The following is a 144,179-nucleotide window of genomic DNA, read 5'->3' as shown; positions in this document are numbered from 1 at the left end:
CCAAGACAGAGTGGTTTTTGAATATTAGATATGAATGCAGCTATTAATAAAAGTGTTCTTTACTTCCACTTGGCTGCTGTCCTTTGCATAGAACTACCTCAGACAGTAGCACTGCACTGTAGCACTGTCATCATAGTGTCCATTGATTTGCTTGAGCGAGCATCAGTAATGTCTCCATTGTGAGACTTCTTGTTACTGTTTTTGGCATATCAAGTACGCCACAGTTAGCTTGCCAGGCTCTGCTGTGCGGGTGGGATATTCACGGTAGCTTGCTGGGCTCTCCAAGAGGGATGGAGGAATTGAAACTGGGTCTGCCACGTGCAAGGTAAATGCCCTACCCGCTGTGCTATTGCTCCAGTCCACCTAAGACATTAGTGTTTGCAAATACCTCAGACAGTAGTATTTGCAATACAGATGTGGGGAGGTGGATTGTGAAAAGGGCAGCATTAAATGGCAAAGCAGGTATGGATTGGAAGAATTAATATTATCAAAATGGCAATACTCCCCAAAGTATTGTACAAATTCAATGCGATCCCTATAAGGATACCCTTGACATTCTTCAAAGAAATGGAGCAAACACCCCTGAAATTCATATGGAACAATAAGCCCCCACGTATAGCTAAAGAAATTCTTGGGAAAAAGAAAATGGGAGGAATCAACCTCCCCAACTTCAAATTCTACTACAAAGCGGTAGTAATTAAAACAGCATGGTACTGGAACAAAGGCATAGCTGCAGACCAATGGAACAGGGTTGAATATCCTGACACACCACCCCAAATATAAGATCATCTAATCTTTGATAAGGGAGCAAGAACTGTGAAGTGGAGCAAGGAAAGCATGCTTAACAATTGTGCTGGCAAAACTGGACAGCTATATGCAAAAAAATGGACTCAGATCTCCACCTATCACCATGTACAAAAGTCAGATCAAAATGGATTAAAGACCTCAATATCAGACCAGAATCCCTAAGGTACATTGAAGACAAAGTCGGCAAAACCCTCCACGACATTGAAGCCAACGATATCTTCAAAGCTGACATGCCACTGGCCAAGCAAGTGAAAACAAAGATAATAAATGGGACTACCTTAAACTAAGAAGTTTCTGCACCCCAAGAGATACAGTGACCAAAGTACAAAGACAGCCTACAGAATGGGAAAGGATATTTCCCCAATACCCATCTGATAAGGGGTTGATATCAAGGATATACAAGGAACTGGTTAAACTCCACAAGAAGAAAACTGCTGACCTGATCAAAAAATGGGGTGATGAAATCAACAGAAACTTCCTCAAAGAAGAAATCAGAATGGCTGGGAGGCACATGAGAAAATGCTCGACATCACTAATCATCAGGGTTAATTTTGATGCAGATCAAAATAACAATGAGATATCATCTCACACCACAGAGACTGGCCCACATCCAAAAAACAAAAGCAACCAGTGTTGGCATGGTTGTGGGGAGAAAGGGACTCTCCTTCACTGCTGGTGGGAATGCTGACTTGTTCAGCCCTTTTGGAAAACGATATGTATGATTCTCAAAAAATTAGAAATTGAGCTCCCATTTGACCCTGCAATACCACTCTTGGGAATATATCCTGGAGAGGCAAAAAGGTATAGTAGAAATGACATTTGCATTTCTATGTTCATTGCAGCACTGTTTACAATAGCCACAATCTGGAAAAAACTGGAGTGTCCAAAAACAGATGACTGGTTAAAGAAACTTTGGTACATCTACATAATGGAATACTATGCAGCTGTGAGAAAAGATGAAGTCATGAAATTTGCCTATAAGTAGATCAATATGGAAAGTATCGTGTTGAGTGAAATGAGTCAGAAAAAAAGAGACAGACATAGAAAGATTGCACTCATATGTGGAATATAAAATAGCAGAGAGGTACGAGCTAGCAATGATGCAACTTCTGGCAGAAATTCCTCTGGACTTAGTTACTAAAATACAGAAATCCAAAACCTCGCAGCCGCTATTGTGGCCACATGACCTCATATCTCTTCATTCTCAGCAATGGAAAACAAATGATCAAATGCTTCCTTTCAAGCAGGTCCGACTTTGCAGGGTGGGGGGGACTCCAAACAATAATAGTGAGTTTTTTGTTGAAATATTGAATGTAATCAAAATAAAGAGAAAGTAAAGTGAAATTTATCAGCTACACAGGCGGGGTGATGGGCTGGGGGGTGGGGGTGGAGTGGGGAGGTTTACTGTAGTTCTTGGTGGTGGAATATGCACTGGTGAAGGGATGGGTGTTCGAGCATTGTGTAACTGAGACTTAAGCCTGAAAGCTTTGTAACTTTCCACATGGTGATTCAATAAAAAAAAATGGCAGAGCAAGAATAGAAAAATTCTAGATCTGTGACCATGGAAACAATTATGTGGCATATTAATATATATGCATATATATATTCCTATATATTCCCTAACATCATAAGTTTATTAAAGCTTATTTTTAAACCTGGGGTAGGTATCCTTATGACTTGAGATATTTAAGGAAATGATTTCTTTACTATTCCTCTTAAAGTTATAGTTTCAAAAGAGGGATTTATAAAATTGAGTTAAACCAGAATGGTAAACCTACCAAAAGAAAATTAGTTTCATAAATGGGGGAAAGTCCATGCTTATCATTATTTAATATCAATTTACCATCTGTTCCAGATTGAATAACGCATCTGGTGGCTGATGCCAACACAAGTACCAACATATCTTCCAGATGCCTTTATTTAGCAAAATAATTCAAGTTTGTACTTGACTTAAGCACAGATGTATGAAGGCAAAGAATATATGCTTTATTAAAACTGAATTTTTAATGCCTTTCACTTTTCTCACAACTCTAATGAATTTATAAAATCGCTAGAGGTTGAAGGTGAATGGAAATGGTTGTAAGAGAGTGCACTAATGTATGTGTGTGTGTGTGCCAGTTGTGATCCTAAGCAACTACTGGTAATTGCCATACCATTGGTAATGGTAGGCATGACAGAAGATTGTCTGTCATGATTGTCTCTCATGAAAGTATAATTGTATTAAATATATTTTATCTTCCATCAATTCCTTGTATTTACATGTGCTGATATGCAATAATGTACATGCAGGTGCTGCTATTGGTGCTGAAACATGTAGCACAATTGTCAGAGCAGTATGGATCTGCTCAAATTAAGGCCTAATACTGACTTTATATAGGAAAACAAGAAGCTGTGTGGTACAGAAAGAACAAAACCGTAAGAACTGGGTTTGGATTTCATTCTTATCTCTTTCTTTCACCAGTTGTCTGATCTTGGCAAATCAGATAATGCTCTAATCTTGTCTTTTCATTTTTGAATGAAATGATTCAAAAATGACCTTGTCATAAGAGTCCTTATGAATTTCTTTAGGAGTTAGAAATCAAGATACAACTTTTTCAGGTTGAAGAGATAGTACTGTGGGTAACACACCTGTCTTGCATGCATGCTAAGAGGGTTCAATCCTCAGCACCTGATGCAGTCTCCTGAGTACTCCAGGAGTGCTCCCTGCAGAGTCAGGAGTAAGCCCTGAGCACCACCAAGTGTGGCCCTTCCAAAATTAAAATTTAAAAAATATATAACTTTGCCTATCCTTTTGTCATGAGTTTAGATAAAAATGGATGTTAATGTCAATAAAAATATGTTCATCATTTAAAGTAACTACAGTGTTGTTTGTTTGGTGCTAGAAATAGAACTTGGGCCTCTTTTGTGTGGCTTGCACTCTATCACTGATTGAGTCACTTCCTTCGCAATAAAAAATCTTATGTAGTAAAAAAAAAAAGAATTAAAGGTCAAATTTAGTTCAGACAACATAAACACAAGTTAGTCATCTACAAAAAAACTAAAAAATACTGGCAGTTAAAAAATAATTTTAACAAATCCTGAAATTAATCATTTTAGTTTAACTTTTTTCCAAATTGGCTTCTGTCTATATATCTTTGAATGAAACTCTAATTGTCTTCAGTTCATCCACCTGCCAGCTACCAGATTATATGAAAAGCCCACAATGATGTAGTGAAAAGAGAGAGAACTTTAACTTTCTCACCATAGCCATGAAATGACATTTCCCCTATGAGAAGGAGGAAACATCTCAGTCTTCAGAACTTAGGGTGAAGAGAGATCCTGCTTCCTTCCTTCATCACACAACCTTGTGATATACAAAGCACAGATTTTGGGGTGCTATGGGGCAAGAAATTCTCTCATGACTATCAAAAGTCAAGGCACTGAAACTGGAGAGTCATTAAAAACAAAACATCCACAACACAGAAGACTGGGGAATAGGAGACAATTCTAATTAATGATACTCTTTCATATATGGGGGTACTGAGTGGGAGAGCTTTGTCATTGTTTCATGTAATTATATGGCTTAACTCCGTTCTTCATATCTTGGATACCATGGCAACTAACTATATGCTGACCAGTGCTAACCTTTCTGGGGTCCAGTTTTTTTCATTTCCTTTCTCTTCTCCAGTGCTAGCGAGATTGTGCTCAGGAGATCATATTGACAGATTGCTTCAGGGAGATATTTTTAGTGCTATGGATAAGAAAATCTTCAGCAAAGGTCAGATCCTTCACTGCTTTAATTAAATTGTGGTGGAAGATCATATTATAAAGGTGGCTAGCCAGCCACCTCTGCAGCATGATACATACCTGGTGCCTCCTTTGCTACCAAGTGAATGAGGAAGAGGGATATGTGGCAGCAGGTCAGATTTTAATAGGCTAATGGATAATTCACTTTTTTTCAAAGTTATTTTCAAGGGATATTTAAAGCAGTCTTTTGTAGACCCAAATTGATTATGCTCCTTTCTTTTTACAGGTATGATATTTTATTACTTCACTTTTACACATTGGCAGCACATTTTTAACCAATACAATCTCATCATGTTTTTTAATATCACAAACTTGCATCCTTTCCATAAATTCCAGAAGATATATTTATCCACTAAGACTTTTCACAAGTGTTTTCCACGTATTTACATTTTTGTGTTTTCTCTAGATAGGAAAATTTTGGAGTCCATTTTCAAACCAAATATTTGACTCATTTCCTTATGGTAAAAGGGAGAAAGAGAGTGTTAAGGGCTATTTCTGATTATTATGGGTCTGAGAGTATTAAAATATTCCTGCATTGTAAATGAATATAAATGTCTCCCTTTCTATATATCTTCTTCCTTTTTTATTCATCTGTTTTATATTGGATCCAAAACAAACAATTATCCAATCCCACAGATGATTCAGCTCAACCTGATTTTAAGTTAAATGAGTGGGCAACAAATAATCTTTAAATTGGCTTTCATGGAAAACAAATTAGATATCAACATATTTATTTTCAAGGTTAGAAAGCACTCTCAAAGCAACTTTTAAATGACCTAAAAAGAAGACTCATTTCTGCTAGAATTACTTGCTATTTGATCCTTTGGTTTTTGTCAATTCCCAGTAATTTTAATTTATTGCCCAGAGAGAAGTAGTTTTGTAGAATCTGATCAATAAGAACTGGATATCAAGACCATATGAGAACAGGACAGTGCTATAGTCCCTGGATTTTAATAATTATTGATTCTAATGAGAACTTTCTATTATTCCAGACTAGGCAGGCTTATTTGATGTAAAATAAAGGAGAGGAATACCAGGGTAGAAGAGAAGGGAGATGGAGAGAATTAACTGAGGTGTAAGCCTCTTTTTCTTTTTCACTTTATAAAATAATGAGAATGATCCCAAAGTCCCTTTGCTACTTCTCCCATACCCATTCCTATTATTCTGGTTGAGAGCGCTCACCCCACATGCCAATTTAGCTGTAGGCCTCCCTCCTGGAAAGACATGAAAAGCATCCATTAGCTTTGATGAATTCAGCTTCAATGACTGTCTTGTTCTTTGGGTAGTTATTTGTGGTCTGAAATGTGACCCCCCCTTTAACTACTGCCCTAATTCTTCCTTTCCCTTCATGATCACAATTCTTGAAGTTATTAGTCTCACCATCTCCATTTGTTCAATGGTTTGTGCCTGCTCCATTTCATTCCAACGACTTCTGGACGATCACCCATCACTTCTCTGAGATGTGACAGGATGCACTACGCCTCCTTCCCTAAATGCTCTCTTCTGTTGCTCTCAGCATCACCCAGTATTTGACTTTTTTCTTATGTCTTCATGCATGTCTTTGGTTTCCCCTGGGAGTTCTTGTCCTCTGTTCCTTTCTTACATGCAATTATGTCTCACTTACTTGCCTAGGCTATGCTAATCCCTCCATATATCTTCAATTACTTTCACCAGACATAACTTTTTCATACCTCTATCTGCAATTCATCCTATTTGCTAGAGTACCAAATGATATAGACATTTTTCCTTAGATATGTCCCATGGCATGTTAGCACTAAAAGGTCTAGAAAAGATTCATCCTTTCTCTCTAATCCTAATGACTCCAGAATCTCCCTGTGCACTTTATCCATACGAGTAAATGTAGTTTATTATGATTCCATCAAGATTCTTCTTTATGCCACACACACACACACACACACACACACGTGCACACATGCATGGGAACATGTGCATGTGGTTTTCTTCCTATACCCGTCACTCAATGTTGATCCCAGTTACCAAGTTTCTCTGTCTGGACTCCTCTATAGAGTTCCTAATTATTCTAAATCCTTAATTCTGCTGTCAACTTTCTTCCCTGAAAATCTGGTCATGTTACATACTTCACTTAAAGCTATTAACAACTCTCCAAAGCTTATAGAATAAATGCAAGTTCTCTTATAATTATCTCCTTATTCTGGTCACATTTTTATTCCTGAGCTTCTTTTCCTGATAAATCTAGCAAGCCCACCCTCAACTTCTACCCACAATTGGCTCCAAGGAAATCAACCCCTAATGCCAATGGTCTTTTGTACCCCCCACCCCCAACTCCCTTATTTTTTGGCCTGGCTGCTGCTATTTTTAGTTTAGTCCTCAGCTGCATTTTCCTCTGTTGCAATTTATTATAATGTTCCTCCTCATTCATAGAATACAAGGGTTCCTGGAAAATCTTAGTTACTCACTAAATATTTTCTCAGGAATTGAATAAACTTCAAAGGCTAACCTAAGAGTAGTTTTTTCCCCAAATACCCTAACTGTACACAATTTCCTTGTCAAGGAGATCTGGGAAGCAGTGTTACCAAGTTTGCTGCCTGGTGAGTTTGACAACTCAAGAAGCAGCCACCAGTGAAGCAGTGACATGAGTTCTTCTGTCGACATTAACCACTGAGCTCGCCTCTGGCCCAGAGAGGAGGTGGGTGAGCCTGGCAGAGATTACAAAAGACAGAAGTTTGCATGCTTCTAAGTGCCAGTGCCGTGCCCTGGTTGCTTAGGGCTATAGCTTTGGGTTTGCCAGCAGAGTCTGCTCTTTCAGTATTGTCCCCAGTGAGCACTTTCTGCTTCTTTGGTTTCTTTTTCTGTTCTGTTCCCTCTGTCATACCCAATTAGCACCTCATTTCACAACTCACCTCCTTTATTACTACCACAATGATCTTTTTTGTACCACTTTGTGTGTTCAGTTGAGCCTATCACAATCTTGTCAAGCAGTCACTCATTACTCTCCCTGATCAATAGGAAGAAATATGTGAATGATGATAAAACTATTTGGTGGCCATTTTTCTTTTTAACTCCAATGTCAGTGCTCTTTTCAAGGTTTCTCAAGGACATAAACCCACCTAATATATCATTGTCACTTGTCAGGTTCTCAACATGATACAACTTTTCATTAGATTCATGTTGGTAAATAAACTAAAAATATTGAAAATAGGAGATCACATTCTTTATGTTCATCCATTTTAGTACAACTACTTGTCATGTAGGTATAATAAATGCAACTCTAAACCACACTGACATAATTAACCAGCTGAAACAAGCCAAGAAAATGGATATGAAGATTAGCCTTACTCAGCAATAAAGACCATTGACCTTTCAGAAAGCAACAAGACAGAAAAACCATAAACTGACTGACTGTCTGCAGAAACAAATAATTAGACAATTTTCACTTAGTACTTAAGTCCAACGAATTTTCCAATGTGCACAACATATCAAAAATTTGTAATTTAAATTGAAGTTTTCATGTAAGAATCATACATTTATTGTGAGGTAAAGTGGAGCATAAAACACAATAATTTTATTAGTTTTTTTACAGTTCAAATGAAAATATTTCTAGCTTTAGAGACACTTAAAAATCCTCTTGAGATATTTTATCAATAGATAATATACTCATTTACTTAGAGACTAGAGAATAAGAAGAGAATGCCTTATTTCAATAAATAGCATTGTCATAAAAATGGTGAACATACAAACAGCATTGTTTTGTTTTATTAGAAGAAAAACAAGATACTTGAATGTCTAATCAATTATATTAAAAATACACTGCTATAAAAGATGTGTTTAAATTAGCACCGTGAATTGAGCATGAAAATGAATATGTGAACACTCGGTTTATGTCTCTGGCTATCGTGATTCTTTCAGATTCCATTGTTTTCTAGTCTGGTTATCACCTCCAGTCTTAGTGTCTGATGGTGTCTTTTTACCAGGTTTGCTTGATGAGCAAAATCAACAAGCCTTTCCACATTTCCACTCTCTCATCCACTTTGATGCCCTTTATCCTCATTTTAGAACTCTTGATTATATGTTCCAATCTGGCACTTGCAACCTGGATAATTGAGTCAAATTGGTGAGAGAAAATGAATATTCTCACCTGTAAAAGAAATGAAGGGATAATGATGACTAAGAAAAAAGGACAGGCATTATCAACATCTCTTAAAATAGCCCAGGAATCACACTGAAAGCAAACAGAACCTGCCTCATTAACCTAGGGAGTCTGGACAGCATTGTCAAATGCAGTAGCACTAGGAGTCAAAGTATAATTGTGACATTGAAGAGTAATTGCTGAGAACAATATCCATGAAAGCAAATTCTGAAGGTGGTTGCTGATTTATCCTGAGAAGTAACAATTTTGTAAGAGTACTTTACAATGGCACTATTTAACCTAGGTTGATAGAAGAATAAATAAAGCAAAAGGAATCAATGATGGGTGCACACTCAAAGAACAGAGTATAGAGGTACTCAAATTGTCTGGACAGAGGCTACCTCTCTCTCTCATATATCTATGTACATATATATATATACACACACAGACACACACATATAGGGTATATAAATATATATATGCATATATAGAGTATATATGACTGTATACATATGTAAAATATATATGTATATATATAGAGAGACACACATATAATATCACTGTCACTGTCATCCTATTTCTCATCGATTTGCTCTAGCGGGCACCAGTAATGTTTCCATTGTGAGATTGTTACTGTTTTTGGCATATATAAGTTGCAAAAATCTACTTAAACTAATAAAATGAGTGTCCTGCTTAGGTTAAAGAGGTCCTGCAAATTGTACTAGCAGACTTTGTTCTTCTTTACCTTATAAAATCTTTTGAGTTTACAGAAATTGTAAGATCTTCTGTTCCTTTAGCATATCTGGCAGTTACTAGATTCACAACTGTGAAGGAAATAGAGAACTGTTGTCTCACTGAGATCTCTGGACTTAATTAAAAGAGCCTTGAAAATAGGCTTATTTTTTGAGGCATCCACATCATGATTGCATGAAAAATGTTTCTTGATACACCAAGACAAAAACTGATCACTTATTTTGAGAAAATTAATTGTATCTGCAAAGCACATATGGGGTGGGAGTGAGGCTGTGGGAATGGCAAGAGGAACGGAGGAAAGAAGGAGACAGGTTTCTTCTGGTATTGGAAGATTATTTACAAAAAACATAGGAGTTCCACTATAGCTAGTTTTTCAGGCAAAGTATGTTTATAGTCAAAGAACTGATATTTTTAAACTGTGTCTATAACTTCTTGGAGCTTAAGTTTAAATTATATTTTAATTATTTGGATAGGCTAGAAATGAGTGTGAAGTCAGGATACCTTAAGATGTATGATTTTTTTATTCACTTAGGATTTTTTTTTATTTAACCACACCTATCTATGCTCAGGGGCCACAGCTGGCAGTACGGGGACCATATGCGGTGCCAAGATTTGAACAAGCTCAGTGCCAACAGCATGCTAAACAAGTACCTTAACTTTACACTATCACTCCAGCTCAGATTTAATAATTCTTTTGTTTTTGTTTGTTTGTTTTTTGGGTCACACCCCATGATGCACAGGGGATATTTCTGGCTTTGTTCTCAGGAATAACTCCTGGCGGTGCTCAGGGGACCATATGGGAAGCTGGGAACCAAACCCAAATTGGCTATATGCAAGGCAAACGTCCTGCCTGCTGTTCTATCACTCCAGGCCCCCAGATTCAAGAATTTTTGACCATTACTTTGGTTAAATAGTTTTCTGCTTCTTTTAGCAGGAAGTAGCCAGATTATCCTGCTGCAACTGAAGACTCTCCTTAAGAGGGGGAAATGATAGGGACAAAGGCAGGGTGAGATGAAGAATATGGCACTCAGAAGGAATTGCTGGTGTGGGTCCAGGATGTACTCGGATATAACTGGAGTTACCTAGACTCTAGATGACTCTGCACACACAAAAAAGAATCTCAGCCTCCTAACTCTTTGTTTCTGGCAAACTGCTTTAAACCCACCCATTCCCCTTTGTTAAAATGACCAAAAAAGAGAAGTTCTTACCTTTTTCTGGAATCCCATTTAAGATGATCCATCCCTAATCCAGGTTTTCCCTGCCTTCTTTTCCCTTCCTTCCCCTTCCCTTAAATAAACTCTTCTGAACTAAAAAGAAAAACATTAAAATGGAATTAAAACCTTCCCGGATAATTTTAAGATCACTTTAGAAGAGCTGTTGGAAGTGATTAGAAGAAGTCAACATGGCATCATACTATTTTTTTAATAAGTTAACATTATTTAGAAATAAGTCATATAAGCAAGCATAAAAACAAGGAAAATTGGGGCTGGAAAGACAGTATAGAGAATTGGAAATTGATTTGCTAGGAGCTGGCCTGGATTTGATCCCTGGTACCTTGTTTAGTCTCTTGAGTCTGACTGGGAGTAAGTCCAGACTCAGCACTACCGCGTGTGACCCCAGTATTAAAAAGCAAAAACAAAACCAAGGGATTTTAATTTTGCTTCATGTGAAAATAAAAACAAAGAGGAGTTAGGCATTAAACAATCATCAAAGACAAATTTTGATTTTAAAAATTGTACTTTCTTCATTCCAGAGAGATAGTACAGGCCTTAAGATACAAACTTGCATTCCACTCACCCTGGTTCTGTTTCCTGCAGCACATGGTCCCCTGAGCCCCAGAAGGAGTGTCCTGAGCTATGGAAAAACCCCTAAATACTGTATCCTCAGATTCACACAATGAACTACCAGTCGGGGTGGCCAGAAATTGCTGGAAGAAGCCCTTAGACCTCCTGATCACTCCTTTGGAGCTCCCTTCTAATCCTAAAAAGGGATTATCTATCTAAAATTTACTCACTCTAGCATCAAATTTATAACTTCTAAAAGTAACATTATAAACATTTTCTGTGGCTGAAATAATTTTCCTTATAAAATCCTGACAAGCAAAGAGCAGACTTGCCAGTGTATAATATTTATTTATTTATTTATTTACAGTTACAAATTTACCCATCTTCGTGCTTGTGTTTCCCTCATACAATGTTCGAGAACCCATTCCTCCACCAGTGTCTATTCTCCACCACCAATGAACCCAGTATCCCTCCCACCCTCCAATCCTGCCCCCACCCCGCCTCTGTGGTAGGGTATTTCATTTTGTTCTCTCTCCTTTTGGGTGTTGTGGTTTGCCATAGGGGTATTGAGTGGCCATCGTGTTCAGTCTCTAGTCTACTTTCAGCACACTTCTCTCTTCTCGTGCGGGGTCCCCAACCACATTTTACTTGGTGTTCCCTTCTCTATCCGGGCTGCCTTTCCCCCAGCATGTGAGGCCAGCTTCCAAGCCATGGAGCCAGCCTCCTTGTATTATATACTACTATTCTTGGGTGTTAGTCTCCTACTCTATTATTTTATATTCCACAGATAAGTGCAATCTTTCTATGTCTGTCCCTCTCTTTCTGACTCATTTCACTTAGCATGATATTTTCCATGTTGATCCGATCCACTTATATGCAAAGTTCATAACTTCATCTTTTCTAACAGCTGCATAGTATTCCATTGTATAGATGCACCAAAGTTTCTTTAACCAGTCATCTGTTCTTGGGCACTCGGGTTTTTTCCAGATTCTGGCTATTATAAACAGTGCCATGATGAACATATAAGTGCAGATGTCATTTCGACTATACCTTTTTGTTTCTCCGGGATAAATTCCCAGAAGTGGTATTGCTGGATCAAATGGAAGCTCAATTTCTAATTTTTTGAGAATTGTCCATATTGTTTTTCAAAGGGGCTGAACCAGTCGGCATTCCCACCAGCAGTGTAGAAGGGTCCCTTTCTCCCCACATCCTCTCCAACAGCGGTTGCTTTTGTTCTTTTGGATGTGTGCCATTCTCTGTGGTGTGAGGTGGTATCTCACAGTTGTTTTGATCTGCATCTCCCTGATGATTAGTGATGCAGAGCATTTTTTCATGTGCCTTTTGGCCATTCATATCTCTTCCTTAGAAAAGTTTCTGTTGATTTCTTTGCCCCATTTTCTGATGGGGTTGGATGTTTTCTTCTTGTAGAGTTCAGCCGGTGTTTTATATACCCTTGATATCAACCCCTGATCGGATGGGTTAATCCTTTAGTTAATTTTGTTAATCACCGATTTCTCGGGTGGGCTCAGTAACATCTCATTTCGTCCTTTCCCTGAGATCTTAGAAGTCCATCTCGACTCGTCCCTCCTAACGATGTTGCACTGGGGCTCTTCAGGGTCAGGGGAATGAGTTCCAGCTTGTTACTGGATTTTGCATATGAATACACCATAGGAAGCTTGCAAGGCTGTCCCATGTGGGCAGGAAACTCTCAGAAGATTGCCAGTTTCTCCCAGAGGGAGAAGAAGGCTAAAGATATTGCGCGGCCGCAAAGGGGCCACACACTTCTGAGAGCTTGCTTTTAAGTCTCTCCCTGGATGTTGGCCGTTGATGGGATACACACACCTGGGTTCTTCTGCCGGTACCTTCATGCCTGAGGCCTGTCCGAATGTGTGGAGAGGGGCCTCCAGCATGGCTGTAGCTAGGTTCTGGTGGTCATTGGCCACCAGGAGCTCTGCTTGGGGTGGGGAGGGAAGCTGGAGCCCATCCCCTTCGAGGGGCCCCAGGGAAGACAGCCAGGCATGTGGGCAAGAGATGCTCTGCATCACTCTCTCCTGAGAGCTTGCTCGGATGGGTATTGGGTGAATATTCTTTCCCATTCTGTAGATTGCCTTTGTATTATGGTCACTATCTTTTGCGGTGCAGAAGCTTCTTAGTTTAATATAGTCCCATTTGTTTATCTCTGTTTCCACTTGGTTGGTCAGTTGCGTGTCATCTCTACAAGATACCTGTAGCTTCAATATCATGGAGGGTTTTGCCGACCTTGTCTTCAATGTACCTTATGGATTGTGGTCTGATGTTGAGGTCTTTAATCCATTTTGATCTGATTTTTGTGCATGGTGTCAAGTCGAGGTCTAAGCCCATTCTTTTGCATGTGGTTGTCCAGTTATGCCAGCACCATTTGTTAAAGAGACTTTCCTTGTTCCACTTCACATTTCTTGCTTCCTTATCAAAGATTAGATGATCATACATTTGAGGTTGTGTGTAGGGATATTCCACCCTGTTCCCCACTGGTCTGCAGGTCTGCCTTTGTTATAATACCATGCTGTTTTAATTGTTACCGCTTTGTAGTAAAGTTTAAGGTTGAGGAGTGTGATGCCTCCCATCATCTTTTTCCCAAGAATTGTTTTAGCTATCTGTGGGCATTTGTTGTTCCATATGAATTTCAGGATTGCTTGATCCATTTTTTTGAAGAATTTCATGGGTATTTTTATAGGGATCGCATTGAATATGTATAATGCTTTGGGGATTATTACCATTTTGACAATGTTAATTCTCCCTATCCTGAGCAGGGGATATGTTTCCATTTCCTCATGTCCTCTTTTATTTCATGGAGTAACGTTTTATAGTTTTCTTTGTAGAGGTCCTTTACTTCTTTAGTTAAGCTGATTCCAAGGTACTTGATTTTCTGGGGCACGATTGTGAATGAAATTGCATTTTTCATGTCCCTTTCCTCTGTCTCATTGTTTGCAAATAGGAAGGCCATGGATTTTTGGGTATTGCTTTTATAGCCTGCAACTTTACTGTACAAGTCTATTGTTTCTAGAGTTAATAGAGGTTTTAGGCTTCTCTAGATATAGTATCATATCGTCTGCAAATAGTGAGAGTTTGATTTATTCTTTTCCTACCTGGATGCCCTTAATATCTTTTTCTTGCCTAACAGCTATTGCAAGTACTTCCAGTACTATATTGAACAGCAGTGGTGAAAGTGGCATCCTTGTCTTGTCCCTGATCTTAGAGGAAAGGCCCTTAGCTTTTCCCCATTGAGGATAATACTTGCCATAGGTTTGTGGTAGATGGCTTTGACTATTTTGAGGAAGCTTCACCTACTTCAAATGTTTTCTTTCCTTCGTGTTCGGTAGGCAACAGAGAACTGAAAACTCTAGTTGATGAGCTCCTACTCTTGCCCCTTGCGTCTCTGCTGTTCTTGGCACGTTAAAGGAAACTATCTCCAGGAAAAGGCCGGAAGTCTTAGATCCACTAACTGACAGTTAGATCCTCACCTTTCTCTTCTGCTTTCTCCTTTCACAGCTCACCCTTGAGCAGTAACTGATTCAAGAGGGGGACTGCCACCTTCCTGGGTAGTGGCCCCAGCCCCAGGCCTCCTGTGTCCAGCTCCTTTGCAGCAGCTTTTATAACTCATGCTAAACCTTTCCCCATTCACATGACTTCCCTGGATGATGCAGAGAGCCCCAGACACCTTGCTCGTCCTACACAGACCAAGTGAATTTGCCACAGTGATGTGTGACCACTTGGGTAACCACCCTAGCTACTGCAGCAAGCCGAGGCACTCAGTCCACTAGGTGCTTAGCAGCATTTAATTATTATTTAGCAGGAACATTTTCAGGGCCTGAAAGCTGCTCAGAGGGCAACATCCAGGTGATGTTTTAGTGATTTGATGCAAGATAGAAAGGATGATATGCAGGGATTTTCATTATTTATGCCTTCCTGCAACAAGAGCTGGGGCTTAATCATAGTGGGATTTAGAGACTCACTCCTGAGGTGCAGAGGGAGGAGAGTACCATGGCAATAAAGCCTGACCAATCTGTTGGAATTGGAGATGCTTCTGAGAGAGCTGGGGCGGCCGGAGACAGGGCTTAGGCCCCAACTACACACTCAGTCCTGGTGCGTCATTTCTCCTGGGCCGAGATGAGGTTCCTCCCAGCAGCCCCCTGGTTGCACACTTCTATTTATATCTCACTCTGGGGCCTGTGCAGAGATGGAATACTGGCCCCTGCCCTGTGAGGGGGAGGGAATGCCTGCTGCTGTGAACTGTGAGGCACCCCTAAAACGCAAAACCAGGTGAGGCCCTGCCCATCTCTTCTCTCCTCACCCAATACCCCGACTGCTGTGATTTCAACAGACAAGGTGGGAGCGGGGATATATCACAGCTACTGGCCTCATGCTACAAAGCCGTCTGGCACATTCCAAAAGACCTACTTTCTGGTCTCAGTGTTGACAGCACCTTCTAATTCAGACATTCTTGAGAACAAAACCCTGCACCATGCTGAGCGAGGTCAGCCAGAAGGAGCGGGCCAGACAGAATGATCTCTCTCCCGCGTGGTCTCTCCGGATAATCAGTGAGGGAACACTACTTGGCCTAAGGCAACAGAACTGCAACTTGGCCAGAGAACTAATCTGGGCATAGGGTAGATGGGAGCGTCTTTGGGATGTGGCTGGAGAGAAGCAGGTACTCTGGGGGTGCAGGTGGTGCTGGAATCAGGTATGCAGAAAATTATCATTAATAGCAAATCGCAACACTACAATGCAGGTGGGACCTGTAAATACACTTTGGGGAAGATTCCAAAATAAATACCTATTGGGGTCATTTATCAAAGCAATAGAAAAATAAAAGAACAAGTCACCCCCCCCCCATGATCTTTCTTTTAAAATCCTAACATGGCACTTCCTGACTGTATAGAGTGCTCTCTGTGTCTCTCCCTCCCTCATCCCTCTCTCCCTCCCTCCCTCCCTCCCTCCCTCCCTCCCTCCCTCCCTCTCTCCCTCCCTCCCTCCCTCCCTCCCTCCCTCCCTCCCTCCCTCCCTCCCTCCCTCCCTCCCTCCTTCTCCCGCCTTGCCATCTCTCATCTTCTCTTCCTGTCAGGTTTTTTTCAGAGATTGTTAGACATTATGGACAACCAGAATCTGAAGTTTCTCCCTGTGCCTGGGGAGAGTGTTTGAGAGGAATCGCTATGTGTCTGTGAGAAGTAAGATGCCAATTACTCAGAGTCCTTGTGAGGCAGCATGGAGACCTCAAGACTGTGAGTTGGGAGGTAACACAAGTTGTGGACAGTGATTAAGTCTCAGGTGTGGAGAGGCTTTGGACCCTCAGGGTCCAGTGTCCAGCCTCACAATTTAGACCTTCGTCCTGACAATGCAGCTATAGGTGTTCCTCTTTTTAAAAAACCGGTGCTTAATTGACATATGGCACTATTTTAGTTTCAGATGTTCTACATAATATTTACATAATATTTTGACATTTGTGTATATTGCAAAAAGAGAGACAACCATAATAAGTGTAGTTGATATCCAGAGTCAATTTTTCCCCTTAGGATGAAGACTTATTTTTTATTGTATTCATTTCATTTGGGGGTGATTTTCCCTTCTTTGTTTTTATTTTTGCAGGGTGAGGGGATGGTCAGACCCATTGATACTCAGGGGCTATTCCTGGCTCTATACTTGAGAGTGATCCCTAGCAGTGCTCAGAGAGCAACTATAGTGCTCAGAGAGCAACTATATGTTCTGTTGGGGATCAAATCGATGTGGACTCCCTGCAAGGCAAGTGTCTTAACCCTGCCTTATCTCTCTGGCCCCAGGGAGTTTTAAGATCTAGAGCTATTCTCTTAGAAAATTTCAATTATGCAGAAGAATACTATTAACTATAGTTACTAGACTGTACATTATATCTTTGTCTCTGGCTACCCTCAACCCGTGCTCCTCATTTCTGAGTTGGAGTTTGTTTTAAAGATTCCCTATAAGATGCAGAGCATATGGTATTTGTACAAATCAGACCTGACCTCACTGAGCCTTAGAAGAGTTAAGGATATTCCCCTGCCTAAAACGGAATGGAAAGAAATTCAGAGTGTACAACAACAAAGCTAAGAATTTTATTTTCATTACAGAATAAAAGATGGTAAATATTGTAAATAGCTTAAGAATGATAGCTGCAAAATGTTGTCCAGAGTAAGACTGATAAGGGATTAAGTTTGGCTTGAGGTTCTAAGAAATAGCTGAAATAAACAGAAAGATAATAAGAATTAGGCAAAACCAGAAAACAACCACTGAGAAGAGAGTTATTAATAACTTATTTTTATTTTGAACAAGGCTAATGTCTTGAATATTTTAATATGTGATACAGAAGGTTTTCCCTGGATCTCAATCAAATTGGCTTCAAATTTTTGTGAGTCAGGAAATCAGTTGGAAGAAGATGCAGGGAAGCCAATCCATCTTCCAGACTAATAACACCTTCACTGTCTTGGACAAATTTTAATTTCTTCAGTCTGTGCAGTGCAGCATTTTTATCAATAAACTAGATATCTCAACTCATATTATACTGCCTCCTCTGATCATACCTGAGTTCTTTTTATAGTGATTTCAAGCAATTTTAAAATTTTGATTCTTATAGAAAAAAAGGAAGTTGGAAGGAAAAAATATATTGGGATATTATGGTTGGCTTAAGGTGAACACATAGCTTCAGAGAGATTCCTCAGCAAATATTCTGGCAAAGGTTTTCTACTTTTTTGTCAGCTGTTATTTGGGATTATTGCTCTGGCAGTTATAAATTCAATGTCTGAAAATCACAGAGCTATGCAAACTTGACCTGTCTTCACTCTTGCTTGTGACTTTAGTCAAATCACAGAAAGCTAATGAAACCCTTAATTTTATCCTGACATAATCATAAAGGCCTGCAGGTTGGTCTAAAGCAGTGGCACAGTTATTGGAAGACTTGTCTATTGTGAGTTTTTTGAAATCATAATGCTTCTCTCTTTATGTGTCTCTCACACCATCCCCATAAATGTGTGTGTGTGTGTGTGTGTGTTTACTTACACCGTTATGCTTCCTTTTCTTCCCTTAGTAATGTATTCCTTGGGGAAGTTAGAAATGGGTAAAGTGATGGATGTTTGCTCTTAAATCCTGCTAAAGAATGCCACACTGAAGAAATCTGAGATATAATGACCTACCTAGACAATATGACATAAGCACTGCAACAAGGCAGTTATATCACTGATTCCTTAAATGTTTACTCATGTTGGGGCTGGAGTGATAGTACAGCAGATGAAGCACTTGCCTTACACACATCCAACCCTAGTTGGATCCCCAGCATCAGGCATAGTTCCTCTAGCACCACCAGGAATAATTCTTAAGTGTAGAGCCAGAAGTAACCCCTAATACAGCTGGGTGTGGCCCCCAAACAAACAAAAATTCTTTACTCATGTTTTACATTTTATTTATTTCTTTAAAGAGCTTGGGGGCTACAACCAGTGGTTCTCAGATATTATTCCTGGCTCTTTGCACAGGAGTTTACCCTGGTGATGTTCAGGGAACAAATGTAGTGACAGGGATTTGAACCCAGCTCATGGCCACTATAGCCAATTCAATGCCAATGACTTCCCTCCTGTACTGTCTCTCAAGCCCCATATTTTAAATTGTAATTCATGTCCTATTTGTAAAATGGTAATACCTGGGGGCTGCGGAGAAAGCTCAAGGGGGTAGGACACAAGCTTGAGGCTAAGATTTGATTTCTGCCACTTTCTGCCCAGACGAGACCCCAAGTGGCCACACACGAACTGCTCCTCGGTTCCTGAGCGACCATGATCCCGGAGGCCCACTAACTACTTTCGGCACCCAGCGGCTTCTTGCAGAAATGCCTCTAGACTGTGAACTAAGCCTCGGCCCCATGCTGCCCCAGGAGGGGAAAGGTTTTTCTCTCTTGGCTTTTCCTTTCGGTGACAGCATGGCGACTACCATCTTTTAGAACCCACTACACAGAGGTACGAGCTTGCAGTGATGCGACTTCTGGCAGAAATTTCTCTGGACTTACTTACTAAAATACCAGAAATCCAATCTCATATGCTCTTCATTCTCAGCAATGAAAAACATATTATCAAATGATGCCTTTTCAGCAGGTCTGATTGTTGGGGGGGAAATTCCAAATAATAATACTGAGTTTTTTGTTGAAATATTGAATGTAATCAAAGTAAAGAGAGATTAAAGTGAAAATCATCAGCCACACAGATGGGGGGTGGAGTGGGATGGGAGTTATACTGGGGTTCTTGGTGGTGGAACATGTGCACTGGTGAAAGGATGGGTGTTTGATCATTGTATGACTGAGACTTAAACCTGAAAGCTTTGTAACTTTTTGCAAGGCGATTCAATTAAAACAAAAAAAGGTTTGATTTCTGGCATCGCATGATTCCCAGAGCACTGCTGGGTGTGGCCCCAGGGAACCTCAGCACTGCCCAGTGGAGCAGCACTATGTATGGACCCAAACACCAAAACGTCAAACCCATGTATCTCCTAGCTGAGACTCCTAAAAGTGGTTCTGGACCACTGGACTGCTGGAGAGGCCACCCCAGTCAAGAGGTAATATTTGCTTAAGCATTTTGCCTCCATGGAAAATTTCTTTCAATCAACATACATGTCCCTATTTGCTCCTTTCTGTTCTGTGAAAGATATTTCTTTATATTTTTAAAGGCCCCATGTCATTGTCAAACTATAAAACAGCATCTAAAATAAATTATATGCTATATGCATAAGTGCATTTTATTTGTACAGCCTCTTGACAGTTATTTAAACATAATCCATTTTCCCATTAGTATATGAAAAAAATCATAAAATGTACTTTTCAAAATCACCTACTTAACAATTCATTCTACTGGAAAAAAATGACCAGTTTTCAGAAGCATGCACCTCAGTCTTTTTTCAATGTAGTTTTTATTATGTGTTTTAAAAAATGTAGCTAATACAAAACAGGTATCATTTGGCAGTTGAATCCTTATTGGGTGGAGGATCAATATTCTCTGTATTTGTAATTTTCTTTTTAGTCAAGAGTCTGAGCTTGTCACATCATTACATTGTACAGAGCATAATCATGTTTAATATATTGTGAACGTGTTTTTGAAATTTAGACTTTCAAATTAGAGTTGTACAGGCTACCTGGTGAGACTGAGAACAAACACTTATTCTTGTGGGAGTGCATTAAATTATGCCAGTGTACTTTCCCATCAATTTAGAAATTTGAAATCACTTGGTGGTTTAGTTGCCAGAAAATTACTTTTAGACACAGTACCAGTGACTGAATCATAGCTGTGTTCTCCAGTCGCCTGTTACCCCTGTTAGTGTGGGGGAAGAGACATTGAGACATTGTTCTTCTGAAATGGGACCTAACCAGTAAATGAGCCCTCAGCAATAGTCTACTGATTAAAATCGGTGGCTAGAGAGAAATTTTATGGCATAAAATTTAAGTTCATATGTAAGTCAACACATAATTTTTCATTTAACCAGAACTTAAAAGAGAGATCTCTGCTAATAGAGATCCCCTTTATCTTTTACTCGCTTCAATTAGTCTCACAAAACCAACTTAAGAACTGATAATTTTTTTTAATTGTTTTGGTTTTTTTTTTTCTTTTTTGGGTCACATCCGGCGATGCACAGGGGTTACTCCTGGCTCTGCACTCAGAAATTACTCCTGGTGGTGCTCGGGGGACCATATGGGCTGCTGGAAATTGAACCCAGGTCGGCTGCATGCAAGGCAAATGCCCTATCCGCTGTTCTATTGCTGCAGTCCCAAGTGATTTTTTTAACCCTATGTTATTAAATCTTTTTTTTTAGTATAAAGAACAAAAACTAAGATATCTTGTAAACAAAAGACATGATATCTGAGATCACATGTCTATCTATCTATTTATCTATTAATCTAATATCTATCTACCTATCTCTGTTCACGTGGGCAATAAAAGCACCAGAAGAAAAGTGGGAAGCAATGAGAAAGGTAGCATGTAAAGGGCAGATGAGAAATCATATCTCCTGGAGGACTGTGCTCTGGGCCACGCAGAGATGGAAATCAACAGATTTGAACCAGGAAAGAGTGGCAGCATAGAACTGTAACAGCAAAGAGAAATGGCCCCGTGATGCTGTACTAAATTCACTCTTTGTACAATTTGGCTTTTCAGACTCTGGTCATTTCTTGTAGCCATTTCATTTAAAAATTAATTTAGGAATTTAGGACTGGAGAGATAGTATAAAGGTTGAGGTGCTTGCCTGGCATGCAGACTTAACCTTTGTACACGTGACTATGACACTGGTTTGAAATCCCACTTGAATACGAATATGTCCCCTGAGCACTGCCAGGTGCTACCCATCAGCACAGATGGGTGTGATTCCAAAACCTTAAAATATGTATATAATTAATTCATTTTGGATTTTAAAGCAACTCCAAATACAGTAAAAACTAATAAATATGCCTAATACAAATAAAAGTAGGTGGAAAAAAGGGAGATGAAAGAACTTAAATTACATAGAACTTGTGTCAGATAAAGGAACATTAAAATAGGGTCAGGAAAGATAACATGGTGGGGAAGCTGTTTGCCTTGCATGTGGCCAACTGGGGTTTGGCCCCCGATCTTGCCAAAAGTGACCCCTTAGCACAGAACCAGGAATAAACCTTGAGCACCTAGTGTGGTCCCAAACAAAAATATATACAATTTTAAGTAAAAAGCAAAAATACATAGGCAGTTATTATTTTCACAACAATTCTAAAATAAAGCAAAAGGAGCCATATACAAATATAAGATTCTAGTTAAGTGTTTTTTGCAGCATGATAGGTTAAAAATTCTGAAACTATGTTTTCTGTATTAATGAGGGAATATGTAAACATGCTGTAAACAATGAGATTGGAACTAGAGATATCTGTTATAAATACATGGGTACACAAAGATAGATACAGTGATAGATATAGATTTATGTATACACATGACTTTATCATACTGATATTTGTAACACTTCACTGAAAAGTTATAGAAAAAATGAGCACCTTAGCATTCACAGATTATAAAATTCAATATGCCTTATGATTAAAAAAAGAAAATCACATATCAACCTGAGGGAGAAGATCTCCTTAGTTGATATAGAATATCAAAAACACTTAGGCCTAAGAATAAAAATATTGAAAGTAGTTTTCAAGAGCAGACGCCTGCCATCAACATCTAAATTTCATAATGTTCTGAATATTCAAGAAAAATTAATAATATCTATATGTATTTTAAAAAAGAGCAAAAATATTGTTAGTAAATGAATGGTTTTGTGTACTAAAAAGTTAAAGGAAACTAGTTTGTTATTGACATTTAAAGTATAGCGGCACTGCCACTGCCTGAAGAATCAAAATCAATATACAAAAATTAATTTTATTTCTAAAGGCAAGCTACAAAACCCCCATATATTTAAATTAAGGGCATATTCACAACATTATAAAACATCAGATACTTGACAAATAAAAATCTGTCAAGTATGTCTGAAACTTCTGTACATACAATCTTAGGAGATATATGTAATGCTGAATACCTAGAAATGTCTGACAAATGATTTCACGCTTTTCTACCGATTATTATAAAGCTTCATAAAGAGTTCAGATCTAAATAAACAATATGTCTTCCATGCTATTTTATAAATCCAAAGTAATACTATACAAACACTAGCAGGAAAGTTGTTAGCAACTGAAGCCCATTCTGAACATGTGAGATTTGGTGATCAGAACTAAGCTTCTCCTGAAGAAGAGCAGGGACTGGTTCTGACACTGAGACTCAACTTGTTGGCATCTTGAGCTGGCACTGATTTGAGGACCAGCAGTTGGGTATTTCCTGAGCTCATTCTGGCTACTGTGACAAAAGTCAACAGGCCAGAATGTATACGAAAAACAGAAATGTATTTCTCACAGTTCTGGAAGCCGGAAGTGTGAGATCAGGGTGCTGGCCCGGCTGGGTGAGAGCCCTTCCCATACTACAGATGCCCTTACTTGTGGCTTACATGGTGGTAGGGCTGTGTGGCAGGTTCTGCAGGATCTTGTATAGAAATATTAAAATACCCGAGACAATTCTACACTCATCATTCAGTCATTTGCAAAGGACTGCCCATTAATACCAGAACGTTTGGGGGTTTGGAATTCAACCTATGAATTTTGGAGGAACACAAGCGTTCAGATGCTAGCAGATGTCAAGGTAATTGTGAATTGCCTTTGGCAATGTTCTTTTTTTTTTAATTGAATCACTGTGAGCAACACTTACAAAGTTTTCATGTTTGAGTTTCAGTCATACAATGATCATACACCCATCCTTCCACCAATGTACATTTTCCACCACCAATGTCCCCAGTATCCCTCCCCCACCCCTGTGTCCCACCCCTCCCCCTGCCTCTGTGGCACAGTTTCCTTCTTACTCTCTCTCTGTTTATGGGCATTATGTTGCAATATAATGAGAGGCCATCATGTTTGGTCCTTTATCTACTTTAAGCACACATCTCCCATGCCGAGAGATCCCTCCAACCTTCATTGATTTAGTGATCCCTTCTCTCCCAGTTGCCTTCTCTCCCAGCTCATAAGGCAGGATTCCAACCATGGAGCAATATTCTTAGTCCTGTCTCTACTATCCTTGTTATGGTGTTAGTTTCATATTGTTATTTTATATTCCACAAATGAGTGCAGTCATTCTATATCTGTCCCTCTCTTTCTGACTCACTTCACTTAGCATGATACTCTCCATGACCATCCACTTATAAGCAAATTTCATAACTTCATCTTTCCAAATAGCTGCATAGTATTCCATTGTGTAGATATACCAAAATTTCTTTAGCTAGTCATCTGTTCCTGGGCACTCAGGTTGTTTTTAGATTCTGTGAACTGTGCTGCAATGAAATGTTGTTTCATGACCTATATGTAAAGACTATACAAGTTCTTAAAATATGCATTAAAACTACATGCATCTTTACTTTATTCTTGAATAGATTATTTTTATCGTGTTATGTGTCACAATAAGTGTCATTTGGAGAAAAAAAAGATGAAAAATATGTTCTATAATTCCAACCAATATTCAGCCATAAATATTGGATTTCAAAAAAGCTCAAAACTGTGCGATATGTGATTTACTGGGTGGTTATTTTGACTAATATTACAAAGCTGGAATGGAATTAGTTATGGAAATCTCAGGTATAGAGACATCACCAAGAGTACATAAGCTTTTACAAAAGAGAAGACTTGTTCTCTTACTAGAACATTTTCTGAAGCTCTTTTTCAATATTAGTAAAAGGATGTTGATGTCTCGCCTGAGTACATTTTCTTTAAACTCCTTAGTCCTCATTTTCCCAGAACTGTATTATTTTCTCAAAGTATTTTGGTAGCTTGTCCTTCCTTCCAGTCATTTCCACTCAATAACCTACACTACAGTCCACGATTTTTCCTTCTCATCTTTTGTTTTCTCCTCCATATTCTCTCCATTACTTCCTGTATCCTTATATTAAAATAGAAGGACTGATGAGGCAAGAATTTCGCAGAAAAATATTGAGATGAAGGTGAGGGGGAGGTTAAGTGAGTGTATAAGAGAAAGAGAAAGAGAAGGATGGGGCAAGTTTAGCATTGTTTGAAAAACTGAAAGTGAGAAACACAGAGACAGATGGAGGGAAATGAAAGCTATTTCTGAGGTTTCATCAGATCAATGCTCCTTTGATGGAAATATGACAGTGGGACTTAGAACTTCAGTGCCAATTAATGTAAGTACATGTGGATTGAACTTGAGTAGCATCTATATTTTCTAAATAGAGGTTTATTATTTTCAAGAAAATATTATTTTCAGAGGATCAGGAATTAAATTGTGTTTACTTCCTAGATAATATCAGGAAATAAAATTCGGAGTTTCTGAGCATGACAGAAAATTAGAAGGGATCTATTCTTTTTCCATACTGTGATTATCCACCAAAAAAAAAAATGAGTTCTGAAAGTGATTCCAGAAATTTGAAATGGTCTGTGATGAATACCTTTTTCTAAATCAAAAGTAAACAGGATATCCTTTTCACCCAAAAGGACAGTTGACTATTTTTGAAACTTTTCTAAAGCAATCGTAATATTTCATCATAATTTACATGTGAAAGAATAAAGCTGAGTTTCAAGATATGACATACTTAGGGAAAAACAGCAGTTATCAAGTGTGATTTTGTCTCCTTGAATGTAAACAGGAATATTGATGGATATTGTAGCATGGGTAGGATGTTTGCCTTGCATGTGGCTAACCCGGGTTTGATTCCTCCGCCCTTCTCGGAGAGACTGGCAAGTTACCGAGAGTATCCTTCCTGCACGGCAGAGCCTGGCAAGCTACCTATGGAGTATTCGATATGCCAAAAACAGTAACAACAAGTTTCACAATGGAAACGTTACTGGTGCTCACTCGAGCAAATTGATGAACAACGGGATGATAGTGACAGTGACGTAATGGGAAACTTGACCCAGGGTTGGACTGCTTAAGCTTTTTTCCATTCATGCCTGAGAAATCTTGAAATGATCTTATATATGTAGTCATAAAAATTAGGTATACGATTCAAAAATTCAATAACAAATCACTGTATCACTGTATCACTGTATCACTGTCATCCCATTGATCATCGATTTGCTCAAGCAGGCACCAGTAACATCTCCATTTTTCCTAGCCCTGAGATTTTAGCAGCCTCTCTTTACTCATTCTTCCCAGCAGTGCCTCATTGGTGGTTCTTTCAGGGTAAGGGGAATGAGACCCATCACTGTTACTGTATTTGGCATATTGAATACACCATGGAGAGCTTGCCAGACTCTGCTGTGCAGACAGGATGCTCTCAGTACCTTGCCAGGTTCTCTGAGAGGAAGAACTAGGCTAGCAGAGGTCACACAGCTGCATCTGCATGCACTTCCAGGAGTGTTTTATAGTTTCTGGATCTTGGCCATTGATGGGATTGCACGGCACCGGGGAAGTTTGTGTGTGTTGCTGCCAAGCTACTGGAAAGTGGGGGGTCTGGGTGGAGGAGGCCCCGTCCTGATTCGAGCAAGCAAGCTTGGAGATCTCAACCCCGGGTCCTGCACACCTGGTTCCTCTGACGGTTTCTTCATGCATGAGGCTCATCCGTACGTGTGGAGAAGGACCTTGAGCATGGCTGTGGCTGGGTTCTGGAGGTCTTCTGCTGCCGGGGCGATGGGGCAGGGAGGGAAAGTCAATAATAAATCAGAAAAAAAAATATTTTAAAATGAAATTTTGATATTTTTCATCATTCCCACATTTAGTTATGCAGCTCCACATGTGGTCACAACCCCACTTTCAAAAATTAGAACCTGGGGCTGGAGCGATAGCACAGCGGGTAGGGTGTTTGCCTTGCACGCGGCCGACCCGGGTTCTAATCCCAGCATCCCATATGGTCCCCTGAGCACCGCCAGGGGTAATTCCTGAGTGAAGAGCCAGGAGTAACCCCTGTGTATCGCCAGGTGTGACCCAAAAAACAAAAAAAAAAATTAGAACCTAAGGCCACTTACCACCTTCCCCAGAAATAAAACCTTCATGGGTCATCATAACAAGTACATTAACTGAATACAACACTGGCGGGTATGTTAAGGAGACTCATTTAATACTTGAAATTTTTGATTTAGAAACTGGTACTGGAGAGAAATTGAGGGCTGAAGACACTTGTTGTGCATGCAGTTAATCTGGTTTAATCGCCAGCACTGTGTGATTCTCAGAGCTTCACAGATGTGTTCCTGGAGTCCCCCGAGCATCCCTGAGGTGATGTGATCATCCCTAACACCAGAAGAGCTGAGCACCACAGCACCCTGGGGCCTTAGCCCTGACCTGCTATCCTGGTTAGCTGAGAATCCCCGGGAAGGCCTGTCAGGACTCCTGTTTGTACACTACATAAAGAGATAAAAATAAAAAAAGAAACAGTGTCTGGGAGTAAGAATCAAAGTAACAATAATGATGAATATTTATTCCATACTGTGTCACCACATGAAACGTCTTCATTTAAGTACTGATTTTAGTCCATTTAGTATAATGAAGTGATTTCTACCAACATCTCCATCTTACACTTTACAGATAAGGAAACACCTACAGAGAGGAGTACTATTTAGGAACATGATAACACTCCATACCAAGATAAAGTTAAAATGCCTTCTGTGTGTAATAGCTATATAGTATTTGGTGCAGCTTAACTTAATGTCAAGTGCTAAGCTATAGTCCTGGAAATACAATGGTAGACAAAACATAAAAATGTTCATTACCTCATAGAAACTGCTATCGAGGAGACAGATAACGACAATTAAGAGAGATAATGTAAAAGCACTTTTGTGTGTGTGCTCTGGAGAAGTGCAGAAGAGCACACGTAAGTAAATAACAGACATAGCTAAGCCAGAAGGAAAGAATCCATGCTGGGAACAGGCTGGGGTACAGTTTATTCTTGTAACTGGAATTCAGACCCCTTCATTGCCAGCCAGTGTTATTTTCAATAATTTATGCTAGACTGCTTTATAATACTTTGTAAGGAAAAGATCTAACCTCTAACCAGCAGTTAGCAAGATGGTCTATATGTGCTTCTCTGCTTGGTGAGTAAGTAGTTACAACTGTATTGGTTATGTCCCAACTAATGGAGTCCTTATCTACTTCAAACTGGGCACAGCTTAATCACTGGTGTATATATGCACTGAACATAAAATTTGACTATAAATAATAGCATGCCTGTAATAAGTTCATGACAATTATTAAAATGTGCCCCCCACTAAGTGATATCCATTAACTGATGATTGAGAGCAGAACTAGTACTGAATTAAAGCGACCAGATTCATTTGATTCATTTAATCTGCAATAAATCTTCAAGTAAAGTAGATCAGATGGTAAAATCAGGTGAAGGACTCATGTCTATTGCGCCTGTAGTAGGAAAATCTGGAGGGCCTCTGAGAATCACTGTATCAAGTTCTTTCATGAGAATTAATATAATTTTAAAAAACCTTCACAGTTGATTATGTGTTGGTAGGGATGTGGAGAAACTGGAGCTCTCATTCCTTCTTCAAGGAAACAGATGAGTAGGGAGTCAGTTTGGAAAACAATTCTGGTTATTTGCTCACAAAAGTAAATATGCATTTACAGTATGACTCAACAACTCCACTCCCATGCCTCTGTGTGCCCATAAAAATGAGTGCCTGTGGATATCTATAAGGGGCATCTTCATATTGGCATGATGGATAAAATAGATAAAATCCAAATTTACTCCAACAAAAGAATGTCTAAACAAAATGTGAGATATTCATATAATAGAATATTATTCAGGCATTTAGAAGTGAAATGGGGGTAGATATCACAGATGAGAAAATCTTGAAAATGTCATACCCAGGCAAAGAAACTAAACCCACCTTCTCCTCACCCCGACAAGACCCCAAGTTGGCGCCCACAAACGGCTCCTCCGGCTCCCAAAGGGCCATGATCCCAGAGGCACACAAACCAATCTCGGAACCCAGTGGCTTTTGGCAGAAGTCCGTCCAGACTTAATTACTAAAATATCAGAAATACAAGATTTTTGACTATTGTGGCCATATGACATCACATGCTCTTCATAATCAGCAATAGAAAATAAATTATCTAATGATGCCTTTTCAGCAGGTCTGATTGTTGGGGTAGATTCCAAATAATAATGGTGGATCTTTTGTCGAAATATTGAATGTAATCAAAGTAGAGAGAGTAAAGTAGAAACCATCTGCCACACAGGCAGGGGGAGGGGTGTGATGGGGGATATACTAGGGTTCTTGGTGGTGGAAAATGTGCACTGGTGAAGCATGAGTGTTTGATCATTGTATGACCTAGACTTAAACTTAAAAGCTTTGTAACTGTTCTCATGGTGATTCAATAAATTTAAAAAAAGAAGAAGAAGAAGAAGAAACTAAACCCAAATCCTCAGAAGCCGAAAACAGTCAGTGATTGGAGAGACCAGGGCAATGGAGGAAGAGATAGTGACACTAATGTAAAGGGTTTTAGTGGGAATGATGGAATGGTCTTGTTGAAAATTTGATTGGTCTGCTTTAGGGTCACACTCTGCAGTACTCAGAGGCTAGTTCCAGCTCTGTGTTCTGGGGTAACTCCTGGTGGTTGCTCTGGGGTTTCATTCCTAGACCCCTCACATGCGAAGCATGTACTCTGCCCAGTGAGCTCTCTCTGATCTGACAAAATGTTCCAAGACTTGGTAGTGGTGATGGAGTATTAGTGGGATAGTTCCCAATCTTGCTTTAATGTGAAAAAGAATTTCAATAACACAGCTGGACTTTGAAAGTTGCTTCATTTTGTTTATTGAGACTGAAGGGGAGCAGGAGTGGGCACCGGGCCTACAGTTCCATGCCAGGGCGCGAGGGTGTACCCTGTTCAGGTCTTCTGCTACAGGAGCATCCCAGACCATAATGACTGGTTCTGGGGCTGAGGCTGCTCCTAGCGAAGAAGCCTGGTTCCATGCAAGCAAGCACGCTACTCAGCACTGACTTTCTGCCCTGAAAGCTGGGCATTAAGTCCCAAGTGAAGGGTACTGAACACCTGCTCCTGTAAGCTCATGCTGGTCACTCAGTGTGTATAGAGTGGGGTGCAGGGATCAAGGGACACTTTCCCAATGTCTGTGCGCAGGACTTAAAATGATTCTTGCCACACTGTCTGGGTCCAGGAGGAGTAGTAGCTGCAGCAAAAGCCCAACTCAATGCAGAAAACATCCCCTAACACTCTAACATTAACTCTGGGTGAACACTAGGGACCTAATACAATATGTGAAGCACCATAACAGAAACAGCATAATAAACTGCTCATGACACTAACAGCTATGCAATTTGGAAAAAAGTCCCACCAAACTGTAGTTTTTAATGGGTAAACTGGGGCATGAGAGATAGTACAGCAGGCAAGATGTTTTCCTTGCATGCTGCTGACCTGAGTTTGATCTCCAGCACACCAGGAGTGATCCCTGAGTGCAGAGCCAAGAGCAAGCACTGAGCACCACTGGGTGTGGGCTTCAAAACAACAAGAATAAAGTGAATTCCACAGCATATGAATTATACATTAAAACTCTAAAAAATTAAATCTAAGGACATATCACCCATAAAGAAATCATGAATATAGTTAACATTGATATTTCCATTTACACAAAGCAAAGTCTAAAATTGAGGAAAATGTGAAATAATTTATGGTAAAAAATCTTCGTACCATAAGTACATAACTACATTTACTTTGTGGGTGGGGATGGACTGGGCCATACCTGGCTGTGCTCAGGGCTTAGTCCTGGTTCTGTGCTCTAAAGTGACACCTGATAGGGTTTGGGGGACCCTAACCAAGGGATTGAACCCAGGTCAGCCACATGTATAACTATCACCCTAGCTGCTATACTACTGCTCCTGCCCTTGACTTTTTTCAATTTTTCCCTCATTTTCTACTTCATTTCTAATCACTTCTCTAAACAAACTTACTGAACCACACTTCTCATTTTGACCTGATTCTTTGGAGTTTTATTTCTCCTCTACACCATTCCCCTTGCAATTCTCTCTGTCTCTGTGTTCTCCATGTCCTCATATAACACCTCCTGTTCTTTTGTGACTCTCAGAAAAGCATTTGGGGGGAGCTGAGTTGTCAATCCACTGTCCAGATGCTGCCAATATGTGAGACTCTACAGTGCAAAGTGCTTGAAGCTGGTCCTGCTTCTGGATCAGTCTCGAGTCCGTCAGTCTCTGTCAGCATGTTCACTGGCTCGCTGGTGATCTGTATATTTTCCACCCCTCTTGGGTGGAGGCCTCTGGAATTGTAAACCAAACAAATGAAAGCTGGTTTCTAGGCCTGGCAAAACCAAAGCTGTTCGGGGACTATTTCCTATTTGCCCTGCCCGGGGTGGGTAGAGGGTAGGGGCCTGGCCTCTGTCTGCTTACGTCTGTTTTTTTTTTTTTTTTTTTTTTTGCAGAAGAGGAAGCCATTTTGCCTCTGGTTTACCCATACACACTGCCTCAGAACTGTTCTCAGGGTCCATCTGTGGTAAAATCTGAAAATGTGCTACGCGCAATTACACAAGCAAACATAATGTCCCAAGACAAATATGCCCTATTAGTAAGCAGTCCAGAATGGAAGTAAAAGCAGGTGTTCCCAATACTGTGGCTGATTGTTTACATGTGTGACTACTCTGAAATCATTTCTTAATTACTCCAAAGGGTGAGCTCTGGCAGAGAGGGAGAGAGAAAACTCTCTGGGAGTCTCTGGGGCTCTTTGATCCTCTGATGAATTAAAGCTTAAACAGCTAAATCCTGTAATTACTTAATTTTTCCCCCAATATGACCCATTTTTACTGTCAGAAAATTATATATTTTAACAACTATATTAATTTTCCTCAATATATTATTTCTTGCCACTCACACTCACATTCCTATAAAAAGTGCTCTGTATTCCTGCTCTGAGCCACAATTTCGACTTATTGCCTAGTTGTGTGTAGGACTGGAGCGATAGCACAGTGGGTAGGCTGTTTGCCTTGCACTGGCCGACCCGGGTTCGATTCCTCCATCCCTCTCAGAGAGCCCGACAAGTTACTGAGAGTATCCGCCCGCACTGCAGAGCCTGGCAAGCTACCTGTGGCATATTCGATATGCCAAAAACAGTTATAACAAGTCTCACAATGGAGATGTTACTGGTGCCCGCTCGAGCAAATTGATCAACAACGGGACCACAGTGCTACAGTGCCTAGTTGTGGTTCGTCTTGATGTTAGATAATTAAATCTCCTTGCTTTCTCACCTGAAGATAATTTTGGTGTGACTGATTAAGGGAATTCTGTTACAACATGAACACTTTGTAAAATTAGGTGTTTAAAGTTTTAAAAAAAGTGTCTCTGTATTTAAAGATATTAAAACAAACTTGCCACTTGGGATGCATGATATAAAGGCAAATATTGAAAAACATGTTCCAAGAATTTATAGTCTATGTGGGATCTGGATGTATATTAGATAATGATATGATGGGAAGTGGGAAAACTTGAAACTGTTGAAATATGGAAAAAAGATTGATTCTGAAAAATTTCAAATCATTTCTTAAATCAAGAAAATGATTGAGAAGAACTAAATAATAAGACCCATTGCCTGAGAAAAGAATAACCTGAACTCAAAGCAGTCACCTGAAGGTGAACCATTTTCTTTAATGTGTACTATTCCCTCTATTCTGAGAGGAGTCTTATTTTCTTGTACTCTAATCTACTTTCTTTTTAATAAATTTGCACTAGCTGTAAGACAATACATTTTAGGAAAAGACAGCTTTTTTCCCTCTTCTATAACTGTGTTGATTTACAGACTCATGAAATGCCAAAGTTTTGTACTTTCTAGATCTAGATTTCTGTCAAAGACAGGAAACATTTCAGACTTTGTTAGCCATAGAATATCTTTTGCAACTACTCAACTCTTATTGTCCTGCAAAAGAAACCACATACAACACAAGTTAATGAATGTGGCTGCATTTCACTGAAATTTTATTTATGGACACAGACATTTGAATTTCATACAAGTTTTATGCATCACATAAGATTGGTATTCTTTTTATGTTTAAACTACTGCAAAATGTGATAGCTATTCCTAGCGCTCAGTTCTTACAGAAACTGTATAGCAGCAGATCTTATCCTGGGTCACAGTTTGCTGATACCTGCCCTAGAGGACAGTCAGGCCATAGCTCTGAATTCCTAAAAACAGAGAACAAGTCTTAGCCTAATAAATCCCTTTCATGCAAATCTGTATTATACTCAACCAATTTTACAAAACAAAAGCAAAATCATAAAAAAGGATAAATTACATCATTTTAAAAGGTAACCATGAGCCTGGATGGAGAGAGCAGTGACCGAGAGCATCTCCCTCCTAAACATGTGGTCACAGATCCAATCCCAGGTGACCCACATGCACCAAGTCTAATCCATGTAGTTCTGCCATTCCTGAACCACAAGTTTCCCAGTGTATGTAAGCTCCCACAAAGGAGCACTGTGACTAAAAATTATGTGTGAGCACCATGTTCTGGAAACCTGGTTCCTGGAGAGTGTGTGAGACTATAACTTAAAGGAGCACAAATTATAAGGAGCAGTAAAACTGCATTTACAAGTACCACATCAAGGTGTGTGACTGGGTGAACATCCCAGCTTAAAATGTACATGTACCAAAGACAGGTATGTTGGACATTGCAACAGCAATGAAGGGAGAGGGGTGGAAGAGGAAATCAAAATTAATTTAAATTAAAGCCAATATTTGTTCCACAATGAGTTTTATATCTGGCATAGAGAAAGATTTTAGCCCCTAGCCTAGAGAACTCTCACTAGGTGACATCCCAATACAATCCCTTTGTTGACTGGGGGGCTTCCACTGCTCCATCCTGAATCCATGATGACAAGGAAACATCTGGCAGCTTAGAAGAAACATGAGATAAGATGAGGGGACATCAAAACTTCTAAGAGACTCACTTTTGCAAAGTTGTGAGATACAAACACTCTTCTTACGTTTGATAGAAAATTGACCATACAAGTTGCTTTTTGGACAGGTTGACCTATACAGACAGCAAAACATCTGGTTCCTTCCTTCCACTTCTTTAAGTTCAGCACAGCAAAGATCTCAATAAATTCAAATTCTCCAAGGATGATAAATAGAAATAGTTCATACTTAAAATTTCCTTTGCCAGTTGGAGTTTAACTTGGACTTTTAATATTTATTGCTCCTATACCCATTAATATACTTAGTAATACTCCCACTAAAGGAACAGTTTTTAATTTTTTATATAAAAAGTTACTTCTGCTCATAGAATTACTTCAGACAGATGCACAAAACAGATTCCTGACCCTCCTGTCTGTTCTCCTGCCAGAAGAACCCTGGTTTTCTCTTTTTTCTTTCTGTGAATTCCATCCAAAGTGAATTCTCTACTTAAAATATTTGAGAACCACTAACTAATGGAAGTTTCGAGTAACAAAGCAGAGTTTCTATTTCTGGCTGTGTATTTTCTGTAAAGATTGGGAAGGATATGGAGTGTCACCAGGATTTGAGCTAATTGTCTTGTGCATACACACACTCATGCACACATACCATACACACATGAGAGACGATATCCAATTAAATATCTTTAATAAGTAAGTGTAATTGTTAGTTCTCAATTGAGTGTAGGGTCAGGGGCACAGAGATAAGCAAGGCACATGGAATGTTGGAGCACAGAGGGTTAAAGCTCACTCAGGCCATTTGGCACTGATTAGCTTTTGCAGCCTCCTTTTATTGGGTTAAAAACCAAAACATCTAGCATACCTCAGAGTACATAAGATCAAAATACATAAAGATCAAGATACCTTAAAGTACATATTATCTTGTAGTCTAATGATGCACAACTTTCCTGATGAAGCAAATTAGACCACCTTGTAAATCTTTACATCCCACTTCCCATTTATTCCACATCAAAATCTATGCAAGCCTACATAGTATACCAGTAAGGTATTTGTTTAGCGTCCCTCTCGAAGAGCTCGGCAAGCTACTGAGAGTATCCCGCCCACACAGCAGAGCTTGGCAAGCTACCCATGGCGTATTCGATATGCCAAAAATGGTGGCAAGTCTCACAATGAAGACGTGACTGGTCCCCACTTGAGCAAATCGATGAACGATGGGATGACAGTGCTACAGTGCTACATACAAGCATAGCAAATTAATCTATAACAGAGAGCGGCTGCATTGGGACATGCTGACCCCAGTCCAGTTCACTCAGAGTTCCTAGCTGTTTGCAGCTATGACATGGCCTTACTTACAAGGCAGTATCTTTGGAACTACCTCGTGACTCTGGTCAAGCTCCAACATGTAATTTTTTTCATAAATGCATATTTCTTTCAAAAATCCAGAACACTTGATCACATTTTCTCAAGTAACTCAAATTATTACTGCTCAGTTATTAAAACTTCAAATGTTGGCAATTTTAAAGTTCTGCCCTTCTCTCTTTTCTTTCCTAAATAAAATTTAGCTTTCATGAGGGTGAGTGTAGGGAAAATTGTGTGTGTGTGTGGGGGGGTCAATCTATGTGTTGATGTGCGCATGCATGTGGATGTGAGTGTGTGTCTGCATGTATTTGTGCACATTCATGTACATATGTGTGAGTGTGTGCTAATGTGGTCATCAGGCATTCTTTGTTCCTTTATTGGCATCAGATATTCTGAAAGTACCTCTCTCCCTTTTGGAAAATGTCTCCTACTGCTTATATCTGCAATTACTGAAGGTTTAACATGGTTCAAATTCCTTATCATCCTCCAGTTTGGAACTACTTCTGTACCCTGTTTGAATGGCATTATTTCAACTTTCTCCAAATGGACCCAGGAGAAACTCACTGGGGCATCTCCTGCTGTGGCTCATTTTATTTTATTCTTCCCTTGTCACTGCACTGAGAAATAAATTCACAAGACTGTTTCTCTCCTGAATTCTCAAAGGGAACTAGGCATGCCTCTTCTCTCCAAGTTCTGTGGTCTAGCCAAATGCACCAGTATGAACATTGGGACTGTTGGGCCTCTTTTTCTGTTAGTTTTTCTGTTAGTCCCTCTGCAGTGCTTGGGGACCGTGCAGTGCCAGAGATCTAACTCAGGCCTGTGGCTTGCAGAGCTTGCTCTCAGCCCTTTGAGCTATCTCCTTGCGTGGTGGACAGTGGAGGAGTCGGGAAGAGGGGGCGGGCTATCTTCCAACTGATAAATTCTTGTGCTCTTCCAGTTGTTACATAGTTTAAATTCTGACTCTACTCTCAAATCCCTCAAATCATAGAAAGCTTTATCATCTCTTTTCCAAGATAACAGTCTGACAGAGAGAGGAACTGAAGTCCTTTGCCTATCCCTGTTGTTTTCCTTCAAGGCGAACTCAATCAAGCTTCTTTGATATTCTGCTGCAATTCTTCTAGTCTTTCCCTTTCTGCTCTCTATGGTACAAACTTAGTACCTGATTTTACTTTAGGTTTGACTTCTTGATGTCAAAGGAAACTAGATCTTGAACATCAATATTAAATTTCATGAGTTACCTTGTATTTAGTGGGTTTGAAATTTTATACTTAGAGATTCAAAAATTGAGTTTTGACAATTTTATTTTCATGCTTCTTGTTCAAAATTCCATATTCTGAGAATTGGAGAGATAGTACAGGGGTTAATGCACTGATTTTTTTTTAATTTTTAATTTTTTAATGAATCACCACGGGGTACAGTTACAGACTTACAAATTTTTGTGCTTACGTTTCAGTTGTACAATGATCAAGTACCCATCCCTCCACCAGTGCCCCTTCTCCACCACCAATGTTCCCAGTATCCCTCCCACCCCCCACTCCTCCACTCCCTACTCCTCCTGCCCTCCCCCCCTCCACCTCTGTAACAGGCACATTCCCTTGTACTCTCTTTCTCCTTTAGCGTGTTGTGGTCTGCAATGCAAGTATTGAATGGCCATCATGTTCAGTCTATAGTGTACTTTCAGCACGCATCTCCCATCCCGAGTGGGCCCTCTAAACACCCTTTACTTGGTGGTCTTTTCTCTATCTGAGCTGTCTTTTTCCCTTGCATGTGAGGCCAGCTTCCAAGCCATGGAGCACACCTCCTGGTACTTATCTCTACTATCCTTGGGTGTTAGTCTCCCATTCTGTTACTTTATATTCCATAAATGAGTGGAATCTTTCTATGTCTGTTCCTCTCTTTCTGACTCATTTCACTTAGCACGATACTTTCCATATTGATCCACTTGCATGCAAATTTCATTATTTCATCTTTTCTAACAGCTGCATAGTATTCCATTGTGTAGCTGTACCAAAGTTTCTTTAATCAGTCATCTATTCTTGGACACTCAGGTTTTTTTCCAGATTCTGGCTATTGTAAACAGTGCTGCAATGAACATACAAGAAGGCACTTACTTTTGAAAGAGAAAGCCAGAGTTCCCCCTTGCCAGCTATTTCATCTCTCCCCCTTGGATCTAACATGCCTTTCACCTCCAAGGTCCTGTCTCAGCATCCTGGAATTTTCCATGTCCTTAAAACTTTCCCCTGGAGCCCAGGCTGACAGAGAAACTAAGATAGTGGGCAATGCCTGGAGAGATTTAGACCAGTTGGACAACCCTGTGATTTTCTTGTATTTTTTGTAAACACTTGCCAATTGATAAGGAATGCAAGGAACCTTTAAATGGGCCCCCACAAAACTTCCTTTTTAATTTAGTCCTATAGTAAATTCCTCCCCACCGAGGTGTTCCTTTTCCTTTCTTTTCTGCTTTCCAAGAAACTTTTCTAGTTTCCAACTCTGATTTATTACTCAATCTTTTCATTCTTGAAGATATTGAAGAACCTGGGAATCTGGAATGAACAAAGAGACCAGCCATTGCCCCTCCTGAGCCCAGTTTGATGCTTAACACCATGTGGGCTGGAAGTGACCAGAGTAAACTTTGGAGCACAGTGAAGCACAGGACTAAGAATAAGCCATGACACTGCTGGCTATGACCCAAAAGTTCACCTATCAATCAGTAAAGCAAAATGAATAAACAAAACACCAGGTTCTGAAGTGAGGTATGATACTGACAAAATGGGAGAGAAAGTTGGGGAGTATTGGCTCAGATTACAGAGTACTGGAATTTTATGAGTGGACTATAAAAAGTGGAGACAGAAGTGCGTAGAGAGAGTTAGGAATGATTCAAAGTGTCAGTCCAGCAGGACTGGTAGCATTTGTCATAGGAAAGAGATGGGGGGCCTGGTGCCTGGTAATTAGATTGGGAGAAAACACTATCTGGAACTTAAACCTGCCCAAAGGCACGATGATGGCTCTGAGACACAGGACCCATGTGAGGAGCAGGAAATTAAGATTCAAAATCCCAGCACAGAGCATGGCTGGAAGCCCTGGAGGAAGCTCTATCCTGGAACAAAGGCAATGCTGAGAATATCAAAGACCATCAGCTGCTCCAGGCTCTCCGCCTTGGCAACAGCCCTAGCCAACAGACTAGTTCTCTTTTAGTTTAGGAAAACTTCACAAATTAACTTGACAGAGGAAAAGGCACATTTGCCAGCCTCTCTGCCTAAGATATGGGCTTTATTATCCCCGTGCACTGCGTGGCCTCGAGCACTGCATAGTTTCTCATGTACAGCGTGATTCCACTGAGCACTGCACAGTCCCCTGAGCACTGCAAGGTTCCTTAAGCACTGCAAGGTTCTCTGAGCACTGCATGGTCCCCTGAACCCTGTAGGGAGTATCCCTTCCAGGTGTGGCTCAATAACAAACACACAAACAAAAAGAAAATGCTGATGAATAAAACAGAAGATCCTGGGCTCATTCCTACTAATGAAGCAGCCCATTTAAATACAAGGTCACTGCACTGTGCTCAAGTGCCAGAAGAATTTCACAGTAGTTCAGTGCGGATCTGTGCTTGGATTATGTCTGGCTACTCCCTGCTAAATTCGGGTGCTGTAAGGATTTAGAATGAAAGAGGTAGATGTGACAAGTGAAATTACTCTTGGTTTTTTTTTTTTTTGGGTGGAAAATATAGTGTAAAGGTTGTGTATGGTGGGATTCCCTGATATTCCCTTATTCCTACACATGTAATACAGATGTGATGTAATTCACATCTGCTCATAGACTTGGTAAATGAAGAGGGTTTCTAATAAGACAGTCAGATCCAATTTTATTATCTCTTCCAACGCAAACTGGATTTCAGCTTTGGTAATTCTTTCCAAGAACATAGATTTGTAAACTAGTTCTTGGTTCCACCTGCAAGCCATGGTGTTGGATGGTCAGGTTGTCAATGCTCCTTCAATAGTCTGTGGCTGAGGAATTTTTCTGCCTGGTCCATATCTTCACTCCTTTGCGGCTGGTTTTAAGGCCAGGAAATGATTTCTTTGCCACCCTCACCAAAGATTGAATGTGAGCATAGGGTAGGGGTTGTCCAAGGTCACCAACATCATTAAGGGCAGAGACTTCATACGGGAGCCTTGAACCAAGCTCAGAGACAGAGACAAAGTGGATGCAGCATCCCTCAGAGCTCTTTCACCAGGAGTCAACCCCTCCCTCCTCAGCTGGGGGTCTCTTTCCGTGACTGGAGGCTGGACTGTCTTCCCCACAGAAACTGACACACTCAAGAAGAAAGAATGAGGCTCTGGCATGGGCACTTTCTTGGTAACTAGATGCCAAATCAACCTATAGAAAAAATTGCAGTTTTCAGCCCTGATATGATAAACTTTAGTCAGTCTTTCTTTATTGTTTTGGTTTGTGGACCTCTCCCATCAGTGCTCAGCCATTCCTCTTTGTTTCTTGTTCAGGGGTCACTCCTGGTGGAGCTCAAACGAACCACACAAGGCTTCAGGGATCAAACTTGGGTCAGCCAGATGCAAGGCAAGTGCCCTGTCCACTGTACTGTATCTCCAGCCCCCAATCTTTCTTTAGTTCACTCTTAAACATGGCCCAGAAACTAAGAATTACCATAGATCTGTGGGATGCCTTTGCTCTCAGAGAGGAAGTTGAAATCAAACAGCAAAACTGGTGAGTCATAAGGGAGGGATATTTTTTTTAAAAGAAAGAAACTGCTGGCATGACTATTTTCAAGGTTATGGGAAAATTTGTAACCCTGAGACTTGGGAGAAGAATTGGGACAAATAGGTCAAAATGAACCTTAACTAGATAAATTGTGATTGCTTCACAATACATACAAATGTTAAACCTTTATGCTGCATTTCTGAAATTAACACAATTTATGTACATCATAGCTAAATAAAAAGATGAAAAAAATTAAAATGAAAAGGAACCTTAAAAATAATAAACTTAAAAATAATTTATTAAAAATAATAAAAATAATTTTGTCATAATTGACAATATGATTACAAAAGTGAAAATGGATAACTAAATATAAATTGACAATATTTTCCCCCCAAATTAGAGTAAAAAGAAAAAGGATTGTACCACCAATGCACAAAAATTCCCTAATAGAACTAGGGACTGAGGAAGTTGGGAAAGGTAAGAGGGAGACATTATCCCATTATCCCTAATTATCCTAATGGGATAATGTGAAGAGATCTTGAAGCACTGGGGAGGGTTGGGAAAATAGCTCCACAACTATAAAAAAAAACAATGCCTCCAATAGTACTGTAAACAGTAATCAGTAAAAAAAAAAGTTGATGAAAGAAAAGTAAAAGAAAAAGAACTGTCAGTGAGAGAAATGTCTTATTTGTTATATACAATGGTGAAAACAGTTAAAAATATTCTATATAAACCAGCAGATTTTGTAGCATAATATAAAATCAGAAAAAATGATCCATTTCCAAAGAGACTTTTAAATATGAGAACATAGAAAATATGAAGTTTAATCTCTGGTTGTTAGGACACTTAGGCAGAGAGAAAGTACTAGGACACTAGTATTGATCTTTCTAAAGTCATTTATAAATTAATAAGTTTTATGACTAGCACCACAGTGTAGAAAGTCTGTTTAATGAGATTTCTCGGCAGTGGTGATCTCAGTGCACCTACTTTTGATGGGAATGAAAAAGGGCCAGGCCAGAAATCCAGACAGGTGCAAAGAACTCCCTATTTCCATAAATCTCTCCAGCTCATCTTCACAGGCTGTGGGAAGGGTGAGAAGGAGTGAGGGACCTCTCAGCTTGTGGCTGTTTCTGATTTCTCACGGACATAATTCCAAGACCACACCCATCACCAGTATACTCATCTCCCTCCCCATAAGAAGCTAGCGCTCTCCCTCTTATATCCTCCCCTCTCCCCCAACTCAACTGTATGGATCAGGTCCCTTTGGATATTTGTTGCTGCCTCACTGTGTATCTTTAAGTCCCACGCATGAGAGTGCATTCTATCTCTGACCCTTTATTTTGACTGACTTCATGCTGAATATTTTGACAAGACTAAGTATAGCCTAGCAAGATGAGATGAAGAATTCAGTAAGTTTCTAAAAGGCACACTCATTGAGACAAAGATGTGTTTAAAATCACTGATTCATTTTCTTTCTAATTTTTGTCCATGTCTGTGCCTGCAGACAGATACAGGGAAAGAACATTTCTGAGTGAATCTGATCCACACATCCACAGATCCTCCCAGGGTGTTCCGCAGCATCCCCTGGGATACCTCATGACATACCAAATGGATCCTCTCCCCAGAGCTACTCAAATCCCTGATATACAAGAATGAACAACCATTGACAGTCCAATTACAATCCAAGCTGAAAAAAAAAAAACTGTGAGGAAACAGGCAGGTAGCTCAGAAAGGCACAATACTTGCCTTGCACACTACTCGAGGACTTGAGTTTGATCCTAGGACTTCATGGACCTCTGAATTTCACCTGGTATGGCCTAGGTGGTCTCTAGCACCATCAAACCAGCACAGAGCACCCTGCACCTTCAGGCCTGGAATACCTTCAGGAGTGGCCCCTGGGAGCCTATAAATTTTTTAAAAAATGATTAGAGGGCCTGTGTTTTGAATTGACTGTTTCTGTTTCTTTCCAAAGTAATTTAAAAATGTTTACTTTCTTGAAGACTGATAGATAAAGTTACCAAGTAAGTGACAAAGCTTGGTTGCTTGGTACTTGTTGCTCTCATCCACTTTCCCAGCAATTACTTTTGTATGATCAGCTGGAGATTGGGTGGGAAGTAACTTAAAGAAATGCCACTTGATCAGTATGAATGGAAGATATAATTGGATTCAGGATTGGTGAGTCTTCAGAGATCCTGAATCTGCCCTTGGGATAGGTCTCTCTTCCTGCTGAGGTAGAGAAAGCCCAATGGTGGCCATCTGCATTTGACCTTTGCTCTATATGCTATAGATACCAGACTGACCTCTGCAGCCAGCTGAAGGTCTATCTCTTCTTTTGCATGCTCTCACATCTTGAATGATTCCTGCCTTTAAAGTGAGTATCTCAAATTCAAGTTACGCACTTTTGAGTTTCAGCAAAGATGTTAAAATTGCCACATGCCAATTGAAGACAATTTCTTGCAACGTTAACCATTGCTTTCATACTTTTTTCATATACATTTCTTCTCTTGAAATTAGCCCCCTGTCACAAGGGTATATAAACTGAAGATTTCCTTGAAGGGATGAGAAAGTAGCCAACCAGATGCTGTATTAGCATCTTCCAATAGCTCTGAACTTAAATTTTGGAAAAAATAAAAAACCTTTCACTTTTCCCCTTCAACCAGCACAACTATTTTATTTTAGTGTACACCAATAAGATTTATATTGGATTGTTAGAAGTACAATTCTATATCAAGCTGTGCTTTTTAATAGTGAAGACATTAAATATTACTCTCTGAGCACAAAATGTAGGTGCAACAGTGATAATTCCTGCAAATAACCATGGAATATTTTACTTTTTGTGAGAGGGCCAGATTCCTAGAGCTATGTGTGAGCAAAATATGATCATCTTTCTAATTGGCCGCAAGGAACTTATATATATATATATATATATATATATATATATATATATATATATATATATTCCCCCCCTCCTTTGAGTAATTACTCTGTATTTTCCCCTCAGGTTCAGTGACATTTTCTCTAAAGAGATAATAATAGAGTTAGCCTAATAGTGGAAATAACCTCAGGCAGTCTATTTGAAATGTTAAAGGGGGAGGGAGAGAGAGAGAGAGAGAGAGAGAGAGAGAGAGAGAGAGAGAGAGAGAGAGAGAGAGAAGACAGAGACAGAGACAGAAAGAGACAGAGAGAGAGAGATGAGAATTTGGAGGGAAAACAAATAGGAAAAAGATGATGTTCCTTGCAGACAATAAGCAAACAGAAGCAGGAGCAGCAGTGAGTAGACATTAAAGCCCTTTACTGCATTTCTTAAGACCTCTAAGGATTTTTGTTAAAGTTTTCAGGTTCCTGGAGCTGGCAGCCTCCCCAATCAAAGCCAGGATGCTCAGGCATTTGCATTTTAAATAAGCACCCTGCTGAGTTTCACACATAATAAGTCATTTGAAAATTATTGCCCTAAAACCTGCTGCATACCCAAGCCAAAGTGGCTTCCTGTTTAACTTGGTTACTTCTCAAGCTTTCTTTTTATCAGCATAATAAAGGATAATAATATCCTACACCAATATAAACCTAGGGACACAGAGCTTCTGGGTTTAATCCCAAATCATGGGCAGTTCTTTGAGGAAAAAGCCAAGATAGTGAGTAGAGAAGAAAGAACAAGCACAACCTCACGTCTTGGGGTCTTTACCATGTGCCAAGAGCCCTGTAAAGTGATTTACTTGGTTTAGTCCCTTTCAATTCTAATCAATAGCAAGATTATTCTTCATTGCTTCCCCAGAAGCTCACCTGTCTGGAGGTAAAGCCAATTATGTGAAGTAACAATGCTGGTAAGGAGCCAGGAAGACCCAAACCCTCAATTGCTCAGACTATCAAACACTAAGTGATGAACAAACACTGTTGGCCTGAGTTCTAGTTTTACCTCTGTCAGGTAGATTGTGCAACTACTTAATTCATTTGTCTGTTATTCTAAATCGAGTCAGTGGTGGATCCTTCTTGAGATAAAGCATTTCATCCTAAATGGACTATGACTGGAAGATGCCTACATAATGGTTCAATGATTGACAGTGTTTAGACACTTAAGGTGGTAGAAAATTCAGTCTAGAAACTTTCCATAGGCTAGAAAGCGTGTACCCTAGGAGATATTCTTGGGCAGGTGGGTAGGTGGGGTCTGCCAAAACTGCTCTGAAACCCCAACCAGTGTCTAGAGAAGCCTATGTTCAAGTGATTCAGTGACACTTGGGCACTTTTCCCCAATGTTTTCCCCAATGCCATGCCTCAGCATTCCATATGGTTCCCTGAGCATTGCCAGGAGTAATTCCTGAGTGCAGAATTAGAAGTAATCTCTGAATGTTGTTGGGTGTGGCCCACAAACAAACAAGGAAGTATTTTAACTTCCAGGTGTCTGCTGAGGATCACTACAAAAGTTCCAGGGCTTTTGTGAAACCTTAGCTGTGGGTCTTCCTGGTCAAACATCTGTGATTTGACATGGTTGGGGTCGGAACATTCACTCTAGCCATAGTTTAGAGAGTAGAATAAAGAACGTGCAGATTGCTACAGAAATTAGGATTGTCTGAAAGCTTTGGGGGAGATAAAAAAGGCTGGCATCTTTCAGAGTGCAAAGTGCTTCTGGAACCCAAAGAATTATATGAACTGACTGACATCCATAAATGTCTGTCATTTAAAAAATTATTTTTCCAAAAAGGGGATATTTTAAATATAGAGTTAGATATGTATATGTTGTAAATATAGTTATATATGTATGTATAACTCTATATTAAAATGTCACTGTCATCCCGTTGCTCATCGGTTTGTTTGAGTGGGCACCAGTAACGTCTCTCATTGAGAGACTTATTGTTACTGTTTTTGGCATATCCAATATGCACGGGTAGCTTGCCAGGCTCTGCCATGCGGGCTCCATACTCTCAGTAGCTTGCAGGGCTCTCAGAGAGGGGTGGAGGAATCAAACACAGCTTGGCCGCATGAAAGGCAAAAGCCTTTAAAATATGTATATGTTTTTAATAAAGTTATATATATTTATGTAACTGTATTAAAAATACCTATTAAGACTCTATGAGACTTTATATCCTAGACTTTCTTTTCTAAAACCAGAACAATTTGTTTATTTACATATTTAAAAATTTATGTATTTTTATTATAGTTTTGGTAACATAGTCACAGCAATGTAAATATATTTATGATATTGATATATAAAATTACTGCACCCCCTATGATTATAATGTCCCAAACCCTTCACTGTCCTTATTTTACCTCTAATTTACCTCTTCCCTGTGACTATCTCACCTTCCCACTGCTTGATAATCTTAGTTTTGTAAGCTACAGTCAAGGATTTGTCATTGTTTGATACCTATTCTGTCTCTCTGTACACAAATAAGTGAGGTTATGCAGAATTTGTCTTTATCCCTATGACTTATTTCACTCAGTAGGATATCTTCCAGTTCTGCACACATTACATTCATTGTACAGCTGTGTAGTATTCCATTGTGGATATATACAATTTCATTATCTGCTCATCTGTATTGAATACCTGGATTTCCCTGGATACTATACTATGACCTGTAATAAACAGAAGTGTGCATAGATCTTTTGCACAAAAAAAAGAAATATTTTTGTGTTTGAGGATAGATGTCAAGAAGTGGATTTTGTAATTTGACTGTTTCCCATCACCATATCATCAGAGACCAGCTCAAAAAGAGAATTTAGCCAAGAATTTATCGAGGCAAAATACTCAGTGCTGAGGGTTCACTGCTCAAACAGCTCCCTGGACTTGGAACCTTGATTGGAGCTCAAAGCAAAACTTTTACACCTACAGAACGAGGATGCAATTTTCAAACAAACAAGATGTGGATTCTCTGACCAAAGCCAAAGCAAGCAAAGCAGGGTACAGAAGCAAAATGCACAGTTATGCTGACATGGGCAACCAATTGGCACATCCTGTTATTTTCCCTATATTGGTAATTTTAATAATTTATTTGAGCACCCCAAAAGCACACCCTGGTACTCAGTAAGTTTCCCAACTGTATGAATGAAAGATCTCTAGCTATTTGGTCTTATCTTTGGGAAGGTGGGGCAAGTAGCTTGATCAGGAGCTCCTGGGAACAGATTGACAACTGGGTGTCACTTGACACTCAATATCTGGTATGATCAGACTTATGAGAGTCTGTGACGAATCCCTGCGTGGTACATACCTCACTTCTTACCAGCCCCACAAGGAGCTCATCCAACCTCACCTGATTGCTTTTGTTTGGCCCAGAGTAGGAAATGGTCCCTGCATCTGGTTTTTCTGGAGTTGTGGAACCCAGCCTGAACTGAGGAATTGCTTTTTGCAGGAAAGGAAAGTCAGTCCCATATCCTACCCATGCTTTTCCAGTCTGTTCCCTTCCCTCACAGAAATGTATTTCAGGAGGAGACAAAGGCAAGTCAATAAGTGTATTCTTATTCGGGAGAGATGAACCTCACTAGAGAGCGGACTGGCAAAAAAAAAAACAGATATGCGGGAACCCCTGACTGAGATCTCCAAGCATTCTCTGATGGGACTGGGACTGTGCTCCCCAGATCCCCAGTTTTCCAGTAGCTTGACAGTCACACCCACAAACTGCCCCCAGTGCCATGTAATCTCATCAATGACCAAGGCCCAGAGACTATAAACTAAAGCTCCCAGAAAAGAGCACCACAGATTGTCCTGACCTGCACCAAGCTGTCTTCACTGGGGAACCTTGGAGGGGGGTGGGTTGAGTTTCCCTCCCTGCCCCAAGTAGAAGCCTGGCAGTCGAAAACCTCCAGAACCCAACCAGCACCATGTCCAAGGCCACTCTTCACATGCTCAGACCAACTTCACCCAAGAGGGCATGAGCCTCACCTAAAAACAAGATGAGCCTTACTATAAAGTAAACCGGCAGGAAAACCCAGATACACAGGAACCTGTGACTGAGATCTCCAAGCCTGCTTGGATTGGGACTGGGCCTCTTCCCCTCAAGTCCCCAGTTTTCCAGTAGCTTGGCAGTCACACTCACAAACTGTTCCTGGCGCCATATAATCTCATCAATGCCAAGACCCAGAGACTATAAACTAAAGCTCCTGGAAGAGAACAACACAGAATTTCCTAGACATTATATTCTATCCATAACAAGCAATACAAAACAAAATCACCTAGCATTGCCTTTTCAGCAGGTTTGAGTAGGGTGAGACTGGTGTCGAAATATCAAATGTAACCAAAGTAGAGAAAGAGTATGGGGAAAATTGTCTGCCACACAAGCAGGCGAAAGGTTGTAATGGGGGTGGGGTGGGAGAATACTGGGGATTTGGTGGTGGAAAATGTGCACTGGTGAAGGAATGGGTGTTTAATGATTGTATGACCAAACCTCAAACTTGAAAGCTTTGTAACTGTATCTCATGGTGAATCAAAAAAAAGGGGGGGATAATAATAAACAGTAATAATAACATTCCCCTGACCCTTCCAATCATTGGGAAAAATGATTAAGGAGAGGCTGCTAAAATCTCAAGGCTGGGACTAATGGACACGTTATCGGCACCTGCTCGAGTAAATTGATGAACAATGGGATGACAGTGATACAGTGACAGTGAACATTCAGAATAGAACAAAACAAAAGAGTAATGTGGAGTTCATGCCCAATTCAATCAGCTTAATCAATGGCTGAATAAATGGTAGTACTCCTACATTATTTTAAAAAGAATATAAGTTTATTTGGGAAATAAAGGGAAGGAAGGAGAAAGGTAGGTAAAGATATGTGTTCAAGACATGGGCTAAAAAGCAAAGAAAAATCCATGGCAGGCCTGTGTGAATGGTGAAATGGTGAAATATGCGCTAGAAAAACCCACATCTCATGAAGAATCAGGCCAGGCTTAAGAAGGCCCTCTTCGCTACCATGCAAGTTCATATGCAGTTTTCCCAAACTGCCCTTCTCCTAAGTCTGTTGCTATGGTGGTTGCCAAGGAGTTGAGCTGGGAGCTATTGATGGTCTTTTGATATTCTTAGCATGGCCTTTGTTCCAGAGCTGGACAAGCCTTTTCTCCCAGGAGGGTCCAGCCATACTCTGGCCTCGCATTCTGCATCTCAATGATTTTCTGGGCCCTGAGACAGATTGGTGGTGTTAAAGGCCTTCATACCTTTGGTCTGGATTAGGTTTCAGATAGTATTTTTCCCAATATACATTGCCAGCACCCCTCTAACTTCCTGTCTGCAGCTTTGATATAGACTTCAGCAACCTACTGCAAGTATATTACTTTCCATCATGGGAGAAGGATTAGTGAATCCAGAGGAAGATCCACAAATGTCTACAAACTATGCTAACTTGATTAGCATAATTTTTTCACGAAAATGTAGCCATATGAAGAAAATGAGAAAGACCAGCTAAGATAGTGTGCATATTCATTTGATGGTCCCAATATCAAATGAGAGTCTGTGATGAGTCCCTGCATGCTATGGACCTCACTTCTCACCAGCCCTACAAGGTCTTTCCATATATTACATACTTTTATCAATTTGTGACAAGTGAATGGAATCATAATACTTATTATAGATATGTATTTTCCCATTTAGAATTTTGAAATTATTTTGTGATACTTGACAAAAATTTGGGTAAATTTGAAATATATATATTCATGATATATATATACACACATATTTATACATATATACACATACATATATGTGTGTGTGTATGTGTGTGTGTGTGTGTGTGTGTGTGTGTGTGTGGTTTGCTCAGGACCTAATGGTGGCGGGCAGATAAAAAGTGACATTTCCAGAATCAAAGATCTCCTGTGCCCCGTGCCAAAGACAGTACTTTATGGCCAGCTGGACAGGAAGCCACCAGACTGCATTCATGTTTCCTCTTTTTCATCCTTTACAGATAACAGGCCAGGCCAAGCATGCCGGTTCCACTGGTCTTTGTTCCCTTCTCCCCTTTTCCCACCAAAGACAACTTAAGAGCCCCCTTATTCTCTCCCTGGGTGTGGCTGTACCCCAGCCTTGTCAGAGGTTTGTAGAGTTCCATCCAGAAGCTCACTCCCCCAAAATTATCTTATATCCCTCACTTTATTCATCTCTGCCCCTCTGTCTGTGGCTAACAGGTTTCTCAAATGTATCTACTTATCTATATATTTCTCTATCTCTCTATATCTATCTATCTATCTATCTATCTACCTATATATCTATGCCTGGAGTCACTGCTGAGCACAGAGCCAGAAATAACCTCTGAGTACCAATAGGAATTGCTCAAAGATCCTCCTCAAAAGTCTTGATTTAAAAAAAAAAACGGTATTGTTGCAGGCAGGAAGCTTTGGAGGCCTTGTAATATATGTTGGAAAGAAGAGTGCCTGAAATCAAAACCATTCTAAAGGTATGGAAAAGGCCTTGGCAGAAAACAAACAAACAAACAAACAAACAGACAGACAAACCCTTCTCATGAGCCTGGAAAACCACTGAGATGCAGAATTTCAGGCCGAGTCTCAAAGAGATTTCCAGAGAGAGAGGAGGCTAGACCCTTAGAAAGAGAGGCTCCACTGGAACAAAGGCCATGCAAAGAATATCAAAAGAAGACCATTAACTGCCCTGACTCCTCTGCTGGCAACTATGCTGCCAACTGACTCCTTGAAAAAGCTTTTTGGGAAAACTGCATTTAAAGGCAATGGCAGAAGGAGAGGCTTGCACATGTCACCAGCACACAGGCAGGCCCCTGATATCTCTCCTCTTACTTGTGGACATTTATCCCTTAATGTCCATTTCCTCATTCTAAGGAAATCTTTGTGCATCTTTGTGTGGGATGGTAATGGGGCTTTTCTCCATTCTGGAAAATCTCTTGTTCTCTCTAGAGTACAAAACTTCATCTATCTTCCTCCTTCCCTTGCTATTTTTTGTGTGTGGGGGAGACATTTGGGGTGATGCCAGATGATGCTTAGGAGATATTCCTGGCTCTGTGTTCAGAGATCAGCCCTGGCAGTGCTGGGGGGGGCAGCATATGGGATGCTGGAGATAGCACCTGGGTTAGCCACATGCAAGACCTCATCTTATCAGCTGTACTATTGCTTTGGACCCTCTCCTTCCCTCACTTTATTTGAAAAGAGCAATTCCTTGCTTCAGCCTAATTTCTGGCTCCCCGAGAAATTGGGTGGCAGAGATCATCTCCCACACCATGCAGAATAAGTGGATTCCAGGCACAGCTTAATGACTGTCTAATGGAGCTGTGGGTCATAAGTTTCCATGTACTCATCACAGAGCTCATCACAGACTCTTGCCAGTCCTAGATATCCCAGGCACTTTCCCAATGACCTAGGAAGGGAGGGAAGCAGTAGATTTTCTTGAGGCTGGCACCTCCTTCTTCCCCACTTAACATATCCACCAATGCTACTCTGCTGTTGGAAAGACTTGGCTTAGTATATGGCCTTTCAAGTAAAAATCCTAAGATAAAAAGATTTAATAAAAATTGCATATTCATGCTTATCAATTTTAAATATTTTCAAAATATTTTATTTTCAGAATCGTATCAATTAAAAAATCTCTATGCCAAGTCCCATATATATGTCCTCAAATTTCATCCATGTCTACAAATATTATTGTTCTTATTATACTCTAAAAATAATATTTTATGTGTTGACAAACACATAAATACAGGTAAATTTACATTTATAAAATGTTCTGTTATCAAATATCTTTTAATATAATTATACATTGATTAGTCACTGACTTGAATTAATAAACTTACACACAGGAAACATATAACAATTTAGAAATATCAAACTTGTCATTTATTCACTGGTGTTATGCCTCTTGAAAACCTTGAAATATATTATTGAGGGCTATGAATGTTATTTTTCTTGACCTGCATGATTTTATGGTACTTATTTTGTTGTCTGTGAGAACTTTGTTCTCTGTACTTCAGATTTCAAATTTACCTCTGTAACAAGATTTTTTTAAAGAAGTGTTTTATTTGTTTTGGTTTTGGTTTTTTGTTTGTTTTTGCTTTTTTGGGTCACACCCAGCAATGCACAGAGGTTACTCCTGGCTCATGCACTCAGGAATTACTCCTGGTGGTAATTCCTGTCCTCGGGGATTATATGGGATGCTGGGAATCAAACCCAGGTCAGCCTCATGCAAGACAAACGCCCTACCCACTGTGCTATCGCCCCAGCCCCCTGTAACAAGATTTTTTAAAAATAGTTTCCTAAGACAAAGATATATCTATCTCCTTGGGACATTGTCTTACTTCCTGCTCATACTAGTTTTGTTAGTCTCAAAGAAAACTTAGTAAATGATTAACTGCGTTAGCTGGCAGTTGGCAGCTGTCGTGACCAGCAAAACATTCACCTGATCACCCATAATAGAACACAGTACTCTTCAGTTTCTGTTTCCTATACAAGGTAATCAAGTGCATAAAACGCTAATCAATGCATTAAAGCCAACTTTCAAAGGAAATTTGGGGGTCATATTTAGCAGTGCCTGAGGTCCAGATGCTCAGGGATCAACTCCTGGTGGTACTCACCTGCCCCTGCATGCAAATTACGTGCTTTGACCCTTTAAAGGAGGCACTTTCTGCAGCCCCATGAATATAACACTCTAGCAATAACTGACTCCTGTAATTAATGATATAAGATACAACACTGGTGAGTCTGGAGGTTGTTACTATGATCTATATAGAAGGATGATACTAACTCTTGATAGAAAAAAATTAAAGTAGATGTACATGAATTTGCACACCTGGCCTTGTCAAACATTCCTTTCTGGAGGTAAGTAATCATTATAGGATAAAAATAATCTTGGATAGGGATATTATCTTCTAACTGTGGTAATTTGGCTTTCCTAGTAAGGATATCATTAAATGTTTATTTCAGGTTTATGTAGTGGTCCATTGAAGACAATAGCATATTAACAAGATACTGGTCATACTGCCAACTGTCTGCCTCTGTTAACTTGGCTTCCTTGAGTTATAATAAGAAAGGGGCAAATATATCCTTCTCTAATTATACCTACCATCATTAAAAATTACCATGAATTGCCTTTGCCTTGCTAGCACACAACATCTGTCTGCTGTGAGAATAAAGCATTTTAGACAGTGAGAACAACTGAGGTAGAGGCATGGAGGTGGAAAAAATCCAGACATCAGCAGTCACACAACTGAATTTGCAGACCAGATAGAAGAGCTATATCTCTGAATCCATTCCACAGCATCTCATCTAAGAGTTATATTATTGTATAACAGAACATTGCTTATGTTGTTAGGAGATCATATATTTAAAGATACAATCACTCTAGTGCACAATTCTGCAGACGCGGAGGCAAATTAAACAATAGCACCCTTCAGCCTCATCTTCCAAGTTTCCTTTCATTTGCTTCCTGTAAAGAATCTCTGCCTTTCTCTCTTCTCAAACTCTGCTTTCTCCCCCATTTCATCCCTCCTCTCATTCTCTAGAATAGGCTGCGCCACCCGGCGGCTGGGAGCTTTAGGAAAATGGAAAGAAAGGAAGGAAGGAAGGAAGGAAGGAAGGAAGGAAGGAAGGAAGGAAGGAAGGAAGGAAGGAAGGAAGGAAGGAAGGAAGGAAGGAAGGAAGGAAGGAAGGAAGGAAGGAAGGAAGGAAGAAAATTCCTTTGGCGAAGATTTTCACTTCCCTGAAATTGTACTTTGAAATGAGTCCAAAGCATTCCCCCATCTAGGCGCCAAGTAGTCGACGATCAAGAACCTAACCAGAGAGCTCTCTCGTGCGTTAAAAGCCCCTCTCCCCGTTTTAAAGGGGGAAAAGGCAAAGGTCAAGAGAAGATCCTGGCTATTGTGGTTCGCAAGAGTAGTGCAGGACAGCCTGGAGCTTGGAGGGAAAGGCGGCAGCTGTGGCCATCGCGCCCGTGGCTCTGTCCACAGTGCTGAAAACGGCGCGCGCACACGCATTTAGCTGCAGCTCCAACCCTGGGGATTTGAACCAGAGCTGCGGAGAGTGAACTGTCTTCCTGCGGAGAGTGCTGCTGTTGGCGTATGTAGAGAAAACATTCTCCCAAAAGAGACATTGTGCAGTGCATAGGGAAAGCCATGGCAACAGCTTCAGTCCTCCAGCAAAGTGAGGAGCTCTGATGATGGGAAGTTCAGAGCGAATGGGACTCACTCTGGTCCCCGCTGAGTCAACAAGACGGCACTGGGTGGGGGCGCTCAGTGAATGATTTGGAATGAACAGGACAATTTTCTGTTTCTAACAAGCATGGTATTGATTATTTTTCTGCTAAACTCCGTTTGGATGCTTGTCACTGGACGCTGCAATATCTGAATTAGAATTCGAGCCATTTGTCTTACTGTTGAGAGACAGAGGGAAGAAGACAGCAGATTTCAGCCCCAAAATACACCTTTAAACGTGTTGTTTTAGCACTGTCTTGAAGACGTAGCTGTTTGTCCCTTGGGAGTGAATCAGAGCAGAATCTTGGGCGAAAATATCCCTCCTGCCTGCTTTCTCAGTCTGTGTGTGATCAGAAAGATCCAGGCGTGCTTCTCTCACCAGGCGCGGGAACGAGCAGCGACCAGCATCCCACCCCACCCCAGAGGAGATATGGGAGCAAGTGTAAGGAGGTGTGTAACAGAGCCAGTGCACAGTAAGGGGGTGAAAGGAGGTACTCCTGCACTGCGCCCTCAGCTTCCCTTCTGGCGGGTCTCCTTCCACAGGGAGCCTCTCGGAGAAGCGAGGCGACCTCTGGACTGCAGGACGCCAGTGGGTGGGAGACAGACGGGGCCGGTCCTGGGCGCCGCCCTCCCGAACCCCGGGCTGCTTATTTTAGCCTCCTCCGCCCCCCGGGAATGCCACGCGGCTCGGGGCCAGGTAGATGTGACGTCAGGAGATGGCTTTCGTCGATTTGACGTGTAAACACTCATTTCCATTCCGCTGGGCAGGGCCGGCTGCGCTCGGCGGGTACACCACGCACAGCACCCCGCGCCTGCAGACGCCCGGCCCGGCTCTGAGTGCGCGTGGCCCCGAGGCTGCCGGGCTGTGGTCGGACTCGACTCGTTCTGTGTGCGCGGCTGGGGCCGGAGCGCCATGGCGCGGGGAGCCGGGACCCTGCAGCGCGCGGCGCTCGCCCTCCTGTGCGCCTGGGTGGCGCTGGGCAGAGGCGAGGCCAGGAGGCAGTTCGTGAACGAATGGGCGGCAGAGATCCCCGGGGGACCCGAGGCGGCCGCGGCCATCGCTCAGGAGTTGGGCTACGACCTGCTGGGCCAGGTAAGAGTTTGCACTTTCAGGAAACTTTCCGGGCTCCCTAGGTGCCGGCGGGAACGGGGCGCCGTGTCCTCAAGGGACTCGAACCCGGCGTGGCAAGGACCAGGGCTCTGCGGCGCGGGTCCGGGGAGCCTTTGCAGAGCGGCGAGCGCGGTGCATGGTCTGGGCGGGACTGGGACAGCCAGCGGAGGGCGCCTTCAGCAAGGGCCTCGGACGCCGGTTGGAGCGCGACACCCGCTCCCCGCCACTCGGTGCAGCTCTATGGGCGCTCGGGCCAGGACCCCGCGGTTCAACCTTCTGCTACTTGGTGGAGTCGCAGCCGGTCCCGGCGCGAGTGAGCCCGGGCGCAGCCAGCGGGGTCCCACGCAGGGCGCAGCGCTCGGGAGCTGATCGCGCGAGCTGGGACCTGGTGGAAGGGGTGGGCTGCGGGGTCCAAAACCCGGGACCGCGTCTCGGATCCTTTTGCGGGCGCACCACGTCTGCGCCCATAACTTACAAAGTCTGAGCCCCTCAACTTTGTCTGCTCGACCCGTGATCTGGATGAGCCCGGAGGATCCATCCCTTTCCTGCTCTCAGAGAAGCATAGCGGGATTTCAGCTCTTGTGTGGCCAAGCAGGCGCGGGGCTCGTGGAAGATGCAATGTGTGTGTGTGTGTGTGTGTGTGTGTGTGTGTGTGTGTGTGCGTGCGCGCCCGCGCGCGCCCGCCCGCGCGCACACCGGGGCGGGGGTTGGGGGGAGCGCGCCGCGGGGCGCACGGTGGGCGCTGCCCGGGAGTGTCCTGGGGTAAGGGTCTGAGCTCAGCTTTCTCTCCGCTGCGTTGGGGTGCATGCCTTGCTCTCCTGGCCTTGGAACCTGGCTGCGAGGACGCGGGGGAGGATAGAGTAGTAAAGACACTTTGGCGCGGTTTTTCCGGAGGCCGCTGAAGTCACGGATGAGTAATACGCGTGGGTGGGCGCTGGCGGATCCTTAGATCGAATCCGCTGGGGAATACGACTTCCCTAGCCAGAGGCTCGGTTCTCCAACTGGATGAGCCTTCTGAAATGCCCAGCAGGTAGGTCAATGCTCACAGTCACTTTTCAGCGGTCCAGTAGCCCACCAAGTCTTGCCCAGCTCGCCTCTGCTCCAAACTCGGTGTCAGGGACTAAGGAGTAACAAATCAAAGACACTTTCCAGGAATCGAGAACCTGGAAGAGATTTGTTTGGACACAAGTGATTGCTATTGACCATGATTGGAATTAGTAATAATACTTTTCTCCGGAGTTCCAGTATTGGATGATGGAAGAAAAGAAGAGGAAAGGGTAAAGGAAGTAAGCACTTGTCGTCCCGTTGTTCATCCGTTCCGCTAGTAACGTCTCCATTGTGAGACTTGTTACTGATTTGGGCATATTGAATACCCCACGGGAAGCTTGCCAACCTGGCGAGATACTCCCGGTAGCTTGCTGGACTCTGAGAGGGACGAATAATCGAACCTGGGTTGGCCGCGTGCAAGGCAAATGCCCTTCCCGCTGTGCTATCCCTCTGCATACATTTTTTTAGGAAGAGGTTGCAAGGAAAACAAAAGATCAGAGAAGGCTTTCCCAGTGTAAAATCAGCTGCTGGGAAGGCAGGAACTTTCTAAGAAAGAAGCTCAGTTCTACGTGTAGATACCACATGGAATTAAGATCAAAAGGTAGAATAAATTTTGACCGGGGTTTACTGGGAGCACCATAGAAATCTTGTTCATTCTATGGAAGAAAAAAAAAGATAAAAAAGATAATCACTTAATCCTCTAACCCTTGTACAATCAAGTAGCACAGTTAAAGCACATGACCATTATGGAAACGAAGCAGAAGTGAGAGCAAAAATAATCTCTTTTCCTTTTCTATTAGTTTCCCCCAGTACATCTAAACTTGGGCCATTCATTCTGAGAATTGTCTTTGCACAGTCTTCAAATATGAATACTTCCAAACCAACAAATTAGTATTCATTATAGGCTCTTCAAAGAAGGGATGGCATAGCCACAAGAAGGTTTAAAAATAGTAGGGGAAATCTTCTATGTCTATATACAATTTATGTATACTATAATTTATCTAGCCACTTGCAGTTAAAATGTCATTACTAACACACATTGGGAAAGTAATGATTCTTTGTAGTCTGTTAGTGCTTTATTATCCTGCTTCTTTCTTCTGGGGATTACACTAAAATAGCCTTGCTATCCTGAGCTGGTTAATACTCAGAATAAAGCCACAGTGGACAGAAACAGTACCAATGGACAGCAAATACATCTGTTTTCCAAAAATCATTTACAGTTCACAGAATATTCATTCTTTGAGTTTCTGACTTAAAGCAGGGCCTACGTAGCGCTATCAAGAACTTTTGGTGAGAACTGCCAATTTAATGGCTATGTTTCTTATGAAATAGCCAAGTGTCACTTGTGTCTCTTAAAAACAATACCCACACTCATATATATATATGTACATGTGTGTGCATAACTATACATAGCTTACTTATGTATAGTTTCTAGAGAATTTGTGGCTTCAAATTAAGTACTATTTGCAATAAAAAGGACTTTATCTTAAAAGACCAAGAATATAATTCTTTTTTTTGTTTATTTTTATTTGGGGGTCACACCCAGTAATGCTCATAGCTTACTCCTGGCTCTGCAGTCAGGAATCACTCCTGGCAGGCTAGGGGGACCATATGGGATGCTGGGGTTGAATATGGGTCATCCTCATGCAAGGCTAGTACTTTACCCAGTGTGCTATCACTCAGGCCCCAAAAGAATAATGGACATAATTCTAAATGGTCCTAAGGCATTGGCAGTCTCTCAGAGATGCTGACAAAGTCTAAGATAGAATACAGCACGCTTTTCCTTTAAAACACTGAATCAGTAGAAAGTCAGGTGGTCATTAGACTGTATTTTAGAATCATCATTGTGGATTCAAGTTCTATATTTTATAATAGACAAGAATTGTTTTACCTGAGTACAGCACTGACTATTATATCCGAAGTGTTTTCTTTACATAAATGTTTGTTCTCTCACAATAAATATTTTGAGAAATGTCTGTCAACATAATTTGTTGCAAAGAATGAATAGGATTATGTTTGGTTTGTTGAAGTGTTTAATTTTTCTTCTCTTCCTCTGAAGCGTGTGAAACAAAAGCTTCAGCAGTGCCCAAGCAAACTGAGCCCAAGTGATAATATCTTGAGGCTCATCACACCCAATATACTGAAAAATGAAGGAAGGAATCTACCAGTGTCTTTCTTATGAAGAAAAATGTTGACTTCACATACAAGGACATGAGCTTAATAAAAGCTGCATGTTCCTTAGTCACTTGGGTTTCAAACTCGTCTATATATTTGTTTGGGATGTTGATTTTCATTGTAATATTTTTCTTTTATAGATTGGGTCACTTGAAAACCACTACTTATTGAAACATAAAAGCCACCCCCGCAGGTCTCGAAGGAGCGCTCCTCACATCACTAAGAGGTTATCTGATGATGATCGTGTAAGTTCACTACAATTGTCTTCAAACCTGAATTTCTGCTTGGTTTTTGAGGGTCAACAAAATCAAAAAGCATTTTGCAATATGATTTTTGTACATCGTGGTTACTATTACTTATCTATACTTTTTCTTGTTCTTTTCATAAGGTTATGGTTATGTATAGTTGGATTGAAGGAACTATCTAAAGTTCATATATACTCCATATATACCTAATATCAGTTAACATATAAAAGAAATACTAGTTCACAGTTCAGCCTAAATGCATATAGTGAATATTTAAAATCAAGTGGAAACACATGACAATATGTCAGTATCCTTCACTATATCAATAACCTTCTATAAATTTATGCCTTTTTTGTGCTAGATGCTTTAATATTTGATATCAAGAGCCCCCCAATATAATGTACGAACTTACTTTTAAAAGATTCCATTAAGTGTAGCTGAAAAAACATTCTGCCACAATGAATGGTAGGACACTAAATTTGTATCTTCATAAGGCAAAGTTTCCATTTATTGTTTGAGTTTGTACACAGGATTAGTGATAAGGAGATAAAAGGTAAATGTCCAAATAAATATAGGTAATAGTATGGAGGCAGTTGGGATGTATATCTAATGCACTTATTGATTTTTGAATTTTATTTTCTAAGAAGCAAATATATCAATAGAAATATTGACTACAATGAGAGTATTTCAATATGTATCCACAATGTTGCTTCAAGAATCTGTCATTCTGGTAGAAATTTATTCTGACTGGCCTGAGGGCTGTATATGTGTATTAATGTTGCCAAGGATGCCCTGAGAATTGTGGCAGCTTGTTGAGAGATAGAACACTTTTCAAGTTCACAGGGGGGAAAATGTTTAAGTGATAAAGGTGGCAGAACTATTGAAAGTATGCACAATTATGAACACTGAGAAATAGTTATTCCACTCTGCAACTAATAAAATCATAAAGCTTAAAATGCAGAGGACGGTGCGTGAGAGTTAGAAATGATTGGGCCTACGTTTCAGTGTTCCACAACCACATCCAAACTACCAGTGCTGGATCAAGATGATGACAATCCACAGTTCATAACCATCCATTGCCAGCTCTTATACTCAAGTTAATAGCTACATGTGAAAGTTAGAATCAGAGCCCCCAAATGTTACACTGACCGGTTCAGGTCTCCAGTGATATTTTTCCCTCTGCCCTTCCAAGACAGAGGGATCACTGATTGTTGGCTCTGGAAAGTAGAAGAGCTATCAGCACTCTGTTAAGCTCAATTCTTAAGGAAAGTAGAGAGATTTTTTTTTAATCTTCATAAATGCATATCCCTGTCAACAATCAGCTTTAAGGCTTCCTGGGCAGCCATCAATACAATCTCTCTCCTCCACCCTCATTCCCAACATGTGAGTTATTATTTAAGATGGAAGAGACATTAAGAACAGTTAGTATGCACATTAAAATTCAACGGGTACGTTAAGAGCAGAAAGGGATATTTCATATAACCAATCAGCATGCTCTCTTAGAATATAAAGTTGTGACAATTTTACCTTTGCCACATTGCCTTCAGCATCTAGAAGACCCTTAACTATTGGGTTTTTTCTTTGTTTGTTTTTGTCTTTGTCTTTGGGCCACACCCAGTAATACTCAGGGCTTACTACTAGCTCTCTACTCAGGGGTCACTTCTGGAGGTGCTGAGGGTGGGGTGGGGTTGGTATATGAAGTGCTAGGGATTGAACCTGGGTTGTCCAAATGTAAGACGAACACCCTACTATTTCTCCAGTTCCCAAGACTCTAAACTATTTTATTTTATTATTTCCTGGGGGCATATTTGCTGTGGATCTAAGATGTTTTTGCCCAAGGAACTACTCCAACCGGGGCTGGAGTGATAGCACAGCGGGTAGGGCGTTTGCCTTGCACGCGGCCAACCCGGGTTCGAATCCCAGCATCCCATATGGTCCCCTGAGCACCGCCAGGGGTAATTCCTGAGTGCAGAGCCAGGAGTAACCCCTGTGCATCGCCAGGTGTGACCCAAAAAGCAAAAAAAAAAAAAAAAAAAAGGAACTACTCCAACCTTGGAGCTGAGTTTGTTAGGAACATGATCTCTCACATATTTATATTAATACATCAGGAAGGAAAACTGATCTCTCATTTAACTTCATAGAAGTAAATTGGAAAGTATAGAAAAGATTTGTTATTATCAAAGTACCTCACTAAAATGAACAGCTAAATCATTTTTATTCCTTATAATTGATATGGAGAAGAAACACAAGGCAGAATGAAGAAGAACTAAGAATTTACTCCCTAATATAATTTCATTAAAAAGGAATCTATATGGTTCTTTGAAAAATTATTCCCAGAATGTTTTTCTTTTAGGAAACTTGTAAAACCCATAGAAAGTGACAGTTAAAGGTTAGACTAGATATCTTTAGTGCACTTTGCATTGAAAAATGATTATTATAATTAAGAACGTGATATGTAGCATATACACATTAGAAAAACGCAATTAATTTGCTTTGTTCCATTTGGTCTACTCTTTTAGGTGCTGTTATGAGATCTGGAGTTGGCACTAATCACAATATTGTTGCCAACAATTGGATATTTATATGATCAGTTGCAGACTGCCTCTTTGGTTTTATTATTTTTTAATGCTCTTGATTTTCATTTTATTACTTGTTTTTGAATGAGATAATATTCTTTCAAATCTGCCTCATAACAAGCAGCAGTGGGCTATCTTTACAAGTCTGCTAATGAAACTTCCAGCTATAAGTGATTCTCTCCATCAGAGATTAGTATTTGTTCCCTAGCAGGCTGCTTCCAAAGACCAACTCAGATGACAGGCAGTATATTCTAAGCCTTGAGGTATTTTAAGCTAAAACAATTAGGCTTGAAAACATAGGCACTTTAAAAATAAATTATAGTGACTAATTTCAAGCTCTCAAATCCCTCCCAATCTTTATAATAGGTTTGTGGTATATTTTTGAATTGAAAGTTCAGGACAATCTCAGTGGATGATTTTACCCTTTCATTACAAACTATTTTTCCATCTTTGTTTTCAGACCTGCATCATGAACACTTTCACATTAACAACATCACACCATTCACTGGGCTGGCATTGTGTGTTCAACACAGGAAATGTGTTTTGGGTAGGAAATAGTTAAACCACCTAGCAAAATAAGAGCATGGTATTATTTCATCATGAATCTAACCACAAGGCACCCTCTTGCTCTCTAAGGGCCTTGGGTGTAATAGGATTATACCATAAATGGGGAACAGGTCATTTTTGTATCGTCAGATTGCTTTGCATAATACATGAGACAAAATTAATGGTAAGTGTGCATGGTCAGTAGTGCTCATTCATCATCCTGGGTCTGTTTTTCATATTAAATATTCTTAGCATGAGGTTGAGACACAAGAGAGCCAGAGTTTTAAATTTGCAAAGACAGAGAATTTTTCTTGTCTTGTGCAACACTTTTGTTTACTTATTTTTTAACTAACATAATCTTTTGTTGAATCACTGTGAGATACAGTTATAAAGCTTTCATGTTTGTTTCAGTCATACAATGATCCAACACTTAACCCTCTGCCAGTGCCATCTCCCATCACCAATTTCCCCAGTCCCCCCCCCCACCCCACACCTCCGCCTGCCTATATGGCAGACAATCTCCCCTACAGTCTCTTTTGTTTTGCTGGTTATAAGTAGCATAAGATGTTGTGCAGCCTGCGTCCTGGAATTCTAAAATTTTAGATAAATAGGGTCTGGAGAAATCTCTGCAGTGAGCTGCTCAGTTCTGAGATTCTTTTGTGTGTCTCTGGATCATGGCCGTTAAGAAGCTTAAATAGCAGCCGGAAGCAGTTTGTGGATGTGACCTCCAGGGTCCCATGGGGATGGGGGAATGAGAAGGACCTGCTCATCCCCTATCCCTTGAGACTTGGAGTTTGCTGTCACTGAGCCCTCGTACCTGCACCTTTTACTGGGTTCTGGAAATCGGTGGCCAGAGTTCTCAGTGGGCAGGTGGAGGGACAACAGGTGCCTCCTGTCTGAGGCACCCTGGTGAAGTCAGCCTGGCTTAAAGGCCAGAGGTATCTCTGCAATAAGCTGCTTGCTGTACAACACTTTTAATTTTTATCTTTTGCATGTAAACTCTGAGGCAGCAGTCTCTGAGATCTCTTAGCTTGTTGATTCATTTCATGAAAAAGGGCAAGTTTTTAGATAGAGTCTGACTTAGTATATTGATAGGAAAGTGGGCATTAGGGTCCATTTGCTAATGAGAGCAGGCTGAACTTTTACTTCCATTGTAATCACAGTGCATGACATTTGAGGGTATCATCTTCTTGACTGTTTCTCCTCCCCTTACAAAGACACTTTACGTAAAGAGAATGTTCATCTCCCCAGTGGGCAAGCCCTTCTCACTGAGCTGTCAATTTGATCTGTAGTCAAAGAAAAATATTGTAGAGCTGCCTGATCTCTGCTGGAGAGGGCCTGGGAACTAAAAGGTGGTTCTCTGACTGTTGAATTATTGCTATAAAATTTCCTGCAGGTGATATGGGCTGAACAGCAGTATGAAAAAGAAAGAAGTAAACGCTCAGTTCTAAGAGAATCAGCACTAAATCTCTTCAACGATCCAATGTGGAACCAACAGTGGTACTTGGTGAGTATCCACCCGAGGACTGGGTGGGGCTTGAATTATTTCCTTTGATGCAAAATGTCTTTTCTTTCATAAGAGTTTATTCAACAAGGACTATGCTATCTGGAAGTCAAAGGCTAATGGGACCTTCTGTGTCTAAATCATCATCATTTAGTTTCACTAGCTGAGAGTATCTGAAATACAAATCTTTAACTGCTAATAGAGAAGGGTTTGTTTCCTCATTCATTCTCTTCTGAAATGTAACTGAAGTAAGTACAGAAGAATCAGACCTTGAAAATCAGGGGTTTTGAAGAAGAACTTATGGCATAAATCTCAATAGGTCAAAGCTAATCTTTGAAAACACTTTAAATCTCTCTGATAAGAGTGAACACAATTCAGAATGATCACCCTAGGGCTGGAACCATGATACAAGGGGTAGGACACTTGCTTTTGATCCTTGGCACCCCAGATGGTACCCCGAACCCCACCACAAGTGATGATAAATGTAGAGCCAGAAGTAAGCCCTGAGCACTGACAGGGCTTACAAACAAACAAAAACACAAACACAATATGATGGGCCTAAGTAACAATTTTCACATGTTAAGGTGTGAATTTTTAAACAATATTAAAGGAAAAAATACCTCATGGAAAGTCTATTGATAGATTTGCAAACTATTCTACCCTTGTGGTAGTTACCAGTTCTTTATCGGTGTGTCGTCATTAATGGAGAGATTGTGATGACATCTGCTGTGCACAGGAGCGTTCTTTCTTCTGTTGTAACCGAAAGCCTCTGTGGCAGGACTTTCTATATGCTACAACCATTGCTACAACTGTAACATTAATGTTGACAACAAAAATAATTCTGTGTTGCAACAGTGACTTAGGATTTGGGGCAAGATGGAGACAACGGAACAACAAAAATTAACAAAAGAGCTCCAATAGACGAAAGCCTGAATATAACATTAATAAATGAAAGTTAACTTAAAGATAACTTCTTCAAAGTCATGCAATTCAAAGAGAAGGGGTACAGGGTGATTCATCCTTTTGAGTGATTTTCCATTGGAACAACTGGGAAAGGAGAAGCTTCTGATGATGATTCACTTAGCCCTTCCCTCAACTTGGCTTTTCATTTCACCTAATTGCCTTCATCCAGTGATTTCAGGGAAGTGAAATAAGGGTCTCCAGATTGAAGCTTCACTTCTCATTTTGCAGAAAATAAATAATTTTACTGATGCATCTTTGTTTCTCCTTGCCAGCAAGATACCAGGATGACTGCTGCACTCCCCAAACTGGATCTCCATGTGATACCTGTTTGGCAAAGAGGCATCACAGGCAAAGGAGTTGTTATCACTGTTCTGGATGATGGCTTAGAGTGGAATCACACAGACATCTATGCCAATTATGTGAGTCTGAACCTGCCTAGCTTCCACTTAAGTCTTGCTTAGCAGATCCAGAAACTTGCTCTTTCTTTAGTCCCAGAATGGTGGGACAAGATTTTGTCTAACTCTCCACTGATCCATAAAAGCATTTGGGGGGAGGGGTGGTAATAGTGGGCATCACAAAAATTCACTGGAGCTAAGGAATGGAAAAAAGCATGTGCAGTATCATTTACCCTAGTGGAATTATTGAAAACCATTCAGACTCTTTATCATCAGCATTTGGGGCTTTAGGCAATCAAATCAAGCCTGATGCTTGAGGTCATTTTCACAGTCATCTTCACAACTCTCTTAGGTCAGAATCGCTGATATTGTGAGATTATGTAAACATGAGTACCTCCATGCAATTTGCAAGAAAGGACAGAGAAAATGTACTAGCAGTGAGAGAATAAGCTGAGCATTCTTACTTGTTTATAAAATCTTCTATACCTTAACTCTTCAAATTAGCATTATATTTTTAATATTCTTCCTGGTCATTATCTCATCTTTTCCATTCTTATTGAATGCAATATTCCCTAGCTAAAGAGCAAAGGAAAAGTGAACAAAAAAATTTTGTACAAAATAAGAATTTTTGAAAGATAGTAAAAATATGGGAAAATAGCATGAATGTTTCCTATGAGGAAGATAAGCTTAATTACAGAAATCTAATTGCAAAGGAAGGGGCAGAATCTGACAGTTGTCTCTAATTTTAAACACTCTAATAAAATTACATGTTTATTTAGAGTTCTTAGGGAGGCTGACAGAGATCACTGGTGCCTGCATTGTACCTCATCTTATATATTTTTTTAATACTTTATTTGTTTTTAATTAGTGAGTCAGCGTGAGGGTACAGTTACAGATTTATACATTTTTGTGCTCGTGCTTCCCCCATACAGATTTCGAGAGCCCATCCCTTCACCAGTGCCCATTCTCCACCACCAGTAAATCCAGCATCCCTCCCAACCTCCCCCGTCCCATCTCCCCCCACCCCACACTGCCACTATGGCAGGGTATTCCCTTTTGATCTCTCTCTCTGATTAGGTGTTGTGGTTTGCAATAAAGGTGTTGAGTGGCCATTGTGTTCATTCTCTAGCCTATGTTAGGCACGCATCACCCTTCCCCCGCATGACCTCCGATCACATTTTACTTGGTGCTCCATTCTCTGAGTTGCCCAGAATGAGAGACCAGCCTCCAAGCCATGGAGTCAACCTCCTGGTACTTATTTCTACTATTCTTGGGTGTTAGTTTCCTAGTCTATTATTCTATATTCCACAGATGAGTACAATCTTTCTATGTCTGTCTCTCTCTTTCTGACTCATTTCACTTAGCATGATACTTTCCATGCTGATCCACTTATATGCAAAATTCACGACCTCATTTTTCCTAACAGCTGCATAGTATTCCATTGTATAGATGTGCCAAAGTTTCTTCAACCAGTCATTTGTTCTAGGGCACTTGGGTTTTTTCCAGATTCTGGCTATTGTAAACAGTGCTGTGATGAACATATAAGTACAGATGTCATTTCGACTATACTTTTTTGCTTCTCTGGGATATATTCCCAGCAGTGGTATTGCTGGGTCAAATGGGAGTTCAACCTCTAGTTTTTTGAGAATCGTCCATATTGTTTTCCAAAAGGGCTGAACTAGTCGGCATTCCCACCAGCAGTGTAGAAGGGTCCCTTTCTCCCCACATCCTCTCCAACACTGGTTGCTTTTGTTCTTTTGAATGTGTGCCAGTCTCTGTGGTGTGAGGTGGTATCTCGTGGTTGTTTTGATCTGCATCTCTCTGATGATTAGTGATGTAGAGCACTTTTTCATGTGCCTTTTGGCCATTCGTATCTCTTCCTTGGGAAAGTTTCTGTTCATTTCTTTGCCCCATTTTTTAATGGGGTTGGATGTTTTCTTCTTGTAGAGCTCAACCAATGTTTTATATACCATTGATATCAACCCCTTATCTGCCTCATCTTATATTTCATGAGTCTCTATTTTCTTATGAGTCTCTATTTTCTACGAGTTATAGTTTTGGTAACAATACATGGGAACTAGATGCTGACTCACATTGCTATGTACATTAACTCTGACTGGTTTATGGGTCTAGTAAATGATCAGCAACTGGACCTGAAACTCTGAATGCACACTTTTAAGCTATCAGTCTGGATAAAAACAAACAAACAACAACAACAAAAAACAACAGTGCTACATTTTTTTTTTTAATTTTCTCTGTAGGATCCAGAGGCTAGCTACGATTTCAATGATAATGATCATGACCCATTTCCCAGATATGATCCCACAAATGAGAACAAGTGAGTAAGTGTGGATTGGTATGTTGGCAGGGTTGGGGGAGATAAGTTATTTAAAATTATTCTATATTATTTGAAAAACATTTATAAATATGGTCTACATTTATCTCTCAAAAATTATTCTGTACATCTTAAATACCATAATATTTTTTAGAATAAAAACTAAAGTTTGTATACATATATAATATACATAATACTTATGTGTATTTATTGACTTTTCAAATCATATTTTAACTAAACTATAATTTTATCATGAAATCATCTCCTTTTAATTACCAAACTTAGCTCTGAAAAGAATGTTTGGGACAGCCAGAGAAGAAATTTATAGTCCAGTCTCTCAACTTCTCTTAATATCTTTACTATTAGCAATGCCCTGGAAAAGAAATATAGATGACCACGGTAATCAGTCCCTGTGATTTCCTATGGTAGTCACAGTAGCAGTCCTCAAGTTCACCAGGAGTGAATGACCAGAATCATAGAGAAAAACCTCCCTGAGGAAATCCAATACAGTCTCATGGGCCCTGGTCTAGTTTGTCATCTTTAAAGCTCTTACTGGGTTTCCTAAAACTAACAAGAAGAGAAAGAAACTAGAAAATGTACACTGGTAGAGGGATGGGTATTGGAATATCTCAAGGTAGTTCAGTTAAAGAGAGAGAGAGAGGCCGAGACCCAGTTCTGTGTGAGTAGAGGTCCAAAAGTCCTTGCCCCCTCGGCATAGGGCCACAACTGTCCATGCCTACGAGAGAATCATCTTTGTTCTTGATAGCATCTCTCACAGACATGCAGATTCGCCTTGTTATTTGCCCTACTCAGAGGGGATGTATGCCCAAGAAGCGCAAAACCAAGCTAGCATTAGCACTCGCTGTTGTAAATAGGCATGGAAAGAGAAAATCAAAGGAATGTTCTTTGTGGAAGCCTCATAAAATGCTTTCCTTCTCTCTCTGAATAGCTCTCTCCTGGACTATTATCTGATTTGGGTCAATCAGGTTGGTTCACTCTCTCCTCTTAGCACACCCACTGGCTGGAGCAGTTAATATTGATCTGAAGTTGTTGCTTTTGAAAGGTCTACCTTCATGAGGTCAGCAAGTCTCAGAAAGAGACGCTGCAGGTCCCGGGCCTCATCTCTGAAGCGTACATTTCATTGGGAGGAGAGGATGCCTGGGGAGACTCAACATACCATTGCTTTCAGCATCATCGAGCAGACTTCAGTAGCAAGTGACAGGAAGCACTGAGAAACTGCCTTAGAGGAGTGGGGACATCTCGGTACTTACAGCAAAAGCCAGACATGCTTCCTCCCGTATTTAATTTTGTCCACTTTGGGGCCTCATCCAGCTGTGGTTAGGGTTTACTCTAGGCCATGAAGTCAGGGATCACTCCTGGTGGGCTTCGGGGTCCATATAGGGTGCTGGGATCAAATCCAGATTGACCACATGTAAGGCAAGAACCTTACCCACTGCACTATCTCTCTAGCCCCAGCCTACTCTGTTTCTGAGTGAGTGCAGAGCTTGACTGAAGGAAGGTCTGCTTGGGCAGAGCAGGATCTTGCAGTGCTCAATTGTCTGGTAGCAATGGCTTTGCACAGAAGGGGACCTTAAGGGAATCACTTACCTCTTTGCCGCTATTTTAAATTCTACAATATCTCTTAACATGGGTGAGATGACACTTAACCCCTCTTCTCCTGAAAGGAACTCTCTGAGGAATTTCCAAAGGAGCTCCTTAAGGAAATGTGCAGTGAGTGCTTGGGAAAAAGGAGTGCCCCACTTAGAATGCAGAAAAGTGTCAGCTCTCAGTTTTGGTCCCTGACTAAGAGAGAAATCTGTCAGCCACAGGGTACAGTTGAGAAGAGTGCAAACTGAGGTCTTCAGCCTCCTTCTCGGGCAGTGTGTCCTGGATGTGACCCACAACTCAATGTGGATGATCACTTACATGCACAGCTGAGAATTCCTGGTGAAATGGGATTCTTCTATAGCCATGACCTGCAACCTTTTTAGACCTACCGACTGGTGAATACAAGTGAACTGGTTCACAGACCACTAAAGCATAAATAAAAACCATCATTGGGGTGGGAAGGTGGCTGTAAGGGCTAGAACATAGGCTTGTAGGAGCCCAGGGTCAATCCAGCACACCTGATACCAGAGCCCTTCCAGGAATGATCTCTGAGTCCCATAGCAGAAATATCCCCCCAGGGTTTCTATTTTGCCTGCTGTAGCCAGCATATAAAAAATAATTAAATCGGGGCTGGAGAGATAGCACAGCGGGTAGGGCGTTTGCCTTGCACGCGGCCGACCCAGGTTCAAATCCCAGCATCCCATATGGTCCCCTGAGCACAGCCAGGGGTAATTCCTGAGTGCAGAGCCAGGAGTAACCCCTGTGCATCGCCAGGTGTGACTCAAAAAGCAAAAAAAAAAAAAAATAAAAAAAAAATAAATCAAAAAAGCACAATTTATACTAGATTATTGTGTTAGTTGTTTTTTAAATATAATATTATAAAATAGAAATATTATTCAGCTGCACCATGTAGCAAGTGAACCATCAGGAAATAACATTTTCATGGAGTGGTAGGAAATTTCTGTGACCTGCACCAGTCTGCAGACCAGTGGTTACAACCTTTATTCTTTGTTTCTTATGAGAAGAGGATCCCAGATTTTTCTCTCCTCTCTCTCTAAAGCAAAAGGTTTCCTACCACAACACTTAAATGGACACTGCCCCTTGCTCACGAAGCTCCAGGGCCCCTAGGCAGCAGCTCATGTAAAAGAATATCTTTGTGCGTGGAAACTGAGCTTCCCACAGAGCCTGCCAGCCCCCTCACGGGGCACGGGGTCAGCATGTGGCTGAACCGAGAACAGCAGAGCCTCGGCTACTACATCAGATCAGATTTGAGATCTGCCACTTAACAGCTGAGTAATCCTAAACAAATTGATTCTTTGTGTTTAAGTTTTATTAGCTATTAAAGAGGAATAATGATAGTATCCACCCCTTGGATTATTGTAAGGTTTGAGTCCGTTTCTATATGTACCTGGCTTGTGTAACACCTGGTACATAGAGTTTATTGTCTGCTGTGAGGTGTTTGTTGATGCAGGGACAATTGAAAGTGATTAAATCTTCCCATTTAACAGCTCCGGTAGACCAGGGCTTCTTAAATGTTTCCCACGAGTAATCCCTTTTTGTCCAAGAAACACAACATGGGCAAGCACTGCCAGAAACACTTTGGATTCATGGATTTTGATTAATTTTTGGTCATTGCACATTCAGAAACTCTTCGGTTTTGCCAGAACTAAAGGGTTTTGTGAGCCTCCCCACATTCAGTTAGATCCATATCCCACAGTTTCAGAAGCTACAAGGCAGGCTTTCATGCTGATTTGCATGACAAGAATGACAGCCTCTGATAGAAGCAGAAGCAGAGACAAGTCAATTTTCAGACTAATTCAGAATCTGCTATTTGAAAATTACATGGTAAGCTACTGCTATCTTTTGTGGCCTTTTAACTATCAACCAAAAATGTAGTATCCCTATAATTTATCAAAAAGTATAATTAAAATATAGAGTTATCCTCCTAACCTGTTGTTAGAAACTTCTATGATAGGTTATTTCAAACCCTTAGGTTTGAAAACTGAATGACCCCATTGTCTTGGCTTTCTGTTTGTTTGTTTGTTTGGTTGGTTGTTTTGGGGCCACGCCAGGCAGTGCAGTGCTAGGGGTCAGGATAGAATCTGGGCCAGCCACCTGCAAGGGAAGCACCTTCCTGCTGTCCTGTCTCTCTGGCCTCCCACTGGCTGAGCTTTTGGAGCAGTCAGAGACCTATTACCCACCAATTCCAAGAGCATTATCTCCCCAATTCTCTGTTACTGCCACTCTTTATTACTATGTAAGTGAGACTAAAAGAAGCTTCATTTAAATTTTCCTCTGCAAATCAAACTATAAGTCACTAAGTAACAAAATATTAAAAGTGTAGGTAATTCTTACTATTAAGCAGGCAAGAATCTGTATTCAGTGTATTTCAACCCCAATTACAGATGATTTTTCTAGTTAAATAACATGTGTGACAAGGACGTTTGAACAAGCGTAATAGTAGTCTTTAAACTATCTTGTGGAACTATTTCTTAAAAAAGTGATGTTTAAATGCCAGTTTCTCCCATTGTTCTAAGATTATAGAAGGTACTTTCATCTGAGTTACTGATCGAAAGAAAAAAAAGAAAAAGGAAAGGAAAACGTAGAACAATGTGGAACCATATTGAAAGCCTTCTCTTTCACTCAAGACCTGGAGGTCAGATGTGAAGATAAGCTGAGGAAAAAATATCAAATCGCATTTGTCCTATAATCTTACAAGAACCTTTTGAGAAAACTCAGTATAATGGAAGAGATACTGAGTAGACTGTGTCACACTGCATCATTTTTAGGACAGAGGGGCAATGCTAATGATCTGAGGATGTTCGTCAATAGTTGAACTCTGTTGGTTCAGTCTGGAAACATTACATTGGTTTCTTTTGCTCTCTTAGGTTCCATCTCTTATGTAAATGGAAATACAGGCAGTGTGGGGCATATTTCCTAGGGGATTACAACTGAATTTCTCCTTCTGAAAAGAGAAGGAAGGTTAATCCAACAAAGAGGGGTAAAATAACTTCTAGGAGTTAACTGTGCATGTTTGTTTGTTTTTTTCAGAATACATCAACTTGCAAGTGAGAAAAGATTCCTAACCCAAAGATTAACTAAAATGGAAACTCAGGTTTTTTTTTCACCCAAGGGATGCTCTGGTTTCACTTATTTTGAGATCCAAGAGCCCAAAGAATATGCTGCTAGGATCACAAGTGTTCTGTTTCTCTTTCCTAATGTTCTCCACTCCACTTGACTTCATTCTCAGTAGCCTCCTGCCCTCCTGTAGGACCCATGTACCTCACATAGAAAAGAAAGCTCAAGGTTTGGAGGAAAATTACAGTCTTCTGCCCCAGAGTCGCATCAGCCCTGGAAAGTAGTCATGGAGGAGAGGATTTAAGAGAGAGAATCTAAAGTGGGAGGGAGGGCCTCTTCCCCACTGTGTGAGAGAGCTACAGAATAAGAAGCAGACTATAGCTGCATCTGGGGCAGCCAGGAGACCTTGAATTCAAGGTCTGCCTCTGAATTCCTGTCCAGAACAAGCATGTAGATGTGGGGAGGATCACCTAATTGGAGGAGACCAGACCAAAACACTTTTGGGAAAAAGATAAATGAAAAATTATTTTGAATGGTCCAGCTAATTTGGAATTTTTATATTGACTGTTAAATTAATGTATCTCAAAGAGTTGCTGCTCAGAGCTAACCCTTCTTTCTCTTTTCCTTTATACCAGCATAATTTCTCCAGGGCCCCTCTAAGCCACCCAGAGCCTTTACCTGATTCCATCTGCTTCCACAATAGAAAAAATAATATTATGAAATAAGTAAAAAAAATCTCTTGACTCTACGTCATGTGGTGGTAGGAAAAATTATCCCCAGAATTTTGGAAGTGATGCTTTACCTGTTTTAAGTTTATCCCTACCCCAAACACTCCAAGATTGTAAAGTAACTCTTCACCTAATTGCAAAATCAGTTTTGTTCAGACTTCAGGTCCCCAGTGAGAGCTGCAGTCAGATTATCCAAGTGACCTGCAATGTCATCAAAATGTCAAACTCCTGTCTGGTATGACTAGAGGTGGGAACTGTCTTGAGTGGGAACTGTGTTTCGTCTGATCCTATTGGAGCTTGTTCAGCATAGCCTAATCCAAGGAAGTCACGGAGAAAAGTAAGGTGCCATGTTACAATTGAGGCATCAGAGAAGATGCCATTTCTTTGACATAGTGTCTAAAAATGTCAGATGTTCATAATAACTTTGATAGCTAATAATTCCTAGGTTCTTATTATAACCAGCCACATCCTAAGTGCTCTTTACAGCATATCTCATGTGATGGCACAACCCTTTGAGTTCAAGTAATCTACTCCACATCATACCACAAGTAGATGGCAGAAGCTAGAGCTGGAATTCACATACTTCAGCTCCAATGCCTGTGCTCTTCATCTGATACCTACACTTCTTCTGATATGGTTGGGAAGGGAACCAGCAACAATGTTGACTAAAAGTTGACATATCTATGGATTCCTATGCCAGATAAATCTTTGTCATCATTCATGTACTATCTATTTTTTAATCCTCAGACACGGGACCAGATGTGCAGGAGAAATTGCCATGCAAGCAAACAATTACAAGTGTGGGGTTGGGATCGCATACAATTCCAGAGTTGGAGGTAAATCTGCGGGTAGTTGCTGAAGTTTTGCTCTTTAATTTGAGTATCCATCACTGTTTATGTGAGGTCTTTGTGCTCTGCTAGAGGGAGAGGTGGGTTTTCAACAGCCAGATCAAGAAACAAACTCCATGTAAAATTCATGATGGAATTTGAGTGTGATTTGGAAGCAAATTAGTGCATCCAGATTTGAAGAAAACAATAACTGAAGATCATATATTTTTGTGAGGTGGAGGTTGGGATATTCATAGCTTTTTTCTTTTAGGGTTTTTTTAACCACCATGAGATACAGTTATAAATCACGTTTGAGTTTCAGTCATACAATGATCAAACACCTATCCCTTCACCAGTGCACATATTCCACCACCAATGCCCCCAGTATCCCCAACCCCTCATCCCAGCCTCCCCCTGCCTCTATGGCAGACAATTACCCCCATACTCTCTCTCTACTTTTGGACATTATGGTTTGCAGTACAGATACTGAGAGGCTATCATGATTCGTCCTTTATCTACTTTTAGCACACATCTCCCACCCCAAATGATCCCTCCAATCATCACTGATCCCTTCTCTATCTCATCTACCTTTTCCTTCAGCTCATGAGGCAGGATCCTAGACAAAATCCTATTTTGTCTTGTGTTTTAAAAAGGTTTGTTCACTGAGTGTTTGCTAAGGGAACATAAGAAAAAGAAAAATTTAGGCCAAGACTATCCCAGACTCACAATTCTATAGTCCTTTATTTCATAGACAATGAAAAGAACACGTTTATTAATGATGAACCAATGATGATCTTTAAGAGCAAGGACTGAGAGTTTCAAGTTATTTTAGCCAGTGTCTTTGTGCAGAAGCATGTTGAGTTAGAAAGATATTGAGTAAGAGCTGTGACCTTGAGTACAACCACAGCTTCTTCTATGTAGTGAGCATCTTAGGAACCCCTGTCTAATGCTATGTAATCTGTTGTCATTGGCATCTGTTGACTGAACCAATAGGTAGACATGATAACCTTGACATAGTCCATGCTCTAGAGGTAAGTATAGAGCTTTAGAGGATCCCAGAGCAATTGTCTCCCTCTTTCCACTATCTCTACCACAGGTTTCATAGTTATACTACAAATGTTGAGTTTAGTTTGCTTTCAAAACTACAACCACAACTAAAGACTAGTTGTATAATATGCCAATAAGAGTAACTCTCCCTTAAACTCTACATAAGTATGCCTGGAATTTGGTTATGTGTAGCTTTTTAAATATACATGATTGTGTGTAGTACATGTCTCCTACTACAGATCACCTTTATTATTTAATTTTTTTTAATTGAATCACAGTGAGATACAGTTACAAGGTTGTTCAAGATTGGGTTTCAGCTATATAATCTTACAATACCCATCCTTCACCAGTTAACATTTCCCACCACCAATGTCCCCAGTTTCCCTTCCAACCCTCCCCTCTGTGCTACCTGCCCCCGTGGCAGGCATTTTTCTTCTCTCTCTGTCTCTCTGTCCCTGTCTGTCTCTGTTTCTGTCTCTGTCTCCATCTTTCTTTTTGGTCATTTTGGTTTGGAACACAGATTCTGAAAGGTTATCATGTATATCCCTTTACCTACTTTCAACACACAGTTCTTGTCCAGAGTGATCATTTCCAATTATTATTGACATTCTGATCCTTTCTACAAATCACTTTTATGCTTTAATCACCATTTCTGATGTTCTAGGTGCCATATTAAGTTTTAATTTAAAACAAAAGCATGAGAAAAAATTATATAATAATGAAAAAATTGACTTTTTAAAAAATTTGTGACCACAGCCTGCAGTGTTCAGGGCTTACTCCTGGCTCTGTGCTAAGGGATAACTCCTGATGGGACTTGGGGGACCATACGCAGTGCTGGGGATCGAACCGAGGTCAGACACATGTCAGGAAAATGCCTTACCTGTTATGCTCTGTGACACCCAAAAATTGATGATTTAACTCATGACAAATTCAGTAACTGCAGTTTGTGAAGGAAATCAGACTCTTTCACTTGAGAGTAACCAGAAGCAAGATTCTCAGGGTAATAGCTAGCTGTGGCCATTGAGGGTCCAAGTGCACTGATTTAGTTCCCATTACTCCATCCTTTGATGGACTAATCCCAAATGCACGGTTTGGTTTTTATGTGTTTTGCTCTGTGTGTGTGTGTGTGGTGGGGAGGGGGATTCTCCCAACAGTGCTGGAGGCTCTTCACACCCAGCACTGCAAAAGCTGCTGATCTTTGAGCTATCACTTCAACCCCACCCTCATGCACTTTTTAAATGGTGGCTTCCATTTACTAGGCACCTATTCTTGTTCATAATACATCTTACAGCATGCTATAGGTAGTGCATGCTAGAAGTTACCAGGATGTATTTCAGTGCTGTATCTCGGGATTCAAGTTTTGGTTCCCTGGTTTCAAGCTGTGAGACCTTAGACAAGTCACAATTACTTTTGGAGTCTCAGTCATGACACTTGCAAAAATACTAAAGAGCACAGCATCCACTTCAGGTGGTTGTCATGAAGATAGATGAGTGTACACGTGTAAAACCTGTAAATGGTGACTGCCTATAGAATATCCTTAGAGCATATAAGCTATTATTATCCCCATTTACAGTTGAAAAAACGGAGGCAGAGAGAGGTTAAGTGACTTGCCCAAGATTGTACAGCCAATAGGGAGCAGAGCTGGTAATTTTCTTTTTTCTTCAAAAATAAGACTGCCCCAATCATGTCAGCTCCATGTTTCTTGATCCTTGCTCTATGGTAAGTCATCATGTGAAAAACTAAGACTGACTGTCCACTCCATTGCATTATCAGCCTGAAGCCAGGAATAACACAGGAACTGCCTGGATTCATGTAGTTTGCTTTTTCCTTCCTGGCTCCTAAGTGATGATGGGTGACAGCCTGTTGGGAAGCACACAGAGCTTGTGCGTCTGCCTTTTCCTGATGAAAAATAATTCACCCTCAGGAGTGAAATCCATGGCAGTGATCTCATCCTTGAGATTATTTAGAAGAAAAGGAAATGTGCTCCTTTGAAATGTTTTTAGCAAACATAGAAAAGAATAGCCTCTGGGTTACTTTTCATCAGTGCTCAGAAACCAGGGATTTTTCCCTATTTGTTCATGTCCTATTATTGTGGTAGATTTTTTTCTTTTTCAAGTTGCAGTTTCTGGGCAAGTTCCTTTGTGTGTTATAGGCTGAACCACAGCCATTAGGGGTGGGCATGGTCACGAGTGAGCGGGCGGGCTGGTGCTCTTGATGGCTTTCTGCAAGCTCTCCAGCCATTTTCAGGTTCCTGCTGTTAGAGAGACCTTCATCATTGACAACTGTGACCATGAAACAGCCCACGCAGCTATCTCTAAAGGGCAGACAAAAGGGCTCAGAGAGGTGGTGACTTCTACCTACTAAGCTGCCAGTAGCTAGGGACTAAAGTACCCTGTTGTAGCCCTCTGAAGAGATCTTTTAAAACTGGCTGCTGGGAGCACTAGGTCATTCTACCATACATCGACATTGGCTTACATACTTGTTTGCTTTGCTGCCCAGGCATAAGGATGCTGGATGGAATTGTGACTGATGCCATTGAGGCAAGCTCCATTGGGTTCAATCCTGGACATGTGGATATTTACAGTGCGAGCTGGGGCCCCAATGACGATGGGAAAACCGTGGAGGGGCCTGGCAGACTGGCCCAGAAGGCTTTTGAATATGGTGTCAAACAGGTGAGATGCAAATGGGTTAGATCCTCAGTGGATATAAAGAGAAGGACAGAGCCCTTAGTTTATGTGGAAACAATAATGGCTGTGCATGTCTTGTTCTCTTTTGTGATTTTAAAATGCAAAGTTTAAAATCTGAAAAGAGCCGGATTTTCTTCAGAGGGATACAAATTAAGACTTAGGAAAGTTTTTCCGAATATGGGCCTGATGGTCAACAGAGATTTATTATTTATAGCATATTGACTTAAAACCCCTCTGGATATGCCCTTTTTCGTTTTCTTGCTACTCTAGGAGTTTCACATCAGGTCAGCTTCCCCCAGTGAGATTTTTTTTCCCCCAATGTTCTGACAGTGTGTTTTTAAAGCACGAGCATGCATCCACCTCCCACTGCCCAGGCCAGGCAGCTGTCTGATCTATCGTGGCGCTCACTGCCTCACGGTCAGCGCATTCCTGCAAGGACTTCAGGGTTGGCTTCTGCACTGCATGAACAAAGGCAGGAACTTTGGAGAGCATCAATTGAAAGAAATCATAGAGAGAGGGTAGCCTTGACGAGTCCCATTCAGTGGAAGAGTCCTTTTCTAATGCAGCTGCAGAGCCCATCTGAATAATGCCTGATTTGGTTATTCTATCAGTCAGCCAGAAGATTCAGGCAGAGTGAAAGGGAGGAAGTTCAAAGATTTGAACATAGTGACAGAAGCCCAGGGAAGCGTGCAAAAAGAGCCAAGCAAATGCTAAAGGCCACATTAGGAAGCTGCATACAGACAAGGAAGGCAGGGCAAGTGCTTGCTCAGCCTCCTCCCCGAAGCACCAGAAGCACAGGGTCAGTTGGGCCTGGGCTCCAGCACAGACCCGGCCTGGAGTTCAAGGAGACCCTCCTTCCTGTCTCTGCTCAGGGTTGTTGGGGATTCGGGGCTCGGGATAACCCCAGCGGGGGATCATGACTCTGGCTTTTCTGACAGGGCCGGCAAGGCAAAGGTTCCATCTTCGTCTGGGCCTCGGGAAATGGGGGACGGCAGGGAGATAACTGTGACTGTGACGGCTACACCGACAGCATCTACACCATCTCCATCAGCAGCGCCTCGCAGCAGGGCCGGTCCCCCTGGTACGCAGAGAAGTGCTCCTCCACGCTGGCCACCTCCTACAGCAGCGGCGACTACACAGACCAGAGAATCGTATGTGCTGTTTCAACTCTTCTCTCGGGCAGCAGCGCCAAAGGCCGCTGGGGTCGGTTCCTGGGTGAAGTGGATTTGCTTAGGCAGGATGTGTCTGGGAGGAAATCACAGGTTTTACCCACCTGCTGGCCGGACTGACATATTGGCGCGTTTTCTCTCTTGGAGATAATGACACTTCAGCTGAGAGGATGTTGCTTCTCTGTCATTTTTCTTTCTTTCTTTTTTTTGAACTCAGTCCTGAGAAGCCACCAAACCTGTCATTACCCGCAGCTGAGACTCCCAATGTCTCTTCTGCTTGGGTTGGGTTCTCTCTGAAAAGGGTCTGGAGGTGATTTCAGGGCTGTAGGGTGCTTTACTATCCTTGTCCTGACTAATCCTTTAATAGCAGAGATCTGGTCTGACCTACTACCCCTTAGCAGGTTTGATAAAAATCCAGAGCCATGTTTTCGAAGAACACACACTGGCACGGGAAGAACAGTCTGATTTCCCATGAGCAGAGCTTCCCAGTGTCTGAATAAGCAGCTCAGGAGTTAGAAGCTCCAAGAGCAATTCCAGCTGGACCTGGCTGTGCCTTGGCTCCCCTGCATCAGGCTCCTGAGAACAGTTACTGGATTTCCCTTCAAGGCACAACCCTGAAGGGTGGCCACTTGGCTGCTCTGAGAACAGAGAGAACCACTTGGAATGGAAAACTTTTCAGCCCCAATTTAACTCCCAACACAGAAAAAAAAAAACAACTAACTGTAGTCCCCCAGCCCCAAGAAAATTACAAGCTGGGACTCATTTAGATGGTGTTTTGTTGTGATGACATCTTTACGGAGCCCAGCATCTCAATCAAACTGTTGGGGTATTTTCCATCCAGGTGACGCTGTGGATCCCTGCCTGTCTGCAGTCCGTCTTGGTGCAGACACAGGTTTCTGGCCAGGAAAGTGCTGGCTTCCTTGTCATGCCCTGCCATTGGTTACATGTATAGCCCATAGTGACTTTCTACCCAGGGCCTCTTTGTCAGTCTTTTAACAGACTGTCCCTGGTGTCGCCCCAGCCTTTGTGGTCCCTGTGTGTACCTGGAGCTGCCTTTCAGCAAATGCTCTGTTAGGTGCTGCGAGCCGAGTGCAGACTGCTCCAGCCTAGAGTAGGAGGGAGAGTTTCCAGCTTTGCAAAGATCTCTCTGGAGGTAGATCCAAGACAGCTGGTGGCTTCTATTTGAGACGGTCGCAGTGAAACAGCCTTTGTCTTACGCAGGCTTCTTCCCAAGCACAGTCATCTCTGGGGGCTCACTTGCGTCAACAGGTAAAAAGGGCACTTTGCTTCCGCAGCCCTGAGGAGTGGAGCCACCTCAGCGCAAGAAATCCAGCGGCTCCAAGTGGGAAGCCAAAGGAGGTGATAATAGAACAAATTACTTTCTCACACCTCCCTCCCACACTTGAGTTCCAAGTCTTAGAGCTGATCTCGAGTGGGGGTGCTCCCCAGCCTCTGGCCCTGCGGCTTGTTCATCCAGCTGCACTGCTGTCTTAAGGACTGAAGATCTTTTGAGTTTCTTTGTTTTATCTTAGCAAGCTCTTCATTTTGCTAAAATTAGCTTGGGTCACAAAAATATTGTGTAGAAATGCTCTCCCAGATTGAGTCTCAGCTTAGCCTCAGTCAGCAAGGGGTATGACGCCGGTGGGGTCCCCAGGTGACTTATGTGAGGTGAGAGGAGAGAGGCAGCCACCTCAGAAGGGAAGCTGCTGCTTTCTCCCCATCTACCTGCGCACCCAGGACTAGCTGGGAGTATCAAGGACTGTAAGCCTTGCTCCTTGCAAGGAAGGAAAGTCAGTCCTAAAAGGAGACAGAGAGAGAAAGAGACAGAGACAGAGAGAGACAGAGAGAGAGCGACAGAGACAAAGAGACAGAGAGAGACAGAGAGACAGAGAGACAGAGACAGAGATTAACATGCTCAAGAGAGAAGGTGGGCTTCTCCAGAGTGGAGAAGGGAGACCCAATGCATACCCCAGCATTAGATATGAAAGCATGGAGGTTCACATCTCAAGAGGGGACACTTGGGGTCTGTGCCTGGGCAGCATATGCATGCATTTCCTTTGTTCAAATGGGCTTTTATAGGGTTTCTCCAAGGCTGGCCCATGTGGAACTTTTACCTATGGAAGAGTCTTTGCTAGGGTGGTTGTCAAGAGGGTAGAGTTGGGAATAGTTGGTGATCTTCCTACCCTGGCCTTTCTTCCTACCCTGGCCTTTGTTCCTGCCTGAACTTCTCGGGTGTGTGTATGGGGGGGGGGGGGTGTCCAGACTTCTCCGGGTCTGTGTTGTCTTATCAGGCTTTGGTTCTTATGTTCACAGGTGGGTTTTTGAAGCCTTGGGGCTATTGGTTTTATTATTTCCCAAGGATTCATTGCCATGGGGGAACTTTCCCTATCTACCTGCCTGCTTCAGGTAGATGGTGTGTGTGGGGGATGGGGGAGGGGGGAGGGGGGGCTTGGGGGAGGAGGAGGGCGGCACCCTGCCTGGCACAGTGGTGGAGGGAATAAAATACTCTTGTAGAGGGTGTAGAATTTGGAATGTTGCAGACATGAAGCCGTATCACGAGTAATAATTTTGGTCTTGCCTCAAATCAAGTAAGTTAATTAATATACTAAAAGAAAAAAAAAGAAATCAGCCTTACTTCACAGATGGGAAAGCCAAGTTATTTCTTCAGGCTCATGTACTGAGAGTAGCAAGAATTCTTAAAATCTAAATGCAGAGTTAAATTGAATTGACTTTTCATTTGAAAAACTCACCATCTATGCCCAAATACAGATGGGACACTGGTTCATGGGTCTCAGTTCAGCTGGACAGGGACCATGAGCCTCACAGCAAACAGATTCTGTGCAAGTCACCAGGATGAAGACCAGGATGACTTGACATGCTTGTGCCAAAGAGGTGGGTAAAACAGCAACCTCAAGGCAAAAGGGAGTTTTGTATGAAACAGAATTTCTAGCTCTGCCAGACCAAACACAATGGACCTGATGATTAGTGGGCCAGCATGATTCACAGAGATTTTGAAACATTCCGTTTTACAAACAGCATTTCTCTTGAGAATCTCAGAAGAGAAATTATTCATAGTGGGAGTAGTTTATCACCAGAAAAGGCATCCTGATGCCAGAATTATAGGCAAGTTGCATACAGAGGAGAGTGAACTGAAATATTGGCAGATGGCGAGCATCCGCCCGTGGTTATTGGAGGAAGCAGGAACTCAACTCGGCTGGCTTCCTGATCCCAGCAGCCTTCTGCACGGTTGACCCGGGGCAGGACAACACCCCCTTACTCTGCCGTCTCTTCTCTTCCCGGTACTACAGACGAGCGCGGACCTGCACAACGACTGCACGGAGACCCACACTGGCACCTCGGCCTCGGCACCCTTGGCTGCGGGCATCTTCGCTCTGGCCCTGGAAGCTAAGTAAGGCCCAGAAAGTTCTAGGCACTTTTGCTAAGCTGCTTCTCCTTTTGAACTTTTTCTTTTCTGAATGCCAGGTTACTGCCCAAAACAGAGAAAACAGCAGAAAAATGATGAAAATAGATGTTTTCTCTTAATGTCTCAGAGAGACTTTAATATGTGTTATCGTCCACTATTAGAATCTGCACGTGCAGATTGCTTTGGGATTTCTTTAATCCTTTCTGAGAGATACTGAGCACACATTCTCATTTCCAGTCAATGTTTCTTGGCCTGTAAAGCTCATGCTCTCCTGTCTTCCTCCCACAGGAGGCCAGGCCTGCTCATCTCCCTAGAAAAGATCTGGTCTGGGTGACTTCCTAAAGGTGGTGTTAGAGACAAAACTTTATCAGGCAATCTCTCCCCCCACCCCCAATTCTATAGCTGATATAATACAGCAGGGGGGCATGACAAATAAAAACAGGATTTTTAGATTTTCATAGTAATCCATTATATAAATGTAAATTTATTTGCACTTGCCTAGTCACACTTCAACATCCTTGTCTACCTTGTCTATAAATGTTGGTTTTCATCTCTGATCATTTCCTTAGGTAAACACTCAGCAGGATTTCTGGGTCACGGGGCCTGTCTGTTGTAATAGTTTTTGAGACTAACTGACAATTTGCTATGGAGAAATCTGCAACAGTTTGTTTCCACTAGCAGCTGCCGAGTTAAACTGTTATTTTTCTAAATCCTTCCCAGAGCTTTTATTACCTTTTAAATGTTTCTTATTTTGATAGGTGGAAACCGTTATATGCTCTTGCTTCATTACTAATGAAGCTTCTGTTTGATGTTCTTTGGTCATTTAGCTTGTTTTTGCTTAAGACTTTGATTTTGTCTTTGGGCCTTTAAAGAAAAGCTATTACTGCTAAGTTAGCTTGACATTTATATCTTTTAATTTAATTTACATTTAGCTTTAAATGAAATGAAAGTGCTACACATATGGTTACATTTGCCAATTTCTTTTCCATAAAGGGCCTTTTCCTTCATTTTTATGTTAAAAATATCTTCACAATTCCAAATTAGATAAACATTTAATTATGGCTCCTTTACCTTATTTAAATTTTAAACCTCCCTGAAATTTCTTTAATATATGATGTGAAAAGGAATTTACCAGCATTTCTTTTTGCTTATGAAATACCCAATAGTCTTATAATTAATACAGGGGAAAAAAATCTGTCTCACACTGTATATTCACAGCTTTTTATTTGTCCTCATTTTTGCATTCTAATATTGGGTAGTGAGAAATCTTTCAGTGTCAGTTCAGATTCTATGCCTTCATGTGGAAGGAACTGATTAAACTTGCAAATTATTGTTATTCCTTCCAGTCGGAAAATTATTCTAGAAAAACAGCTACTTGGTCTTGGGAGAGGACCAAACAACCCACCATGTCACACTCAGTGGACAGGGTTCAGGGCAGCAAAAGGACAGAACATGTTGGTTGCATGGCATGGCTGGCAAAGCCTGAAAACTGCTGAGCCCTTGTGCAGTGGAGCTCGGTGGCCAGGGGTCTCCCATGGAGCTGTGGTCAAGCCCCTGCATCTTATCTGTGGGTTAGCTATGGTAGCTGAAACAAGAGAGAGCAGCTAGGTTTGTACCAAGAGTCCAGCTCCTCAAAAGGGCTGGAAAGATGCCTGGAAGTGCAGAGTAAATCTAGGTGCTCAGAGAGAAATAGAGGGATACGATTCTATGGGATCACAGACTCTCTGATTGGAAGATGATGGAAAGACTATCTGAATGATAACTATCTGAATGATAACTAAGGCCAATACCTGCAGAGCCAAACCAAATGATAACTATCTGAATGATAACTAAGGCCAATACCTGCAGAGCCAAACCAAATTTGAGTAAAAATTGTGTAAGTGGTGAAACATGTTAGGAACATCTGGCCTTAAGTTCTAGATATATCACTAGCTATGTGACCTTCAGCAAAATTGAGGGTTCAACTTACCGTCTATAAAACAGAGGACCCAGGCAGGACCATCTATTTTCAACCCCATTTCATTAATTATAAGAGTCTCAAGTTTGAAATGGAAGGTGCCTGCATACATGGATCATTCAACACGAACCATTGAAGTTGGTGAGGGATGTAAAGAAGTAGAAAAAAGATTCTATGAAGACAAGCAGTTAGATACAGATAGTAAAACAGGTTCATGATATTTATGATTTCAAGACCAGGAAACTGTTTAAAGAAAACCATCCTTTATTTTTAAGTCTCAAAAAAGAGCCATACCTATCAGATTTATGTGAATGTAGATAGATAGACTTGATCCCTTCTTGCCTAATGACCAATATAGTATAAATACCTACTTAGCTGAACAGATATAATGCTAATTTCACAAAAGAGCTACAATTTTAAGAATGTGATCTCTGGTTTCTAAAATTTCAACCTTTATTCTTATGAGGAGAAAATGACCTAAGAATGACCTCTTCAATATCAGTTCACATCTGAGGACCATTTCTAAAGCAGGGGCTAATGAAGGCTTGTGGTTTTGAATTCCTTTGAAATAATAAGCAGAATTATTTTTGAGTGTTTGTGTGGCATTTTCCTTCCCCCTGCCCAGAGAATCATTTATAGATTCTCCCTATTTCTTTTTGTTTTCCTTTTTGGGCCACACCTGGCATTGCTCAGGGCTCACGCATGGTTCTTGCACTCAGGGAACTCTGTGCAGTGCCAGATGTTAAGCCTAGGTACACCCTGGCAAGACAAGTGCTCTGCCTGCTGTGCTATCTCTCCAGTCCCTCCACCAGTTTCTCCTACTGTTCACGATTAAATAGACATTATGAGTCTACTGGATGGAGCGATAGCACAGCAGGTAGGGTGTTTGCCTTGCACAAGGCAAACCCAGGTTCGATCCCTATGTCCCTCTCAGAGAGCCTGACAAGCTACCGAGAGTATCTGTCTGCATGGCAGAGCCTGGCAAGCTATGAATGTGTATTCAATATGCCAAAACAGGAACAAGTCTCACAGTGCAGACATTTTTGGTGCCCACTTAAGCAAATCGATAAACAATGGGACAACAGTGCTACAGTGCATGAGTCTGTCATCTGGAGCAAATAACAAGAATTAAACTACTTTCAACTTTATAAAGTTAGTTGTAATAGAGAAAAATTTTATCTTAACATTTACATTCTAATAGGGCTCTGTGCAGGACCTCTTTATATACAACACTGATTCTAACATTTATGTGACATAGAAATTATGATTGTTTTTGGTTTTGTTGTTGTTGTTTTCAGGTCAAATCCAGTAGTGCTCAGAGATGACTCCTGACTTGGTTGTTGGGGGTCACTCTCAACAGTGCTCAGAGTGACTGAACACGAACTCCCAGTAAGCAAAGCCTGCATTCCAGCGCTCAGCCATGGCCTGGTCTACATAGGCACTTTGAGAATCAGTTGCTAATAAGAGTTTCTTTACCGCTGTGCTTTCCAGCTCATCCAGTTGTGATTATGAAATGCCCATTAGAGTACTTAGTAAACACATCTTGAAAAGCTAAATCTATGACTATAAGTTAAACTGCAATAATAACTATCTATATCCCAAGAGACAAATTCCTTGGACAATTGTTCATAGTACTACTACTACTACTACTATTATTATTATTATTATTATTATTATTATTACAGAATGGCTATAACTATGAAAAATGACAAACAATAATCCTGGTCTTCTGTGGAGGAGGAAATGAATCAATATAATTTTTATTTTTTAATTTTTTTGGTTTGGGATCATACCTAGTGGTGCTTGGGCTTACTCTGTTCTCTGTGCTCAGAAATTACTTCTGGCAGTGCTCAGAGCACCATATGGGACATCAGGGGTCAAGCTTAGGTCAGCTATGTGCAAGACAAGAGCTCTATTTGCTGTACTATCTCTCCAGGCCCCCAAATCAGTATCATTTTTAATACACAACAACATTTCTCAAGTGAAACTTTAAATCCCCTAACATCTTTGGAAGAACTGAGCAAATTAACCAGTATTTCATTTTTATTAAAGACCAGAGAAAGGAAAATAGACTTTAAATGCTTTTGTATAAAACTTTGAGGAAAATTACATTAAAGAAATCCTTAATTCAGTGAGTTATGAATTACTGAACGTTCCCTCGTTAGAAAATGTTCAGCATCTGAGCTTACCAGCATGTGATCAGAGGTGAAGCAGGAAGTTAGTCCCTAAGACATTTTCACTTTAGAATTCTGTCTCCAGGTTACTGTACCTGCATTCTTCTAATTAGAAGCAATGCTAAAATTCACTGTTTAGTTCCATAACCTTTATTTTCTATAAATATAATCCTTGATTAGCCGCCAAATTAGTTTTTTTAAATGTAATTATTGTGGATGCAATTGCACCCTAATTAAGCAAGGAAGGCTGTCGGAGAGGAGACACACTATTGTTAGCAGCTCCTTTTCATTTATGAAACAAAATCACACCAATGAACAGTAACTCTGCTTGGAAAATTGACTTAATTTTTCTAATTGTGTGACAGTGAAGCCTCACTGAATTTTTTTTATGAAGAAAAGATTAAAAACTTTATAGGAAAATAAAGCCTGCAACTAAACAGAAAATAAATGCTCTACTATAGGAAAACATCCCATTTGTGCTTGGTTCTCTAATGCTCTTTAGCTCACGTCTCCTCTGTATACTTCCCAGCCCAGCCTCTATAAGCACACACTCCTGCTCATGCTAATAGTCCGATTGGTAAACTGCCATGTTGTCGATTGACTATCTTGCAAGAGTAATTCCCAGAAAATTCCTTTAAAGACTGGTAGTAAGCAAGAATGTCAACAAAATGCTTTATAGGAATGGCATTAAACATTTATGTTTATACCTGTGGACCAATGGTTGAAAAAAAGCCACTGCTTCATAAGACAGAATTCATTTCTGCATGGCTATTATTGAAAGAATAGCCATTTCAGATCAGTTCATTATTCCTGAGTGTGGAATAGTCAATAAGGAAACAAGATCCATAGTGAAATATTTATGACATTGGGCAGCTAGGGGATCTGAAATAAGGAACTTTGAGATAGCCCTATTCAACCCTCTCATAATCTCACCGGCGAGTTATCATAAGCTTAGAAAGATAAAGGGACTTACTTAAAGTGACTCAGTTCTTTGGTAGTCGAATATGGTTTAAGATGCTCCCCACTACTCCCTCTTCTAACACTGGGCATTCAAACAATTTCTAATTCCCTTTATTGGTTACATGCTAAGAATCTTTCTTCTACCTCCTGTTATTTCACCTACCCCATTGAGCTGGCAAGAGAGGTTCTTTCAAACAAAAATCTAAAAGTCATGCTGTGTCGAAAGATGACTGACTTCAGAAGTTTAGGTTTGATGATTTCTAAGTGTTCTGGGTGACTTGAGGTAGAGGACTGGAGCCCGTTGCTTTCTGGACTTTGGTTCAGTTGAACTGAAACTGTGCTGGGCTACCTGGTGTCAGTCACCCATTAACACACCAAATTAGAAGTCATGTGTGCACCAGAGTATAAAACCAGAGAAGATGCTGTCTCCTCTGCACCACTCCATACCAGTGGAGGGTCAGGTGAGGCACCAGAGATCATAATGCCCCAGGAAAGATTTGTTGTTGTTTTGTTGTTATTGTTATTGTTCTGTTTTGGGGCCATACCCAGGTGTGCTCCTGCTTCTGCACTCAGGGATTACTCCTGGTGATATTTGGGGGGGCCATATAAAATGGCAGGGAATGAATCTGTGTTGGCTGCATGCAAGGCAAGTGTCCTGCCCATTGTGCTATTTCTCAGGCTCCCAGACATTTTGTGTGTAGTCTATTATTTATTATAGTTTCCCAGACAGAGGTAGGACAAAGGGGGAGATTTAAGAGTGGAAAAGTACTGGATACAGAGTTAGAGTGAGATATTTGCTTCAACTTTTCCCTCCTACCCCCAGAAGTCTGTTTTTGCCAACGTTCCAGATAAAAAAGACTTGGAAGGTGCAGGGGCTAGGAATATGGAACCAGAAGAGCCGACCAGTGGGAGCAGCCTGGGTCCTTAGCGGCAGCCCCATTTAGAGCTGGCCAGGCTGGCCAGGTGCCTCGTGTGTTGAGAGCAGTTTTGTGTCAGGTCCCTGAGAGAGAGCTTTGTGCTACTAGCACAAGGCCTGAGTTTTCTATAAGGAGCTGGACTCCTCAATATTTTAGGCTGCATGCTGCAACTCTCTTGACAGCAGGCCAATATTTAATTCTCTGGGGAGAAGTTAGATATTTGCTTTTGTTTTTGCTTTGGGGCCAACCTGGCCGTGATAGGGGTTTACTGATGGCTCTGAGCTCAGGGGATCACTCCTGACAGGCTCTGGGGACCATAAGTGGTGAGGGGAATCAAACCCAGATTGGGTGTGGGCAAGGCAAGAGCCCTATCTGCTGTACTATGTCTTCAGGTTCAAGTTAGCTAATTGAGCCCAATTCCATCAATGATTATTTCATAATCTCATGATAAGACAGAAACTTCAAGGACTAAATTTGTGGGCATGCACTTTTAAAATAATGCTTGATTGCCTTGACAGAGATAATGCAGGTCTCAAAGCTAAGATAAAAGTTTGTGACCTTGAAGTATCTAATGTTACTAATGTAGCACTGTAGCACTGTCATCCTGTTGTTCATCTATTTGGTCGAGCAGGCACCAGTAACGTCTCCATCGTGAGACTTGTTACTGTTTATGGCATGTCAAATATGCCATCGGTAGCCTGCCAGGCTCTGCCATGCAGGTGGGATACTTTCCATAGCTTGTCGGGCTCTCTGAGAGGGATGGAGGAATAGAATCTGGGTTGGCCGCATGCAAGGCAAACGCTCTACCTTCTGTGCTATCACTCCAGTCCAATATTACTAATAATATGTTTTAAAATTGTATTTGCAGCTAGTTGATACTTAGATACATTCAATCATCCAGCCAGTATTTACTCTGTGGCTTGCATTCTTCTGAGTGGTCAGTTAACTTCAGAGAACAAGAAATGAAAATGTCAGCCCTTCTCACAAGTATTGTTAGCAGGGGAGGTAGACATGACTTAAACACAAAAAAGAGCTCCCCGATATGTTGGAAGGTAAAAAGTGCAATGAAAAGCGAAAAGGGTAGCGGTGAAAGGTGTAGCAGGATAAGAGAGTCCAAGAGTGCATGGAATGGAGAAATGTTAATGGGAATCAGGGAAGGAAAAATACATCCTCATTTTTTTCAGACCCAACAACCCCCTCAATCTCTGATTTCTCCTAATATTTCTGCCAAATTAATCTCACCAAGACGCACGTGTCCTTGCTCAACATTCCTGAGGAGTCCCCCTTTCTCAAAGGATAAGGGCTATGTTCCTTCTGCTGATACTTAGAGCCATCATTGTCTTTCTCAGTGTCCCCCCTCAACTCTTTTCTACAGCAACAATGCAGACAATTTGCAGGGCCTGACAACTTTCTCAAATGCCCCCACAACCCCAGCCAATTTTGCTCTGTTGCTTCATTCTCTTTTCTTTAGTTTCACTTAATCATTCTACCCAACTCTACAAGTTGAAACTAAAATATTTCCTCCTAGAAAGTCTTCTGAGATTTCTTCCTCTTTAAAAAAAACTTTCTTCTCTGACTCCAACAATACCAAACAAATGCCACAGAAACATCATTCAGGAGAAATAATAATCATGAACAATATCCATTTTTGTGTGTGTTTGGGCCATATGCAGCTGTGCTCAGAAATTACTCAGTTCCCAAAGATCTGAGGTTGTTACTGGGTTGTAAGCATCTTAAAGTCAAGAACCACCTCCTGAATATTCCCTACAGTATTCAGTACAGTTCTTTGCAAGAGTGATCTCAAGTAACTGTTTTTCTTGATAATTTTGAAATATAAAAAAAGAAGTAAACAGTATTTTAGCATGGGTAGCCAGGCTGCATGTCTAATAACCTACGTCAAAGTCCTGTCCATAGGGTCAGCATTTTCTATGTGAATAGTGTATAGCAAGAGACAGTAAGACACATCATCATGTTGTCATTTTAAATTGTGACTGCAGAGGGCTAGAGAGATAGTACAGCGGATAGGGAACATGCCTTGCAAGTGGCCAAACTGGGTTCTGTAATCCCATTTTATCCCCCAAGCTCACCAGGAGTGATTCCTGAGGGCAGAGCCAGGAGTAACCTCTGAGAATTTTCAGATGTGACCCCAAACAAAAACAAGCAAACAAACAAAATTGTCACTCCAGTTAAAGCATTTAGAAGTCAGAAACAAATTCTGTACAATGCTGAAGACCTAATATTACTCATTGTAAATGCTTGATTATAAATGGTATGGGGTAAAAATTTCAGAACTGTGTTTTGAATTCTGGGTGAAAAGTTATACCAGCAGTAACACACACTGAGTTACATGTACAGCACTGCAACCCCTACAGCATCATCTTGGAATGGAATGTTCACTTTCAGCACTTGCTCTTGCAAAGAAACTTACTTTGTTTCTGAATGGTTTTCTGGTTAACTTCTCCTCCAGTCCAAACCTCACCTGGAGAGATATGCAACATTTAGTTGTGTGGACCTCCGAGTATGACCCGCTGGCTAACAACCCTGGATGGAAAAAGAATGGAGCAGGCTTGATGGTGAACAGTCGGTTTGGATTTGGGTTGTTAAATGCCAAAGCACTGGTGGATTTAGCTGACCCCCGGACCTGGAGCAGTGTGCCTGAGAAGAAAGAGTGTGTTGTGAAGGACAATGATTTTCAGCCCAGGTGAGTGTCTTCAAGAATTTCAGACATATATGTGCCCATGGTACTATTGAATCTTGATGCTTTTTATGCTACTTATTTTTGTCCTCGCCTGGACTTCAGTAGAGGGAGGTGGAATTTCCAAGTGTGCCTTGTGAATCCCTGGGAAATTATTAAGAGAACAAAGACTTATGAATTGGGTTCAAAGCATAGTACAGCAGGTAGCTAGCTTGTATGCAAGGTATACACTTGATTTGGGTTCGATCCCCAGTACCATATATGGTCCTCTATTCCCACCAGGAGGGATCCCTGAGTGCAGAGCCAGGATCTGCTCTGAGCACGGTCAGATATGTCTCAGAAACAAACAAAAACAAAAAACAGAATATCTTCAAGTTACGCTAGTACATTTACATTTTCTTTTCCTCTTACAGTCTACCTATCATATAGTATTAAATATAGAATGTATTATTGTTTTATATACTACTGTCATCATAGATGATTTAACTATTGACAATCATTTAACTATTAGCAATTCTCAGTGTTATGAATAATTCCAAATTCAAAGATGTTAAGACAATAACTAAAAAAACCTATTCCAGTATTTATGAAATGCAGTGGTCAGCCATTATAATTATCCCAGACTGACTTCCAAAAATGCCTTACTTCATGCCATAGTACAATGTAATTCCTTGCTTTTCTTCTATGAAGGACCCTTTGGAAATAAGTTTTTACAAAGATCTCTCATACCTGGTCACAGGAACAGACTCTGGTATGACTGCTTTGTTGACCCTACCAAGGTAACCGTGAATATATTGAAGACTTATTCATATTCATAGGCAGGAGGCCACAAAGTAAGCATTAAGAAAATATAATAATAATTTATTGGGGCTGGAGCAATAGCACAGTGGGTAGGGCATTTGCCTTGCATACGACTGACCCAGGTTCAATTTCTAGCATCTCATATGGTCCTCTGAGCATTGCCAGGAGTAATTCCTGAGTGCATGAGCCAGGAGTAACCCTTGTGCATCTCCGGATGTGATCTCAAAAAAAAAATCTCATAAGGGACTAAAGAGGGTCTGTTGCAGTAATGAACCGATTTTTTTTTATTAGTTTATTTTTAATTAGAGAGTCATCGTGAGGGTACAGTTACAGATCCATACATCTTTGTGCTCATGCTTCCCCCATACAAAGTTCAATAACCCATCCCTTCACCAGTGCCCATTCTCCACCACTAGTAAACCCAACATCCCTCCCCCCCTCCCCAGACCCGTCTCCCCCCACCCCACCCTGCCACTATGGCAGGGAATTCCCTTTTGTTCTCTCTCTCTGATTAGGTGTTGTGGTTTGCAATAGAGGTGTTGAGTGGCCCTTGTGTTCAGTCTCTAGTCTGTATTCCACCCGCCTCACCCTTCCCCCACATGACCTCCAACCACATTTTACTTGAATGAACCGATTTTTTATGAGGTCAAAGCAAATCTGTTTGAATTTGATCTCACAGCAAATGCCATAGTATTTAGTACCTATTTTTTTCCTTAGAACCATATTTTATGTAAAATGGAGCAAAACAACAAGTCTTAAGTTCTAGTAATATAGTTACCATTAAATAAATTATTTTTATTTTATTTTTAATGATTTTTTATATTTTATTTTCATAAAGTAATTCATAATAGCTCATTACAGAAAATAGTCAAACACCCACCCAAACAGAGAGCATCTTCCCACCACAATAAGAGGGAAGTGTGTGAAGGTTGTCCTATTTCATTCTGGGGCCATTTAAGCCCGCATATACCAGAATAAAAGTAAGTATGTTAAAACCAAACACACGTGTGATACTTTAGGTACATCAGTGGGCTCCAGGAAATGTTGCATCACTCTCATCCAGGAGCTTTATTTTATAGTCTCTGGATCTTGGCCATTGATGAGATTACATGGTTCAGGGTGGGGGGCAGTTTGTGGGTATGACTGCCAAGCTACTGGAAAACTGGGGACCTGGATGGAAGAGGCCCAGTCCCGATCCAAGCAGCCTTGGAGATCTTAGCTACGAGTCCAGTATACCTGGGTTCCTCTGTCAGTTCCTCATGGGTGCAGCTCCTCCGAGTGTGTGGAGAGTGACCTTGAGCATGGCTCTGGCTGGGTTCTGAAGGTTTCTGGCTGCTGGGGCTCTGCTCAGGGCAGGGAGGGAAACTCAATCCACCCCCCTTTGAGGGGGCCTAGTGAAGACATCCTGTTGCAGGGTTAGTGTCTATTTCTTATCATTGTTTTTACTTTGCACTTTAAAAACATTCTGTTTATTTTTTTGTGGTAAGGACACAACATCGTAAAAAAACCTCTCTGACATACTACTGTTTACTTATAATACTCAGTTGTGATCTAGAATTTATTCATCAAACTAATGAAGCTTTATACTTGTTGATTGCTTATTCTTGATTTACCCCTCATGTTATAGGAAATTATCATTTTACTCCTTGAATTTGCTAATTGACTCTTTTATATATCTACTATGAGAATTAGACCTGAGACTAGCTTATTTCACTTAATGTAACGTCCTCAAGGTTCATTCATATTGCTGAGTATTGCAGCATTTCTTTTTTAAATCCTAATATTCTACCATATGTACTTAACACTTAGTTCTTGTTTTGGAGTCATACCTAGAAATGCTCAGAGGTGCTCAGGGGACCATAAAGTGCTGGGGATCAGATCTGGTGTTCCCATATGCAAAATGAGCCCTTGAGTCAGCAATTGTATCCATGACATTTAAGAAGTATCATTCCTCCATCTTGAATGGGCACTGGTGGAGGGATATAAACGATCACTGTATGACTGAAATGCAAACATGAAAGTTCATAAGTTTGTAACTGTACTTGACAGTGATTCACTAAAAAAAATTTAAAAAAAGAAGTAATAATTAAAAAAAAAGAAGTATCATTCCTCCATCAAAGGACATTTTATGTATTTTCACTTATTGACTATTATGAATAATGGTGAGAGAAAAAGTCTGTTGGATTTAATGTGACAAGTGTTTTTACTGAATTAGATGTCACTAATATTTTAAGCAAAAATATTTTCTATCTTTGAGGCATGAGGAAGTCATTATAGAAATAACAGGTATTTAGACAGTTACTGAAGTTAACATACTAGTTTGCATTCAAGTTCCCCAGAAAATCAAGAGTGCCTGTTTATTTGTCACATCAGAATAGTCACAATCATTCAAGACTATGTAGTTAGATTGTGAGGTATTAATGGTTCTGCACACATTCACAACAATTAAAAAGACATGATAGACTCCTAACTTTTAGGAATTAATTGTTAAAAATAATCAGATGTTCTGAGATTTGGAAAAAGTACCTATTTAATTTTAAAAAACTTAATTAAAGGATTTTGTCTGATCTTCATGCTTTCTTAAGCAGGGTTTACTGACTAAAGGTTACCACAGTAGAAATTGGCCATCATGTTCTACAGTTCTTTGAAGCTAACTATTTTATTAGAGTCTTACATTTAAGGAGTTGAAGAGATAGTCAGAATGTAGGGTGCTTGCCTTGCATGTGGCCAAGTGATTCATGATTGCAGAGGCAGCAGTAAGCCCTGAGCACTGCCGTATGTGCCCCAAATTCCTCCTCCTACCCTCCCCATGCACCACACCTCCCAGTGTATACCTTTGTATGCTTCTAAACACCGTGTGTTTATAGTATGTTTGCAACAGTTGTTTTTACTGTCTTAATTTCTTCTCATTTATAATAATACTTTATTGAGAGATTACTCTCTGCTACTACACTGCTCTCTGATGGATGGGCTTTTGGTTTTGTTATTTATTTATTTGTTTATTTAAATGATGCCAGGGATCAAATCTAGGGCTTCACAGATGCAAGACAAGTAAGTATTCTGCCTCTGAATCACATCTCTGGCTAACTATTTTCTGCTTTTTCACATGCTTTAATTTCTTTATTCCTCACTACAGTCTTACAGAGTTCTCTGAGGCATAATATTAAGTAACTTGCTAGTAGAGTGTGGGTGAAGCTATGGTAGACTTACTACTTGGGAACCCATTTCATACTGGCCAACTCACTCCATTTACTGATACCTTCCATTTCATTAGGATTCCACTTCTGTTTTGATTTTTTTCTTTGTTTTATTTATTCTTCCATCCCTCTCAGAGAGCCTGGCAAGCTGCCAAGAGTATCTCACCCACAAGGCAGAGCCTGGCAAGCTATTTGTGGCTATTAGATATGTCAAAAACAGTAACAAGTCTCACAATGGAGACGTTACTGGTGCCCGCTCAAGCAAATAGATGAGCAACAGGATGACAGTGACTACTATGAGCTGCACTGAACTTTTTTAAATTTAAAATATTTTAATTAAAAATATTTTTGTTTTACAATACTATTGAACCTGGCAAGCTACACGTGGTGTATTTGATATGCCAAAAACAGTAACAAGTCTCACAATGGAGAAGTTACTGGTGCCTGCTCGAGCAAATTGATGAACAATGGGACAGCAGTGCTACAATGCAGTGCTATAATACTATTAACAATGGCCTTTGGATCTTTGTTGCAACATGATTGTGTATTTTTAAGTCCCATGTATGAGAGAGAGAGAGAGAGAGAGAGAGAGAGAGAGAGAGAGAGAGAGAGAGAGAAACAGCATTCCGTATCTGACCCTTTCATTCTGACTTCACTCAGCATGATGAAAGATAGCATCATGATTCTAATTTAAGTTATTCTTGGGAAGTATATAGAATGAAATTTCTGAAACTTTATTTTTAATTTTTGGAGGAACTCCATGCTGTTTTTTCATAGTAGATACATTATTTCTTCTGCATAAATGTACGACAGTTTGAATTTTTCTACATCCTCACTCATACTTACCCTTTAAAAAAAATAGAATATTGCCACCCAGCAGGTGTTTTAAATTGTGGTTATGATTTGCGTTTTTCTGGTGATTAAGTAATTATGGCATTCACTAATGTTGAGTATTTAAAAATATTTGGTCATTTTTATGTCCTCTTTAGAGAATTGTCTATCTAAGTCCTACTCTTTAATTAATTCCAATAATTAGCCAGAATTGTTTTAATTGTAGGAGTGCTGATATATTTTATGGATTAGCCCTTATAAGATACATGCTTTGCAGATATTTTTTCCTATATAACTTGTCCCTTTTAAATTGTTGACTGTTTCTCTTTGCTATGCAGTAATTGTTTATGTGGTTTTGTTGTTGTTGTTCTTGTATGAGTTAATGTATGAGGAAAGTGAGCTATCTATGTAAACTCTTTCCAACACTCATGATGCTCAGAGGTTATTTCTGGCTCTGTGTTCAGGAATTACTCCTGAAGGTTTCAGTAGCTTATATGGGGAGCCTGGGATGGAACCTGGGTTGGCTGCATGCAAGGCAAGAACACACTGTACCATTGCTTCAGCACGGCAGAAATGGTTTAGCTTGATGTAAATTCACTTCTTTTTTTCCGTTGCTTGTTCTTTTGATGTTATGTAGATTAAATCATTGCCAAGAATGTCGTACATTAAATGTTTCAATGTCATGTTTTGCTGATAAGTGATGAAATTTTTTTCATATGTTTTCTTCAAAAGCCTTGAAAATTTCAGAATTTAAGTCAAATCCAATTTATAGAGTTTTTTGTATATGGTGTTAGATAAGGACTTTTAAAAATAGTTTTGCATAGGATTTTCCCAGCATTCTTTGTTGAAGAGACTACCATTTCCCCATTAAGTATTCTTAGGGTTCTTGGCAAATACCAATTGGCTTAAATCCATACATTTGTTTCTGGATTTTTCTGCTCTGTTCCATTTCTCCTGTTTGAAATCAGGAAGAATAAAGCCTCCAACTTTCTTCTTTCCTCCAGCTTGATTTTTCCTCCTCAAGATTTATCTGACTACTCTTCTGTGATTTACATATATACATATATGTATATATCACGAATCACAAATCACGAAATCCTGTTAATCGTCGATTTCTCAAGCGGGCTCAGTAACCTCTCCATTTGTCCTTTCCCTGAGATCTTAGAAGTCTCTCTCGACTAGGCCCTCCCAACGATGTTGCACTGGAGGCTCTTTCAGGGTCAGGGGAATGAGATCCAGCTTGTTACTGGCTTTAGCATATGAATACAACATGGAAAGCATACATGAATACATGAATACACCAGAGGGATAATTAGGCTACAAGATATCGTTTCTGGGAGCTTGCTTATAAGTCTCTGGATGTTGGCCGTTGATGGGATTACACACATCTGGGTTCCTCTGCTGGTACCTTTATGCTTGAGGCCTGTCCGGATGTATGGAGAGGGGCCTCGAGCATGGCTGTAGCTAGGTTCCGGTCGTTTTTGGCTGCCAGGAGCTCTGCTTGGGGCGGGAAGGGAAGCTGGAGCCCATCCCCTCCAAGGGGCCCCAGGGAAGGCAGCCAGGCATGCAAGCAAGAGACTCTCTGCCCATAATATATATGTGTATACATATATATAAGCTACCAAGTGTTTCCCACCTGCACGGCAGAGGCTGGAAAGCTACCCATGACATATTCGCTATGCCAAAAACAGTAACAAGTCACACATTGGAGATGTTACTAGTGCACGCTCTACCAAATTGATGAACAATGGGACGACAGTGCTACAGTGCTGTGTATAAGATAGAATTATATAATTGATTTTTCTACTTCTGTAAATAACTCACCTTATTCTATGCATTGAAAATCATGTATAGCTAATTCTGAAACATGTTATACTGGAAGAGAGAACATGGTTATTTGACTACCCATTCAATACGCATGTGCAGATATTTGCATAAAATGTGAAAGAAAGATCCATTCTATCCAGTGATGATTCTTTCACATACTTAGAGCCCTGAAAGCCAATGGAGAAGTCATCATTGAAATCCCAACAAGAGCTTGTGAAGGACAAGAAAATGCCATCAAGTCTCTTGAGCATGTGCAGTTCGAAGCAACAATCGAATATTCCCGAAGAGGAGACCTTCACGTCACTCTCACGTCTGCTGCAGGTAAGTCTTTACCTTCAGAACTTTAAAACCATTTGTTTAAAAGTTTTTATGTTGGTTCAAATGATAGTACAACAGTTAGGATATCTGCCTTGCATGTAGCCAACTCAAGATTAATTCTGGGCACCACTTATAGTCCCTGAGTCCTGCCAGGAGTGATCCCTGAGCAAGCCCTGAGAACTGATAGGTATGGCCCAAAAATAACAAACAAAAAATTTTCATGTAAACGGAATGATTTAAAATACATGAGGTTTTTTTTTGTTTGGAGAACTGTGTCCCAATAGATATTTTCAAGTCTTAAAAAATATTTGATTTTTCTTTTATGATGCTGAAACTCTGTTCTGCTCTGCCTCACTGTGCCTTAGATAAACAGGATGAGAGAGAGGCAAATAATTCCAGCTAATAAACACTCTAGAGTCTGCATTTCGAATCATATACCTCTTCCCAGGTCTCTGATGTATCATCTCTTTCTCTTATAAAATGCATTAATAAAAGTTCATCTGGAAATTAATTCATTAGTTAAACTGACAGAGATATCAGAAACATTCGTGAGTCTGCTGTAAAGTGGGGATTCTGATCTATGTAAGACTGAGATGAAAGATGAATTGTCCATGATGATTTGATGTACTATGGTACCACTCTCTCTGAGAGACAAAGTGAAGATGGGTGCATCAGCAATAAGCCACCTTTCAACCAGGAAACACCTTCATGTTTCAGAGGTGTCAACTAACTTGAATATTCAGTTTGGTTAATGTATGAGGAAAGTGAGCTATCTATGTAAACTCTTTCCAAGATACAAACTTTTCAATTCTGAAAATATGTTTTCTGGATATCTTGAAAGTGGCCTGAAATATTGATGAAATCCTTTTTCATTGATGCTGTTCATTTGACCTTTTCACTTGGAAAGTAATACAATTTATTGAGCTATGGAAGACATGAATGAACAAATTTAGAGTTACTCCTCCTAGTCATTTTTATATGCCAATAATTTTTTATGTTTATACTAGATTGTAGATTCAAGCAGCCATTAACATATCAAGATTAAATTCTAATAAAATGTATTTTACATTTTTTACTCTCTGATATAGCTTCTAAATGTTGTCTTTTGAGTTGTCTTCAAATAATCTTTAATCAATATATTTATTCAGTATTTATTTTCCACAACATTTACTGAGAATTTATTATATGCCATACAAATTGCTAAGTATTGTGAATAAAACATAGTTTTATCTTTGAATGCACTAGTCCTGGTTTTGCTCTGAAAAAGAAAATCAGGAGGGCTAATCTCTCCTAACTTTCAATTTCAGTAATTAGCTAGTAAAGTGTATCCTACTACAACACTGTTCGGACAGACATTAATTTGGATTTCTTGCATGCAAATAGGAACCAGCGCCGTACTCTTGGCTGAGAGAGAGAGAGACTCATCTCCTAATGGCTTTAAGAATTGGGACTTCATGTCTGTTCACTCATGGGGCGAGAACCCTATAGGGACTTGGACTTTGCAAATTACAGATATGGTAAGTATGAATGAAAGCAGACAGACAAGCACAAGCTCATTTTCAAACACTTTGAAGTAGGATTTAGATTGGTGCCTTTGGGACCAGAGAGATAGTACGGCAGCCATCCGGGATAAGATCCCTGGCATCCAGTATAGTCCCCACCACTGCCAAGAGTGTTCCCTGAGCTTTTAAGATGACTTATTTAACATGACTTTTTTTGTTTTCATTTATGACACAAACTTAAAGGCGTTTTTCATTCCTTTCTAAGTTTACTAATACCACTACTTTCTAAAACAAAGCTAAAATTGTCATAAAATATAAATACAGCTGAACTACTTAATTCTGCATCGTTTCTGTGAAATTTCTATAAGCGAGCATAAAAATGAAGAGTGTTTTAGGTTTGAAGTACCAAGTCAGGAAGTTTTTTTAAGTATAAGCTCAATTAAGATTGCAGTGTCAATGGGGCTGGAGCGGTAGCACAGCGGGTAGGGCGTTTGCCTTGCACGAGGCTGACCAGGGTTTGATTCCCAGCATCCCATATGGTCCCCAAGCAGCACCAGAAGTGATTCCTGAGTGCAGTGCCAGGAGTCAGCTTTGAGCATCGCTGGGTGTGACCCAAAAAGCCAAAAAAAAAAAAAAAGATTGCAATGTCAAGAAAAAAAATTGAAAAGCAATTATTTTAAATTCCTGAACGTGTCAGTTAAATTGATACAAACTAGATAGTCTTTGTTTCCTATTTCTTCCTGAGAAGTTTTCTTTTACAGATGGCTAATCTTAAGAATTCAGAAAGTTGTAAAATATTTCAGGACTCATAGGGGAAAGAGGGAGTTATTCTTATTAGACCCTCCTGTTTGTGAATTTGACCTCAGTTTTCATTTCATTCATTCATGAACCCAGGTCTCATTCAGATAAGGCACTTTACCACTGAGTTTCACCCTGTTCCTGACTTTTTTTTTTTTTAACTTCAATGAACTGTCTGGAAACTATGAAAATCTACCGACCAAGTGGGGACAATTTTCATTTCAAATCTGTCTCTGTACTTTTAATTTTTTAAGAGCATTTTAGATTTCAGCACAATAGTTTTGGGGAGGTGGGTGGAGATTGTTGGGTTTGACTGATGGTCTGGGTCAGCTACATGCAAGACAATTACCTGCTGTACTATCCCTTCACCACTCAGCACACTACCTTTAACTTAATTGCTGAGCCTTTGAAAATTATTACACTTCCCATAAGCATAGTTTAAAGGACGGGTTAGTGCTGTAATATAATACCACAGAGATTGAATTTCCCCCTACTGCAATGTTCCTACAAATTGATAATTAGTAAATCCAATTCCTTTTATAGAAAGGACACTTAACTGCTCAAGAAGTTTCATCAATATTAAAATGGTGTTATAATATTTTAATGTTTAATTGTTTGTTTAGAAATGTGATTTCAAAATTTAATTGAGAAACTGATCAAATCTAAAATTTTGAGGCCTATGCAATGTTGATTTTAAAAACCTAGTGTCTGGAGGGCTGAGGCACTAGCACAGCGGGTAGGGCATTTGCCTTGCACGCGGCCAACCCGAGTTCTATTCCCAGCATCCCATATGGTTCCCTGAGCAACGCCAGGAGTAATTCCTGAGTGCAGAGACAGGAGTAACCTCTGTGCATGGCCAGGTGTGACCCAAGAAGAAGAAAAAAAACCTAGTGTCTGGGGCCTGGATCAATAAATACCACAGCTGGTAGAGCATTTGTCTTGCACCTGGTCAACCCGAGTTTGATTCCCAGAATCCCATGTGGTCCCCCGAGCACCACCAGGAGTAATTCCTGAGTGCATAAGCCAGGAGTAACCCCTGTGCATCACCAGTTGTGACCCAAAAAGCAAAATTAAAAAAATGTCATTCACTTGTAAAGTACACAGCCAGCACCACACTATAATATCTGTCTACACTCTATCAAGATCACTAGCAAACTATGCTTTTCAACTCCTCACTTTACTAGCCACCCCTTTGCATTTTAGCCACCTAACCCCTCCTTTCCTCTTGTTTCTGTATCCTTTGAATTGAACAATATTTTTGTTTGTTTTGCTTACTCACTTTGTTGTTCATATGATGTATATGAGTGAAATCATACAGGGCTTGTCTTTCTTAGCTTGAGTTATTTCACATAGCACAGTCCCCTTTAGATTCACTCATTAAACTATCAACTTTCATAGCAAAATGCAGCTGGTGATTCACTTCTTTGTACACAGAACCCCATTTATGCCTGGTACAGTTTTCAAATGAAATTTAATCTCTGAAATCCTTCTTAGATATTCTGAAAGTATTTGGTTGTAAATATGCAGAATACATACTAAAACACTATGTGCTTGATTACTAGTCTGGAAGAATGCAAAACGAAGGCAGAATTGTGAACTGGAAGCTTATCTTACATGGGACATCATCTCAGCCAGAGCACATGCGGCAGCCCCGCATGTACACGTCCTACAACACCGTTCAGAATGACAGGAGAGGTGTGGAGAAGATGGCAGACTCTGCAGAGGTTTGTATGGCTCACTTGGAAAGTTCTTTTCTGAACTGCAGTAAACAAGGCAGTGAGTGACACTGTCCCTAAGTTTCAGGCAGGGAGTGACTCAAACAAGGGTCCGAACAAATAGAGCCAGAGCAGGGAACCATCCATGCTTCACTGGATAAAGCCCGATTATTGAGATATTTATTCTGGGGTTGGGAGCAGTACAGAGGTCAGAACACAGCATGACAGTGCCTTTGATCCAGTTGCACCCCAAGTACCATTTGCTGTAGCCCTAGATGCCCGCAAGTACCGAAGGGATGGGCCAAGCAACATAAGCAACATCAGCTGCTTGAATCATTGGCCTGTCACTGTCACTGTCATCCCCTTGCTCATCGATTTGCTCGAGCAGGCACTAGTAAAGTCTCCATGTGAGACTTGTTGTCACTGTTCTTGGCATATTGGATATGTCACGGGTAGCTTGCCAGGCTCTGCTGTGCAGGCAAGATACTCTCAGTAGCTTGACGAGCAGGGCGGAGAAATCGAACCCAGTTGGCTAAAAATCCCAACAGGACCCTGGACCTCCTGAGCATTGCTTGGGAGACCCCATCACCAACAAATAAAACAGAAAGAAGAAGAGTTATTCTTTTATTCAGAATTTAAAAACAAAAATTAATTCACAGCTTTTAAATTCCCTGATGCAAATATTTTTCATTTAAGAGAAAATATAGCATAATTACTCTTAAGTCAGGGGGCATACACTTAACATTTGTATTGTCTTTAGTTTTTAGGCAACCTTTATGGCCTCATGAAGCCAATAATCCTGTATCTTGGGAGAGGTAGGCATTAGTATTTTCATCTTGTGCAAGAAAACCACAGCTCAAGTGCTTCTCTACTACTGTAGTTATCACTTGGGCAATTCCTTAGCTGGCATATAGGAACCAAAGGAGAGTGGCAGAGTCATACTATCTCCCAGAAGACATCAGTGATAGCTAATCAGCTGCTCACATCTCTGGGTCTCTGCCTCCGAAGGTAGACTTCTCCCTCATCAATCAGATAGCAGAAGGCATAGCTCCTGGATTGCTCTATCTGCTACTCTCAAGCAGAGTCTCATCTGCCTATGTAGGTAGGTTATCTGTATTTCCAGATGTTCTTTGATGGGTGTTTTAGAAGATTCAAAGACATATTATTATTCCAGAAGCATGTAAACTAGCTGTGTGAAAAGTAGTGGGCTCATGTCTGACCCTAGTTATATTTGGCAAAGACCCGCCTCTTTTTCACTATGCCAGAAACAGATTCACTTACTGGGTAAATCTTCCCTTCAGTATTCCTGAAGAGGGACTGGAGCGATAGCACAGTGGGTAGGGTGTTTGCCTTGCACACGGCCGTCCTGGGTTCGATTCCCAGCACCCCATGTGGTCCCCCGAGAACCCCCAGGAGTAATTTCTGAGTGTATGAGTTAGGAGTAACCCTTGTGCATTGCCAGGTGTGACCCAAAAAGAAAAAAAAAATCCTAAAAAGGCATTTATACGAATCTCTGATTGTAGGGACTAGAGAGGTAGTATAGTGGGTAAGGTGCTTGTCTTATACATGGCTGATCCAGATTTGACCCACAAGCCCCATATGGCCTCCCAAACCAGGAGCGATCCCTGAGTACAGAACCAGCAAGCCTTGAGCACAGCCAGTTGTGACCCAAAAACAAAAACATATTGAATCACCATGAGAGCAGTTACAAAGCTTTCCAGTCTAAATCTCAGTCATACAATGATCAAACACCCATCCCCTCACCAGTACACACCCTTCACCACCAAGAACCCCAGTAGACCCCCATCTCACCCCTCCCCCCGTCTATGTGGCAGATGATTTTCACCTTACTCTCTCTTCACTTTGATCACATTCAATATTTTGACAAAAGATCCACCATTATTATTTGGAATTTTCCTCAACATTCAGAACTGCCTGCTGAAAAGCCATCAGTAGATAATTTGTTTTCTATTGTTGATATGAATTTTGGATTTCTGGATTTCTGATATTTTAGTAATAAGTCTGGAGGGATTTCTGCCAAAAGCCACTGGGTTCCGAGATTGTTTTGTGTGCTTCTGGGATCATGGCGATTCAGGAGCCAGGAGCCATTTGTGGGTGGCAACTCAGGGCCTCGTTGGGGTGGGGTGCCGGTTCCACTCCCCATCACATGAGGCCCTGCATGTAACCACTCTCTCTCTAGTTTGGGGCAGAGGCATATCCTAGATCATTTATTTTCCATTGCTTACTTTGCGTATCAGTAAGGGTTGTGTGGTTTGGAGGAATAGTCCTGTGGCCACATACTGGAGCCATGCTTGTGGCAGCTCATGGTCGCTGGAATTCCATCTGAAGAAGGTGGGGAGGCTGCACCTCCTCCATCTGAGGGTCCCAGAGATATCGGCTCAGTGAGGGTCCTGGAGAATTTTCCAGTGTTGTGGTGCCTGCTGGGTTTCTTCACTGCTGAGTGCGGCAAGATGGCACCAGTGCTTATTTGTTATTTTTAAAAGATTTTTTAAATTAAATCACAGTGAGATACATCCTTACAAAGCTGCTCATGATTAGGTTTCAGTCATACAGTGTTCCAACACTCATCCCTCCACCAGTGTCCATTTCCCAGTACCAGTGTCCCCAGTCCTCAGTTTCCCTCCTATCACCCCCTCACAAGCCTGCCTCTGTGGGAGGAACTTGTCTTCTCTCTCTCTCTCTCTTTCTCTCTTTCTTACTCTCTCTTTATCTCTCTCTCTCTTTCTCTCTCTTCCCCCCTTTCCCCTCTCTCCTTTTGGATATTGTGGTTTGCATACAGATATTAAAAGGTTATCAAGTATATCCCTTTACCTACTTTTAACACAAAGTTTTTGCCCAGAGTGATCGTTTCCAGCTATTATTGTCGTATTGGTCCCTTCTCTACATTGCCTATCCACCATACAACATAAACTGTGATTGATTCCAACCATTTACTAATCCTCCTATCCCTTGTTTTCCCTGGCCATAAATATTAGTCTTCTACTATATATGTATACATATATTATATATCACAAATTAATGCGATCTTTCTTTATCTGTCCCTCTCTTTCTGACTCATTTCACTCAGCATGATACTCTCCCTGTCTATTCTTTTATAGGCAAATTTCATTACTTCATTTTTCCTAACAGCTACATAGTATTCCATTGTGTAGATGTGGTATAGTTTCTTTATTCATCCATTCTCTGATCTTGGGCACGCAAGCTATTCTAGATTCTGGCTATTCTGATTAATGCTGCAATCAACATAGAGGGTTGCAGGTGGTGTTTCTGCTATGTGTTTTTAGGCTTCCAGAGTATATTCACAGAAGTAGTATTGCTGTCACCTTTCACGCCGCCGACCCGAGTTCGATTCCTCTGCCCCTCTCAGAGAGCCCGGCAAGCTATCCGCGCGTATTGGATATGCCAAAAACAGTAACGATAAGTCTCTCAGTGAGAGACGTTACTGGTGCCCGCTCGAACAAATCGATGCGCAACGGGATGACAGTGACAGTAACAGTATTGCTGGGTCAAATGGAAGCTTAATTTCTATTTTTTGAGGAATGTCCATATTGTTTTCCAAAAAGACTGGACCAGTGGGCATTCCCACCAACAATGAAGGAGAGCCCCTTTCTCCCCACATCTGTGCCAGCACTGGTTGCTTTTATTCTTTTAGATTAAGCTGTTTCTTTTACAGAGGATATAACCCTACTCAAATGTATATTTTTTGTTTAAAATTAAGACATTAAAAATAATGGGTTTTAAGCAATTAAATTCCCTGACCTGGATTCTACTATAGCAGGCTGATAGGCAAGAATGAGGAGGAGTGAGCCCTATGAAACACCGTCTCATTTAGTCTTCAGAATCACTAGAAATGGAGGTAGAGTCACTCCCGGTTCATAGGCAGACTTCAGGCAGATGAAAAATGTACCAAGGATTCATAGGAGAGTGGATCAAGGACATTAGGTGGTGAGATTCCTAGCCTCAGGATGGCATGTCAAAAAGTAGGTCCTTTGCATGAGCTCCATCTGGCCTGCCCTAGCTCTAAATAACAAGCTTTCCTTCCTGTGTCGGTGCTTTGTGTGTTTTAGGAGCAGCCCACACTGGAGGGCCAGAATGAGAAGCCTCTGGCACCCCAAGGCCCTGGTTTTGGCAGTGTGGGGGGACGAAGGGAAGAGCTGGCAGAGGGAGCCCCTTCTGAGGCTATGCTGCGCCTCCTCCAAAGTGCTTTCACCAAAAACCCAAGCCCTAAACAATCACCAGCGACGTCTTTGAGTGAAAAACTCAGCATCCCTTATGAAAACTTCTACAGAGCCCTGGAAAAGCTAAATAAGCCTTCGCAGCGTAAAGACTCCGAAGACAATCTGTATAACGACTATGTGGATGTTTTCTACAACACGAAACCGTACAAGCACAGAGATGATCGACTGCTGCAAGCGCTGGTGGACATTCTGAGGGAGGAAAATTGAAATAAGTGGGCAGGTCTGAGTTGGAAAGAGTCATGCTGCTTCCTTCCCCTTAGATTTTGCCTGTATCTGATGTGGTTGCTTTTGTCATTGATTCTTATGCATATAATATCCATTGTTGTACTTTTTTGCCTTTTCTCCCCGAACTGGATATGTAAAAGGGATGAGCTTAAGTAGTAAATCCAGCTTCCTGAATTGATCATAGTTCTTTCAAAACCCGTCTTCCCTGCCTGCATAAGAAAAAAGATTTGTTCTTTCTGGAGCTGTGAGTCCATTACACATTACATTATAAAGCCTCCTGGGGCCGGCCCATTTCATTTCTTAAAAGAAAAGTCATTACCTAGACACTAGGTTAATTGGAAAAAGTAACCCCCCAAAAAATTGAGAACGGTTTATTCTCTTTCATTGTGGTTATTAGAATTTTGATACTGAAGGAAGATTTGGAATGTCTCTAAGAATGAATTCATAATCAGGTCCATAACTAAGGCATTTCAACTTCAAGTGCTCCTCACTTGGGGAAGAAACAGCTGTTCATCTGAGAGAGAGAAGAGCTATTTGCATCCAGAAATGGACCTTGAAATTTGTGCTGTCTCATGTGAGCAATTCTAGAATGTTCTCTGCTTGTTGTACCATACAGAGACCATGAATCTAATAGTAGCTTGATCTGTTCTTCTTTAATTTCCCTTTATTCTGAAGGTTTTCTTTGCCTATGTCCTTTATTAGATACAGATGAAATACTGAGAAAATTTACTTACACCCTTTCTAGAACAAAATTATGTTTAAGACTTAGCAAATGCCCAGTTATATTTTTAACAATGATGATGGGAAAATTACTCATAACCGAGAACCATTGTTATAACAATGAAATACTCATGGTGAGTCAAAGCACTGAGAGACTTCACTTGGATTTTGTTATAAGTATTAGGGCAGGATTTTTCTGGATCTTTGAAAGTTCATCCCTTAAGACCAAATATCCTTTCCCTGCTTTATATCTGATAGCCAATTTCTCAGCACATTGCTTCCCAACTTCAGCAAAGAGGTTAAAAGCTGGCAGCACACAGGCTGCATTTGACCCTCAGGTAGATGTTGTTTAGTGTGTGAAATGTCTTTAAAATGGGAGTGATTATTTAAAAAATGAGATCACACATAAAATCCAGTTCTCAGGCCCACAATCTCTTCTGGCAACAGCTGGCCAGAGTTAAGTAGCAGCTATGCAGCTAGACTTGAAGGCCAGGTCCTGTGTTACCTTGCTCCAAACTGCTTCAGGCAACCATCTTACTGTCAGAATTTAATTAGCATTTGGTTGTTCCCATCCCTATGTTAAATAAGCATGTACAAAATATATATACATCTGGGAAAAATTATTCTTAGCTTCTTCCAAGCTGCATTTGTATGGTAATTAATAACTATGAGAATTTTCCATGATCAAATTAAATTAGAGCCAAAAAAGGAGTATTTTAGACCCCTGGAAGTATATCTGAAATCTCATTTGACAAAGTACTTTAATTTCATCTCACCAGGTTATGTTGATTTACACAATTGTCATTAACCCCCTAATTTCCCATTCTCCGAATAGTCACAAATAACTATTAGGTTCCAAATACCTGAAAATTTCCCAGGAGTTTGTCTGCAAGCCTTTTGTAATGTTTGAACTACATAAGATCTCATATCATTGAAACAGAGCTGGAAGGAAAACACTGGAGCCTCTCATTTGATTTGATCTGCTTGAAGTGTGGGTGGTATTGGTAATGTCTGATTCTTTATTCTACTTTAATGCCCATGTTAATTTGGCTGGAATGGGGATATTTCCAGAGCAATAGTCACAAAGCTTAAAGGACACCCTCACGGAATCACTGCCCTTGAAGTTTCCCATAATGTGTTGGATATAACCTTAAAAATTGCAGCATGTCAAAAAAGCATTAGCACTTAAAAATGCCAGAGAGATGTTAGCATAGATTTTCAACTGAAAAACAAAGCTAAGAAGGTCAGTGAATGGTAATAAATGAAAATTCATCCTTTCCCCATTACAAATTCTAGCGAATTGTATGAAGCTATGATTTTCATCCTTTTTAATAGTACTCTTTGCTCGTTGAAATCCCAACTAGCCTATTGGATTGTAGCCAAAGGTATACTCAAGAGAAGCTTTAATACTTAAAGTCATGTTTGGCCGTTTCCAATATGGAGTGTATTGTTCAGACATAAACTATTTTTGTCAGTCTTTCTTGGTGCCTGTGTGGATTTTTTTGAAAATGTAAAAGAAGAAACTTATTTAATATTTCCCTTTGAATTTTAAACTATATTTTCTTTACAGGTATTTATAATGTACCAAATGCTTTTATCAAACAGAATTTTAAAAGGCATAATAAATTATATTAAAGAACTAAAATTTTCCTGAAAATAAGAAAGTTTCATCCAATAAAATATTTTTGAAAGGCATGTTCCTCTGTCAGTGAAAAAAGTATATTATGTATGTGTTGTGATATAAAAAATGACATTTGTCTAATAGCTGAATATAATATGTAGCTGATTTGATCATGTGTAGTTTTAGCATTTTAAGGGACTCCAACATTATATACACTTGATGTATTAAACAGAAATGTAAAATATGCTTATTAATCAGAAGAATAAATTATTCCGCATTAAGTCAAAAAGAAAAATATTTTGTTTCGAACCAACCAACCAATACTTCCTTTTCATACTATGTTCCCTTATGAACTCTAAACAACAAACATTGAGAGTTTGTATCAAAGGAAATGAACTCCCGTTAGGGGGAAAAACAAGCTCTGGAGGAAGCATTTAAGAATCCACTGGAAAACATTATTCTTTATAACATAGTCCATTACTTGCTTGATACTGTACAAAGTTGTGTACCTAAGGTTTAACTGAAATATGAGAGTAAAAAATCCGAAACTAAAGGGACATACTACACGTCAGAGAGATCATTTGCTCACTTTACTAATCATGCCTTTGTTTATAGACCAGAACAGACAGATAAGAATTCAGTCCTTGGGTCAGAGAGATAGTACAGTGGGTAAGGCATTTGCTTCGTATGCAGATGACCTGGGTTCGATCCCTGACACCCCATCTGGTCCTCCAAGCACTGCCAGGAGTGATTCCTGAGTGCAGAGGCAGCAGTTACCCCTGAACATTGTGTGGAATGACCCCAAAACAAACAACAACAACAAAAAAGAATTCAGTCTTCCATGAGTACCCTCAGCAGAAACACCCAATTCCTAACTTTGATTCCATTCTTCCTGATCACTTTTTCCTGCTTCTTGCCAATATTCCTCGAATTTCAATCTGCCATTTTTGAATCTCACTTTCCTATGGAGAGGGGTTGGTTTTCTTCCAGACTTCTCCACTCCTTTCTCTGGAATCATAAAAGTACAGTCAAACTACAATTAATTCAGAGGAATTTCAGGACATTTCTCCAGCCAGGGTCTATGCTCCATATCTAGCCATCTTCAATAGCATTGTACCAGGAAGGTGGAGAAAATATTTCTCCTCCGTTTTCAAAATTTAGAAACATTTAAATTCACATTTAGTCCAAATTGAATTAATGATAATCAAACACATTTTTCAAGAAAAGCATTAATATTTTCCAAACTGCAAGGATAGGGCAACGGTCTACATGATGATGATGAGGAGGAGGAGGAGGAGGAGGAGGAGGAAGATTTATTCCATTGGCTTACTTACTCCCTGAGGTCGAAGTGTACTCTCTTAGACCATGAAAGTAGTGATTGGTTATGTTGATATGCTCTGGTCAGTGCAATACTAAGAATTATGATCGAAGCAATGGCTTTATATATGGCAGCATAGTTTGATGAAACTTATTCCTCAGTGACCTAGGGCTGTAAGATCATACACCAGGCCGTGTATGATCTGCTCCTTAAGCCCAGAACAGTTGTCTGTTGTAAAGATCTAAAAGCAAATTCAACTAGCTCATAGTATGAAACAGCCCTGTTTGGATGAGTTCAGTTGAAATAAACTGAACTTGTCACCTTGGCAAATTATAAGACTAAGATAACTTCTTATAATACACTGCATATTGCAATAATTTGTTGCATAGCCTAATGTGTCAACAAAACTGACTAATAAAAATATCCATTCCTTCATTCCACTACTAATATTACCCCATTATAAATTGTGCTTTCTTGAGTCCAGAGTACAAAAACAAACAAAAAGTGAGAGTTGCTTTCAACATAAAGCTTTTAATGTTGATCCATATATGCCTATATGCCAGTAGTGATAAAAGGTTAAAAAATAAAACTGGTCACCTGGCCCCATGTGTTCACTACATTGTCATATTTCAGTTTTAGCTTTACTTCATATATATATATATATATATATATATATATATTGCTTTTTAGGTCACACCCAGTGATGTACAGGGGTTACTCAGGAATTACTCCAGGCAGTGCTCAGGGGACCATATGGGATGCTGGGATTCGAACATGGGTTGGCCGCGTGCAAGACAATTGCCCTACCTGCTATGCTATCGCTCCAGCCCTACTTCCTATATTTTCTAACTGATGCCATAGTAGCATCTTGTTTCTGTGAACAATTAGATTTTCTAGTACTTCTTTTTATTTCAAGTTTGTGAAGCTATCCCAAAATTTAAGAGAAGTTTGTGAAGCTATCCCCTAAAGTGAGAGAGACATTGACCTAGGCAGTTGTTCCTCTGATGTGAACCTTAAAATGAAATAAATAAAAGTTTTTCTGATAGAACAGGCCAGCCAGGCCCCCAGACCTCCTTTTGGTTAAAAAGAAGCAGCCCCATATGAGTTTATGTGTACTCTGCACTCAGGGCTGCAAAATGTATTGAGAATCAGAACATTGCTAATCTGACAGTGGCTCTAAAATTCTTTTACTAAGTTGGGATTTTTTATTTTCCTTCCCATTCCTAGGTCTTCTTGCCTCAAAGTAAATGCACCTTTAAAGAAATCCTATATTAATCAGTGGTGTGTGTGTTGACAAAGTATCCAGGTCATTTGTGAAACACTGGATGAAAATTTGAGTTTTTCTTTTTTTTGTCTTGGTTTGAGGCCATACCCTGCAGTGCTCAGGGTTTACTCCTGGCTCTATGCTCAGCTATCAGTCCTGGAAGAACTTGGGTGACCTTATGGAATGCTGAGGATCAAACTGGGTCAGCCATGTTCAAGGCAAGCACCCTACTCACTGTACTACCCCTTTGGCCCCTAACAAAGTTTTTCTTATTTCTCATTGTAGAATGTCTCAGAATAGTATATAGGTGTGCACTGTTAGTCCTTCAGATAGGGAAGTATTTCTCCAGATAAACTCCCTTTCTCCTGGAGCATCTTCTAGGGCCCATATGTTCTCAGCTTAGTTGGAGAGATATCTTCCAGTCAGTTTGCTCCAGTCTGTAATTTCCCAGCTTCATTCCGGGTTCTATCAGAAGTGAGGTTCTGGCCTGATTCCTGATTGTATCTGAGACCTTACAGGTCATGCCTTCTTGCTTCAGTGTAAAATGCTGGAGCGCCAGACAGCTGACAGAAAACAGGTGCCAATGCTTGCCATGAGGATGAGTCAGAGGCCATCAGTGATACACTGTGGTGGGCCGGGATGATTCTTGATGAGGGGAGCAAAGCAAGATGCAAGTGAGAAGGTGGTATCTGTAGGTGCCTTCAGGTCCAGGAATAGGCATTACTGGCCCAGTTTGTTCAGGACAGCATAATTTGACCTTGTTACTGGGAGCGTTGATGTGGATCATTGTTGTGCTTTGAAAATGGTAATGTTCTTCTCTAAATAGTTTTCTTTCCACTCTTTAGAGAATCTAAATAGAGGATCTCATAATTGGAAATGGGTTGTTACTTTACAATTTTCAACACTTAAAGGCATACTGGGAAGCAATCTGGAAAAACTGTTGCCCATTAATAAAGAAAGGCAAGAAAGTTCCCTCTTCTTTGTCCAGAATTTGCTGTGCCTCCACACAATGGGATTTTGTCAGCAATCTTGGGACCTTCCTTTGTATCATAAATTTATTTGTGTGATAAATCTACAATACCATAAACTGAAGGTGTTTGAAAACCTGAAACTTCTTCCTCTCTGTCTCCCAGGTTGAAGTCACTATATCTGTGAATTCTATCCCATATCTTTCAAATCTACCCACTTTCCTCCATCTCCAAGGTCACTGGTGTCGACAGTACCTTGTTCTTTCAAGAGTTCCCTGGTTTTACTTTAAGACCATGAAGCAAGTACACTGTTTATTTTAGCATAGTATTTTATTCTTTATATTTGTCTGTTTGGGTTTTTTTAAAAAATTTTTTTAGTTTGGGGCCACACCTGCTGGTGGTCAGGGCTTACTCTTACTCTGCACTCAGGGATAACTCCTGATATGCTTGGGGGACCATATGGGATGCTGGAGATCGAACTCAGGTAGGCTGGATGCAAGGTAAGCACCTTACCCATTGTACTCTCTCTCTCTCTCTCTCTCTCTCTCTCTCTCTCTCTCTCTAGCCCAGCATATTACTTTATTCTTTAAAACCCACTGTACTTAGGATAAAACCAAAATGTTTTAAAAATCTGACTTTAACTAGTTTCTGTGTCTTTATGCCCTCCTTCTGCTACACTACTCTCTGGATGTAGGAAAGATGTCTTTACTTTGATGCTAATTTAGGAACACACAGTTTAGGGAACAAAAGTTGTTTCCTGCATTTTATTTCTGGTTACTGGCTATCTACTCACTTTTTATAGCTCAGCTTAAATTTCCTTTCATTGTGGAAAGATTTTTGACTACTGTGCCAGATCACATTTGGACCTCTGGAAAAAGTACCTGTGTAGCATTTATCACAAGGGGAATAACATACATGCTATTTTGTATATGTCCCTTGGATAGAATGTAAATTTAATAACATCTGCATGCTAACTTCTGTACATGCAAAGTTAGAATAGTGTCTTGTACAAGAACTTATTCAATACTTAGGAAATGCTTTATTGAACATTGGTATTATCTGTATGGAGATAAATTTTAGAAATTATAAATTGGGGGAGCTAAGTTCTTATCTTTCAAGCAACATAGATTACTAAAGCTGGTACTTTCTTTCTTAGGCCATAGCATAGATACTGACTCTGTGTACTGCACCAGGGTGAGGTGGTTTTAATTCTGATTCTGTCAGTTACAAGCTGAGTGATTCTGGGTAGATTTGCTTGCCCTTTCAAAGTCTCAGTTGCCACCTCTGTATGAAGAGAGAATAATTACATTTACTTCATCGGTTGCTTGTTTGCATATTGGCTCATATTATCTATTCTACATCAGGTTCTCTGATAGAGGCCAAAAATAGAGTAATGACTTATCATCTGTCCTCATGAATACCATTTTTATTCATCTTTAAATTTACCATATTAGCACAGTTTCTGATATATAGTGGTTCAATGTGTATTTTTCCATTATCTAATAGACTTCTCTATTTTCCTACTTATTGAATATTTAGTTTAGATGAAAGTGCTAATGAAGTAAGAGCAGAAAATAATTACTTTCTACTCTTGATATTCATGAAGGGTTAACATGGTGACAGACAGAAGTCTGAGCATGGTATATGGATTGTTTTACTTAATTTTAGTGATGGAGATATGCTTATTGGAGGGGAGTGGAGGGTTGAGGTAGTGTTTGGGTCACAGACAGCCCTTCTCAGGACCTAATCTAGGTTTTATGCTCAGGGATCACTCCAGAAAGTGCTTGGGAAACAATCTACAGTGCTGGGAACTGAACCCAACACTCAGTCTTATATCCTAATCTATTGCTGATTGTGATAACTTGCTTGATATAACTTCTTGAAATTCACTTGGAAAATTCTCCAACAATATATCATTAGTGTAGCTCTTAATATTTTGGATTCAAGTTACCTTTACACTCCAAACAGTGCTAAGAATCCCAAAGAACTTTTGTTGGTATGGATCGTATCCATTGGTATTTCTAATGTTTAAATTTAAAATCACTATCACTATCACTATCATCCCATTGATCCTTGATTTGCTCAAGTGGGCCCAGTAACATCTCCATTCATCCTAGTCCTGAGAGTTTAGCAGCCTCTCTTTACTTGTCCTTCCAAATGGTGCCGTATTAGAGGCTCTTTCAGGGTCAGGAGAATGAGACCCATCATTATTACTGTATTTGGCATATGAATACGCCACGGGGAGCTTTCCAGGCTCTCCCATGCGGGCAGGAAATCTCTTGGTAGCTTGCCAGGTTCTCCAAGAGGGAAAACTAGGCTATAATTAGGCTATAAAATCTGGAGCTTGGTTTTATGGTCTCTGGATGTTGGCCATTAATGTGATTTCACAGCACTGGGAGGCAGTTTCTGGGTGTGACCGCCTAGCTACTGGAAAATGGGGGATCTGGGCAGAAGAGGCCCAATCCTAATCCAAGCAGGCTTGGAGATCTCAGCCTTGGGTCCCACACACCTGGGTTTCTCTGCCAGTTCCTTCATGCGTAAGGCTCGTCCAAACATGTGGAGAGGGACCTTGAGCGTGGCTATGGCTGGGTTCCAGAGATCTTTGGCTGCCGGGGCTCTGCCCAGGGTGGGGAGGGAAACTCAACCTCCCCTCTCTGAGGGGCCCCGGTGAAGACAGCCAGGCACGAGGGCAAGAGACTCTGTGCTCTCACATTGATGTCGGTGGGCCCCACGGGTGACTTACGTGAAGTGGGGAGGAGAAAGACGGTCACTTTCTCCCCAACCGCCTCTACCACCCGGGACCCAGAGTTACTGGGTTCTTGTCTCGCTCTCGGAAAAGAATTTCAGGAGTAGACAAGCAGTGAAGTAAATAGATTTTATTCCGAAGTTTCTGAGGGAGGGAGGAAGGGATAAGTGGGAGAGAGAATAGTAAGAATAACAAGCTCAAGAGAGACCTCGGACTTCTCCAAGGATGGAGGAAGCTTTACACACATCCTAGCACTGGACACAAAAGCATGAAAGTACACATCTCAAGGGGGGAGATGCAGGCGACACATGTGCTCGGGCACCACATATGCTCGGCCACATTGGCACAAGCAGCACATGGGCTCAGGCAGCATATGTGCTCCCTTCCTTTGTTAAAGGTGTCTTTTATAGGGTTTCTTCAACCTGCCCCCACCCACATGGGGTTTCTTTCCAGGTAAAAGTTCATTGCTAAGGTTACCAGGGAGGTTGGGAGTGGTCATGGCCTTCTTTGGGGAACCTCCTGGGGAGGGGTCCATTATCCTCAGGGTCTGCTGATGGTTTCTTCCCGGTCTTTTGTTTTCTTGAATCTGCACATCTTAAGAGTCTCCTTCCCAGAGACTCTGTTAAATCTCAATTTTCATTGCCAAGGGCCTTTTCCTATCTACCTGCCTACATCAACATGACCACCCATGCAGTTTTATCTGGTAAATTTAAAACAGAAAAAATAATTTTATTAGGTTTTCTTGAATTAATATTCCAAAATTGCAATCATAAATCTATTTCTTATTAATGCAAATAATGTATTTTAAGATGTGATTTGATTTCCAGAACAAAAGATGAGTTCCCAAACAAAAAGTGAGCAAGAAAGTTAACATTGTCTTAGTTTTTCAATTTCTTTAACATCTGAGAATAAAAGGAGTCTTATTACAATATTTACTTTAGCATTTACTTTACTATAAAATGTTCTAGGTGAAGTATATGTAAAAGAAATAAAATGATATGGAGAAATAAATGTATAAGAAGATAGATAGAGATGAAGATGAAAGGAATTTCTTTGAGGATATTTCTCTTTAGCACCACTGTAGGATAGCATTGGTTTGTGCTTACTCCTCGGCCACAAGGAGCTTAGGTTTACTGAGTAACACCCATCACAATGCTCCTGAAGCACTCCCATTTCCTCAGTATTCATCTTTTACTTCTTTGTGCTCTGCTTTCTCTACCTATAAATCACTCATTTCTCCTAGGCAGTACCTGTGACTTGTAAAATTAAATTCCTCAGAGACCTCTGATTTTGTATTTGTAAGTGAAACATTGCTTTTCTCCTTCCCTTATGTCCTTTATTACTTCCAAGCAATGTCCTTGTTTTATAGACACAGGAAGATGCTTTTGTAACTTGGTAGTTAACTGACTTTGAATAATATTCACTCCTGGGCATGTTTTCCGGGCCTAAGCCTCAATTGCCCTCAGTCCTTAGGACCCCCAAAGCAGGTTCCTGACGAGGGACTGGATGAACCCAGGGCAAGCTGTGAGCTACCCTAGCATCGAAATGGGCCAGGCCAAGTGCCATAATACTTAACTATAAGTTAAGAGAATGGTCATGGACAAATTCTGTCATGATCCAAAGAGTAGCAACTGGATAAGGACACTGCTAGAGTTAGGAAAGACTAATCTGGCCTGAGCATGTAGCCTGGGATCTACAGCGAGATGTCCCCAGGAGAGGCACCCTACAAGCTTATGTATCTCTTCCTTATCCATACAAAATGACTAATATTAAGAAGTAGAATTAAGGTGAATGTTTAAATGGTTGTTGGACTAAGGAAAGGAGAAACACCCCAGGTGGTATTTAGCCCTTGTGGGAATCTCCTGGCTGCAGGAGATCTTTGTCTTATCCTAGAAGAGCCTCCCTGCGGGGAAGGGCTTTCATATATTGATTGTGCGACCTGACCTGGATGTAGTGGCTACCCCCAATGCTTAGAGGTTGGGCATGAGACTGAGGCTGCAGGATGGAGCATGGAGAGACTAGCATGGAATGGGAATTTAGTGAGACTGGAACAGGCATGTGGGGGAAATGGAATAAATGGCAACTGATCACCAACCAGCCTGGTTCCTGTTTTATCCTCCTTTCTCATCCATCGCTGTCAACCATCCAGGCGGCATAACCAGCAAATGCACGTGGAGGGAGAATGCATCCACTTTTTATTTTGTGATTACACACACTACATTCACTGAATCACTAATAATGTTTTATTGACCAGAAATGTTATTACTAACATGAACATCTGATTAATATCTCACAAATATAGAATATATGTTAGGCTAGAGCAGTAGTAGAGCAGGTAGGTTTAAACCAGGTTTAATCCCTGCCTCTCCATATGGTCCTGTGTTAGGGGTGGAGCAGATCTCTGTCCGTGCGAGGCACGGAGGAACAAAGGAACAAAACTGAGACAACTCTTTCTGCAAACACATGGGGTTTATTCAAGCCAACATGTCCATGTCGGGACCTTCAACCCTGCCTGAGAGCGGCAAAGCTGAAGGCCACGAACTCAAAAAGCGAGCCGTTTTTGTACCCTTTTGGGGGAGAAAAGGGAATCACACATATTGGATCAAAGGGAATTGCACCTATTGGATCAAAGGGAATCACAACTATTGGATCAAAGGGAATCACACATAGGTCACTTAATTTGCTAATCTCAACACATGTTAATTGTTAACTGTTTCCTGCAAATATTTGCTTACAGTTACAGTTGGCCCATTTGCTGACGGTTCCTGCCCAGGTCGCGAAAACATCTTTCAAAGCAGCCAAGCAGTTACAAAGGCAAATTTAACCCTTAACCTGCCCTCCTCTTCACCCAGTAACCCTGCCAAGCATGACCCCTGAGTACAGAGCCAGAAATCAGCCCTGAGCACCACTGGGTGTGGCAGAAACAAAATAAACAAAACAGTATATGTTAATTACTGTAGTCCTACTACAAACTAGAGAAAATAAAACATTAAGAAAATCATTCACGCCCCGCCACGGAGGTGGGGTGGGGGGGGATGGGATTGGGGAGTGGGAGGGATACTGGGTTCATTGGTGGTAGAAAATGGACACTGGTGGAGGGATGGGCTCTCAAAATTGGCATGAGGGAAAAACAAGCAAGAAAATGTGTGACTCTGTAACTGTACCCTCACTGTGACTCACTAATTAAAAAATAAAAACAAAATACCCCCCCCCAAAAAAAGAAAATCATTCACTGTCACTTTCGTCCTGTTGTTCATCGATTTGCTCGAGTGGGCACCAGTAATGTCTCCATTGTGAGGCTTATTACTGTTTTTGGCATATTGAATATGCTACAGGTAGCCTGCCAGGCTCTGTCGTGTGGGCAGAATACTCTAGGTAGCTTGCCGGGCTCTCTGAGAGGGATGGAGGAATCAAACCTGTGTTGGTCACATGCAAGGCAAATGCCCTATCCATGAGAAAATCATAAAGAAGAGAAAATAAATTTATAGCATTATTATCAGGATATGCCCAAAACAGTAACAATAAGTCTCACAATGAGAGATGTTACTGGTGCCTGCTCGAACAAATCGATGAGCAACGGGATGACAGTGGCAGTGACAGATTATCGGTCCCTTAAGTTTACCCCATCATTTTGAATGAGGTAATTTCTTTTAAGTTTACCCCATTCATTTTTGTGATGAATTAACTGTCAACACTTGTTTCAATGTGTCTATGGCACATATCAATCAATTCAGATTTTCTTGTAGAATTATGGCTTTTCCGTTTTGGAGGGTTCGCACTCTCTAGTTGATGTACGCAGGTAGACAGGGTAGGCCTCCTCCCAAGGCAATCGCAAAAGCCAACCTTGCAATGAACAAGAAAAGCAGGAACTAAGGCCTCATAAGACCCTTGCCTGGCTTCAGCAACAGACCCAAAAGAAGCTCCTGCAGGAACAAAAGTCCAGGAAAGGAATTTCAAAGAAGACCATCACCATTCCCAACCACCCTGGTAACCTCCTTAGCAATGGACTTTGACCTAGGTAGAAGCTCCATGTGGGGGCAGGTTGGAGAACCGCTATAAAGGCCACCTTGAACAAAGGAAGGGTGCGCATATGCTGCCTGAGCCCTTGTGCTGCTTGCGCCCACGTGGTCAAGCATATGTGGTGCTGCCCAAGCACATGTGGTGCCCACATATCCCCTCTTGAGATGTGTACTCTCATGCTTTCATGTCTAATTCTGGGATGTATCTAAGGGCTCTCTCTAGAGAGAGCCTCTTTTCTGTGAGGCGAGACAAGAACCCAGTAACCCTGGGTCCCAGCTGGTGGAGGCGAATGGGGAAAAAATGACCATCTTTCTCATCCCTGCTTCACAGAAGTCACCCGTGGAACCCACCACATCAGATGGCGACAACAAAGGGAATATGCAATGAAGAAATTCAGGAGGAAGGAGGCAATCTCTGGAAAATCTGCTGTGGAGGTGCGCTCCCTTGGAAATCTCTAGGGGGGATGTGGGAGGAATGTGATAACCTCTGTGTGTATTTGTGTGTGCATGAGCACCCTAATAGGTCTTTCTATCGAGTGTGATTTTGTGGCTCCATGACCTGGTGCTCTTAAAGTTCCCCTAAGGTGGGAAGGACAGGAGGAAAATCCACTAATGAGAAGATTCTGGGAAGCTAAGGCAGATCAGCTTCCAGGTAGAAAATCCTTTCCCCACTCAAACCCAGTCTAAGTAGCAGACCCACTAAAGGTCAGTTGAAATGCTAATGAAGGCAGCCTGCAGGTTTAGCTCTAGGCAAAGTGAGACAAACAGGTAAAAAAAAAAAAAGCAAAAGGCAGTTGAGAAACTTGAAGGTGGCAAGCCAGCAAGAGGCAATGGAATATTGAAGCTAAGAAAGGCAAAACCTTTCTTTTCTCCCCTTAACAGCGAGCAAGGTTTTGCAATTGAGCAAAGTTTCTTGGAAACCCATGGCACTTGTGCTAGGTTTGGCTCCACACGCAAGCCATGGTTGTGTGGATGACCAGGAAGGCCACAGGAATGCCTGGGGTAACGGACAGATCACTGATGGAGAAGTCCTCACTGTGATTTTTCCCTGACCCAAATTAGGCCGACGTGAGGTGGTGGCCAGGTTGTACTGATAAAAGCACAACACTTAGCCGACATGCAGTCGTCATGTCTGTGCCAGAATGTCCCTGAGATTCACTTGGGAATAGGCCGACATGCAGTTGTGGTCATGTCTGCTCTGGAGCTTGTTAGAGCCACAACAGTCTCGGCAGAAGGGGACCAACCCCCTTCCAAAGAGGTTCAGAGAAGAGAAAAGCTAGCCAAGGAACCATCCTTTTCACAGGTTGGCACTCAGGAAATAAGGGAAATTCTACATTGGTACCCAAACATTCTCCTTTGGGCTGCTTATTGAAACATTGGAAGAGCCTCCAGCTAGGTAGTTTTAATAAGGAACATCTTGTTGACCTTTCGACATGTGACTTGACTATAAGCTAGAATGTGGGAAGGAAGGCCAATGAATGGCAATTTGTATTACCAGGCCATTTTGTAGTTAGATCTTTTTGCAGGAAGCAAAAGAAATGGGATTATCAAAGCAGAGGAGGCAGGAAAATGCAAGATCATATGATTAGCTGTTTAATATCAGGAATAAAGAAGTGTGTCACTGAGGCAGCCTATCCCCATGTCTGATGAGAAAATATCAACTCCCTGCCTCAGAACTAGTCTTGACCAAAATATGGTAACATCTCACCACTTTAGGTTTCAACAACTTTGTCATAGTTTATTTTGCAGGCTTATATCAACAAAAGCGCTTTCTTGACCCATTTTTAGCAAGTACAAAATGGTTGATCAGGCTGGGAAACGGTGGGGCGGGGGGCAAGGTTCCAATTGATCGACAGAGCAAATTTTGCCCTCAGGACTGCCCCTTCCTTTCTCAGTCCATTAGTTTTTCTCCCTGCTATTTTTGAAGGGTCAGATCGATCGATCAACTGCAGATGTGTGCACATGTATGTGTGGTGTTTTTAGTCAGTTCATTGTCTGTTTGTCTATGTGGAACACTCAAGTGTTTGAGCTAGTAGTAGAAATTTAGACCTGGGCAAACAGGATCATCACGAGAGATCAGAATGATATGCAGTCCAGCAATTTAAAAGATCTAGGTTATTTTGGAACTTGTTAGGCCAGGTTTAAACAAATATTTCTTATTAGAATGTTGAGCCTACTGAGAAACCAAAATTCTCAATCTAAATTTCTTATTGGAAAAACATTAATGGTTATTAATGTTGAAATTCTTTTGAACTTAAGAATATACTATCTAGGAAGGCTGTGCAGAGCTAGAGCCTGAAACTAAAGAGAAATAAGAGTTCAGAGAGGGGCTGGAGTGATAGCACAGCGGGTAGGGCGTTTGCCTTGCACGCGGCCGACCCGGGTTCGATTCCCAGCATCCCATATGGTCCCCTGAGCACCGCCAGGGGTAATTCCTGAGTGCAGAGCCAGGAGTGACCCTTGTGCATCGCCAGGTGTGACCCAAAAAGCAAAAAAAAAAAAAAAAAAAAAGAGTTCAGAGAATGCAAGGCTTTATCTTACAAGCCTCAGCCAATTTTAATGAAAAAATTAGGCCATTTTACAAACAACAGAGGTACAGAAGCCATGAAAATAAAGTTTGCTCATGTTTTCATAAACAGTGGCAGTTCAAGTATTTTCTTACGCTAGTATGAAAGTTTGGTAAAAAAAAAACAATGAACTTTTTCTGTCATTGTTTCTTTCTGAAAGCATGTTTGTATTCTTGTGGAATTGTTAAAGTACCTGGTGTATATGCTAATTATTAGAAATAACTAAGGTATAAGAACCATTGTCTAAATGTATATATTTGTTTGCATCTGCATTGGATTGTTAGAATAACTGACCTAGAGAATTTTGTGAGTTGAAATAATTGTGGTACCTAAAAACAGGTTCAAAGAGTAATGGTTTAGTTTAAAACATAAGTTTCTAGAGTTGTAAAATTGATTGCAAAACTTATCCTACCAGTGTTTTATTTGATCTCTGAGACTTTTGGTAACTAAAATTTCTAGAGCAAAGAGTTATAATGGGATAATCTCAGATGTCAGCTTGATAGTCTGAAGCTGTTGCATTGTGCCTTGGTAAAAGTGTGAGATAAGAAGGGAGAATTTCATGGAAAATGTTAAAACTTTTACTGACTATTGTTAATCAGTCTGTCCAGTACATGAAAATACATCCTATTATTGTAATAACTTAATTTCATGCAAAGCCCTGTCACCAGGTATTAGCCTAGTTCCTGATCTTCAGAGAGCTTTGTACGCAAGTGTGAATTCCTTAATGTTTTGTGGTAATCTGTCAGTCTTTTAATCTTTATACTGTGTTTTCCTAGAAATCAGAATTCTGTCTTCTGGTTAATTTCTAATGTGAAGTGAACTTTTGCCAAGTGAATATGTGTTATAAGAACTTTAATTGTGAGCATCCTTAAAGCTTCTTGAATATGATGGAATGCTTTTGAAATGGTGCTACAGAGTAGTTTTGTCTTGTCAAGTGAGATGATTGGCAACGAGTGTCTAAACTTGGGAGATCATGTTGTACTAAGTTAGTAAACTAAGAATATAAACTTGTGGGAATATGGTCTGTCCTAAGTCAGAAAGATAATGGATGCAGATATCATCAGTGGGAAAAGAAAAGGAATCCTGTTAAAATCAAGTTGACAGAATGAATGTAGAGGAATGTGTAGAAGGTTTAGGGTTGTGTTTTAAGGAAAGAAACTGATCAAACTGTTGTTATAAGAAACTCTTTAAATTACATCTGCAGAATTGTTCTAGTACCTTTTGGGCATGTTTCTGTAACTTGTTTTTTGTAAGAATAAGATTCTAATTCTACTGGAGGTGATTGAATAAATGTATTCTATTCTTGATCTAAAAGGTATCCCCTTTGGGTAATTTAAATAAAACTTGGTTTACTGACTGTAGGAAAGCAGCATAGTCTATAAAGGAATTCAATGTTGCACATGCTGTCACTAGTCAGAGTAGTTGAAGCCAGAGGTTTACCGAAGGGAATGTCAACAAAAGACAGACTTGCTCTTGAGCCTGCTAAATAGGCTAAGGGACTTCTAAGAGGACATTTAAACTGGTCCTAAGTATTCATTCTTAGTTCTATGAATGCCTGTAATTCTTTGGAGAGAACAAGGATTTTTAACAGCTCTTAGTTTTTGTTGCAACATGGGATTAATACCAGAGAATATTTTATCTAAGCCAGAATGCACTGTAGAAAAGGAACAATAGACATTGGAATGAGGTTTCCAAAATGAAGCTGATGGATGGTTTACCCAACAGGAAAATTGCTAACCCCTGGAGCAATGCAGTGGAATATTATTAAAGGGTTATGCTTTAACACTAGTGAAAACCATCTCCCATGGGAAGGGACTGAATAAGACAGTAAGGTAGAAGTCACTCATAACTGTCCTTTCTGTGCCATTAATCAACCTAGTGGAAATTTGGGGCCTCCTTTCCTAACCTCTGTTCAGCATCAAGGAACTTACCCAGAAAAGGATTGGCATCTTGACCTCTTGCAAATGATCAAATGCTTAAATGTTAAAGGTATAAATATCTATTAGTTCTTATTGATAGCTTCAGTGGATGGGAAGAAGCTTTTCCAATTTGTACTGAGAAAGGTAGAGAGGTAGTTCAGTATTTCTATGTCCATGAGAAAAATCTGGACATAGGAAGTCATTTTCTATCAACCATGGGTGAGGCAGCTATTTCTTTCCATTATTTTTATGATAGATATATGGCATTATGTTGCTTTGGTTTCTGTTACTTTAACTCTTGTTTTCTAAGACAATGAACTACTCTGTCCTTACTGAGTCAGAAAAGATCTTCTACTCCTCCTGGGTCCAATCATTTCAAAGTGATATCCCTCAGTGTAATTCATCTGATCTTTTCTTTCAGACAACTTCAGGAACCCAACCAATTCATTGCCTGGGGTGCATTAAAAACTAGGTAGCATGAGATTTCCCCCTTGCACAGGCAGGATCCGCGCCCCTCTGTCAGCATGAAGCAGCTTCAGAAGATGGACCACAGACTATTTTCCCCTTAAAGATTTAAGGGGGTGAAATCTCTAGGGGGGAACATGATGTAGGCAGATAGAACAGGGTAGGCCCCCTCCCAAGGCAATGGCAAAAGCCAACCTTGCAATGAACAAGAAAAGCAGGAACTAAGACCTGATAAGACCCTCACCTGGTTCCAGCAACAGACCCAAAAGAAGCTCCTGTAGGAACAAAAGTCCAGGAAAGAAATTTCAAAGAAGACCATCGCCATTCCCAACCCTCCTGGCAACCTCCTTAGCAATGGATTTTGACCTAGGTAGAAGCTCCATGTGGGGGCAGGTTGGAGAACCGCTATAAAGGCCACTTTGAACAAAGGAAGGGTGCGCATATGCTGCCTGAGCCCTTGTGCTGCTTGCGCCCACGTGGTCAAGCATATGTGGTGCTCGAGCACATGTGGTGTTCGAACACTGTGCACACATGTGCACAAAAAGTGCACACATGTCCTCTCTTGAGATATGTACTCTCATGCTTTCATGTCTAATTCTGGGATGTGTCTAGGGGCTCTCTCCGCCCTTGGAGAATCCTGTGTTCTCTCTTGAATGCATTACTCTCTCTCCCCCTCTCCCCCTCCACACCTTAAAAACCCTCCAAATAAAAGCTATTTACTTCTCTACTTGTCTACTCCTGAAATTCTTTTCTGTGAGGTGAGACCAGAATCCAGTAACCCAGGGTCCCAGGTGGCGGAGGCGGATGGGGAGAAAATGACCGTCTTTCTCCTCCCCGCCACATAAGTCACTTGTGGGGCCCACAGACATCATAGTGATAAATTTTAGGATTCCAGTAACAGTATTAATTCATGTTTTTTCAAGATATTAAAAGTAGAGGTTCCCAAGCTTATGTGGCTTACTGTCCCCTTTAAAAAAAAAAAGGGAGGTCTGGAGTGATGCTACAGAGGATAAAGTGATTGCCTTGCAATGTGGCCAACCTGGACTCAATCCCCAACATTTCATATGAGGCCCTGAACACTGCCAGACGTAATTGATGACTGCAAAGCCAGGAGTAACCCCTGAATGTCACCAGCGGTGGCCCCAAAGCGAACAACAACAAAAATCACTCAGTGCCCACCTGGAATGTACTTTCTTTAAGCAAGCAAATAGAAAGTGATTCTATTGCAATTGTTCTCACCACTGTCCCTCAGGATCATTCCAGTAACTCTAGGTGTTATCTCTCACTGGGATATTGTAAGATATCAATCAGGTGTTCATGTTAGTACTAATACTTCTGGTCAACAAAGCACTATTAGTGATTGTTGCGTGAATGTTTGTGCAGTCGAGGTGCTGAGACAAGGAACTGGGAAAAAATATATTTCATGGAGGGTCAAGGTTCTTTCTGATTCTTAACAAAGGGAGAGAGCCCTGTGATCTCCTTTTATTGATCATGGTACCTCTAAAGGGCTCAATACAGTGAAGTCACCAAAGGCATCAAAAGAAATTACAGGAAGAACATTGAGGTAGTAGAATATGCATTATTTCTTTGCATCTGCAGGCCAGGAATTTTGGCCTCAGGAAAGAAGATACAAAACCAAAACATTTCTTGGGCTACAAGCATTTAGATTTACATCCCAAAGACAAGACTGGGCTGCCACCTGAAAGCTACACTTCAAATACAAACTGGGCCCACACCTGAAATCTCCATCCCAAAGACTAGGCTGGACCTAAGCCTGGAATCTACAAATGTTAAAGATCAGGCCTGGCTAGCACCTGAGATCTGCATGTCAAAGACCAGCCAGGCTTCTGTGAGAAAAGGAAAACTGCCCCTTTTAATATACTGAAATTATTTTCTGAAGGTAGCTTGAAGGGGGAAAATGTTCCTGTCTGTAGTACAGTCTACATGGGCTCGCCCTGATAGCTCAGTCCATCCCCAACAAGTGATAATACTCCAAAGCTGCCACCTAGATGGAAAGGCTACTCTGGCTGTACCTTCCACATGCTTTATGCATTCATGGCATACATTTTTCTTATTTGTGTTATGTGTATAGGTTGCATGACCTGCAAATTATTTTTCAGTTGCTGCAAACCTCCAGAATTTTTCATTATTTTTTCCTGTAATTTTTGCTGAGAGAGTAATCTCTCAGTGAGCTCATGCAGTTCAAACCCTTACTGTTCAAGGACAAACTGTTTACTAGTTGATATGGATTTGTGAAAACGTGTTCAAGGTACACTATTGAATAGGAAGAAAAAGAATAATTAAAATACAATGTGAATAACATGAAACTAACTCCTACTGTATGTCATCAACAAAGATGAACTCACCAAGAATGAATCAGAGACATAAATGCTATACTGAAATTATGAAACTATGAGAATCAAAGATAAACAAATAAAACTACATCAAATTAAAAAGACTTTGCATAGATAAAATAACACAAATGAAAAGGCAACAATGGAATGAGACAAAATATGTACAAACCACTTCTTTTTTCTTTTCTTTTTAAAATTTAAGAAATTTCTTTTCAAATTAAATCACCATGAGATACAGTTACAAAGTCATTCATGATTAGGTTTCAGTCATACAATATTCCAACACCCATCCCTTCACTGGTCTGTATTTCTGGATAGCAATGTTCCCATTTTCTCTTTGGCTAGGCCTGCCCGCAGCCTACCTCAATGGCAAGCATATGCTCTCTCTCTCTCTCTCACTCTTTCTCTCTCTCTCTCTTCTCTTTCTCTTTCTCCTTTTGTTTTTGTTATTTCACATTTTATTTATCTTTTAAATTTATTTTTTGTTGAATCTCCATGAGATAGACCATTACAAAGCTGTCCATGATTGAGTTTCAGTCATACAATGTTCCAATACCTATCTCTACCAGTGTACATTTCCTACTACATATGTCCCAGTTTCCCTCCCACTACCCCAGACCTTCTCCCTCAAGCCTGCTTCTATATCATATGTCAGGCACTTCTCTCTCTCTCTCTCTCTCTCTCTCTCTCTCTCTCTCTCTCTCTCTCTCTCTCTCTCTCTCTCTGTCTTTCTGTCTCTCTGTCTCTCTCTGTCTCTCTGCCTCTGTCTCTGTCACTGTCTCTCTCTCCTTCAATGCATCAATGCATTATGGTTTGCAACTCAGGTACTAAGTAGTAATTGTGTTTGTTTAGGGAGTTCAGTATTTTTATCAGGAAGGTACAGCTAGAGTAATCTTTCCAACTAGGTGGCAGCTTTGGAGTGTCGACTCTCTTTCGACACTGTGCAATCCACTTATCTTCTACGGGGTGGCTACCTAAAATCCACAAGAAACAAAGAAGTAAGTAACAAAATGAAGCCAAGTAACTCACCAGATTAAAGTAAGGGCAAACCAATTAGATGTTTTTCCAAAGGATATATTCAGATAAGGAGCAAAACACAAGTAGAAACCACTATGACACACCTCCTCACATAGACAGGTTAGAATGGTTGTTATCAGAAAGAAAATTAGCTAGTGCCTGTGAGGATGCGGGGACAAGAGGATTCCACACTCTGTTAGGGAGAATATAAATTAGTAAAAACTATGTGTAGTTTCCTCAATAAATTAAAATAAATTTTAATGTCTGTGATCACTGGTAACTCAAGTGATTTCTTTTCACACCACAGATGGGTGTGTATAACAACACAAAAGTGAGTGCAAATTGTAAAAGATATACACATACCACAGCCAGAAAGTTCAACTCCTGACAAGCACTTGTGTGAACACCAAAGTGATATCCAGCAAGCACCACAATGATAACTTTTGTGCCTCAACAAAAAGAACACTGGTGAGCACCAAAACTAAAATGTGTGAGCATCACATCCAGGTGTGTGTGTGAAACCCAATCATAAAAACAGCAGTATCTTCAGTGAAGGGAAGGAGCTGGGCAATGGGAAATTTTTTTTAAAATTTTATTGAATCACCGTGAGATAGTTAGAAGCTTTCATGTTTGGCTACAATCACACAATGATCAAACACCAATCCCTCCACCAGTGCACATTCCATACCACCAATATCTCTGGTATACCCCCCTTTTCCACCCTCCCCCAGCCTCTATGGCAGACAATATTCCCCATACTCTCTCTCTACTTTTGGGCATTATGGCATGCAACACATACACTGAGAGGTCATTGCATCCCTGGGATGAATCCTAAGAAATGAACTTCACTGTCTCTTGTGACTTTGTTCAGTCTGAAATCAATGTGGTCTGATACTAGGATGGCTTCCCCAGCTTTTTTTTATGGGAGTTGTTTGCCTGTAACATTATTTTCCAGCCTTTGACTTTGAGCCTGTGTTTGCTCTGACTGTTGAGATGTGTTTCTTGCAGTCAGCAGAATGTTGGGTTCAATTTTCTAATCTATCCTGCCACTCTTGTGTCTTTTAATTAGCACATTTAGCCCATTGACGTTTAGAGAGATTATTGTTATGGGGTTTTGTCCCATTGTTCTGCTGAAATTTGGTGTATTTGAGGGACCTGTCTTATCTAAAAGTAGCCCATTCAGTTGTTCTTGTAATCATAGTTTTGAGTCTATAAAGTTCCTGAGCTGTTGTTTATCTGAGAAACTGTGTGTTGTTCCTTCTGTTATGAATGAGAGTCTAGCAGGGTAAAAGTATCTTTGGTGAGGCATTTATTTCCTTGAGTTTTTTCACTATATCCCACCACTGTTTTCAGGCTGTGAGGTCAATGATCAAACACCCATCCCTCCACAGACACAGACCTAAGTTGACTGTGAATCTTAAGGTTGCTCCTTTACAGGCAATTTCTTTCTTTGATCTTGCTGCTTTCAGGATTTTGTCTCTATCTAAGGTTTTGGTCATTTTGATCAGGATGTGTCTTGGGGTATTTTTATTTGGATTTCTTCTAGCTGGTACCCTTTGGGCCTCTTGAATGTGGTCACATGTTTTCTTCAGCTCTGGGAACATCGTAACAATGATATCTTTGACAGTTTCTTCTTCATCAGGGTTTTCTTCCTGTCCCTCTGGGTCTCCAATGATTCTTAATATTACTCCTCTTGGCTTCAACATGATCTTTTCTTGCCATCTGTTCCAGGATTGTGAGTCTCTTTTCCATTTTCTGCTCTTTTCTAGAGTCTCTGGACTTCATATTCAAACTCACTGATTCTTTCCTCAGCAGCTGTTACTCTGCTGCTGGGGCCTTCCACTGAGTTTTTTAATTCGCCTACCAGGTTTTTCGGGTCTGACATTTCCATTTGTAATTTTGTTTGCATTTTCTGCATTTCTACCTTTAAATCCTCTTATATTATTTATATATATAATTATTATATATTGTTTCTTTTAGCTCCCTAAGCATCCTCAGTAGCTCCCTTCTAAATTCTTCGTCAGAGAGGTTATCTACCACTTCATTGCTGTTGGGGTCTTTTGGACTATCCTCTTCAATAAGTAAGCTTGGTGGGGTTCTGCGTTGCTTCACCATTGTGACCTATGTGGCTTAGCCCTTCATGCTCACTGTTACTATTCTGCTTATGGTGTAGTATTAATTGAGGTGGACTTAATGAGTTATTGGCTAGTGTGTTTCTGGTGGTGAAGCTAACCTAGTGAAAGTTCCAACTAAGAGGGTAACTTATGGTTCGTATGAGATATGGAAGGGGGAGAATAACTCGTGGCCGTGTTAGCAGGTACCTTGTATGGGATGAGCAGAGGGTGCCCAGAATGTTGCAGCTTTGGGTGCCCACGGTGTGCCTCAATTCCCATCCCTTGCAGATCAAGGATGAAAAACGGCCACCCTGGAGTCTAGTTAGAGTCGTGGCTCCAGGAAGGAGCCCTGACATGGGCCACGTACCAGGTACCACGAATACCTGTGGCGTATTTGATATGCCAACAACAATAACAACAAGTCTCACAATGGAGACGTTACTGGTGTCTGCTTGAGCAAATCGATGAACAATGGGATGGCAGTGCTACAGTGCTATTTAAAGTATATAAATAATACCCAGAAATTCTCTTTTGGGGTACATACCCAAAGGAAATAAAATTATCTAAAAAAGATACCTTTATCCTTCTATACCTTGAAAAAGCAGTTACAATAGTAGGATATAGAAATAACCTATGTCCACAACAGATGAGAAGATAAAGAAAAGATAGTGTATATATGCATATATATATCTTGCAAATATACATACATAACATACATACTTCTTTGTTCACTTAATTATGGACACAGTTTTTATACATATACATATAATGGAATATCAATCAACCATAAAAAGAAAAGTTTTCCCATTTGAAAAACTATGAATAAACTTTTAGGGCATTGTGCTAGATTAAAAAAAAACTCAGAAAGATGTGGGATGTTGCAAGAGGAATTAGAAATTGGTGAAGGGGGTTAAAGCTCATGGCTTTCTCATTATTAGATGAAAAGTTTTAAGCAATCAACTATTTAGCACGAAAGATGCAATAGAATTACATTATTTGCTTATTTGAAAATTGCTGAGAGTATATCTTAAAAGGTCTCATGATGATCATGCATATAGAAAGGTGAGAGGCAAGTGTGTCAATTAATCTTACTGTGATAATCATTTCACAATACATATACATATCAATCATCATATACATGAAACTAAAACAATGTTACATCAGTTATGTCACAAAACTAGGGGAGAAAATATAATACTAATTTATCCTGGGTGATGATTTGAGACAAGTTTTTATTTCCTTTTCCAAAAATTAAAACACAGTTTTCCATTCACTTATCATGACTTACATTAATATGAAATTTCTTAAAAAATTTTAATTGAGATTCTTTGATTTACAATACTATTAGCAATGGTTTCCATCACATAATTCCAATACCACACCCATCACCAGTGTACCCCCTCCTACTTCCCAGGACCCCAACACTTATCTGAAAGCAAACATCGACATATAGGCAATCCTGCTACAAAATCTGTCACCCATTGATCGCCAGGGTTGATTTGCCTAGGCTGGCTAGGTGGGTGTCCCCTTCCTCCCTCAACATTCCATGTGTGTCCTTCCAGATGCTGTGTGATGGGTCAACACTCTTCCTGTTGACATTAGAAATAGACCATTCTTTGTTAGGGAGTATATGAGTAGCAGCATTCCTATGGGATTTCTTTAGGGGGTAGTAGGGTACCTCTTGATATGTGTGTAATTATCACCATTCCCACCACTTTCTTACTCTTATTGTACAAAGCCTTAAAAATACTCAGTATTTTTTTTAGTTTCTTGGGGCTTTTTGATGTGAATTCAGAGGTTCAGAGGAAATTTATTTAAACTTAGTATGAGCTGTGTTGGTATTTCAAGGTGAGCTGGAAAGCACAAATTAAAATTATAAGTAGCTGGGGTCAGCGATAGGACAGGACCATCCCATATGGTCCCCTGATCATCATTTAGTAATCCCTGAGCACCGAACTATGAGTAAGTCATAAACCCAACCAGGAGTGGCCCACAAATAAACAAACAAAATTTTAATGCTACATTGTTAGTTATGATACACAGGTACAGCACTTAATCAACTGTGGGAAAATGTCTTGGTGGAAATATCACTATTGCCAGTTTAATTTCAGTGAGAGAAAAGTGCATTAAAATATAATCTGTGGGGCCATAGCAATAGGACAGGGTGGAGAGTTGTCTTCAGCATGATTGACCTGGGTTCAATACTCAGCATCCCATTTGTTTCCCCAAACACCAAAAGGAGTGATCTGTGAGTTGGGATTTAATAAAAAATCCCCCAAATTTAAATAAAAAGACCAAAATATATTCTGAAGGGCTTTCAGCTCAATGAAGTGAAGTGAAGTCTGTGTTCCACATGCTTCAACATGGCCCTGGCCGTGGAGCACCGCTGCTCCTCTTGCCTTAGTACCCGCTGAGTTGAGTGGCCCTAGTTCCTGAGCACTACTGGGTTGGGTGGGTGCTATAAAATTAAAATGCAGTGTGAGTAATCTGAAGATAGATTCTTACTGTACATCGCTCACAAAATTAAATTGCCACAGATTAGGGACTTAAATGTAAGAGTGGCAGCTGCGAAACTCCTAAAAATATCACTGGGAATAAGCTCCTTAATAATGGTCTTAGCAATGATATAGTTTAATATAGCACCAGAAGTCCAATGGGAAAATAAAAAACTAGACTCTTTCTCAGTCTAGTATGCGATGCTAGACTCGCCACTCTTACAAACCCAGAAGAACCAGAGCTCTGCTATCACACATGGACCTGTGCAACCTTATTCCTAACATGATTCCTTTCCTCTTGTTGAAGTTTATCTAAAAGGGGAAATCTACATCATGTGTTTTTGTGTCTTGAGAAGAATGGGATTCTGATCACCTTTTGCATCTTCTTCTGACAAGGCAAGACTCAAAATATGGAAACCACCATGACCTGAGAGAATGTTTTCAAAAGATCTCACACAGCCATTGCTTCTGGCTCAACTTAATAGCATATAGACCAGGCAGATCGAAGTGATAGTATAGTGAGTCATAAAGGATCAGGATATCTCTCCAAGGTGGACCATTATAACTCTCTCTCTTGAATCTGGAGAATGGAAGTAAATTTTTTTCAGTGCATGTTGCTTTCTGTCACACCTTTGTGTAAGAAATTCCAGACCAGGGGCTTTGTGCATTCCTACCTAAATGCACAGCAGGTAGGGCATTTGCCTTGCACGATGCCTACCCAGGTTCAATTTGAAGCATCCCATATGGTCCACTGAGCACCACCAGGAATTAATTCCTGAGTTCACAAGCCAGAAGTAACCCCTGAGTGCATGAGCCAGGAGTAACCCCTGTGTACTTGAACATTGTCTGACTGAAACGCAATCATGAAAGTCTGTAAGTCTATAAATTATCTCACGATGATTCATTAAAATAAAAAAAAATAAAAATTTTGGGGGCTGGAGTGATAGCACAGCGGGTAGGGCATTTGCCTTGCACGCGGCCAACCCGGGATAAAATCCCAGCATCCCATATGGTCCCCTGAGCACTGCCAGGAGTAATTCCTGAGTGCATAGACAGAAGTAACCCCTGTGCATCGCAGGGTGTGACTCAAAAAAGCACACAAAAAAATTAAAAATTTTTTTCTGGTATATCCCATTCTGAAGAATGGACTTATTTCTCTGAAGATAGATTTGCTTGATATGATCCTATGTATTTTCTTGTTTTTTTCCCTCATGACGGTATCAGCAAAACCAGGTAAAGAACGAGAACATTTTGAATACAAAATATGTATTTGAATTAGAAAACATATGGTTTAGGCCAATACTGCTTTGGTGCTATGGAAACTCAACTTCTCTCCACTGAGTGTATTTGAATACTTGGCAATTATCCATTTGTGAGTGTGGCGGAACAGTTTCTCTACATACGGTGCCCAATCCTAATATTTTCATACATTATATGCTAAACGGGACAGCAAATTCTACTGCCCACACTCAGCGTAGGCAAAATAGCAATCCTTTTTAGCAAAACAACCATTTCAAAATGATATTATGCAAGGCCAAAGTTTTCTGAGATTTTTTGGTAGATATTTGGGTAGATATTTCTCAGTCAGGCTGCTTACCCCCACCCCCTCAAAGATTTAGGCAAACCATCCGTCAAAATGCGTCCTCCAATGATTCAAAGAGTGATGAGAATTCCCATTTCCCAAAAACTTGGATTCTGCTAATATGAAATAACAGGCACTACACCCAGTACAACCACTGTCCTAGATGACAAAGCTCCTGTGTCATGTTCATATGTTCTGTTCCCATGTCAGGTGTGATGTTATTCATAAGCCTCATCAAAGCAAGTAGGATCTTTGATTCCAAATGGGAGTGTGTACAAAATTGTAATGTCAGGACATTAGCAGTTTTTCTCAAAGTCTGATCAATAAGTGAAGAAAACTTGCTCTTCCTTGAAAAGACAAATATTTATACTCCACAGAATATTTGTGTTAACAGCTGGGAAATTAAGTTAATGTACTACAATTGGACATTTCTGTTGCATTTGCCTATTTATTTCAACAGAAGAACAATATAGTATTGCAGAATTCAGGTATTTCATGCCTAACCCTGCGCATCACTGAGAGAAGGTATTGTTCATTATAAACAGTTTCTTGGTTCTCCCTGCCTTCTCATCTCCAGCTTACAAGGAGAAATTATCTTGAAGCCCTAATTGCTTTCCATAGGTCATCATTATTGTCATCCAGTGGTTTTTAAGGAGTAAAATTTAAAAAGGCATGTAATGTATTCAGCCGTCAGATACTCAGCCTTGCCTTGTAAGACCATCCTGACTGTCAAATGGAGAGGAAAATGTTGCCACAGAAATGTCTGCCTGAATTTAAGCAGATGCTAAGAATTCCTTTATGAGAAAAAAAATAGAACATGAGCTCAGACGAGAGAAAGATGATATGTTCTAATAGGCAGATAATTTTCTTTCATAACTGTGCCTGGACATTGCCTTAAATGAATTCAAAACGAAATTACAAGCCACTAAGGAAAGCATTGCTGCAGTTCAGCTGGGGAACTGGTCATGAAGAAAAAGGAGCAGGGTGGGCTCCAAAAGGAGTTGCACCAGTGTGAAGGGTTGAGGGTAATTCTGAGCCTCTAAGAAGTTTCAGGTAGTCATCAAAAACTGGCCATAGAAGGAGAGATTTAAGCATCTGAGACACTAATTTTTTTTCCTGATTCTTTAAAAAAAATTTTTTTAATTGAATCACTGTGAGATGGACCATTACAAAGATGTTCATGATTAGGTTTCAATCATGCAGTGTTCCAACACCCATCCCTCTACCAGTGTACATTTCCCAACACCAATCTCCCCAGTTTCCTTCCCATAACCGCCCTCCCTCCCCGCAGCCTGCCTCTATGACAAGCACTCTTTTCCTCCTCCTCCTCCTCTATCTCCTCCTCCTCCTCCTCCTCCCCCTCCTCCTTCTCTCTCTCTCTCTCTCTCTCTCTCTGAGACAGTTTTTTTTTTTTTTTGCTCAGGGGTTACTCCTGGCTTTGCACTCAGGAACTACTCCTGGAGGTGCTTGGGGGACCATATGGGATGCCGGGGATCGAACCCGGGTTGGCCGCGTGCAAGGCAAACACCCTACCCGCTGTGCTATCGCTCCGGCCCCTCTGAGACAGTTTTTTTATTAGGTTGAATGTAAGTTGGTGAGAAACATTCAAGAGCTTTTCTGTGTATATGATCATTGCAAGGTGCTTGATCAGTATACATTGACGAGATCTTGGACTAAGGGTATCCCCAAAGCAAATTAGGCTCAAAAAAAAAACTAAAGAAATAACAAAATGGTTTACACAGTGCAGCTTGGGCATGATAGAATTTGAACAGATACTAAGTAATAAAGGTATGAGGGAAGCATAGCAGGTTCTGTAGAGAGAGGGATATATTTAAACATGGAAATAGTATGTACTCTTGGTTATTCCTTTTGTGGCATTGGATTTAGTCATTTTCTGCCTAGTTCCCAGTTTGACTTTTAGGGTAATACGTGGTAGTGTTCATGGTGCTCAGGGCTTCTCCTGACTCTGCTCAAGGATCACTCCTGTTAGTGCTGGCAACTCAGTTGGGGTTTGCTGCATGCAGGGAAAATACTTTCCCCACTGTACTATCTCTCCAGCCCAAATTATTTATTTTATTTTTATTTGGGGTGGGAAGTCTTCAGGGACTGACTCTGCTCAAGAGTGACCTCTAGCTATGCCTGGGGGAGCCAGATGCAGTGGAAGGGTTTCAAACTGGGATCAGAGGGATGCAAGCAAGTACCTTAATCCTTGTACTGTCTCTCTGACCCTTTCATTTTGTATAACATTGTCAGGCTTTAGATCTGCTGGGATATTTAAAGACATATATTGGTCATCCAGATTCAAGGCCAAAATCCCTCCAGATATCTAAACATCAATTTTTCATAATCCAGACTGCTGGCATTATTTTGAGCACCTGCTTGCTGCAGGATGCTAAATGGATAATAAAACCCCTATGTTTTAATTGGTACCCCCTTCCTGGAAAATTTAGTTCAATGGATAAAAGACACAGAGAGGGCCTTGGCATTTTGGAAATGTAACATTATAAAATGCCTCTTCTCTCTCTCTACATCAACATTCCTTTAAAAAAAAAAGAAGAAACAGGAGGGGGAAGAGGGCAGAGAAGGAGGAAATGTGCTATCCCAAAAGAAAATAAATGTGAACGTGCCAACTCTCTGCCCCATATCTAGCTGACATTTGGCAGCAATTCACATCGGCCCACCCTCCCTCACTCCCTATGCCCAGGCCCTGGGATTAGCTAAGTAGCTCCAGGTGGTGGCAAGTTTATTGAACAGCCTTGTTCATGATGACCTTCCTGGAAACTTTGCTAGAATCTCTAAGGCTTTTTTTCCCCCTATCGAGCAATCATGCTTTATCAGCTTTTCTACATAACGACCCATGGAAATGAGCCAACCATGGAAAATGACTCCATTTACTTAGCTTTGCGCTACAGATGGCTTGATGAACACTGTGAGCTAATGGAAAACCAACCCACGCAGGTCCAGGTCAACAGCTGCTTCCATTGTAACCAAGGCTGGCAAGCCACAGGTGTAATCCAGGGGCCCTTGTGTAGACTGCCATCTGTTCAATAAATGTTTTTCATTTCCTTTAAACATGAAGACAGATACCAGGAACCGGATGTATAGAAGAGTGCACTGTGGTTTGCGTCTTTACTTCTGTATCAACACACTTCTTTTAGGCCAACCTAAGAGAAAAGTTCCTTCAATAAGGCTTACATCATGAGCCAGTGCATTTATAAACCAGCACCTCCAGCTTCTTCATAGCTCATCAATGGCAGAACTGGGAATGCTCAATGAGTTCTTTCATCATTTGGCTTTCAGATCAGTTAGTTATATGCTCTCATAATTTCACCACATTAAACTGCTCTAGAGTAATAGTTCACCAGTAGTAGAAGCAAGCTGGGTACTTATAATAAGCTCTTAGTCACATCTCCCATCTGAGTATGTATAAAGCCATGGTTTCTAGACTCTTGAGCCTCCCGTTGGCTGTAAATAAGCTCAGCATATCTTCCCTGTGAATTCCAATATCTACATAGAGGAACAGATGCAGTTGTGGGGTGCACAGTAGAGGGCTGGTCTGACCCAGCAGGTGTGCTAGCAACTCCGTTATTGTTCTCCTTAGTTTATGAGGGTTCATAAATTTCCAGTGTCCCAGTTTGAAGCCTTCAATTAAAAATGCTAAATAGCAACAATGCAGTTCACTACCTTATGATGCTTGTTTGCCTTCTTTGTTGTTTTTCTCTCTTATTCCCAGAAATAAGCCTTCATCTGTTTTAGTCACTGGTTTACCCTCAGAGCCTCTGCGAGTGTATCTCACAAACAAGATTCTGGTTTTACTACTGCCTAACACAATAAAATCTACAGCAAGTCATTTAACTTCTCTGTGTTTGAGGGTTTTTTTAAACACTATCTCTTAAGTAAACTTTATAAAAACATTATGCAACCCCCAACCATCGATGCCATACTACTAGAAAAATAGTAATAAAACTTAATTATTCTTACCCTCTTATTATTATTTTTTCTTTCATGCTATTTATTCTTCTACTGTTAAACCTTGAGCAAGTCCGTGAACCAAGACACAGAGCACACCCCCAGTCCTGCATTTGACAATTCTTCTATAATTTTGACTCCCTTGAGACTTAGTAGCAGTTGTACCCTGGTCTCTGTAGTTTCCTGGTTTCAGAACAATTTATGGGCATCCAAAACTAAAGATACTCAAGTTCCTCAGAGCCAGCCTGCCCTTCATATATGTAGGAATAAAATTCAATCAAAATCTGTGTTTGTCTGAATTCAGTAATGCAATCTCACAAGTAATCTTTATTTTTTAAAAAATCCTTATATAAATAGATTAACACAGCTTAGACCAGAGTTAAAGGTCAACTGGATATGAAGTTTCATTTGGTTTTGATTTGAGGGCCACACATGGCAGAACTCAGGGGACACGGGATATAGTTTAGCAGCAGATCACTTGTCTTGTATATGTGAGGCCTGAATTTGATCCCCTGTACAAAGAAAGAAAAGAAAAAGGAAGGAAAGAAGGAAGGAAGGAACAAAGAAACGAAGGAAGGAAGGAACAAAGGAAGGAAGGAAGGAGCAAGGGAGGGAAGGAAGGAAGGAAATAAAAGAAATAACGATGCATTTTGAAAGTCAAGAGACAGACATAGAAAGATCGCACTCATATGTGGAATATAAAGTAGCTAAGAGGTACAAGCTTACAATGTTGAGATTCCTGGCAGACATTTCTCTGGACTTAGTTACTAAAATACTAAAATACAGAAATCCAAAACTATGCTGCTGCTAGTGCGGCCTCCTGACCTCATATCTCTTCATCCTCAGCAATGGAAAACAAATTACCAAATGCTTTCTTTTCAGCAGATCGACTTTAGGGGGGAGAAACTCCAAATCAATAATAGTGAATTTTTTTTGTTTAAATATTGAATGTAATCAAAGTAAAGTGAAAGTAAAGTGAAATTTACCAGTTACACATGTGGGGTGGGGGGCTGGGGAGGTGGGGGGAAGGGGGGAGGTATATCGTGATTCTTGGTGGTGGAATATGTGCACTGGTGAAGGGATGGGTGTTTGAGCATTGTATAACTGAGACTTTAACCTGAACGCTTTGTAACTTTCCACATGGTGACTTAATAAAAGAATTAAAAAATAAAATAGAAGTAGCTAGGCTGGGTATGTAGTTATGACTGTTTTGACATGAATGAGGTCCTGGGTTCCATCCTTGGAACTGAAGGAAAAGTGTAGTAAATTACTATATAAATTTTCATTAATGTCCATTATATATCATTTATTGTTGTTGACACTGAGGCTACAGTAGAAAGCAGAGATAAAGAATGTTTTTGTTAGCTTTATATTATTACTGGATGAAGAAAGAATAAATTAATCAATAAAGATATAATGGGTCATGCAGTGAAGAGCAGTAAGAAAGGAGAATAATGCAGCCTACAAAGACTAAGAACATCTTGAGGGTGGGGACATCATACTCTAACAGGGATTGAATGAAATATATTTTCTAGAAGTATAGACCCCAATTATTTTCAATTAATTGATTCCCAGAATTCTGGCCACTGGAAAATCAGATATCAGAATGCATACTATTAAGAAAAATCCTTGACAAATATGGTTATTCTGAGAAAAAAAAACCAAAGATACAAGTACTGGGTTTTCTTGAGCAAAATGGCTTGTCAGATCATAGTAGTGTGACACTGACTACATAGCCAAAAAGTTGCTAAAAAATATTTATGATTCTCAATACTTAAATATAAGCAGTTACCTACAGACTGTCAAATACCTTAGAGAAGTCACTAACCTCTAGCTCCGGAGACAAAGATAAGTGAAAACAATAACATATAGAAATCAAAGTCTTCCCAAGGAGAACAGCAAACATATTACCGTTAGAGAAAAAAAGTACAAATGTTTGAAATAAGTTTAGAAAAAATAATATATATATATACACACACATATAAAACATTTAAATCTTAGAACAAATGGAAATGTCAGTAAAGAATTTCATAACAATTTTTAAGAGATTAAATAAAAGTATAGGGACTGGAGTGATAGCACAGTGGGTAGGGTATTTGCCTGGCACGCGGCCAACCTGGGTTTGATTCCAGCATTTCATAGAGTCCCCTGAGCACTGTCAGGAGTAATTCCTGAGTGCAGAGACAGGAGCAATCCCTGAGCATCGCTGGGTGTGACCCAAAAATAAATAAATAAATAAATAAATAAATAAATAAATAAATAAAGTATAGAAACTATGGAAAAGTAAGCAAGGATATGGAAACTCAGAAATAAAAGTAATACACAAAACGAATAGGTAAATAAAAGTGATTATTTTCAAGAACCTTATCCAAATAATAAAAGTCTTAAATGAGAGAAAAAGTACTATGGAAGTGGAATGAAATCAACTTAATAATTCAAGGAATGATTGATAAATCATTGTGGAATTTCAAAATTCTGACCATAAAGAAATGAACACTTTCAAAAGGGGGAGAAGACAGTTTTCTTTTAACCTCAGTAATAGAATTTACCAAGAGGAATAAAGAAATGTTTCCTAAATTCTAAGGAAGATTCTTTCCAGCTTGAAATTTTATAGCCAGGCAATTAAATGTAAAAGTATAATAAAATGATTCTTAGATATTCAACTTTAAGTCATTACTTTTTAAACTTTCTTACAAGGTAATGAAATAGACACTCTCCAAGGAAGCAAATCAACAAAGAATATATAGGATTCAAAAAGCAGGAACTGTTGAGTGAGGGAACAAGAATTTCATGGAGATGGTGATAAGAACCCCAAGATTATAGCTCTGCAGTAGGTGCAGAGACCAGCTATTCTTGATAAGAATGAGTCAGAAGACTGTGAAAAAGGGATGAATGCAGCAACAGTTAGATACAGGAAAAGAGTTTGGAAATAATTGCGTAAATATTTAAACAATGAAAAGATCACTAAAGAATATTATAGACTCACGTCCCACTGCAGCCATCCTGTAAGTACATCTACTGGTCTTATTCCAGAGACTCATAAATAAATCTTGAAGAGATCAACTAGCCAAAAAAATTTCTCAGATACCTGGTCCTTGCTGAGACCTCCAGGGAGACCTAGGGGGAGGGAAGGGGCTAATTTCCCACCTACCAAAGCCTGTCCTGTTAAATATTTTGGAGTTTCTGGAGCGTGAGGCTGCATTTGCATCATCAAACTCTACACTACTAACATCCCAGTTGGAGCACACCAAAATGGATGAGAATATAATGTAAAAGCCAACTAATTTAATTTTGTCTAACTAAAACATTAACACAGTAGGCTAAACTTGCAACAAAACTTTAGTAGACCTTCGGGCAAGGACTCAATGTTCCCATGGTGAGATACAACAATTCTCACAAATTTTCTTTTACTGAAGTATTTTTGATGGTTCTGTTACTCATTTAGTGGTAACAAGTAATATAAAATAAATTATAGTGGGTTTACTACAGGGTCAAACTTAAGGAGTGGTTGGGATAATGGAGACAATGGTGGAAGGAAAGTGACAGTGGTGGTGAGATTGGTGTGGGAATATTGAATGCCTATAACAAATCATCATGAGCATGATGTTAAAATAAATTTGGGGGTGGATTGTTGTTAAAAAACAACAACAATGTTTATAAAACAAACACTTAAAGATATATAGTGAGGTAGCAACAAAATAAGTGGGAATTCACTTGCACAATATGGATCTCCTGTTTTCAGTGTTGTTGGCTTTGTGCTTTAGATGTATAAATATACCTCTACACTAAATCATGGTGCCTTAATTTAAAAACATATATAAATTAAATAAATTATATATATAATTTTGTCTTAAAAGAAAAAAAGACTATTTTATGGATTAACATTGAGAATGCTTACATAGAATTCTATGAAAATGTTTCCAGTTATAATATGAAAATTTTGAATACTAATATAATCAAATGTGGATGAGGAGACCATACATGAGGAAAATTTAAAAAATGAAAGCCTGCTACAGCTTCATCTTTCATGGTGGAAAGTCACTGATTAGTATCTTAAGAATATATGAATAAATATAAATATATACTTATAAAAATTGATGATTTTTAAAAAAGAAATGAAAATATCTAAATTCTTTTCTTTTATTTTTTGGCTTTTTGGGTCATACCTGGGGATGCTGAGAGCTTACTCCTGGCTCTGCACTCAGGGATGACTCCTGGAGGTGCTTGGGAGACTGTATATGGGATGCCAGGGATCAAACCCAAGTTGGCCCTGTGTAAGGCAAATGCCATTCCTGTTGTACTATCACTACAGTCCCAAGTACCTTAATTCTTAAACTTTTTATTTTTTCACAACTTTCTCAGAGCATATGTCAACTTGTGGTATATAATAATTTAACTGGCAGTTTTTGTTGTATGGTACAATTATGGGCCTTGATTCACTGAAATGTGTTCATTACTCAGACCTGGCAAGCTACCCACGGGGTATTTGATATGCCAAAAAACAGTAACAATAAGTCTCACAATGGAGAGGGTACTGGAGCCCACTCAAGCAAATCGATGAGCAATGAGATGACAGTGACAGTGACTCAAAGAATCCATGAATGGAGTACCACACACTGCCTATGGGAAGCAGAAAAAGGGAAGGAGGCACAAATAGCTAAAGCAATCCTTGGGAAAAAGAAGATGGTGGTGTCACCTTCCCTGACTTCAAACTCTACTACAAAGTGTAGTAATTAAAACAGCATGGTATTTGGGCTAAAAACAGACCTGCAGACCGATGGAACAAATATATGGCCACTTGTTCTTTGACAAAGGAGCAAGAAATGTGAAGTGAAACAAGGAAAACCCCTTCAAAAAGTGGTGCTGGGAAAACTGGATAGCTACCTGCAAAAAAATGAATTCTGACCTCTGTCTAATGTCAGGCAAAAAAGTTAGATCAAAGTGGATTAAAAACCTCAATATCAGACATGAATCTATAAGGTACCTAGAAGAAAATACTCTCCATGACATTGAAGATAAAAGCAATTCTTTTAATTTTTTAAATTTTATTGAATCACCATGAGATAGTTACAAGCTTTCATGTTTGGGTTACAATCTCACAATGATGAAACACCATCCCTCTACCAGTGCACATTTACCACCACGAATATACCGGTATAACCCCCTTTTCCCATCCTCCCCCTGCCTCCATGGCAGACAATATTCCCTATACTCTCTCTCTACTTTGGGGCATTATGGCTTGCAACACAGACACTGAGAGGTCATCATGTTTGGTTCATTATCTACTTTCGGCATGCATCTCCCATCCCAGCTGGTTCCTCCAGCCATCATTTTCTTAGTGATCCCTTCTCTATTCCATCTGCCTTCTCCCCTCCGCTCATGAAGCAGTCTTCCAGCTATGGGGCAATCCTCCTGGCCATTGTATCTACCGTCCTTGGGTGTCAGCCTCATGTGATGCTACCTTACACTCCACAAATGAGTGCAGTCCCTCTATGTCTGTCCCTCTCTTTCTGACTCATTTCACTTAGCATGATACTCTCCATGTTTATCCATTTATAAGCAAATTTCATGACTTCCTTTCTCCTAACAGCTGCATAGTATTCCATTGTGTAGATGTACCAAAGTTTCTTTAGCCAGTCATCTGTTTTAGGGCACTCGGGTTGTTTCCATATTTTGGCTATTGGGAACAGTGCTGCAATGAATATATAGGTGCAGATGTCATTCCTACTGTGCTTTTTTGCATCCTCGGGATATATTCCCAGAAGTGGTATTGCGGGGTCATATGGAAGCTCAATTTCTAGTTTTTGCAGGACTGTCCATACTGTTTTCCAGAAAGGCTGGACCAGTCGGCATTCCCACCAACAGTGAAGGAGTGTCCCTTTTTCCCCACATACATGCCAGCACTGGTTGCTTTTGTTCTGCTAAAAGCATCTTTAAGAATGAAACAGCACTGACCATGCAAGTGGAAGCAAACATAAGCAAATGGAACTACATCAAACTAAAAAGCTTCTGCACTTCAAAAGAAACAGTGACCAAAATACAGAAAGAGACCACAGAATGGGAAAGAATATTTACCCAATATCCATCTGATAAGGGATTAATATCCAGGATATACAAGTGAAGAGGAGGGAGGGCAGGTTAAGGGTTAAAAACTCCTTCTGCTAAACCGCTGAATTTGCCTTTGTAACTGCTTGGCTGCTTTGAAAGATGTTTTCGAGACCTACAGCTGGGCAGAAAACAGTCACCAAATGGGCCAACAAACTGCTCTAGGAACTGTAAGCAAACATTTTAGGGGAAACAGTTAACAGTTAACAAATGTTGAAGCAAATTAAGTGACCTATGTGTGATCCCCTTTGATCCAATAGGTGTGATTCCCTTTGATCCAATATGTGTGATTCCCTTTGATCTAATAGGTGTGATCCCCCCTATTTTTTTCCAAAACAGTACAAAAACTGTTTGTTTTTTGAGTTCAGGGCCCTCAGCCGTGCCAGCTTTCAGGCACGCTGTAGGGTCCCCGACATGTTGGCTTGAATAAACACTGTGTGTTTGCAGAAAGAGTTGTCTTGCTCTCGTTTTTCCGCACCTCCCCGGGCAGAGGTCTGCTCACCCTAACACAAGACACTAGTAGAATTGTATGAGAAAGAACCTCCAACCCCACCAAAAAATGGGGAGAAGAAATGAACAGAAGTTTCCTCAAAAAAGAAATACAAATGGCCAAAAGGCACATGAAACAATGCTCCACATCCTAGTCATTAGGGAGATGCAAATGTATAAAACATCTGCCAGGGGGCAACTGGGGGAGAACCCCAGGGGCTCTCCTTGTCGTCCACCCCTGGGTTCGAGGGGGACGGTCCCTGGCCACTCACCCATCCGGAGCGGCCCGGGCCATGGGGCAAACGGCAGAGGAAAATGAGGGCCAAGCCGGTTGATTGATCAGTTGCCATTTATTCCATCTTCCATCTTTCTCATCTCCCGCACTCCTAGCTCCATCCTCTCTCTAGATCTACTGCAGCCACCTCTCATCTTTCTCCCCTCTTTTTTCTCTCTCCCCCTTCCCCTAGGCTACATACAGACAGGTAGCAAAATCAACATAAGAAAGCCCTTCCTGAGGGCCAGGCATTCCAAAGCCCTTCCTGACTGCCAGCAGGAAAAATACCTCTTAAGGTTTTTCTCTTTTCCTTAGTCCAAGAACTTATTCACATCTTAATACTAGTTATTTTTGTATGGACAGAGCAAGAGATGTATTGAGACTTGCAAGGCAGCTCTCCTGGCAACATCTTGCCAGACTCAGACTACAGTACTCAGGCCAGATTAATCATTCCTAACCCTATCAGGGTCTAAATCTACTTATTACTTTTTGGATCATGACAGAATTTGTCCATGACCAAGCTTTTAACTTATAGTTAAGCATTAGGCGCTTTGGCCAGGCCCATCTCGATGGCAGGGTAGCACACAACTCACCGCTTGCCCTGGGTCCGTCTCATCCCTCGTCGGGACCCTGCTTTTAGGGTACTAGGAAGTAAGGGCAGGCAAGAGAACAGATGCCCAGGAAGAAAATATCATGCAGAGTCAAATGTCTCCTAGGTTACAAAAGCATAGCATTTGCTAAGTCTTCCTGTATCCATACAAAAAGGACATGGCTCTGAATAAACTATGCAAAGGACTCAAGGAGAAGAGAAAAACAATATTTACAAGTCAACAGAACACAAAGAAAGAAGTTACAAACAAATACAGAGGAATGGAGCACTGTGATGGGAGCAACCCAAAAAACCTAAACTACCTGAGGCCATGTTATCCTACATGCAAATCAAAACAACAATGAGATACCATTTCACACCACAGAGACTGGCACACATTCAAAAGAACAAAAGCAACCAGTGCTGGCATGTATGTCGGGAAAAAGGGACACTCCTTCACTGTTGGTGGGAATGCCGACTGGTCCAGCCTTTCTGGAAAACAGTATGGACAGTCCTGCAAAAACTAGAAATTGAGCTTCCATATGACCCCGCAATACCACTTCTGGGAATATATCCCAAGGATGCAAAAAAGCACAGTAGGAATGACATTTGCACCTATATATTCATTGCAGCACTGTTCCCAATAGCCAAAATATGGAAACAACCCAAGTGCCCTAAAACAGATGACTGGCTAAAGAAACTTTGGTACATCTACACAATGGAATACTATGCAGCTGTTAGGAGAAAGGAAGTCATGAAATTTGCTTATAGATGGATAAACACGGAGAGTATCATGCTAAGTGAAATGAGTCAGAAAGAGAGGGACAGACATAGAGGGACTGCACTCATTTGTGGAGTGTAAGGTAGCATCACATGAGGCTGACACCCAAGGACGGTAGATACAATGGCCAGGAGGATTGCCCCATAGCTGGAAGACTGCTTCATGAGCGGAGGGGAGAAGGCAGATGGAATAGAGAAGGGATCATTAAGAAAATGATGGCTGGAGGAACCAGCTGGGATGGGAGATGCATGCCGAAAGTAGATAATGGACCAAACATGATGACCTCTCAGTGT

At 40.6% G+C, this 144,179-nt stretch overlaps 1 protein-coding gene across 1 annotated transcript; it reads left to right on the top strand.

Annotated features, from left to right (window-relative positions):
- The first annotated feature begins 53,298 nt into the window (after positions 1-53,298).
- On the top strand, positions 53,299-106,710 carry PCSK1 (proprotein convertase subtilisin/kexin type 1). Its single transcript, XM_004613087.2, has 14 exons — positions 53,299-53,962; positions 57,343-57,447; positions 61,966-62,076; positions 63,309-63,455; positions 65,693-65,769; positions 71,928-72,016; positions 75,554-75,726; positions 76,680-76,892; positions 80,219-80,319; positions 88,810-89,043; positions 95,857-96,014; positions 97,395-97,528; positions 99,874-100,035; positions 104,115-106,710. Exons 1-14 carry the CDS (start codon positions 53,783-53,785, stop codon positions 104,490-104,492), a joined length of 2,262 nt encoding a protein of 753 aa, XP_004613144.1. The 5' UTR covers positions 53,299-53,782; the 3' UTR covers positions 104,493-106,710.
- The last annotated feature ends 37,469 nt before the right edge of the window (positions 106,711-144,179 follow it).

This window comes from Sorex araneus, chromosome 1 (genome assembly GCF_027595985.1).
Source record: "Sorex araneus isolate mSorAra2 chromosome 1, mSorAra2.pri, whole genome shotgun sequence".
In the NCBI taxonomy this organism is placed as follows: Eukaryota; Metazoa; Chordata; class Mammalia; order Eulipotyphla; family Soricidae; genus Sorex; species Sorex araneus.
The sequence above is the reverse complement of the archived record's forward strand: the minus strand, read 5'-3'. Positions and strand labels throughout refer to the sequence as shown.

Bases quoted from the DNA above. Each gene is read 5' to 3' on its own strand.
- PCSK1 (XM_004613087.2), top strand. From the start codon at position 53,783: ATGGCGCGGGGAGCCGGGACCCTGCAGCGCGCGGCGCTCGCCCTCCTG. The intron at 75,727-76,679 runs GTGAGATGCAAA...CTTTTCTGACAG, and splicing joins TTGAATATGGTGTCAAACAG to GGCCGGCAAGGCAAAGGTTC. The intron at 97,529-99,873 runs GTAAGTATGAAT...CTTGATTACTAG, and splicing joins CTTTGCAAATTACAGATATG to TCTGGAAGAATGCAAAACGA.